The 144,179-nt window shown below is 41.4% G+C and overlaps 4 protein-coding genes across 12 annotated transcripts in view; 2 read left to right on the top strand and 2 right to left on the bottom strand.

Moving 5' to 3' along the window:
- The first annotated feature begins 2,749 nt into the window (after positions 1-2,749).
- On the top strand, positions 2,750-31,665 carry ZNF219 (zinc finger protein 219). 4 transcript variants are annotated; one of them, XM_070726594.1, is made up of 7 exons: positions 3,178-3,304; positions 5,447-5,586; positions 15,848-15,948; positions 18,105-19,470; positions 27,990-28,109; positions 29,201-29,991; positions 30,611-31,665. In XM_070726594.1, the coding sequence occupies exons 3-7, from the start codon at positions 15,943-15,945 to the stop codon at positions 30,719-30,721; spliced, it is 2,394 nt and encodes a 797-aa protein (XP_070582695.1). In that variant the 5' UTR covers positions 3,178-3,304; positions 5,447-5,586; positions 15,848-15,942; the 3' UTR covers positions 30,722-31,665. The 4 variants fall into 4 exon arrangements, with proteins under 4 accessions (XP_070582699.1, XP_070582696.1, XP_070582695.1 ...); XM_070726598.1 differs by lacking the exons at positions 3,178-3,304; positions 5,447-5,586 and adding an exon at positions 2,750-2,770; XM_070726595.1 differs by lacking the exon at positions 5,447-5,586 and having other exon boundaries at positions 3,145-3,304.
- A 2,285-nt stretch (positions 31,666-33,950) lies between these two features.
- Positions 33,951-37,646, bottom strand: LOC139153059 (zinc finger protein 862-like). Its single transcript, XM_070726599.1, has 2 exons — positions 36,706-37,646; positions 33,951-36,136 (listed from the first exon to the last, which is right to left on the bottom strand). Exon 2 carries the CDS (start codon positions 36,082-36,084, stop codon positions 34,039-34,041), a length of 2,046 nt encoding a protein of 681 aa, XP_070582700.1. The 5' UTR covers positions 36,085-36,136; positions 36,706-37,646; the 3' UTR covers positions 33,951-34,038.
- Positions 37,647-44,143: 6,497 nt separating this feature from the next.
- TPPP2 (tubulin polymerization promoting protein family member 2) lies at positions 44,144-81,591 on the top strand. 5 transcript variants are annotated; one of them, XM_070726734.1, is made up of 8 exons: positions 44,144-44,198; positions 48,319-48,486; positions 57,271-57,357; positions 58,276-60,126; positions 66,907-67,081; positions 73,142-73,315; positions 75,461-75,614; positions 81,356-81,591. In XM_070726734.1, the coding sequence occupies exons 2-8, from the start codon at positions 48,402-48,404 to the stop codon at positions 81,536-81,538; spliced, it is 2,709 nt and encodes a 902-aa protein (XP_070582835.1). In that variant the 5' UTR covers positions 44,144-44,198; positions 48,319-48,401; the 3' UTR covers positions 81,539-81,591. The 5 variants fall into 5 exon arrangements, with proteins under 5 accessions (XP_070582835.1, XP_070582838.1, XP_070582836.1 ...); XM_070726737.1 differs by lacking the exons at positions 75,461-75,614; positions 81,356-81,591 and adding an exon at positions 68,029-68,192 and having other exon boundaries at positions 73,142-73,218; XM_070726735.1 differs by lacking the exons at positions 73,142-73,315; positions 75,461-75,614; positions 81,356-81,591 and adding an exon at positions 68,029-68,476.
- A 13,153-nt stretch (positions 81,592-94,744) lies between these two features.
- NDRG2 (NDRG family member 2) overlaps positions 94,745-144,179 on the bottom strand; it is a 63,749-nt gene continuing 14,314 nt past the window's right edge. For both annotated transcript variants that reach the window (XM_070726954.1, XM_070726955.1), the window contains 13 exons: positions 132,417-132,522; positions 129,871-129,991; positions 129,710-129,772; positions 128,231-128,291; positions 113,213-113,299; positions 111,767-111,823; positions 109,719-109,822; positions 107,838-107,882; positions 103,979-104,030; positions 102,833-102,880; positions 102,312-102,347; positions 98,296-98,347; positions 94,745-96,703 (listed from right to left, as the gene is read on the bottom strand). In XM_070726954.1, the coding sequence (XP_070583055.1) occupies positions 96,543-96,703; positions 98,296-98,347; positions 102,312-102,347; positions 102,833-102,880; positions 103,979-104,030; positions 107,838-107,882; positions 109,719-109,822; positions 111,767-111,823; positions 113,213-113,299; positions 128,231-128,291; positions 129,710-129,772; positions 129,871-129,991; positions 132,417-132,522 (993 nt within the window). In that variant the 3' untranslated portion in view covers positions 94,745-96,542. The remainder of the gene's footprint in view (positions 96,704-98,295; positions 98,348-102,311; positions 102,348-102,832; positions 102,881-103,978; positions 104,031-107,837; positions 107,883-109,718; positions 109,823-111,766; positions 111,824-113,212; positions 113,300-128,230; positions 128,292-129,709; positions 129,773-129,870; positions 129,992-132,416; positions 132,523-144,179) is intronic.

Genomic DNA, 144,179 nt, shown 5'->3' on the forward strand with positions numbered 1-144,179 from the left:
TATATGGGGTTTTTAAATCTTTAAATATTTTAATTAATTGGATTATTATGATTTGTTTCACTTGTTGTGAGCCGCCCCGAGTCTTCGGAGAGCGGCGGCATACAAATCCAAATAATTAATAAATAAATAAATAAATAAATAAATAAATAAAATAGTTTCTTCAGGTAGCAACTGGAACTTTATCCCTTCAGGCTGTTTATCTTTTCCTGTGTAATCTAGTTCTAGCTACTCTCTTCCTCTGCACACCCACTGGTATTAAAATATAAACAGTATTTGGATTATTAACATATAATTAAGAATAATGCTTAATTTTGAGTTTTTGAACAACTCCAGTGTTGATTGTTGGTGAACAAGCGACATGATTCAGTATTCTTATCCTGGTTTTACTTTTGCTGTTAAAATCAGATGATGTTCTTTTCCTCTTTCATATTTGGGCCACACTTCATGCTTAATTGGAGGGAAATGCAGCATATAACTGAGAAGAGTCCTGCTCCCCCTCTAAATAATTCCTCCCTAAACAAAATGGGAAAGTGAGAAATAAGATTTTGTTGGGAGTAAAAAACTTTTTAACATCCAGCCACTAATTTTTAGCCCAGATTTCTGTGGTATCTACAACTTTACACATATACTGCCTTCAGATTTTACATTGTATTTCAGTGCTACACACTTAGCAATGAATGAGAAAAGATGGAGACTCATTTGAGGGAGATTGTGATTGCTTTGTGGGCTGTAAATATAGGGAATACTTTTAATTCTACTGGTTTAGAAAAATCACAATAGATAAATCAATATTGGAATGGAATGTTCAGCAGTTCAGACCCAATTTTCATGGCAAAAGTAAAATATGGGGATATCATGCACATTTTAATCTATTTGAGAAGTGATTTAGTTATTACCTACGATAAATGCAAGGCATTGTAAGTACTGAACAGAGAGCTGATATTCCATCAGAGTTGCCTAACAAGATTATACTTCTTAGAAAAGCATGCTGAAACAATTATTTCTGTCCTTCACTGTAAAAGCTACAGTACTGTATTTTTTTCTTCACACAAATAGCTTCCAATTTTATTTACTGCAGTTATAACTTTCTCTTTTATGTTGCATAACTCTTCTTTCTATATCTATCCTATCTAATGAAAATCATAAATCATGTTTGTTTTTTTCTATTTCATGTAAAAGTCTGTAAGGGATTTTTTCAGTCAAGAAGAAACAGACATTATGTTTTCTCTGATCAAAGTCAATTTAGCATTTTCTTCACATCTTGATTCTCTATCAATTTTAAATGGAATATGAACAGCAAGGTTAATTTAGTTCTTAGATTTGGGTAGTTTTCCTTTTATGTGTGGCTTTTGTTATTATATCAACTATCATCCTTTAGACTTTTATTTCACTTGGAACTATCTCTAATGGGAAAAAAGCTATTTTCAGCTAAGCTTTACTTAGAAATAGTGGTTAGTTTTACAAGGCTGCAATTAGGTACTTATTTGGACAGAAATCCTATTGAAATCAGTGGGACCTAAGTTACAAATACAGTATGTTGTTCATACATATAGCTGTACCTGCACAGTTGTATTAAATCTTTTAACACATACACACACCTCTCAGCAAAGCAGGATTTTTCAGTTCACAGTTGCCCTGGCTTCTGAAAGCCCCCTTCCCCCTTTAGAGTGAACACAATGCCAAGCTGATTTGGCCTCTTTCCCATCTGTTTTCCTGACTTAGATATTTGGCTGGTGTGCTCACTTTCCCATTCTTTAGAGAGCTACATAAGAGGTAGATAAAAACCTGACTTGTGGTTGCTTGGCAACCAGAATGTTCCTTTTCCTCGACTGACCTGAGTGGCTGAGCAGCAACACTGAGAGGCCCTTCCATGAGACCACATGCCTGGAAGGACCATTCAGGTCTGCTTGTCAGCAGTGCGGCGTAACAAACCAGACAGGGCTTGACTCTTACTCAGTGGTAGCACAAGGTACCTGTTGCTGCTGCTGCTGCTCACAAACTTGGCTACTGCCCATAGCAGAGTACAACATTGGAGTGGAATATTTATTTATTTTATTTTATTTGTCATACAAATATAGTATTGTAGTATGTTTAACATAACATAAGTATAGAGGTAGAAAAGATAAAAATACATTAGGACAGGAATGGTAAGCACAAAGGTGCACAAATATTGCCTTCCTGTTCCTTTTCAGAAGCCATCCAGCATCCCACCCTTTATCGCAGCAATGGTCAGTCTTATATCTACCAACCTTAAAAGATGAGAAGGCTTTGGGATATTAAAATGGCTGTGTGGTCAAGTACCAATTAGTAATGCCAATCCTGGCCTGTACTTTCAGTCAGGGTGCAGTAAAACAAAGCCAGTCTATGCCTAACTATAGTGGGCTAACATTCTGCTCTCCTCCCTCCTGCCAGGAACACTCCGTCATCCCAAAAATTTGTATTGATTTCTTCCACTAATGTATTACAAAGCAGACAATGCTTGCTTGTGCCAAGTTACCAGCTCTTCTGCCCACCCCCTTCGTGGCCTAACTGAGCAGGCTGAGACAGGCTGATCCTGCCTCTTCAATCCTCTGCTCTGTAATCTTCAATTGCACTACTGTATGCTTGGCTCTAACAGAGGCAGGGAGTTCTTGGCTTACGATTGTATGAAATACCATCCCAGAACTGGCTGTGTCCCTCCGCGGGCCCCCATCAGAGTGCAGACAGTAACTTGTGACAGAGTAGTGCCACCCATCATGCCATTTTCTCTCTGGGGAGGGGGGCAAATGAAGTAAGTGGCAATCTACTATTCTATCGGGTATTATTTTTCCGATCACTCCTAGGGCCGCCTTGGTGAAGCTGGGCAGAAGGGGTTTGGGTGCACCTACTTTTGTGGCACGAATATTTTTCCCCGTCTTCTCCCCCTCCCCGCGATGCCCGAGCAGAGCAGGCCGTGTTTCGAAGTTTATCTTCTTAGTTCCCTCTACCTTCCAATCTGAGTTGCCCCCTCCCTCGAGGCAGGGCTGCCCCGGCCGAGCCGGAGCGCACAATGGAACCGGGTGATCCCTCGCCGCGCAAGGCTCAGAAATGCAAATCGCCGCCGCTGCCTGCGGCTCCGTACAATGGAAGGGAGGGAGGAAGGGAGCGAGGGAGAGGGAGGGAGGAAGGGAGAGCGAGCGAGCGAGCAATCGAGCGAGAGACGGCGAGGAGGAGAGGAGAGGGGGGAGCCCCATTGGCGGGGAGGCTGCTCGCCCCGGCCCAGCCCCGACGACGCGGCGGGTCCCCGGAGCGCCCCCTCCTCCGCGCCGCCTCGCCGTGCGCCTTGGTGAGTAGCTGCGCTGCGCCGTGTCGTCCGCCCGCCCACCGTGCGGCCCCCTCCCCAGAAAACCCGCCAGCCCGGCCGCTCGTCTCTTCTCCCCCCCCCACCTTTCGCCCGGCACCCAGAGCAGGTGCATGGCAGGAGAGGAAACGCGGCTCGGGCTTCACTTTTCCTCTTACTGGGGCGGGAGGAAGCCGGCCACGGGACCGCACTGGGCCACGCTCTGGGCGCGCACCGCTTTGGCGCACGGAAATCGCCTGGTTTCGGCCTCGGGCTTCCTTATCCCCGAATGACCCAGGCGATTTCCTCCATCTCTCTTTTTTCTCTATATCCCTTTCCCGCCCCCCCCCCCGCTTCTGGTCTCACCCCCCCATCCACGTGACTGACTAAATTGCCGTGTGTGGGGAGGTGGGGGTGAACCCTTTTGCGGAAATCAGAAAAAGGAAATAGGAGGACGCGGAGGATATTTGGGGTGAAAACATTCCGGAGAAGGGGTGGAAGAGCAGGTGGCTTACAGCCATAGGATTTGGGGGCGGGGGGGGGGGCGGAAAGTAACGCAAGACTGCTGAGGCTGCACCTAAAAGCTGCCCCCCCCTTCGGCTTTGCTCCCCTCCCCCGCACCCTCACAACTGGCACACTTTGGAGCTGGTGGTTTTTGTTCCCCAGCCCCACAGGGTTTTTTGAGCCTTTTAGGGCACAGGCAAGGAAAGGAAGAGAGGTGGGAAGATCGGTGGTCTAATGACCCAGTGCTAAGTTGAAGCACTCAAAGATTGAAAACTATGTTGGGTGGGGTCGAAGGGAGTGGTGGGAGGAAGATCAGTAGCTCTTAGTCACTGGGAACAGCTCCCTTGGTTCATCCTCCCATCCCCCCCCCCAATGTGCACTGGAGCATTTGCTGAGGCAGCTGCTCCCTTTGTTTGGGGCGTGTGGGTGGGAAGGGGGGGGGGGAGATCCGTGTCTTGCTGGGACAGTCACTCGCTTGTCTTACAGGCCAAGGCATGGCTGTGATGTGTGGAGACTGGTTGCTCCCATTCATATATCCTCCCCCTGCTCCCTCATGGCTTGGAAGTTGGCGGGAGTTGGCTTGAGGCCTGGCAGCCACCCTTCCAGTTTGGCAGTGGGGATCCTTGAAAATTGCCACTGTTCTTTTCTCTCCCCTTTAAGTTGCCTTTTTCTAAGAAGTAGCCATCTTGTTTATTCAGGCGAAAAAAATGAATTGGCACTTTCTATCCTCAGCACCCCTTGGTACAGTTACATTGCATTAAAAAAATAACTCCCTCTCTGTGTTTTGTACAAACAAAACAGGACAATCTGCCTTCTTTGCACTGAGTGGGCCCAAAAGACCTTGTTTGTGTATATGTGTGTGTATGTATGTGTGTATGTTTAACACATTCGTCATTAGAATGCTACTGTCATAGGCCCAGCATGGCATGATGCCAAAATGAATCAGCTATCTTTTCTCCAGGCCTGTGAATACCACCAGCATTGCTGCTTGATTTGAGCAATTGTACAGCAAGCTACGCCACCATTTTAGGCAGCCAGCTATTCTTAATAAGGGTGGCAGTATAACATTTGGTGTACAATGCCTAAATCAGGGCTTAGGTTCAATTCATAATCCTTGAATTTTTCAATAAATAAAATTAAAATGAGTTGAAGGACAAGTAGGTTTTCTTTCCCTTCCCTGCTAACAAAAACTAGCTGCTTCCACTCTATGATTTTGGGACAGATCTTCCAAAATGGACTGTTTTTCAATCAGGTTTGAGCCCTGCTCCCATTTTATTAAAAAACGAAGCTTTGGATAGGAGAATCCTCTTTCTGAGAGGGTAATTTTTCCTGAGTGCCTTTTGTTAGATAAGTTATAAGTTTTCAAATTGCACTTATTTCAAGATTGTAAGCTTTCAAATGGCACAGAGCTATTCTGACGATAATGAAAAGGAACTTATGCAGTGCCCTTACTGCCTATGGAATGCTTCTGTGCATCCTGGAAGCCTGATGCGTTGTTTAGCCTGTTTCTTCAGGGGCTTGTTTGTACAAGTTTGTGATGTTATTATAAGATCACTATATTGAAAAAATAAGCTTTGTCTCTACAAGTAAAACAATATGAGTAAGATTTTGCCACACTTATTTACTGTCTTGATTCATTCAAAGGTGCTCCATATTAGTGGGGATTCTACAAGTGGTCACAGATCTACCTGAGTTTACCGCCTCTATTCCAGAGGTGGGATTCATCAAGTTCTGACCAGTTCTGAAGAACCAGTAGCGGAAATTTTGAGTAGTTTGGAGAACCGGTAAATACCACCTCTGACTGGTCCTGTTCCGATCTATTCTCTGCCTTCTGAATTCCAGCTGATTGTGACGAAATGGGGATTTTGCAGTAGCCTTCCTTTGGAGTGGGGTGTGAATGGAGATTTATAGTATCCTTCCCCTGCCAAACTCATCAAGCCACACCACGCCCACAGAACCAGCAGTAAAAAAATTTGAATCCCACCACTGTGTTTATTCCTCTATTACAGTCTACTTGGTTAGACTATAATGCTTGTCAAACTGCAATGGCCATGCAGGCTGGATAATGGAAGTTATAGTAATTTAATATTTTGAAGGACACCAATTCTGAAGAAGTATGATTTATTCCAAATAATATACTATTAAATTAACCAGAGCCACTGGGATAATTTGGGTAGCATGTAAACAAATAATATCAAACCCATCCATACATCTACCAACCATTTTTTGTCTTTGATTATCAAATATTTTCTGCTCTTTCAATCTATCCAGAATTTACTGAAAATTCAAGTTTTGCTTTCCTAGAATTAGGACAAATTAATAGATATATACAGCATGAATGTAAATAATTTTAAATGATGATTTCTTCCTTTGGTAGAACTGTGGGAGGGCTATATTTCTCTAAAATTTTAAGATTTCTGCTAAATGCAATTCCCATGATTTTTCTGGGGAAAGAGACAAGTCCCAGTTATCTTGAAAGAGGTGAAAATCTATAGTGTGGAGTTTGCTTAACAAAGCCCTCACAATACTATTTATATTTCCTGTAAAACTGTCCTTTGAAACATGAAAAATTGTGCTGATTTTACATGTTTCAAAGGGCATTGTAAGTATGCAGTGCACATCAGGGGTAACATTATGTCCAGAGGAATATGTATATCATTTTAGATTACAATTCTAAAGGCACAGATAAGGCCTGTACTTAAGAAAAACAGGAAGAAATGACATCTAAGAGGAAGATTTGTTTTTGTGTTAATGATAGGCTGAATTCATAGAATACAGTTAAAACTTAATGTGGTTTGGTTTTGGTTTACTGTGTACTGCAACCCATCCCTTCTGATTTCAGAACCAGGGTTTATGATAGCATGGTGTTTATTATAGTTTATTCAGTAAACCACAACCAAGTGAATCTGATTTAATGCAGTGTATGAGTCAAGTCATCATAAATAGTAAACTTTCTATAATTCTAAAAGCAGTGGTTAATAGTTTGACACTTCTCTTTAGTTGTGAATTATTTTGTTAAAATTGATATATTTGTTGCTCAAACAATACCTAAAAAATATACTGCTTGAGGCCTTGGGATTGGCATGATGTTTCTTCTGAAAAATATATGCTCTGTCCAAATGTAAGGCTGAAACAATTAGACGAAGTCTACCCTCTCTGATCCCATGGTTCTGTAAGCACAGGAAGTTGAAAAACAAAACAAAATGAAACACGAGGCTCTCAGCCATGAACATAAAATGTCAGTTCTGTGGAAGGTATTATCCTACTACAGTGAATATAACCTCTGGATAGATAATTTCTCATATTTTTTCTCAGTTCGTCTGTGAGGTCTATTGCTATCTGAGGGCAGGGCAAGCCTGTCATATGATAACAGCATGAGTTCACAGCTCTGATTCATTCATGCTCAACCCTGCTATGAATGTAAGTTTAGATTTCTGCCCTCCAACTGTTTCTCCTCTTGCTAAATCCTCTGAATGCAGAGGAGACTACCTCATTTCACCTTGCTGCTTACATTCTCATTGTTAGCTTTCACATACCATACAGACCCTTTCTATTCTAAGATTCGTAAGGAGTAAAATGTCACAGATGATTCCTTCCATATTCAAGATTGTGAAGGCATACATTCAAAACAAGGACTTTCATTTAGATCTACCACTCCAGCTATCCCTTTATATAACTATATAAGTCACAATGCTTAATGCTCCAAATAATTTTTATTTCAGGTAATTAAACTCGGGCTGAAAAAATAATTCAGAGGCCTACAAATAGATCTCCACTAAATATAGTGAACATTCTCTCCTGCATTTTTGGAACAGGTGAATTAAATTGGGCTCATAATTCAATTTGTAGAACAATTCATATATTGGATTAAACCATAGTTTGATATTGGCATAGTATGTAGAGCTAGACTATGCAGTTTAAAACTATATTTTAAGAGAGAGATGCAAAACAAATGTAGCTTGTGAGTGGAATGTAGCACACCGTGAAACCTTTTGCATTGCCCACAGTGACCAGGGACCAGAGATGGGCTACCAGCCAGAACGGTGGGAATGCTGTTCTGGTGGCGGCAATGGAGTATGTAGCCGGGCATGCAGCATGTGCAACCGTGCAATTACGGTAAAAAATTAACAGTTTTTTTGCTGCCGCGCATGCGCAGAAGGAAAGAAACCAGCAATTTTTGCTGCCAGAGCGATGTCCGCATGCCAGATTTCGGCTGTTGCACATGTGCAGCAGCCGGGATCTCGCTGCGGTGTGTAGAGCGGCAGCTGGGGCCAACAGCAAAAGCGGCAAGCATGAGATCTGGCTGCATGGCCTGCTCTCTGCTCTCCCACACCATGGGAGATGCCTGCGGCGCGAGAGAGCATAGAGCAGGCCACGCGGCTGGAGCTTGGGGCCACCCGGCCTGCTCCCCACGCCATGCTGTCAGCATCCTGCAGGAGATCACACACTGGAGAAAGGTAAGGGCCGGGCGGGTCACTCGCGGCCCGGCAGAGTGGCAGAGTGGGTGGGCTGCTCGCGGTGGAGCTGCTGCAAGCGGCAGGATGGAGCCACCATGAGTGGTGCAGCAGGGCAAACAGCGATGAGCGGGGTGAGCAGTAGTGGTCACTTACCTTATTTTGGCCTATTTCCGGCTACCGGCTGGAATGGTGGGAATGCCATTCTTGTGGCAGCAATGGAGCATGTATCTTAGCTCCATTGCTGCCAGGCATGCACGTGCCGATAAAAAATTACCATATTTTTTTTTTGCTGCCACATGCGCGGAAGCAAAGAAACCAGCAATTTTTACTGCTGAAAGGACGTCCGCATGATTTCGGCTGTTACACATGCGCAGCAGCCGGAATCTTACTGCGTTGCCTAGAGCAGCAGCTGGGGCCAACAGTGAAAGTGGCAAGCATGAGCTCTGGCCACATGACCTGTTCTCTCCTCTCCCGCGCCACGAGAGAGAGAGATGCCTGCGGCACAGGAGAGCATAGAGCAGGCCGCGCAGCTGGAGCTTGGGGCACCCTGTGCCATGCTCTCGGCATCCGTGCAGGAGATCACGCACTGGAGAAAGGTAAGAGCCAGGTGGGCTGCTCACGGTGTGGATGGCGGCGTGGCAGAGCAGGCGGTGGGTGAGCTATTTGCGGCAGTGCTGCCGTGAGCGGCGGGATGGAGCCACCACGAGCAGTGTGGCGGGGTAAATGGCAGTGAGCGGGGTGAGTGGTGGCGGTCACCGTATTTTGGCATATTTCCACATGTGCAGAAGCGAAAAAAAACTGGAAATCTTGCACACATGTGTCCTTGAGCGAGATTCAGCATGTGCGTGTGTTTCGACCTGTTCCAGTAGGGCCAGGAATGGTGGCCTGACCCTGCCAAGGACATATGTCTGCATGCAAAATGGTACAACTAGCCACTGACAACTCACTGTAGGACAATTCAATTATTTCAAATAATTAAAAAATATTTTCATTTTTGTCATTCACGTTTTATTTTGTCTCTTCTTTGGCATTTTGTTTTACTGATTCCATTTGGTTACTTCTCCGATGCTAGTGTACCTCTTGCTCTGTGGTGAGTTGTCCCACAGTGAGTTGGCTATGGTGAATTGGCCATGGAGAGTTGACCATGGTGAATTGGCTCCAGCTGTCGTAGACCCCTTTGCATGGATTTAAGAAATCCATTTTATTTGTTAGACTATTGAAATATTTGCAAAAACTAGTCTTGGCCTACCCCATTTTTATTGTTTAGCTCTCAGGCAGGTCTGGAAAACCTACTAAAGTCCTTGACCCAACAGAGGTTTTATTAGACTCCTGATGTATGGTTTAGCATTACATTTGTGAATCCAGCTACTGTATTTGATCATCAGTATCAGGTTAAGACTTAGTATGAAAAATGATCTCAGAATCCAGACTGCTTTGAAATTTGGCTTTTATAGTGTTGGAAGTAATATTCTTTTGGGTTCAGTTTTAAGTGGAGAAAAAGACACTGGATTCATGGAAGTTTCTCGGAAAGAAGGTTTAATGGTAGGTGGACATGGCATGAGCTTCTGAACAGAGTAGATGGATCATATACTTCCAGATGTTGGGTCAAGAGAAAAAGGGCAATACACTGATAATTTTCTTGTTTTTATTTATTTATTTATTTATTTATTTATTTATTTATTCTAGTATGTATTGATATAGATATAATTCTGTTCATGTACATGAGATGGGAACTAATAAGAGAGAAACATTAGGACAGGAACGGTAGGTATGCTGGTGCACTTACGCATGCCTCCTACTGACCTCTTAGGAATTGGGTGAGATCAACAATGGGTAGACTAAGGGTAAGGTTTTGGGGTTTGGTGAGGAAACTACAGAGGCAGATAGTGAGTTCCAGGCATTAGCTACTCGGTTGCTGAAGTTGTATTTTGGAGCAGCTTATTTTGAGTTTATATCTGTTGTATGCTTGTGTATTGTTGTGGTTGAAGTTTAAGTAGTCATTGACAGGAGTGACGTTGTAGCAGGTGATTTTTATGAGCTATGCTTAGGTTGTGTCGAAGGCGACAGTTCTTTGTTTCTAGGCCTAGGATTTCAAGTCTGGTTGCATAAGATATTCTGTTGAAAGTAGAGGAGTAGAGGGTTCTTCTCATAAAGTATCTCTGGACACTTTCTAATTATTTATGTCCAAAATGTGATGTGGGTTCCCAGACATATGAGTTGTATTCAAAGATTGGTCTGGTGAAAAATTTGTATGCTCTGGTTAGTAGTGTGATATCGGAGAAGAAGCTATGTAAGATTAGGTTAACAACTCTTGAAGCCTCTTTGGCGGTGTTGTTGCAGTAGCCTTTGACACTTAGGTCATTTGATATGAGTACTGTATTCCAAGATCTTTTACAGAGTGAGGGTTGTCTGCAAGGCCTTGTCTATTCAGTTTGTATTTGGACTTCTGATTATTTTTGTCAATATGTTTTATGCTCTCTTTTTCTCTCTTGGGCCCCATCTTGGGCCCCATCTGTGCAAGAAATGCTTGTCAGACTCCCATACTGCAGTGCAGGGGCAATTTGTAGGCTGTGTTTTTTGAATTCAAGTTTAGTTGAGTCTTGCTGGGCGATGGTGTAATGAAAGGGCTTTGGACAATTTTTAATATGGCTGTATTCTTTTGTTATGTAGAATAGATTGGTCCTGCTATTAACAAAGATGGGGGCCATGAGTGAGCTAAGCCATTCGTTGATGGGCACATGGACAATGGTGGGAACTATTAAGAGTAGGTCTTTTTCCTTGCTTAAAAGCAGGTTTCCGGAGACATTGTATATAATGTTATACCTTTTTTATATTTCCTAGGATATCCCATTTTTCTAGGAGAAGGGTAGGTGCTAACCTCCTACAATAGCTATAGCCATTTTAAGATCAAATCCTTGACAGGATCTATTGCTTAAAATAATGTTTATTGTTTTTAATACAATAACAAAAATTAATAAACAAAAGAAAAAACCACAAAGAAATACTATAAAAATACAATGTGCTTAAAAATAAGTGGAAAAATGCAAGAGAAAAATATATAATATATTGTAACAATAAATAGTTAACATTCCATATATAATTTTCTTGAATGCTTCTTGACCTTTTGGCTAACATCAAATATAGTGTGATTTATAACTTTTAAATAGTTTTGGCTTTCTTAAAGGATCCCCAAGGATTGGAGCTGTTGCTGAAATTCATTCTTAGAAATTCCTACCATTTCTTTCTCTTGAAAACAGTAAACAGCCGCCCCGAGTCTTCGGAGAGAGGCGACATATAAGTCCAATAAATAAATAAATAAACAGAAAAAGTGATGCAAATGTGCTAATATGCATGCATTAGTGTGTTGGAGGAGATTTGCTATGATCTTAATGAAAATTCACACTCATTCACTAGGCGACTGAGCTAGGAAGTATTTCTGAATCCAACATGTTTATGTTAATTAAAAAGTGTCTTTTTGTAAAACAAATGATGACATGGCGTAATATGTCATGTGTTGTTTATCTGAGGTTTATTTACCTACTTTTAAGAACTGTGAAGGATCAGATGATTTTTATTATGTACTACATGTAAAATACAAACTCAAATAGGGTGTACTTTCTTTTTCACATGACTGTATGCCTTCAGCTTATTGGAAGATAACAAAATTATACATACATACACCCATTTTTCTCAATACCTTAATTTTCTTGTATAGCTACTGCCCCACTCCACTTAAGATTTCAAACTGGATATGCATGTGCATTTTTGCTGGAACATGGCTAGCTAATCCTTTCATCCACAATCAGAGAATTTATCACAAAAGTAGAGGCTGCAAGAATTCCAAAAATCTTTTGTCAACATCTGGAGATTGAGATCCAGATGAATATAATTGTAAAGATGACAGCTTTGCCTGAATTAAAATGGAGTGAGAAGGAGCATCCCATGCCAATCAGTGCGCAGCTGCATATGATACATATTGGGGCGTGCCATATATATGTAACTTTGCCAGATACATATCTCTCTGCTCAGAATTTCCTGGCATTTATTTTAATATGATCAAACTTAGTGGATTAGTGGAAAGCAGTTAGCAAGAGACCCACATGTCAGCAGCACTGGTTCATTTTCTTCTCTCCCTTGAACAAGCCTTCATCTACTTTTATCTGTTGCTTCCTTTGTTTTATCTCTAGTTCTAAGTGCCCTATTTTTTCCCTCCGTAGATCCACATTTGCCCGCTCACTGTTTCCCTTCCTTCAGCTGTCCTATTTCCTTCTTGCTCATAACTTTGTATAAATGTTTTTCATAGCCAAAACAATATTTTTATAAAAGCTACTGTTTATTATTTCATTCTGCTATTAATGGTTTTGCTGCTGACTATTCCCTGGTATTGTTGAGATAAACTAACATTAGGAGGAGGAAGGGACTGTTAACCACACCTACATATAATATTTTAGGATATTTCTGGAACCAGAACAAATAATATTAGGAAGGAATATTACTTCAATGGAAGGCCCTCAAGTAACAGATGTTATCAACAGAGTTTATATCACCCTTTTTGAGTTCCCAATTTGTAGCCTCGTGCTTTTATTGGCATTAATACGGGAAACTTAGGTATGCTTTTACTAAAAAATATTGAGATGTGTGTGCACTCTGTTGAATTGTGCAAAGCAATGGGATATTATACTGTATATGCAAAAGCTTGCATTGTGAGGTTCTTTGAAGCACTGGAAAATATTTGGTAACATCAAAACTAACATCCAACAGGCTTCCTTAACTCTAATGCAAATAGTGACTTGCCCAATGTAGTCACTTGAGTTTCATGATCATAAATTGAAATGTTGGTTTTTCCATGTTATAGGACAAATATAACTAAAATGTTTATCTTCATCTCACAAAATTTTCTTTGGAAGATTCAGTGGGATCAATTTTGGTGAATCTGATTAAAAGTTATCACAAATGATCACAGCAAATAAGACTGAACTAGAGATGCTGTCTTATCTTAAATATCTTAATATCTTAAATATCTTAATATTTGCATAAGATGGAGAATAATGAAAGGCAATACATCTTGGCTTCTCTTGCATTGTTATTCATATCTGCTTCGTACTTCTGCCTGGTTCTAACTTGCTTGCAGCAAATATAAAATTGTTATGAAAAGTAGAAATCAAAGGCTAAAATACTTTCTTATTTTATTCGGATGTCTTTCTTCTAGTTTTCTTACTGCTGAATTCCCCCTGCTTTGATAACTCATGAAATATTGGTAAAAGATCCACTGCAGATAAAATTATTGTCAGCTTTCTCTAAATCAATTATTTTGCAACAGTGAACTACTGTATTTTTCAGAGCGCCTCATACTTTGAATGTAGCCCTGCCCACACGGTCCATGCATTGCATTTTTGGGTGGTTCCAGGGGTTCCTTACATCCACATGGGGTGAAGCATCCTGGGAAAGTGCATTGAAAGCCGGGCTTTGTTTCAGAAAGGCCTGGTAGAGAGGCAGCACATCAGTCCTGGACCTTCCATTTCAAAAAACATGCTTCCGGGCTTTCCAGCAAACCCTGTGCTTTTGCTGCCTCAGTTGGAGCCTGAATCCCAGCTCAGGGAACTGTGTTGAGAGCCTTTTAAATGAAAGCATTTTCAGGTGGCAAATCCCCCTCTTCAATTGCAAAAAGGGTACCTGAAATGCCAGTATCTGGAGGGAAGAGATTCCAGGTGGCAGATTCTCCCTCCCCAAAAAGAGGAATCTGCTAGCTGGAATCTCTTTCCTCTAGATTCCCGCATTTCAACAACAGATTCCCCCTCTCTGATTGCAAAAAGGTTGCTGAGACATGAGGATCTGAAGGAAAGAGATTCCAGATGGCAGATTCCCCCTCCCCCAAAACGGAGGAGAATCTGCCACCTGGTATCCCTTGCCTCCAGATCCTCAGTTTCAGGCACCCTTTTTGCAATCGGGGAGGGGAATTTGCTACCTGAAAACACTTTCATTTAAAAGGCTTTCAGCACAGTTCCTTGGGCTGCTTTGGGATTCAGGCTCCTCCAACCGAGGCAGCAAAGGCACAGGGGCTTTCTGAAAAGCCTGGTAGCATGTTTATGAAATGGCAGGTCCAGGAGGACTGATGTGCTGCCTCTCTATTGGGCCTTGCTGTGAGAAAGCCCAGCTTTCAATACCTACGGATGTAGGTAAGAACAGGGCATTTGGGGAACCAAGTCTGTCTTTTGCCCTCATAAAAATCATACCCCACCCCACTCACTCCAGTTAAATTCCATCCCAATTTTTGCAGAAAAAAATGTCAAGACATGCATGATAAAACAGAAAGTCTGATTAAAGATTCGAAGAATATGTGCTTTAAAGAAATCTTATTCTTCTAAGTTTTCCTAGTATTACCCGAGGAGGCTTTTCTTGGAAAATTTAGTCACCTTATACAAGTAAACTGACTACTGTACTTCCATAGCAGAAATCTGAGATTTACCTTATGCAACAAAAGTGGGTTCTGAAAAATCAAGGAATATCTGCTACTAATACGTTTTATTAATAATACAAAAACATAGAAATTATACAATCATATATGACTACTTGTAATTTCTTATTCACTTCACATTTCTGTAATCTTAGAAAGCAAAATTCATTTTCATTGTTAGAACAGTTAAAAACATCTGTGATGCTTGTTATCAAAATCCCAGTGGAAGTGAGGACCCCGCTAATCCTGATATTGGTAGGCAGAGGCGGAATTCTTTTTTTTCTTGTCTCTCTGCTCCCAGCAAGAATTAAGGTGCTTCTTATATTCTAGTGTGTCTTACACTTCGAAAAATATGGTAAACATTGTCAGGTTGTATCACATCAGTATTTAAAATGTTTTCATTTTTCTCTGCAGTCTCTAGAGAACATCAGGGCAAAATGTTTATTTATTGAAAGAACAGACCTGATTGCAAATTTACAATTCAACAAAAAGGAAAGTGTTGAGGAAAGTGAAAAAAAGGCAGGGCAGGCATCCATTTTGTAAAATAATACTGAAATACTGAAATCATGGTTTATGGAAGAGACTGAAGAGCTTAATATTTCAAGTCAGTTGATAGCCCTCAATTTATGTCTTTGTTGCTTGAGAAAGGAGTCCAGTGGAGCTGGTTTCCAAGAGATATGTTCCAAGAGCCATTCTTCTGTTTTTAAACTCCACCTGGAAATAATCCTTGCAGTCTACTGGAAGACTTTTGCCTGATAGGTAAAAGCTCCCTCAATTGTGTACCAGTAGCAAGTAAGTTACACTGGATAATTTCATGGGTATTTAGTTTTATTCCACACACACTTGAGGTTAACTATAGAAACAAATTAAGTTATGGGGAAGCATGTGTGGTTGAAAATTCCATACTTATGAAATACTGTACTGGCCTAGTGTGCTCATCATTCTAAGCCCCGCTTTGATAATTGTAGTTTACAGAACATAACACTATTGGTTGGGTTGTGTAACACAAAGGCCAAATGTAAACTGATCATATTGTAGTGTGAGCATAGTCATTAATTTCAAAATAGCCTTTGTTGTTAAAATATTTACTTTTCATCTACCGGTATATGACTTCCACTACCCTCTTTGTTGCAGCTGATACGTCTACCTAACAAGGGTGACATGTCAACTTGGCTCTCGCTGGCTGTTCTATCATCAGTCAAGGATTAAAGCATGTGATCAGGAGCACCATGGAGGTGAGTGGCTTGAGTCATAAAACCAAGGGTTGAATATAACAGGATGGAAAACTCTTGAAATGATTTTTTTCCTCCCTATCAAAGTAAATTATTCTAAAATCACCTGAAATTAACTTGATAATGGTTTAAGTTCTCTTAGCTCCCCATAAGTGAAATACTGAATTTCAAAATCCATTGAAACTGGAAAAAGAAGCACTTTTAATAGGGGCAAGGTGGAGAAGTAATTACATATTACTGATTTTAATTATTATAGCTTACTTTTATGGATATTCCTCTTTCCAGAGTGGTTAACAACTAGATTGCCATTAAATATTTTTAAAAATCAGACAACTTAACAGAATACTGCCATTGCAATTCATAGCCAGCAAGTACAGAAGCTTTTTTCAACTAGCCCACCATAAGCTTCTTATGTCAGAGAGAGAGACTGGCAAGGAGTTATCTCTATGTACACACAAGAGGGCAAAGTCTGACTCTTGAATGTCATTGAACCTTATGTAGCATGGCTTAAATGCAAACCACCAGTCTCAGAAGATTCCTGTGTTAGAGGCATGAGCAATAAAATAGCTAATTGAATTCATCATGTGTGGATTTGATTGTTTGTGCCTGACACATAGCACTCTTAGCTGCTGTGGTCCGCCAGTGGCCTGTGCAGCTGGCAGCAGAATTAGACAGTGAGGAAGCTGGTATTGTGGTCACCAGTGGCCTATGCAGCTAACAGCAAAGAGGCTGGGGAGGAACCTGGGGCAGGCCTGGAGTCTAAAAAAGGCTCGAGGCCAGAGGCAGGGATTCAGCCAAGGCTGACATGAGCGAAGAAGAACAGGAGGAGCCTGTTCTCAATGTGTACATGTGCAGAACTGCCAAAAGGCATCAATGGTTCCAGAGGAGGACTACTTGGGGATTATTGGCCCCTCCCATAGGCTTTTAAGTGAACAACACAAATGGGTGAGTTGCAGGAAGCAACTCAGTTCATTTCCAGATCTTGTCTTTGAAACTCAAGCCTCTGTCTTTGTTCCTGTTTGAACTTTCCTGCAATAAAGATTCCTGCAAACTGTTCCTTGGCAGCTTGCCAAAGAAGAGCAAGGGGTGTGTGTGTTATCTGCTTTTACATGAAAGACCTTTAGTCAGAGTTGTTTGATTTTGTTTGGACCTAAATGGACAGCTAATGACAATAATTAGCAGCTGTTGAAAAGAACAGGCTTGTTTTACTTTATTTGAACTTCAGAAGACTGCTAATGCAGACAATTAGCAGCTGTTAACAATAAAAAGAGGTTTGTGAGATACTGTTTGTGCTGTGTGAACTTATCAGGAAGCCTAGGTCAGAATATTAGCTTTAGTTGGGGTCAGAATGGGACACAGTACGGTAGCAATAATAGTTTTCACAGGTAATAAGAAAGATAACAAAAGTCCCATCTCCACTAGAGAACACTTGAACATAATGGAACAATTTCAAAACTCCTAACAATATTTCTCTAATATTAATTTTACTATAAGCCTAAAATAATTCCTGAGGTTTGCCTTGAAGGCAGATTTTACAATCCAACTAAATTTGTTTTGCACTTCAGTTTTTTATTTTTTTCTCTCCCTCTCTCCCCCCCTCCTTCCCTCCCCCCTCTCTCTTCCATTTACTGGTCTGAAGTTTTTACCCGTCTTTGATTCACAACCATGTTTTAATGTCTTATCATGGGATATAATTACCCAGATTCACGTTTTTATGGACACACAGATTTATTTGTAAGAGTTGATAGATTTTCCAAAATGCTCTTAGTGAAGGAAATTGGGACACCTGATCTTGGGAGTCTCCTTTTTCCTATTTCCCTCTAACAATAAAGCAAAGCTTCTGCTTTCCAGTCATAGGAAAGAAAGTTATTTGGCTGCTTCTCTCTCAGCCACTGCTTTGCAAAATGCTGAGTGGAAAGGTTGCTAGTTGAGGACAGAAGGGTTTCTGTTTGTTTTGTACAAAGACAGCATGCCAGCCACCTGCTTGCAAACTGCACTAGGGAAATCCAGAGTCCTGTTTCATTCTGCAAGGAAGTTAATGTTATTCATCTTTTCCTGTACCATCAAGCTTTTATGCTACATTACTTATTGAAAAACACTTAGGAAAAGAAAAGATTCCGTTTAAAGGATTTAACTTTTTTCTTTCCCTCTTCCTACAGGGTGCAGATTACCAATTGCCTTCTGCCAACTCAGCCAGTGTTGCCCTTCCTTCTCCTTCCTCGTCTTCCAGTGATGAAGCTGACCTTATGGCTTTCAATGGGGAGCTGGACTTACAACATTACTCTAATGGGCCAGGGGGGGCAGGAGGGGAGGCTCGACCTTATCCATGTCCTATCTGTGGCAAGCGTTTCCGCTTCAACAGCATCCTGGCATTGCACACCCGTATCCACACCAGCTCCTATCCACTCACTTGTCCCTACTGTGGCCACCAGGCAGGGCAGCGTGCCAGTTTACGTCTCCATTTGCGTTCCCATTGTCCCGAGGCCCAAACCCGGCTCAGTCACCAGAGCCGCCTACTGCTTGAATTGGAAGAGCGGGCACTTCTGCGGGGTCAAGAAGAGGAAAAGGAGGAGGAGGAGGAGGAGGAAGAAATGGCTGCTCCTATTCCACCCCAACCTGTACCCACCTTCCGTTGTTCTTTCTGCAAGGGCAAGTTTCGCACCGCAGGGGAACGCGAGCGCCACCTTCGCATCCTCCATCAGCCGTATAAGTGTGGGGAATGTTCTTTTGCTGCCACACAGGAGTCAGAACTTCAGTGGCACAACCAACAGGCTCATAACACCCCAGCAGCTTGGACACCCACCCCTCCTGCCCCTGTGCCCACCACTACAGCTCCACCCACCCCTCCTGCTTCCACACCCACCCCTTCCTCCTCTGCCTCCACTCCTACAGAGTTCCGCTGCCAGGTCTGTGGTCAAGCCTTCACCCAGTCCTGGTTCCTTAAGGGTCACATGCGGAAGCACAAAGACTCCTTTGACCATAAGTGCCAGGTGTGTGGGCGTGGCTTCAAGGAACCATGGTTCCTGAAAAACCACATGAAGGTTCATCTCAGCAAGCTGGGGCTCCAGAGTGAACAAAGAGGACCAGGACCAGGAAGGTCAGCACAGAGTTTACTTGTGGGTTGTGAGGCCCTGTATCCATCTCTCCTCTCTCCTCGGCCATCAGATAAAGCCAGTACAGGCACTTTCATGGGTTACAGTGATGCAAGCTGTGCTGAACGATTGCAGGCCACGGCTCGTGCCGTGGAGAGTAGTCAGCAGTGGCGGGAACGTTCTTATGTAGTAGGGTCCAAGCTTGTGAGAGAAGAGTCAGGAGGGAACCATCGCTGCCCAGACTGTAACCGGACCTTTGGTACATTCCAGCAGATGGCCTTGCACCGGCAAAGCCACCTATCCTGTGAGAGAGAATGGAACAAGGGGCAATCACTGGGTTCTCACCTTCTCAGTGGACACTGGCTTCCAACAAATGTGAGAGCTTCTACTGCAGTCAACACCAGCTCAGCTCTGCTGACCCAGAAGGAAAAAGGCAAGTACAGACAAAATTCCATAGCAAATTTGTGGGAATGAATGAGCTAGGTGGAGCTTTGGTCACGGAGAATAAGAAGCAAGACTTTCATTTAGTTTGAGGCAGACAGTGGCCCAGGGCTGCATGGCCGAAACTGAAGTTTCAATTAATAGAATTAAGTCTGCTTTGAATGTTGGAAGACAATTTGTGGTGTTTTCCTTATAAAAACACAACCCTATAGTTGCATGCATGAATGTAGGCATCTGTAGTGAAATTATATGCTTTAGTGAATCCCCAAGCAAACAGAAGCTGACACAAGCTCTACATGGTATAAAGCAAGCAAGCCATCTTGCTGCAAATTTGAATGCATAATTACTGTTTACATGCAGCTGTTTACCGATTCAGAATAAGAAAAGTACAAAAGTCTGGATACCCTTCAGCTTGTACTTTGTAATTCTTTGACAAATATAACAAACATTTTGTGAAGCCAGGGAAGCTTCGTCATCTCTTCCTTCTCTTCCACTCCTCCTTATTTTCCTGGAAGTGTTTTACCTCCCCGTTAAAGCTGATAGAGTGTGAGATGTTTGGGATCTTTTCCCCCAGATTTTCAAAAATGTTCTTGTTTGAGAAGTGTGACAGCCACCCCAAAAACTTTATCTTTATTTCCTGTAAGTATTTTATAGATGATATAGAACCATGATGGTGAACCAATGGAACGTGTGCCACAAGTGGCATACGGAACCATATCGGAAGACACACCAGGCATTGCCCTATGTCAGCTCCAGTGCTCATGTTTGCGCTGGCCAGCTGATTTTTGGCCTTGAAGAAGGCCATTTTTGCCCTCTGGAAGCTTCAAGGTGCTTTTTCTAAACTTCTGGTTTACCCATTGGGCTGTTTTTCACACTCCAGAGGCTTCAAGGAAGCCTCCTGTAGCCTGTGGATGGTGAAAAAAGCCCAATGGGCCAACCAGAAGTTTATTGGGAGTGTTCAAGGGCTTAGGAGAACAGGTTGACCCCCTCCTCATCTTTGGATCAGCCCCTCAAATACTGAACTAGTGTTCTCATGTCTCCCTTAGTCCTTCTTTTCATTAAACCATTTCCAATTTCATTAAAACATAAAAAAACCCAGAAGTTTATTTCTGAACTTCTGGTTGGCCCCATTTGACCATTTTTTGTAGTCCCGAACTTTAGGAGTCTGGAGGATTCAATGAGGCTTGTGCGAATGCATGGGCGGCAATGCAGTGAATGGTTGTGCACATGTGTGGGGGACAGCATGGGGATGTATCGCCATCATTGATATAAACGTTTTTTTATGTCATAATTATTGTAAAACATATGGACATTTTCCAACTTCAATTTTGCCTGTTATAGAACATGAGGTTGGACAATATGTGGGTATTTAGTTAATTCCACCCATAAACTGTTGTCATACAACCCCAAATATAATAGTCAGCTCTGTTCTAATTGGATTGTTAAATTTGTTTTAAAAATGATTCATTTTACTTCCAGATGTATCTTGTGAATGTGGTCATTAGTCCAAAGCACTTTCTATGAAAACATTTCAATCTTGTCAATGTTTTCTTCTGCTATTTTAAATTGAGTCTTTTGTGAAGAGGCCAGAGAAAAGGTTTCCTTCTGATAACATTCCCATGCACATCATTATTGCATAAGCAACACTGTACTGTGGATAACTAATCCAGTGTTAACTAAACTTTTCAGCAGGCGCTTTTGCAGCTCTAACCAGCTTTTATACAACTGTAACAAGATTCATTTTAATTTTTTGGTCTTCCAGATCTTGTTGGCCTCAGTAACCATGTAGGTTTCACTACTTAATAGTGTTTCTCAAAATTCAAGTTGTTAGCTGGAAATGTTTACAAACATTTTTTACAGCCTTTCTCTGCTTTATAATTAAATTAGGTTCATTTTCAAATATTCCAAGCAGGCAGCTGCTTAGAACAACTCTTGGTTGTTGAAAATAAATAGAAGAATCACAATTTGAGAAGTTAGAAGGGTTAGAGTATTTGCTTACCTGTGGAGTTGTCTTCACTTGAGTAACTAAGCCTAACAAATCACTCACTTCTTGGAAGTTTAATAATTCAATGATAATAAAATAACAATGAATTTAGTTTGAAACTAAAATGTTGCTGGTTATTCTTAAACAACTGCTCATAATTAATAAACATGAGTTCCGATTTGCAGAACTTTTGTTTCATGTAGAAGTTGTATCACTAAGGAAATTATTGAAATAAGCAATTTGATCAGGCATGCATACATTTTCGCATGCAATTTACATTACGAAAAGCTGAATGAACATTGTGTGTTTCCAGTCTCAAAATGGCAGAAAATTAATTTGGAAATGTTTATCAAAAATGATCAGAATGACAACCCCCCCCCCCTGCTTTGTAATGCACATGGGCTTGTAGATCTAAACTGATTTGTATTTTAAATGCTAAAAAGTCTTTGTCCCAGAACCTTTCGTTCCCAAACAATACAGGGAAAAATAAAGATATTAGACATGTTTGCTTAATGTGGCTGACCCAGCCAGCTGCTCTCCTGATTACTCATCCCATACACTGTGTGATCAAGAGTCAGATGGGAAGCAGCCATTTTCTATGCCTTCCAAATTACTGCAAAGAAAAACAGAATGTGTGTTTTGGCATAGGATATTTTTGGGGGGAGCAAAACCTCCTCCATCCCTAGTGTAAAAATTCTAAGTGTTTCAGTTGAGAGCAACACCAAGCATAATCATTACTCCTTTGAACAAGATGATGTCATTTATTCCTGACAATGCCAACTTGTAAACATCTCTGGGCAAGCAAAATTTGGATTTCCATGCTCTATGCATGCCAAACTGATTTGATGGGATGTACCAGATGTGCCATGGAAATAAAATATTCCTCATATGCACAGGTAGAAGATATATTTCAGTTGCCCTACTTCTCAAATTGCCTCTTTCTATGCTTTCCCCTGTCTTTCAACATACTAGTTTTAAAGTTATTGCCTTTGCTTCCTAGTTAAAGAAGTTTGATTAAACAGTTCTCCTTGATGAGAAATAATTTGTTATTAAACAAGATTAAATCTGTGATGTAATGATGGACTAATTTTCATGCTATTTGCCTCTGAACCCCCCCCCCCCCCCCCCATGGTTGGAATCATCAGGTTACACAAGAGAATTTGGCCATGTCATTTTGTATTGTGGATATGTTATGCCCTCAGGTGGCAAGAGCTGGAATTTATCTTAGTAGACAATAATTAGGAATTGCCATATTTTTCTGACCAAGATGTACCTGTATATAAGATGCACCAACATTTTGAAGAGGTAAGAAAGGGGGGAAAGGTTTTGCCCTTCCTCAGTTCAGAGATAAGAAAGAAAATAGTGTTTGCCCTTCCCCAGCTTCCAGGAGCACTCTGCAGACCCCCCAAAACCTCTGTATACCCTGTTTTTGTAAAAAATTGGCTTTTGCCATCCCACAGCCCCCAGGAACACTGCAGACCTCCCAAACCTTTACACACCTATTTTGCACTGGGCAGGGCTTCAGGAAGCCAAAAATTGCTGTACTCAGTATATAAAACACACCAACATTTCCACCCTCTTTTAAGGGAGGGAAATGTGTGTCTTATACTCTGAAAAATACGGTAAGTTTTAAGATGTTATAGTGATGTAAACTGTATTCTTTCTACCCAAGGCTGTCTTTAATGCTATAATGCAGGGTAATATGCACTCCCTTGTCTGCCTCTACTATATGTACATTCCATCTTTACTTCAAGTTCAGTATAAAGCAAATTAAAAACATTTTATCAGATTTTTTTGAATTTTTTAAATCTCTGGGGCTGAAGGAGGAGATCTGCTCATTCACAAACTGGTTGTCGGGTGAAAATGTAATTGCCCTGTTAGGCTTTTCTGAATATTTGCTTATCTTTACTACTGAATGTTGAATAGAACTCATAGTAATATGTAAACAAACTTTGAGAAAATACATAATACTGAAGTTTGATGTTTTATTTATTTTATAAATAAAAATATCTAAGGTGGGGTCTGCCAGTATAGAAAATAATGTTCCTTTCCATGTTTTATGTACTGGGATAAGTAGGGTCACTACTTGTTTGAACATTTGGAGCTGTCAGCCTGGCCTCATAATGTACAAACTTTGGCTCCCCTCATTATATTGAAGTTCCCACTACATAGATTTGGAGTCATATTAGATTCCTTCAAAATAAATAAATAAATGAATAATCTTTAGTCTGGAAAAGTTGTAAAACCATTTAAAAAAACTCTACAGTCCTCAAAGTGTTTTGAAAGGGAAAAATTAATGAATAGGTAGGTTTTCTAAGAATTACTATCCTGTCAAATCACTCCCAAATTCAATGTGACATTGTCAATGAAGTCAATTCAACCCCAGAACAATATCTAAAGATCTACTGGCCTAACTTACTAATTTATAACTCCATGATCAGAAAAACACTAGGTAAAAACTGGATCAGCCTAAATTGCATAGAAATGTGGCAGGATATGAAATATGCGTTTGTTGTTAGAAGTTGAAATTTGCTATTTTGGAATGGCAAGAAATCCTACATAACATAATTACATTACATTACATTAAATTTAAATTAAGTCAGATAGTAGAGCTGCAACTAGTTAATGAATCTGAGGATTCATTATATTTTCAGTATTATTTCAGCAAGACTTAGGTCCAGTACATTTTGTGAAATTGCTTAGCAATGTTATCAGATTGGGGGTTGTGGGGTTGTGTGTGTTTTAAATTTTACAATGTGAGCTTTTATTTTATCTGAGGGGAGGGGGTGTTTGACAGCATATTTTATAATGTATTAATTTTTATATGTCACCTTTTGCCCTCCAATATGGTAGCTGAAAATAAAATAAAAAGATATTTTTGTTTGAAAATTAAATGAATGGAAGGGAAGCTCAGCACTTTGTTATATCAAATTTCCTTTCTATATCTGTATGACTTATATGAAGCTCCTATAGCATATGAATCTTTACATGCCTTTACAAGATATGTAAAGATTCAAAAAGCCCTAAAGAGACCAATTATTTTCTCCATAATGGGTGGCGCTAACCTCCAAGAATGGGATGAAAATGCCCCTTCTTTGACTCAGTCCTTGGCTGAACAGGATGTGTGTAAAATCATTCCCATTCTTTGAGGATAGACTTCACCAGTCAAAGAATTTTACTGTGGGTTCTCCACAGCTGACTGACTTGCCACCGCAGTCACTGGGTCGAGCCCGGAAGGGCTTTGGCTCCCCCCCCCCATTTTGGCGTTGAGGCAAGGGCCATCAAGGGGAGAGTTGTTCCTCTATTGGCCAAGGGAGCTTTGCTCCATCCGTTTCTTTGGCTTGCTGATTGGCATTGTGGCCTGGCTACATCATAGCTGTCATGGAGCCTTAACACTCAAGTGAGCACTCTTGCGCTCTTCCTGTTCAGCCCGAGGTGACAGCTTAACATCTCGCAATGGCACATTATTTATTTATTGATTGATTGATTGATTGGACTTGTATGCCACTCCTCCATGGAGTCGGGGCGGCCCTCATGCGCCTGTCACCGAGCCTCTGGCATTTGGGTTTGCTTCACAGGCCGGTTTCGCCACTCACTGCTTAGCTGTCCATCTGTTGCCACCACCCTCATCTAACAGAGCTACGGTGATTGCCTTACCATCCGTCTCTCTTAATCTGCACCGGTTGCCTCATCTATGGACTCGGCTTTCAGCCGGTGGCCCTTTCAGGTGGCCACAAGAAAGTCTTTCCATAGCAGTGGCCATTTTGAAGGGGAATGGCCATCTTGTCTTCATGGAAATGAGGGGCAGTCATTTTGATTGTCATGCCGACCAGTTTGAGTATCCTTGCCTCATTAATTGCCTCCCTTCTCGGTAGCACAAGCCCAAAGCCACTAAATTATTTTAAACAATGGCTCAAGCAGCAAGCCAAACACAAGGCTTGGTCCCCACCCATTAACATCAGCCAGGCTGGATAAGGCTTCCAGGGCTGCCCAGTGCAATGAGTCTTGCAGGGCCAAGGCACTAGATAAAATTTGTGCCAGGTTGCTGGCAGCAAGCAGACCCATAACTGGGAGTGCACAGAGGGACTCTCCCCAGCAGATCCTGAGGGGGCTTATCTCAATTTCTCTGAATCTATGTCCTTGGACAACCCTAACCTACACACCTCGGAGGAAAACTGGGAGGCTCCATCCCACCATGTACCTTCAGAGGTTCTGGGTTTGGGGGCTAATGCAACTTCAGTCCCATGACCACTGGGTTCACTGCCCCATTGCCTATAGCAACTCTTGACCCTAATGTGCAGGCTCTGATAGGAGCTGCTATCAATGAAGGCCGGTCTTCAGCAGAGAACTAGGCCAAAGGTTTCTACATCCACATAGCCAGGCCCTCTGTGCAGCCTTCTGTCTGCCTTAGTTTGCACTCTCTGCACATACCAGTCCTATGACCACCATTCCTCGGACCACTGTCTGGAGTGTTGATCTGATCTGGAGGAGAATGAAATTGACTTTGACCTCGCTGATAATGAGGCCCAGGCACCCCTCGGCTTCTTTGAACGTCTTCCATCCTGCCTTTTCAAATCCCTTTTGTTTAAGGCAAAGAATCCTGCCAACTTGGGGTCAACTGCCTTGGAGTCCTCCAAGGCCTCATTTGCTAAGGACCCTCTCTGAGGAGACCACTTCTGAGGATGAGGTGATTCCTCCTTCTCCTCCCTTTGTTGAGGCTGTTCTCTGCCAGTGGCAGACTCCTGCTTTGGGACCTTTGCCTAACCTCTGGGATGTTTTTGTATTGGCTGAAGCTACATTTGGCCATAGAGTTCTCCAACAAGTTGTACCACAGACTGGGGAAACCAGCCATATTTAGCCCTTCCAATGCACAGACTACTTTGGTATCTCCCATTCTTGGAGGTCAGCTCCACCCACTATGGAGAAGGCGTGTTGGTCATACCTGATTCGCCTCTTCTCATAGGGTGGAAACAACCTCCAATCCTGCCCTATGTTTGTGTGGTCTGGCCTTTGGGAAATCAAATTGTTGTATTCCAGCTCGGGGAGCTGCACGCTAAGACTGACCATCGTCCTTTGTCCAATAGGGGGAACTGAGGCAGGAGGACGAAGATATTAAAATTCAGATTCAGTCCTCATTGGCTGAAGGGACAGGGTCATCCCATTCTTGGAGGTTAGCTCCACCCTACAATAAGAGGTATATCAGGTAAGACCCTTTGCAAAGCTATCTCTCTTGATAGTTATTTTACAAGGATAGGTATAACATAATCTCAAAATTTTCTGTGATGTTCACCACTCTGAAACGACTTGGGACATTATGATCTCTAAATTCACCAACTCCTTTATGATTATTTCCTTTATCTTTTAGCTATCATAGTATCTTTCATTCTACACAGAAGAGAGAAGGAAACATCTTCACAATAATTAAGAATAGTGATTGGAATGACTAGAAAGGAGACTTCATCCTCTGCTCCAACTTTGTGAGGGAAAAACAAACAAAAAGCTTTAAGATAGTCAGATGATTCCATCTTGTGCCAATAATTTACTTTCTCTCCTCTCACCATCCCCTTTTCTGGATCTGATTTGTAAAGGTATGGAAAAAAAGAAACATACCCTCCCTCAAAAAAAAATATTAAAAAAAATTGTTGCCTCTGAAATCAGTACAGTACTACCCAGATAGTTGTATAGGAATTTAAATTCTTACAGTTAGGGTTAAGGTTGGACATTTTTGTTTTTGTTTTTATTTAAGTTTGTTCATATAACAATAGAGAAAAAGTCTTAAAATTCAATCAAATATAACTTTCATAAATTCAAACATCAGATGTCCTCAACGTTGTCAACATCTCTCATTTATGCATTTTCTTCCAGTATTTCTAACTCTATAAAGTGCTCCCATTTTATTGCATCCTCTTTTCTTTTCCTAAATGACAGTCATCTGGCTGAAGGCAGATTCTTGCTAATAATGTATTTTATTTCATTTTCAATTTCATTTGTATTTTTTAAATTGGAAACTTAGAACAACATAAGCTTTTATTAAATACATTGGGCATAATTATTTGTACAAATTATAGTTCAATCATTTTGAATCTAAATCTAAATCTAGCATGATCAAAATAGAGGTCCACAACTCTGGGCTGCAACCTACTGTAAAGAAGTTGAGTTGTTTGGAACCAGGTTACAGAAGCTGTGGGTGAGTTCCTGTATCCTGCAGGTATGTGTGTATGTTCCATTTGTTAGTGGCAAGCATACATGCTTGCCTACCAGCCTCATGGAACCATTCCCCCACTCTCTGCCAATTTGCAAAACTGGAAAGGTTGGGGAACTCTTATCTAAAAGAAGCTGTTTTTTTAGAGAAGTGAAATGAGACACTGGTAGTATTTGTGCTTCTAAGCCTTTTTGAAAAAAAAATCTGGTTCTAGCAAGCAAATAATATAAAATAATATAAAAATATTGAAAAGAAATAAAAACCATCAAACAATCTTCAGCTCATATTAAAAAATATATCTTTGTCTTCATTTTGCCTTTTGCAGAAATACCAAGTCAGTCACGCTTAGATGGATCCCGACGAGGCACGGGAAAAGATTGTCCATTCTGCGGAAAGTCCTTCAGATCTTCCCATCATCTCAAAGTTCACCTCCGTGTCCACACAGGTAAGAGTCAGAAGCGGCAATATGGGGTAAGTAAATATGGAAATAGGTGGTAAGATTCATTTGTTTACAACTTAATCTTTCACATCAAATCATCTTTTCCAATCTAAATGACGGTGTATTGAAACTGACCCTCTTGAAGATATATTACAGGAAGACCATTTGGTTTAATGGCCAGTGTCCAAGTTTCAGTGTCTAAGAACACCCTTCCTTCCATTAGCATGATACATAACCAGAGCTGTCTTCAAGGACTGGAATTGTCAAGTTCCTGCCCTGAGATTCTTCACAGTTGTTGCAAGTTTATTTGTGTTCTCTCTCTGCATGTATGCAGATAAGAATGAGGCAAAAAAGCAGTAGTTTTTAAAGTACTTTCCTTTTCAATGGTTGTATATACAGGGCCCAGAGGCAGTGGCAAACAAATGAAAAATGCTGACAGCAAGTTAAGCTGCCTTGTTTGTGGGCCTCTTCACACTGAGCATCACTCAAACGGGAGTCAGTATGGATTAGCCCAAGTGAAATATATACTATTAAAATGTTTAAATGTTCTTGTTCATTCTAGCAAAGATTTTGCAAGATAATTTCTGCAGTCTTTCTGCAGTCCTCCCTTGTCTTATGGCAAGGTCCCTCTTAATCTCTCTACATACTTATAAGGCAATATTTCACTTTCCCCTTTCCTACCTCACGGACTGTTATAAAGAGAAAAGATAATTCCCAAGTATGATGCTCTCCTTTGAACAACACGCACACACACACACCCCTATACATACATACACATACCATACTATGGATTGTTTTTCTTTCCTTTGTTCATTGGTTGCACAGAGAGGGTTTATGGCAAGACCTCTTGCATAAAATATTACAGAAAAGATATTCACTTTCCGAAAGCTGTAATACAGAAAGCTGATTTTTGATTTGGTCAAAAATGTGACATTTTTATTCCTGTTTCATGGACTGGGAAAACTGAATCAGTCAGACTCAAAAATGGAATCTCTTGCCATATGTTACAACCAACCAGGAAAAAAAAATCACACCAAAGAAAAATAGTTACACATTATTGCTGTGCCAATTAATTTCTCCCCTTTTTTTCCCTATAGGTGAGCGCCCATACAAGTGCCCTCACTGTGACTATGCCGGCACTCAGTCTGGCTCGCTCAAATATCACCTACAGCGCCACCACCGGGAGCAAAAGAATGCTGCTGCAGCTGCTGCAGCAGCTGTAGCAACAATGGAACAGTGCCACATGCCCCTGGCCCCTACTGCAGTCCCTGCCTTTCCCCCTACACCGCTCACCAAGAGCCATGGGTCCTTCCTTCCTCTAGGTGGTGTGGGAGCAGCTCGGTCCCGTCAATCCCGTCGCAAGTCACTGCTAAATGGGAAGGCTGATTTCCAGCCATTGGATCTTTCTCTACGTCCAGCCCTGGCAGGAGGAGCCCTCCATCGTTGCCAGTTTTGCCCTTTTGCCACCTCAGCTCCTGAGCTTATGGAGTTACACCTTCAAGTCCATCACAGCAGGAAAGCTCGTACCCGTCGCTGCTCTCACACAGCTCCTAAAGCCCAGGTGATGTTGGAGGAAGAAATGGTTGAGCTGAAAGAACCAGAATCCCCAAGCCCAAGGGGGGAGATTTCCAAGACACAGAGTTTCTGGTCCTCTGAAGATAAGGAAGACTCTCGCCATCTCAAGGTGCCTCAGGGGAGTTCTGAGGGAGCAATAATTGCCAGCATTTCTTCTGAAGCTGCACTGAATCAGCAAGAGTGGGAGAATCTATCACAAGACTCCGAGGAGCCAAAGCCTGAGAAGGAATTGTCTGGCTCACTGGCCTCAAAAGGACCACATCAGGAGGCTTCAAAGACAGGCCAAGGCCTCATGGAGTTACAGTTGGAGCCGGTACAGGCCTGATTCTTCTCTGCATATATAAACCAGTTGCGAATCTGTTAAGCTGTCACAATGACTCAATCAAGGGACCTGGGAATTGTAGCTCTGTTCTATCTATTAGATAATAATAATTCCAGGTCTTTGAGAAGGACTTGATAGGCAGATAAAATGCTAAATCCAGTCTAAACTTCTGGCTGACTGTATGACAAAACCATAATGAATAATAATAATGCATACAGAGCTACATTTCCCAAAGTTCATAGGCAGGGGCTTTGCAGAGTCCATAGCATAGTGGTAGAACACATGCCTTGCATGCAATCAATTTCCATATTCAATATTTCCTTTCTATCTTCAAAATAAAATATCAGGGCCAGGAAAAGTCCCTGCCTGTGATCTTGACTGGTGGCTGCCTCCTAGAACAGGCAGGAAGAGGCTAGATGGACCAATGTCTGCCTCAGTAAAAAAAAAAGCTTTATAAGACAGTGAAATCAGTTTCAGACTTGTTTACATGTGTAGTGTAGATTTGCCTCACATAAGACAGGGTCATGCAGCCATCTGCAAGAGGTTTTGGACTAAGATGTAGTAGAGTTATCAACTATTTTTTTGAAATAATTCTCTCTATTTTTAACAGCAACAAGAGAAACATAGCAAGATACAGGGAATACCTGCCAAACAGCTAAAAAATCGCAGAAGAGCTCCAGGAGGGAAAAAAAGACAAAACTACAACACAACCAAGTACTGACCCTGGAAGCTAAAAGCTGTAGCTGCAATGGTACACTGGTTAAGGGCCAGGAAAAGCATGGCAAAGAGATTCAATTCACGCCTTGAGTTGATGGGGAAAATTGCTGTTCGGCTGAATGGGATTATAATCCTCTGCACGGTCAAGAAAGTTGTTTGCTGGGGGCTCCCTATTGCAGAGACAAAATACCCCAATGAACATCCTGCAGAAACTCCCCATCAACATGAAGACACGTTTAAAGGATATGCTACTGGTGTCCCTGTCTCCTCTCCATGCACTGGATATTTGAAAGGGCTGCTATAGCAGTTCTATTTAGTCAAACAGGGTTTGGAGGTGATTATCACTGGGGTGTATTAGTGTCAAACCCCTTGTTTTCTCCTCAGTTCTGAGCTTGATGCTGCTTCTTTTAGGTGCCACTGTCTGAGGACCTGGCCCGTTGGGGATTTTACTGTTGGGACGTGGAAGGTTGCTGGCTTCTTAGGGACAAGACTCCTTTAGTAGTTCTTGAAAGTTTTCTTTGTTTTTTTTTAAGTGGAGCATTTATGCACTTGTAGTTTTTCTCACCATAGTGTTCATGTGGTGGGAGAAGCTGAGCTTGTCCAAATTCTCTATTCTCCAATTATTCATAATCCAGGAGCCCTGTTCCCATTACCCTGCCATATCTCCGAGAGGCAGGGCTGGCTTCACCAATCATTCTTGGCCCCAGGGGATTTCAAGCACCTGGGATGTGGCTTGTCTCATCAAATCCAGGTGCTTCAGCCTCTCATGTTCCTGTAGCAAGCTGCCTGATGCCAGTATCTTATCTCCGTAGCGACCCAGCAACAGAGCTGTGTTTCTGTAGTGACCTGGCACATCAGGGTGCTTGACAACTTCTAGAGTTTTCTATTTTTTTATTGTTTTCTTGTAGAAAATTTGAAACTGGAAATAAAAATTACATTGAAAAATCATGTATAGCTTGTACGGGTCTTCATTTTCACACACTGTCTTAAGCAGCCATAGATTGTGCTATGAGAGGCAAAATTGCAATTTCCTCAAATCTTCGTTTCTTAAAAAAAGCCTTTCCCTTCCCTTGAAGAATTAAATCAAATTCTTTGAGAACCATAAACATAAGAAACTACCACAGCTGACTTTCCACTTATTTTAGCTGCCTCCTCTTTTTATTTGAATTGCTGATCCTTTTTTCCTTTTTGCTTATCCTCCTCCTTTTAAACCCTTTCTTGTAAATCACACAAACAAGCACAAAATTTGCAGAGGCATCCATGATGGAGGTGAGTGGCTGGGACAAATGAGGAAACCAGCATTTAGTATTGGAAAAGGAATGTCAGGGAATGACAAATTGCTTGCTTCCACTGCCCAAAAAACTGTATGAGGCCAGCTAGAGCTTGACTTAAAGGAAATATTATTTTTTAATGCTGAATTACTAAATGCTTTTAATAATCTTTATGATAAATCTTCCAAAAAGTGGATGGGCAATATTACTCATATTTTTTTTTAACAGAAACATTTGAACCAGAACCAGAATTATTTTCCAATTCTGGTTCAGTAAACGCAGAATACATTTCTTTAAATAATATGCTGCCCACTGCAACGTTCCCTCTAATTTTTTTTCGGGGTGAGCAGAAAAGTATAGTGTCTGAGCGGCAGTCCCTTCGGGACTGGGCAGCATAGAAGTATGTATGTATGTATGTATGTATGTATAAATAAATAAATAAATAAATAAATAAAGTAAGTGTGGGTGTGCGCTATCACAAATGAGCGAGTTCTTGCATCCATAATTCTATATTTTCAATAGTTTATTTTCAAATACACAGTAATCATTCAACACTCCAAACTATCTAGGATTAGCCTCTTACAACAGCCATTGCAAATTATAAATCTTTCCCTCTAGAAATACCAAGATGTATTTGAGAACTTTAGGTTTAGTCAGTCTCAGATTAAAAACATTATCAATATCCAATATATTCATAAATGTATTTAATAAGTCAAAAAAGTCTGGCTCGCCTTACAGTTTCTCACGTCTGTCTCTCACATTGATGACTATTCCATCTTTGTCTTTGTCCACTCCATCTTTGTCTTTGTCCACTCCATCGTTGTCTTTGTCCACTCCACCGTTGTCTTTGTCCATTCCATTGTTGTCTTTGTCCATTCCATCTTTGTCTTTGTCCACTCCATCGTTGCCAAGATCAATCTGTCAGATCAAAAATATTAACTGTATTTAACTGTAAGTCAAAACAGGAATCAGAATTATTGGAAAACTGGTTACTCACTGAAAGTATGGCTCAGGCTCACCTTTGAGGTTCTCACGTCTGTCTTTCATTCATGATGACCATTCCATTGTTGTCTTTGTCCATTCCATCTTTGTCTTTGTCCACTCCATCGTTGTCTTTGTCCACTCCACCGTTGTCTTTGTCCATTCCATTGTTGTCTTTGTCCATTCCATCTTTGTCTTTGTCCACTCCATCGTTGCCAAGATCAATCTGTCAGATCAAAAATATTAATTGTATTTAACTGTAAGTCAAAACAGGAATCAGAATTATTGGAAAACTGGTTACTCACTGAAAGTATGGCTCAGGCTCACCTTAGAGGTTCTCACGTCTGCCTTTCATTCATGATGACCATTCCATTGTTGTCTTTGTCCATTCCATCTTTGTCTTTGTCCACTCCATCGTTGTCTTTGTCCACTCCACCGTTGTCTTTGTCCATTCCATTGTTGTCTTTGTCCATTCCATCTTTGTCTTTGTCCACTCCATCGTTGCCAAGATCAATCGGTCAGATCAAAAATATTAACTGCTTTTAACTATAAGTCAAAACAGGAATCAGAATTATTGGAAAACTGGTTACTCACTGAAAGTATGGCTCAGGCTCACCTTTGAGGTTCTCACGTCTGTCTTTCATTCATGATGACCATTCCATTGTTGTCTTTGTCCATTCCATTGTTGTCTTTGTCCATTCCATCTTTGTCTTTGTCCACTCCATCGTTGCCAAGATCAATCGGTCAGATCAAAAATATTAACTGCTTTTAACTATAAGTCAAAACAGGAATCAGAATTATTGGAAAACTGGTTACTCACTGAAAGTATGGCTCAGGCTCACCTTTGAGGTTCTCACGTCTGTCTTTCATTCATGATGACCATTCCATTGTTGTCTTTGTCCATTCCATCTTTGTCTTTGTCCATTCCATATTTGTCTTTGTCCACTCCATCGTTGCCAAGATCAATCGGTCAGATCAAAAATATTAACTGCTTTTAACTATAAGTCAAAACAGGAATCAGAGTTATTGGAAAACTGGTTACTCACTGAAAGTATGGCTCAGGCTCACCTTAGAGTTTCTCACGTCTGTCTTTCATTGATGACCATTCCAAGTACACTTTGTCAAGATCAACTTGTGTCCCTGAAGTCTGGTAAGTGCGGATTCGCATCAGCATATCCAAGTGCTCAGGTTGCAACTTATTACGAACTTTGTTCTTGATGGCATTCATCAGGCTGAAACCTCGTTCACAATCAGCACTTGATGCTTGGAAAGTTGCGCAAATATCCAGCAGACGTGACAGAGTTCCAAACTGTTGGTCTTTCAGTGCAAACTGCACCACATCATCGAATGAGTGCATTGATCCAGACTTGAATTTTTCTGAGATCAGAAATCTGAAGTCACAATATTGTTTCTGTACAGCTGATGTGATGCTGACTTCATCAAAATTATCAAAGAAATGCTGAAATTTTCCAACCAGGGTTGCAATTTCAGTTCTCCCAAAATTAAAAGTGGTCACCTTTGACAGAGCAGCAGTGTCAAATATATTCCAATCTGTCAACTCATTCTCTGGAAAGCGACTTTCAAGATGGAAGCACAAACATTCAATAAATTTCAGTATGGGAGTCATGTTAATGTCTGGGTTGCTTTGCATATAGTCATGAACTTTTTCATTCCAGTGAACTGTTTCGCCTAAATACTGAATGCGAAGCTTGGCTACTCTGGCCCTCACAAACTGAGCAGCTTCAATTGGTGTCAGGTTGCTTCTTTGCAATAGCTTGTTCAATTCAGCCAATTCGCAAACAACATCATCAAACACGATCAGTGCAGCATGAACCTGTGTATTTGTCAACTTTTTGTAGCAATATTTACATGTTGGATCGCTGTATTCTTCTTTACAGTACTCAACCAAAACTGGAATGTTTCTCATTAATGCTTGCAATGCGAAATGTCTGGAAAGCCATCGTACCTCATTCAAAGCTCTGAAGGCTACCGAATCACATTCCATAATGGCTGCTAAATCTATAAATGCTTGTTTCTTCAGAGTGGAGCGGGCGAATATACTGTAGACACTTCGCAGTAAAGTCTCAATGACTTTCATCAATGGGATATCCTTACACGCATCATCAATCCCAAGGTCTTCTCGGTGTGCCACACAGTGCTGTTCTAGCAAATGGGACACATCTCGACGAAGCTGTGCAGCCACGCCATTATTCTTGCCCAGCATCACAGATGCACCATCTGACGTAAGCATGACCATCTTTTGAAGGTCGATGTTGTTCGCAGCATAGAACTCCTTTATGGCTGTTGTGATTGCTGTGCTGTTGCAAGCTGACAACTTTAAAATTCCTATAAACATGGTCTTATAAATTGTGGCATTAGATGGGCGGAATTTAGCATACAAAATCAACATTTTGGTTAATGTTATATCAGTGCTTTCATCGACAATAAGAGTATGGCAACTGGCATTACAAAGTTCATGCAATACTTCCCTCTGAACAACTGCGTTGATGCACTCCACAAATTCAAAGGCATAATTCTTGCTGCGCCAGCTCTCTGGAATGGAAACATACCTTCCTATATGGTCATGTACGTCTTGGACTGATAACATCGACGCATCCATTTTTATGGCCAGCAATACATTGTCAATCAAAACTTTAACTCCATCAGCCCTGGCATTTCTTCGCAGGGAAACTTCTTTTCTCTTCGCTCTGTCTTCTGCACTTTCAGTCAGTAGTCTCTGCAGCCCTCCAGATTTCTGGTACTGTAATTTGGTGACCGAATCCAGGTGAACCTTTTGAATGATGTGACGCTTCAAATAATCAATCTTCCAATCAACCCATTTCTTTCCGGTGGCGAATGGGCAACCTGCACGGGCTTCTTTGCATATCTGGCAAACAATATCTTCATTATTTTCACTATAAGTGAAGATATTGCCCAGTTTTGTCATTTGGTTTTTACTTGAGGTTGGCAGTTTAGTTTCCACCAACTCATTCAGCCACTCAGGCTTAAACTTTAAGCTTTTCTTCGGGAAATTTAGCCCAGCCCCAGTACTACTATCATTAGCTTTGCGCTTCAAGCCTTGTGAAGCACCACTGCCAGAAGCCTTGTCTGCCATTGAATGAGGGGCTTGCAGTCTTGTTGGCGTCGCCACTGATTTTATGCAACCTCTGAGAAAATAAATAAAAAATTAAAAAATCAAGTGATGCACTTACTGAATGCTTATTTGTTTATTTTGCTCAGAAAATCCCCTCCCAGCTGTGTGTAATTTTTTCAATTTATAGATAGATAAGATTAGCCATTTTCTGAGCAAAATAAACAAATAAGCATCATTTTTTTCATTTCATTTTTCATTTCATTACGTTCAGAAATGTTCAGGAAAAAAGTATTCAAAAAAACACTTCCAATAGCTAGAACCAAACTTTTTTACTCCGGGTCTAAAAGCACCAGCATGAATGCAAGTGTAAGTATTTTTGCCCAGCAAAAATTAAACAAGCAAAACACACACACCCCTTAGAAAGAAGAACCCCTCAAATGAGATAAAGTCATGTAATTTCAAGTTTCAGACATGCAGGGAAAATTCTTTTACAATTTTGTTTTGGATCTAAAAGGACCCAAGGACGAGAACAGCAGGGTTAAATATAATTTTTGCATTGTACATTTTCAGGGATGATGATCTGGAAAGTATAACATGGCAATAAAAAATGACACCAACTTTGAAAAGGCGATTAAGGTTCACCTTCTCTAGTCGTCCTGCCTTGAGCACAGAAATAATTTTTCTTTCCCTGCCTTTCTCCCTCTTTCTCTCCCTTTCTCTTCAATGTTTGGAATCTCTCTTGTCCTAGGAAGAAATTGAATACAGAGAAAATTGAAATACATTTAGTCAAATAGCTTGAGCTAGTGCTTTACTTTTTAATTTTGAAGAAAGTCTTACTGATTAACCCTAGAAGACCAGGAAAGGATAAAAGTAATTATTTTATCATTATTTGTTTTTTTAAAAATAATCGCTGCCCCCTCTCCTCTCTCCCTCTTTCCTTTCTATTTTTCTCTCCCCCTGCCTCTATCTCTCCCTTCCTTTTCCCTCTCTCTATCCCAGAGGTCCCCAACCTTTTTTGCACCAGGGACCGGCTTTAAGCTAGACCAGTTTTCCATGGCCCGGTGAGGGGGGGGGGGAGGGGGGGGAGAGAGCTAGCTGTCAGCGGCGCCGTAAAAGGGGCGATCAAGAGAGGAATGGGTGAATGAATGGACGGAGGGTGGGAAGGAAGGAAGGAAAGAGGGAAGGGACAGGAACAAAAGAAGGGTGCAAAGGAAGCAAGGAAAGGTGTGAAAGGGGAGAGTAAGAGAGGAAGGAGTGCAAGAAGGGAATGAGGGAGGAAGGAAGGGAGGAAGGAAAAGGAAAGCAAGAAATGGAGGGAGGAAAGGAAGGAAAGAAAGAAAGAAAGAAAGAAAGAAAGGGGGAAGGGACAGGAACAGAGGAAGGAAGCAAGGAAACTTATGAAAGGGGAGAGTAAGGGAAGAAGGTAGGAAGGAGAAAGAAAAGAAGAAATAGAGGAAGGGAAGGTAAAAGAGAGAAAGAAAAAGAGCAAGAAAGAAAGAAAGAAAGAGAAAGAAAGAAAGGCAACTTCAAAGAAAGGCTCACTGAGCATCTCTCACTCTCTCTCTCTTTCTATCCCTCTTTCTTTCTTTCTCTTCCTTTCTCTCTCTCCTCTTCCTTTATCTCCTCTCTCTCTCCCTCTCTCTTTCTCTCCCCCTCTCTCCCCCTTTCCCTCTCTCCCTCTCTTGCTATCTCTCCCCCCTCTCCCTCTCTCTTTCTCCCTCTCCCTCTCTTTCTCTCTCTCCCCCCTCTCTCTTTCTCTCTCTCTCCCCCTCTTTCTCTCTCTTCTTCTCACTTTCTCTCTCTTGTTTTCTTTCTGTCTCTTTTGCTTTCTCTCTCTCTCACTCTTTCTTGTTTTCTTTCTCACGCTCTTTCTCTCTCTTGTTCTCTCTCTTGCTATCTCTTTCTCTCCCCCCCCCTTTCTCACTCTCTCTTTCTCACTTTCTCTCTATCTTGCTGTCTGTTGCTCTCACTCACTCTCGTTCTCTCTCCATTCTTCTCAGCGATGACGCGCGCACGCCCTGCCCGCCTCACCTTTGCGAGAGCACTTTCGCCCCGGGCTCTCAGCAAGGGGGTTTGGAGGAGAGGCGGGGCCGGCGAAGGTGATATTGAATGTCGGGGGAGAACGGGCGGCTGCAAGCGCTCCCTATCCCCCTGCTAGCCCACTCGGAATATTCAAAATAAGAAAAGCCTTCGCCGGCAAAGGTTTTTCTTATTTTGAATATTCCGAGTGGGCTAGCAGGGAGATAGGGAGCGCGTGCAAATACCCGTTCTCCCCCGACATTCAATATCACCTTCGCCGGCCTCCGCTGAGGAAAGCCTTTGCCGGCATTTCCTCTCGTTGTCAAGGAGGCGCAGCGGCGGGCGGAGAGAGGGAAGGAGGGGGGGGGGGCAGCGGCGTCCCTCCTGGCCTTGGCGGGCCGCCCAACCCTCCCCACCTCCTGCAAACGCGGCGGGCGGCGGGGGGAGAGCGAGGAGCCGGTTCCGGCGGGCGCGGGGCTTGGCTGGCTGGCGGGGGGAGCGCCGCTGGTGATGCGGAAAGGCCGAGGGGGCCCTGGCGCCGCGGACCGGCTGAAAAGCTCCAACGGCCCGGTCCCGGTCCGCGGACCGGCGGTTGGGGACCTCTGCTTCTATCCTACTTTCCCCCTCTCCTTCTTTTCTATCTCATCCTCCCTCTTTCCTTTCTATCTCTCCCTCCCTATTTCCCTCTCCCTTCCTTCCTCTTTCTTTCCCTCTCTCTCCTCTTTCTTTCTCTCTTCCTTCCTGTTTCTTCCTCTTTCTTGCTCTTTCTATCTCCCCCCTTCCCTCCCTCCATGTCCTTCCCTCTCCCTCCTTCCCCCCTCTTTCTCTCTTTTTTGCTTCCTCTCTTTCTCTCCCCCCCTCTCTTGCTGTATCTCTCTCTCTCTCTCTTGCTTTCTCTTTCTCTCTCTCTCTCTCTTTTTCGTACACCAGGCAGCCGCAGCAGCTGGCAGAAGGTGGTCAGCTGTGAGGTGGCTACTCCGCGGCCGCCGCAAGGGAAGCTGGAGCCGGGCAGAGTGCAGCGCAAAACAAGAAGATCCCGCCTTTCGGCGGGATCTTTTCTTCTTATTTTGCCGTGCGCTCCGTCCGGCTGGGGCTTCCCTTGTGGCGGCCGCGTGTGAGCTTTGGGGCCCGGAGCCGGAGGGAGGAAGGGTGGCCGGCGGCAGCGGGAGGGCGGCGGCGGCGGCGGTAGGACGGCGGCACCGGGCAATAGCGGCGGGCGGCCCGAACAGAGGCACCGTCGCGGCGTTTGGACATGGAAGCTCGAGCCGGGCGGAGTGCAGCGCAAAAAAAGAAGAAAATGTCAGCTGTGAGGCGCGCCTCCCCCCCGCCTTTCGGCGGGATCTTTTCTTCTTATTTTGCCGTGCGCTCCGTCCGGCTGGGGCTTCCCTTGTGGCGGCCGCGTGTGAGCTTTGGGGCCGGGAGCCGGAGGGAGGAAGGGTGGCCGGCGGCAGCGGGGAGGGCGGCGGCGGCGGCGGTAGGACGGCGGCACCGGGCAATAGCGGCGGGCGGCCCGAACAGAGGCACCGTCGCGGCGTTTGGACATGGAAGCTCGAGCCGGGCGGAGTGCAGCGCAAAAAAAGAAGAAAATGTCAGCTGTGAGGCGCGCCTCCCCCCCGCCTTTCGGCGGGATCTTTTCTTCTTATTTTGCCGTGCGCTCCGTCCGGCTGGGGCTTCCCTTGTGGCGGCCGCGTGTGAGCTTTGGGGCCGGGAGCCGGAGGGAGGAAGGGTGGCCGGCGGCAGCGGGAGGGCGGCGGCGGCGGCGGTAGGACGGCGGCACCGGGCAATAGCGGCGGGCGGCCCGAACAGAGGCACCGTCGCGGCGTTTGGACATGGAAGCTCGAGCCGGGCGGAGTGCAGCGCAAAAAAAGAAGAAAATGTCAGCTGTGAGGCGCGCCTCCCCCCCGCCTTTCGGCGGGATCTTTTCTTCTTATTTTGCCGTGCGCTCCGTCCGGCTGGGGCTTCCCTTGTGGCGGCCGCGTGTGAGCTTTGGGGCCCGGAGCCGGAGGGAGGAAGGGTGGCCGGCGGCAGCGGGAGGGCGGCGGCGGCGGCGGTAGGACGGCGGCACCGGGCAATAGCGGCGGGCGGCCCGAACAGAGGCACCGACGCGGCGTTTGGACATGGAAGCTCGAGCCGGGCGGAGTGCAGCGCAAAAAAAGAAGAAAATGTCAGCTGTGAGGCGCGCCTCCCCCGCGCCTTTCCGCGGGATCTTTTCTTCTTATTTTGCCGTGCGCTCCGTCCGGCTGGGGCTTCCCTTGTGGCGGCCGCGTGTGAGCTTTGGGGCCGGGAGGAAGGGTGCCGCTGCTGCCGGCCAGCCACCCTTCCTCCCTTCGAGCCCCAAAGCTCATACGCGGCCTCCGCAAGGGAAACTCCAGCCAGGCGGAGCGCTGCAGCTGCCGGAAAAGTCGGACTCTCGGAAGGCGCAAGTAAGAGGGCCCCGCGGAAAGGTAACACGCCCGGTCGTCGGCACCCCCCAGGCTTAGAGGCCTAGAACACCCACACCGACGAGGCACCCGGTCGGCGGCAACCTCCCCCCTCCACACACACACCGAGGCTTACAGGCCTAGCGCTGGGCTGCGCCACCAGCCCTCTTACTTTGCTGCGTCACTCGGCAGTCAGCGCGGCAACCCCACACACGCACACCGACGAGGCACCCGATCGGCGGCAAAACCCCCCCCCACACACACACACTGAGGCTTAGAGGCCTTGCGCCACCAGCCCTCTTACTTTGCTGCGTCACTCTCGGCAGTCGGCGGGCGGCGGCAACCCCACACACGCACACCAACGAGGCACCCGGTCGGCAGCAACACACACACACACACACCGAGGCTTAGAGGCCTAGCGGTGGGCTGCGCCACCAGCCCTGCCTCACCCGTCTCGGCAATCCGGCGGCAACCCCCACCCCACCGAGGCTTAGAGCCGAGGCCCGATTTTCTTACCTTACCCAACGTCAGCTAAACAACCGTTTGGCTGCCAGAGGGCGGGGAGGAGAAAATCCAGGATTTAAGGGGCGGGGAAGAAAGCGGGCCTGCTGTGATTGGCCACTTTGCACTTTGTTTCCCGCCTTTGCTTAAGGAACTGTTGCTGCCCTATGTTGTAGAGCAGCAACCGTTCTGATTTCAAATTCCAGCACGGAGGTCGGTCCTCTGCGCTAAATTTGAAATTCCCGGGCCGACGAGTAGAAACCTCTGCGCTATAGCGCACTGCGCAGCTTACAGGGAACTATGGCCCACTGTGTGGGCTTATAGGCAATGTTTTCAATTATATTCTTAAAGTCTGATTAAAAACAGATAGAAAATCTGACCATAGAAAATATTTGGCTCACATAATAAACCATATTTTACTGACAAAATCACAGTTTCAATGATCTCATTGAGTTATGTCAGGGTTGCCACAGCAAAAATCCAGGCAACAAATAGATGAAGCAAAGAGATAAATAGTGATACCTCAATGCTCATTGTTAATTGGTTCTGGGAGGTGCAATGAGTTACCAAAAATGATGAGTATCAATTTTTCCCCATAAGGAATAATGTACTATAAATAAATTTAATGCATTCCCAAACGAAAGACAAAATGAAAGATTTTAAGACAATATGTAAACATAAGGTTGTGTATTATTACTTTACATGAAAAATAAATCTAAAAATAAACACTTAGATTAAATAAAAACTTCACTTTTCCTATACTGATGAGTGGGGAAAAAACACAAAAATACCCAAAATGGCAACAAGACTGCAAGGGGATGTACACAGGGCAAGATCTACCATGTGATTAATGTGTCACTCTTTGTTTTGGATGGAAAAGATAGCGAGTCATGAGGCAACCAACATCAACAAGCTCTAGTTTGTGCATTGTGCATTGAGTACCAAACAAAAAACAAGTACTGGGATAAAATGTTCTTGTAAAAATGTGCTGAGTACCAAATTTAATGTTTCAAAGCAGTTGAGCACCAAGACTGTTGCCACCAGGATTTTTGTTTTGCCGCTTTCATCTAGAACTAGTCATAAAGCATATTTCTAAACTACAAAGATTATACAGTATACCAATGTCATGCATGGCTCCAGCTACCCTAAATATATGAAATCTTAGCATAATAGAATGCATTTTTAAAAATTTGGAATGGAACTTGATGGGATTTACGTTGGAGCCAACATCTCTTGAACAGCTACGCTTGAATTGCAATTAAGTTATATCTTAAAAAGTGATAGCACTAATTCCTTTTCTGGATGCCAAATGTAAAGCTATAAATGTTAAGGTTCAACCCTTATAACAAATATGAACCAGTTGCCAAGGATCAAAATTTTGATTATGTGACCATGGAGATTCTGCAGTGGTTGTATGTGTAAAAAATAGTCATCTCAGTGCTGTTGTAAAGCTAAACGACCTGCTATAAGTCAAAGGCTACCTATACTGTACAGCTTTTATGTCATTGCAGATCTACTTACAGCATATCTCACCAATTTTCTAAGGAACTCAGAGATGCTATATTAGTAGGCTCTAAAACCTTTTACTACTGATTCATGTGTGTGCTCATTCACAATACCTCTGCGCATGCACAGAAGTGTCCCGGGCAGGTGGCTGGAGCCTCGTGCCACCAGCACTACCAGTTCTTAAGAGCTGGGCTGAACCAGGGGCATGCCACTGCTATACACTTATCTACCCACTTAAATTTTTCTTCTCTCAGCAATGTGGACCAAGCTCCTAAAGCTTGAAAGAAGAACAGAACAATAATTATAAAATAGAAAAGAATAACAGAATTGGAAGGGCTCTTGGAAGTCTTTTAGTCCAATCTTCTGCTTAGGCAGGAAACCCTATACTAGTTCAAATAAATGGTTGTCCAATCTCTTAAAATTTCCAATGTTAGTGCATACACAGCTTCTAGAGGCAAGTTGTTCCACTGATTAGCTGTTCTGTCAGGAGTTTTTTCCTCAGTTGTAGGTTGCTTCTCAATTAGTTTCTATACATTGTTTCTTATCCTGCCCTCAGGTGCTTTGCTGTTTATCTTGACTCCCTTTTTTTTGTGGCAGCTCCTGAGATATTGGAACACTGCTATCATGTCACCCCCTACTTCTTTTCATTAAACATACCCAATTCCAGAAATTGTTCTTTATATGTCAAAGGCAATACTGTAGGAGGAATCTTCTCATCACATCTTTATCCAATTTATACATTGATAATGAGAAATTTTCTTCATATATTCTGAACCACAGTGCTTTCCATGAATTTGAGTAAATGCAATTGTCATTACCAGCCCTTATAGATTATTTAAAATATTCAAACTCTTCAAGTTTCTACATTCTCTCAAATAGGGAAGCATAGGTAAGGAGGAAGTTAAGTAGGGAACCAATTCAACCAAATAAAATGAAAGGGGGGAAATACATAATCCTTCCTGCACCCACTTTCTTCCAGTTGATAGTAACTTCTAGTTCAAGGAACTCTATTAAAATTCAGTCAACAAGGTTAGCTTCTGTGAACTATGTTCCAACTATTTTAAACAAGCAAATGCCGTTAACTGCTCATTTCATCAGGAGGGTTGAAAGGACAGTGCCAATAAAGCATCAATGAAACAGTAATTGTCATCTGTGATAGAAACAGGTAACAGGAGTCAAATTCCACTTGATTTGAGATGCTATTTTCCAAAACAGTATAGTTCATGCTACTTCCCTTTGCCTTGCAGACAAAAACGAAAGTGGAAAACAGATAAGAATGCACAGTAATGTTAGCATTAATAAATATGAACGTAGGATAAATTCCAGAAAGGTGTCAGAGTTCTTTTTTCAGGTATGGGAGGGGGGGGGAAAGAATGCATCATTTTTGTATAGCAAAACTTATATTATCTAAGCCCGATGAGTTAAATTTCTTAGCCAGGAAGAGCTGGATGACCCGCCACCCAATTGGCCAACGATTATACTTGGCGAAAAGGAAATAAACGCAAAGCACTGGGGCATTTTCTCTAGAAGCATCCAATCACATAATTATCCGAAAACAATCGATTTGCAAAAAGTGGGAGTAAAGCGGAAGGGGTGGTCCTACCATTTCGGGTTTCTAGGTGATTAGGTAATTAGGACACTTCACGTGGCCGGAGGAGAACCCAGGAGCTAAAATCCCGAGAGAATTAGGTAAGCCCGGGGGAATGTTTCTTGGCTGGATCCTGATATATTTTAGCATGCATTTTGGATTTTGTGATGGAAACGATCGAATTTCTGTAAGAAGGATGAAGGAACTGTTTGAATTTGGCGCTCAAGAGGTTCTTAAACGGGAGCATGGGATTATTCATAGTCATGCAAAAGCTGCGCCGTTGCCAGTCCTGGGCTGGTTCTAGTTCCAGGCAAACCCCATTTAAAGAAGGGGGGCGTCATTATTACCTCTTTTTCGCTTTGGATTCATTCATTGCCGACATTACCGGTTTTTAAAAAGAACCAGAGACCAAATTAGCACAAATTAGTCCGAAATAGTTGCGCGTTTTCTTGAATTTACATGTAAAGGCGTAATACATATAAACGTGGCTCTTTCATTATTATTAAATATCTTTATAGCAACTTCTCAGTCGCACCAAGGCTGCTGAGAAAAAAATATTATTAAAAAAGTTAAACTGAAAATGCAAAACCGCAGCACAGGATTTCGCAAACAGTAGTACCCATTGTAAATTATAAACGAGCATCCCTTACTTTTTAAAGATTCATAAGATCATAATGGCAAGTAGTTACAAATGATAAAATAGATAATTTTGAATAATTAGCGATATATTTGGCTTGTTTTTGTTAAAACCTTTGGGTTCCATCTGTTTGGGTTCCATCTGAGCCTCCCCGAGTCTAAGGAGAGGGGCGGCATACACATTTAATAAATAAATAAAATAAATAAATATGAGTGCCTTGGGCGTTCAGCTTTATTTAAAACTTATTTTAACATAGTCTTGATAAGACCAATTTCTTATACAGTACAGTATTTACATTAATGAAGCATCTCTCTTTCTCAAATAAGGAAAAACTCGAGAGACACTTGTGTTCCCAACCCTACTTTTTCCCTATTTGTGAAAAGGGATTAGTAAATAATATTAAATATTTAATAGTTTGAATATTTAAATTCAAGAATGGTTTGTATTATGGTATCAGCAAGGCAGCAAAACAAATGTACATTATATTCATCTGCTAAGGACTTCTGTCATGCAAAGTTCACCCAATTTGGTTCATTCTATAGAAAAGGAAACACATCAAATCACTGTTGGGTTTTCTCCACGATAATATATCCCCTCAGGTCTTTCAACATTTATTTATTTATTTATTGGATTTGTATGCCGCCCCTCTCCGTAGACTCGGGGCGGCTAACAACAATGATAAAAACAGCATGTAACAATCCAATCCAATACTAAAATATGGCACACATTTCTGCTTGTAATTTAGTCTATCCACTTAACTGCTGATCATTCCACTTTTCCTTCCACTTTTCCTACCATTGGACCCTTCTCCAGATAGCTAGTTCTTCACATAGTACGTATACCCAAAGTATAATGATCTGAGACTGGTTATTCATGCCTCAAGTAAGAACTTTGGATTGATTTGTTCAATCCATTTGTTGGTTTTCTTGGCTGTCCACAGTATTTTGAGTTTTCTCCAATAATAGAGTTCATATTCCAGTCTGTCCCAAAGGTGCTTTTTCAAGAGGCAATTGGACTTTCTTTGTTTTTTCTTGAAGACTTTTGCTTCTCATCCAATAAGTTTCTTCAGTTCTCTTGGATGAGAAGTGCAATATCTTCAAAGGAAAACAAAGAAAGTAGAATTGCCTCTTTAAAAAGCACGTTTGGAACAACCATGACCTGGATGACTAAAATCACCATAGATGTGCTCCAATCTAGTTTCTTCTAAGTCCAACTTTTGCTTCCATACAGTGTCATGGAAAATACCATTGTCTACCCTCTTCTGATCTCTGTAGGTAAAGATATATATCATGGTATTTGAATATCTTTTCCAATGCCTTCTTGGCTATTCAATCAAGTGCTATCAGAAATATTGTTTATTTTATTTGCTTATTTATCACATTTTAAAACCACACATCTTCTCATAGAGGAACTCTGGGAAATAATTGTTTGTTCTTTGTTATCGGTGGTTGATCCTGAAAAGTAGAAATTTATCATTTCAGTATCTTTATTGTTAATTAACTGGACCTACTTTAAGCAGAATTGGGAAAGTCTGGAGCTGCAATTAAGGGCACATTTATTTGACTATTCTCTTTTCAAGTTCATTTCATTCTAATGTGTTAGAGAGGAAAAAATAAAATACTAATATGATTTATGTAAGAAAGTGAAAACGTTAAAATGCAGCCTATAATTTGTAGCCCAACTGCAACTTACAACAGAGCCTATGTAGTGGCTAAGGGAAATGGCCCTGCAAGTACATTCTCAACTAAGGAAATTCACAGGATGAATCTGGGCCATTTCTCTTGTCCCAATTTACTATACAGGATTATTGTAAGGAAAAATGGGGGGGGGGGGGGATGATAATAGCTCCTGAATGATAAGTGGGATATAAATTGTTCCATGTATCATGCCCAGAAGAGACGCATCCTGGGAATTGTAGTTTAATAACATTTGAAAGGCTGCAAACACTATACCCCCATAATACCTCATACCAAGCTCTATAATTTCCCCCCCTGTTCAATCTTGTTTGATTCTCAGAAACTGCCTGGATGAGTCTCTGCAGTTTTTCTTGATAAAAGATTTTCAGAAGTGGTTTGACATTGCCTCCTTCCTAGGATTGATAGAAAGTGACTGACTCAAAATCACCCGGTTGGCTTTGTGCTGAAGGCAGAACTCAAACTCATTGTCTTCTCATTTCTTCCCTAATTCCTAACCATTACACAAATTGACACCCTTTTAAAACTTATTTAAAGTTTATTTCAAATAGCCAAATATAAGACTTTGCTTCTGTATAAGATGCCAGTAAACAGAGGAGATTTATTACATCATTTTTCCATTTATAATTTATGGCAAAAAACCAGGTGCCAACAGTTTCAACTGGAGTCAATGTTGTCCAGTTTGCTAATCCAGGGTCTGCTTTGCTTGTTTGTGATTTAGCAAGTTGCCTACCCTTAAGCAACTGGTGAACTATTCTATAAACCAGTGATGGCGAACCTATGGCATGGGTGGCACGCGGAGCCATATCTGCTGGCACATGAGCTGTTGCACTAGCTCAGCTACAACATGCATGTGTGTGCCGACCAGCTGAGTTTTGGCTCATGTAGAGGCTCGGGGGGGGGGATTTTTGGCTTTCACAAAGCATTTTTACCCTCTCCCAGTTCCAGGGAAGCCTTCGGAGCCTGGGGAGGGTGAAAGATGAGCCTACTGGGCCCATCAGAAGTTGGGAAACAGGACTTTTCTGGCCTGCAGAGGGCCTCCAAGGGAATGGGGGAAGCAGTTTTTGCCCTCCCCAGGGATTGAATTATGGGTGTGGGCACTTGTGCATGTGCAATAGCGTGCGCACACACTCTTTCGTCATCTGAAGAAAAAAAGGTTTGCCATCACTGCTATAAACTGTGGCTAAGCAAACCATGTGGCCTGACAGTATAACAGTGGGAATGATGCATCTGTTATAGATAAATAAAATAGAAGCGGATATTTAATATAAGGGATGGAGACCCTCTAACTCCTTGATCAAGCAATATAGCATTTTAGTGACTTTTGTCACCAAGGACTCACTCTTTCTGATTACAAACAATGTATTTAGAGCAGATTAGTGAAGTTTTTCTATACAGCTATAGTTGTCCGATTGTGTAGAATCAGTAGCAAGTATCTTCAATTTTATCATCACAACTAAATTATAACGAAACCAAGTTTTAAAAGGCAATCTGGCTTCATTGATCTTGTGGAATATTTAATTATGGTCAGATAATTTTGTTAACAGAATGAGATTAATGTGCCTATAGTTAAATTTAGTTAAATAAACAAATAATTCCCTGAACACTGTCAAACTAAGTCTGCACTACTATTAATCTTCTCATCGTTCCCATCACTCATCTCCTCCCACAAATGACTGTATGACTGTAACTTTATTGCTTGTATCATTACAATTTATATTGACTGGTTCCTAATATGATTTGATTGCTTATTTGTACCCCGACTATCATTAAATGATGTACCTTATGATTCTTGACCAACGTATCTTTTCTTTTATGTACACTGAGAGCATATGCACCAAGACAAATTATACTTGGCCTCCTAAACTTTTCATGAAATCTCTCAAGCAGGCATCTGAACATCTTTACTTTATGGAGTGAGTATCCCGTATGCACCTAAGATTGCTTGGCCTATACTTGGCTTTGGGAAAGAAATGGCCGCTCTTGAATCAGCATTTGGTGAAGAAGTTATGGCTGACATTAATCTTTCCTTGGATAGAGAGAACTTGACAGCAACAGGTGAGAAAGAGGAATAGCAATCTACTAAAAGATCTTAAAATGTAACTTGATTGGGATTCTAAGTTAAAGGTTGGACAAAGTCAGGGGTAGGCAAAGTTGGCTCTTCTATGACATGTGGACTTCAACTCCCAGAATTCCTGAACTAGCATGATTGGCCTAGGAATTCTGGGAGTTGAAGTCCACAAGTCATAGAAGAGCCAACTTTGCTTACCCCTGGACTAGGTGAAACGGTTGGACTAGGGCTGAGGAGATACCAAGGTCATGTCTTCCCTTGCCCATCTTACAGAGTTATGATGAGAAAAAGTGGAAGGAACACTTTATACGCTGCCTTAAGTTCCCGAACAAAAGACCGAGTGTAAAATTAACAGACATGATGCGTTCTTTGTAGATTCAGGCTGGATCAGAAACTGATATTTATTTATATAAAAAGCATACACACAGAGACATATTACATCCTGTTATCTCAGAATATATTACAGTGCCTGACCTAATGCTAGAACTTTCATAGTTCTTTAAGAAATGACTTAATGGATTATAAAGTAAAATAGAAACATGCAAATTAAGTAATATTAACACAGTATAAAAATGTATTGCATGAAAAAGCCTGTGAAAATTACATACGTTTTGAACCCGATGTTTAACTATACTATGTGACTATGACTATATTATTTAATTTGGGCCCTGCCATGAAAAAAGCTAAACTGGGATTAAAACATTCTTTTGAAAGAATCCATAAAACTGGTTTAGGGATGTCATTTCATCGTGAAACAGGTTGTACATAGGAGCTTGGGCTTATTCTTAACGGGTGTCAAAAAGTCATGATGGTACTCACAAAAGTCACAATGGACCTTGAGGCTTCATTTTTTTTAACATGTAGAAAAGAAAGAAAAGGCAGGGATTTGACTGCAAGGTTGCAGGTAACATTGATTTTTTCTGAAATCATCTGGTTGCCCCAACTCTGGGCTATGTTATACTAGTCTTTGTGCAGCTTTGCTGACATTTTGAAAAGGTCTCAAAAGAGAACTGGAACTGGGGAAATGTTTTACTATTTTCATGTATGTGCACAATTTCATATTCATATATTACATATTTGAATAATATAGTTACACAATAATATTAACCTTATTAGAGATCTAAAATTTTGAATAACTTCAACTATTGTACATAAAGTGTCTACTCTGAACACAATTCTTTCGACCAATTTCATTTTTCATTTGCTTAGTGTTATTGGTCAAAGGAAAAAGAACATTATTTAAATTATGATTATCAAACAATGCCATTGGGGAGGATGGTGTCCTTCCCGTTTTCCCCCTTAATGATGATCTTTACCTGAAAAAGGACATCCTGTCTTTCAGTGGTACTCATATCACTGATACAGATAGTCCTTAACTTATGACAACAAGTGGAAAGGCCTAGATTATGTTTTCTGTGTTTTTCTTCATTTCAATAAGATCTTTACATTTCTTAAGATTTCTTTGAAGATCATTGTAGAGATACATTAACTCCTGGATCTCTCATCTCCTCCATATCTTTATATAATTCCATCTGTCTACTGATATTTTTCCAAGCCTAAAAAGCATAACTTTCAACTATTAACATATGCAAAGATTATTTTTAGTATTGAATATATGTTTCTCTCTCTCTCTATTGAAGCTCACTTAAAGTTCAGACTCAAAATTCAGCAACAACATTGTCTTTCATTTCTTCTTTGTAGCATTTTGTAAAAAAAAAACACCCATCAACACTCTGCTTAAACAAGTTAGATTCTTGCTTCAAGTTCACAGCTGAACAGAAACCATATGCAATCTCTTGCCAACAAATCTTCCATCAACAGATGGCAGCACTGCACAGTGCACACATAAAATTTCATTTTTTTCTCCAACATACAGTAAAAATAACATAAGCAGTAAAAAAAACACAGAATCGGTGCCTAAAATAATAATAAATGATATTTGTTTGTTACATTAAACATTCAAAAAAATCCTAACAATACCTTTAATATACACTTTTTATCCTCTTCTTTACTAAATTAATTAAAATTAACTACACATGAGACATATTTCATCTACAGATAGCAATGTTATAAATTCTATTCCCTTATATTCCCTTTTTCTATTTATAATAAAACAAAAAACATCTTAACTCAATATCTAATTTAATTATTTCACCTCTGTGATAACTCCTTATCCATTGTTGCCACCAATCCTTATTTCGTCATCCGGGTCTTTAGTAAATTTAAATTAAATCATCATGTATTCCTTCAAAAGTGATTAAGAAAATTATTTCTCAATTTTTTTTAGTTTCCAACTATTCATAAAAGTTTCCCCAAATCTTATAATAATTGCACTATTCTTTATTTTGAAGTTTTAAAGTAAGCCTATCCATTTCAGCACAATCTAAAATCTTACATAATATTTCTCTTTCCGTCTGGACTTTTATTCAGCTTCCAATTTTGTTCATATTCTATTCTAGCTGCAGTTACAATATGTACAATCAAATATATTTCTTCTTTATTTAAATTTTCTGGTACAATACCTAATAGGAATATTTCTGGTTTCAATTCAGTAATCCTTTTCAGAATCTTCTGTATCCAGTGTTGAATCTCTTTCCAAAATTTCTTGGCGTCCATGCATATCTACCACATATGATAAAAAGAGCCAGGTTCATCATCACGGCCCTAAATACATATACATATATACATACATACATACATGCACGTGTATTTTATTTCTCCATAAGGTTTCCTTAATTTGAAATCTTGGTTCTCCTTTCTTCCCACTAGTGATATAATTTATTCCAAGTTTCATAATATTCAGTTTCATTTTTTTCCTTTTAATTCAAGCGTTAATCTGTCCATCTCCTCACGTTCAAGATATACAGCATTAGAAAGGTGACTGTATGACTGTAACTTGTTGCGAATATTCTAAGATTTTTATTAATATTGCTTCTTCATTGCTTATTTGACCCCTATGACAATCATTAAGTGTTGTACCACATGATTCTTGACAAATGTATATTTTATTTTATGTACGTTGAGAGCATATGCACCAAGACAAATTCCTTGTGTGTCCAATCACACTTGGCCAATAAAAAATTCTATTCTATTCTATCCTATTCTATACATGCCCCTTGTTATCCCTAGTAGGAAAAGTTCTGGCTTTAAGTCTAATTGCGTATTCAAAATTTCTTCCAACTAATGTTTTATTATTGTAATTTTTTTTGTGATTTATGGCATTCCCACCACATATAATAATAAGTACCCGGTGATGTCCCACACTTCCTACAAACCGGCAATACTTTTGTATTCATCTTTGCTAATCTTTGTTCTACTCTGGGCCTACCCAGATCAGAACAAGGAAGCACCCACTGGCATAAAAAGTCCAAAAACTATATTTAATAATGCATTGTACAAAACAAGAACAGGATTTATTTTCAATATGGCAGCATTCTTGGCTGAGACATAAGACAACGGCTGCTGGGAACCAAGTCCCATTAATCAGTTTCTGAGCTCTGATGTCTATTTTAAATGCCCACTTACTATGCTTCAGGTTTTTCTCAAATAGCTACATTTCCGCAGGATGAATTTAAAGGGAGAACAGCAGTTTACCAGCAAAGCATCTCTAGAACCACGGAGCTAGGACCTCCACCATTATGAACAGTGGAACTCCACACCTTTTTACTTTGATTCCTCACTTATATCCTATCTGGGTGTCGTCAACTGTTTCTTAGAGCTATAACTGTCTAGACTTTCTTTCATAGACTCACCTTCTAATCCTTTTCTCATAAAGATATTCCTGTCTGCTTTGTGACCTTCTGACACAGGCATCTAATAGGGGCTTCTGATCTCCCATGTCTCCCCCCTTCTCTAACTCAGACATTACCATCATTGGGGTTTCTACAGTCTCTGAAGGTTCCCCAGGTTTCTCAGGTTCCAATTCTCTCTCACTTTCTGACTCAGTTGTCAAAAACACTGGCCTAGGTTACCAAGACGGATCCAGTTCATCCTCCTCAGAATCTGTGACTAACTGAGCCGGTCGTGGACCACTCACAACAATCTTGTTGGTGGGAGATGCCACGTATAGAAATCTTTATACAAGGTAACTAAGGTCAGTTTCAAATTTCTATTCCAGAGATCTTCCTATTTGTTTAGTTTAATATTGTGTCCAAAATCTCTACTCCAAATTATCACTGTTTATTTGACCCACTCCTTGCATAAAGCTTGTCCATTTATCTAGGTCTAATTTTATTTGGTCTAACAATTTATCATAATTATCTCTTTTCAATGTGATACACCTTAGTGTAATTTGTATTCCCAAATATCTTATCTTTTTTTGTGATTTAAATATCCAAATTCTTTATTAGTTCTTGTTCTTGCCTGTTAGTCATATTTTTAACTATCATTTTGGTTTTTTCCCTATTAATTTTTAAACTGGCCAATTCTCCATGTTCCACCAGTACTTCAATTAATCTACTTCCTGATTGTAGTGGCTCTTCAATTATAAATGCTAGATCATCTGCAAAAACTTGCAGTTTGAATCTCTCCTTTTTGACTTCAAAATCTTTAATCCGTCCGTCCAACCTAACATTTCTTGTTGACACCTCTAATGAGAGTATAAATAGTAAGGGGGACAGTGGACACCCTTGTCAGGTGCCCTTTTTAATCTGAAAGTTTTCCTTTGTTTCCCCATTAATTAATCTGGCTTTCTGTCTTGAGTATATCGCTTTAAACATCGTAATGAAATTATCTCCAAGTTGCATATACAGTGGTACCTCAAGATACGAACCCCTCGTCTTACGAACAACTCGTGATACAAACCCGGGGTTCAGAAAAATTTTGCCTCTTCTTACGAACTTTTTTTGAGTTACGAATGCCAAACCCGAACTTCCGGGTTCGGCATTCGGGAGGCTGCTGGGAAGCCCCCCAGCTGTTTTAAAAGGTGACAGCCAGGCGGCGGGGCTTCCCAGCAGCCTCTGAACGCCGAACGCGGAAGTTCGGGTTTGGCATTCGGCTTCGGGAGGCTGCTTGGAAGCCGCCCGGCTGTTTTAAAAGGTCGCAGCCGGGCTGGGGGGCTTCCCAGCAGCCTCCCGAACCCCGAACTTTTGCCGAACTTCCGGGTTCGGGGTTCAGGAAGCTGCTGGGAAGCCCCCCAGCCCGGCTGTCACCTTTTAAAACAGCCGGGGGGCTTCCCAGCAGACGCCGAACGCAGAAGTTTGGGTTTGGCGTTCGGCTTCGGGAGGCTGCTGGGAAGCCGCCCGGCTGTTTTAAAAGGTTGCAGCCGGGCTGGGGGGCTTCCCAGCAGCCTCCCGAACCCCGAACTTTTGCCAAACTTCCGGGTTCGGGGTTTGGGAGGCTGCTGGGAAGCCCCCCAGCCCGGCTGCGAACTTTTAAAACAGCCGGGCGGCTTCCCAGCAGTCTCCGAACGCTGAACGCAGAAGTTCGGGTTTGGCGTTCGGCTTCGGGAGGCTGCTGGGAAGCCGCCCGGCTGTTTTAAAAGGTGACAGCCGGGCTGGGGGGCTTCCCAGAAGTCTCCCGAACCCCGAACTTTTGCCGAACTTCCGGGTTCGGGGTTCGGGAGGCTGCTGGGAAGCGCCCCAGCCCGGCTGTCACCTTTTAAAACAGCCGGGGGGCTTTCCAGCAGTCGCCGAACGCGGAAGTTTGGGTTTGGCGTTTGGGTTCAGGAGGCTGTTGGGAAGCCTCCCGGCTGTTTTAAAAGGTGACAGCCGGGCTGCGGGGCTTCCCAGCAGCCTCCCGAACCCCGAAATTTTGCCAAACCTCTGGGTTCGGGAGGCTGCTGGGAAGCCCCCCGGCTGTTTTAAAAGGCGACAGCCGGGCGGCAGCGTTTTTTTGCGAGGTTTTTTTTTTTGTTGCACGGATTAATTGACTTTACATTGTTTCCTATGGAAAACAATGTTTCGTCTTACGAACCTTTCGTCTTACGAACCTCCCCCTGGAACCAATTAGGTTCGTATTTTGAGGTACCACTGTACTTTAATTGACTAAGCATGAAGTCCCATTTAATGTTATCAAATGCTTTTTGGGCGCCAAAAAGATTAATGCCATTTGTTTTTCATTATGGGCTTCATAATACTCTAGGGCAGTGATGATGAATCTTTTTTTCATTGGGTGCCAAAAGAGTGTGCGCATGTGCTATCGTGCATGAGCGAATGCCTACCACCCACAATCCGATGCCTGGGGAATGACTTCTCGGGCACGTTGGGGGTGAACTGCTTGTAGGCAAGAGGGATGAGCTTCTTGGGCGGGCGGTGGCGGATTCAATTCTGAGGAGGAGCAGCGGCCGTGCTGCTTTCATGGTTCTCTGAGGGGACCTGCAAGGAGCTTCAGCGGGACTCACTCCAAGAGGAACAGTGACGATGGCGACAAAATTGAAGAAATCCAGATCGGGGACTGCCCTAGCACCGCACTGAGCCCTAGGGCCGGCTCTCTTTGCCCTCCCTTTCCTCCTCCTCATGAAACCTGGAATGGCGGAGAGGCAAAAGCCCGCCTGACCCACCTCCGCAAGCTCGCTCACCAGCTGTCATTGGGGAAGGCGGATGTGCGCCTCCGCCTTTCCCTCAGGTTCAAAACACAATAAAGCTAAATTAAGACTGTCAAAACATCAAAGCTGAGAAAAAAGTAACAAATCCTCTGATTGGCTGATGGCCATGTCCCCTGCGTCCAAAAGGCCAGGGCGGAAGTGCTTTTGAACCCGTTCAGCGAAAGGGCCAGGGAGAAAAGGCAGCAACCGATGGCTGGGGGGCAGAAGGCTGGGGACGGAACAGGCTCCACCAAGTGGAGGAGGCTAAAAGTCCCATTCCGTTCTATCCAGCTATATTTCAATATAGTTTTGTAAATTAATATGTATTGGCTGATTGTTCGTACAGAAACCCTTAGGTTCAGACTCCCCCCCCCCCTCCTCCAATGGTCAGGGTCACCCTTAAAAGACGTTTTCCAGAACATTTGAAATTGGAAAGGTTTCCTATGGAAATTAACATGCTTTTAATTCACATACTGGTTTCAGTATCTGTTCAATATCTATTGCACAAATAATGAACCTACATTATTTGATTGTGGAAAAAATGTATCTAGTCTTTTAAAGTTTCAACCTTGCATTTAAAGAAACTGATACATTTCAGGTAGGGATAAAAATTTACTTTTCTTAAATTTGGGCAACAGGCAGTAAAATTTTAGCTTCTCAAGCTTTTAGAAAAATCATCTAAAAGCAAATTATCATACAGGTTTGAAATTGCCAAGCTTGTCTGCTGTTAAAAAATTTCCAGTTCACATTTTGGGATGTGATTTTTTTGGAGGGTGGGATGGGGTTGTGAAATGTTTCTCCAAGGAGAACTCCAAATGGTAGAGGCAGAATAAAAGCTCAATCTGATTTCAAGAGTTTTCCACTTAAATTTAAATAAACATACAGTAATTCTAGGCCGCCAAGCTTGGAGCTATTAGACTCTAGCACCCTGACCGATGAATTCTATGCATGTTTGTAGTCTGAGTGGCAATGTCTGACTTTAAATAATTGGGGATTTGATTAATTGGATTTAGGACATTGTATTATATTGTTTTCTTTTATATGCTGTAAGTCACCCCAAGTCCCCAGAGAGGGATGGCATATAAATCCAATAAATAAATAAATGAATATTTTCCAAAAAATCTGAAGAATCTATTACTTCATGTAATCTCTCTGTCAATGTTAAAAAATTACAGTACAAGTCTCTGTGGTTGACACCTAAGATATTTGAGAACCACTTACATCCCTTTGGCATCAAATTCTACCTTTCTAGCTTAAAAATTATTATGCTTCGGGCCTAAGAATCGGAACCAAGGGAGAATCCATGCGCAGATATTTCAAACCAAAACACTTTTATATAAAGAAAAGATTTACACAGGTAGAATCATGCTTTTTAGTCCATTTTGGTAGCTCTCTCAGTGAAATTAGTTAAGAGATAATGGTGCTGGCTCCCACCCAGAGTCCAGGCCAACTTACATTGAAGAGCTAAGATCCGTCAGTCCCCAAACATATTTACAGAATTCCAGAGGTTTTTTTGTTCTTTCTCAGCTTGCTGAATCTCTGCTTGTTAGATTTAAAAGAATAACCACAGTTTCTCAGCAAGGCATTTCTGGAACTCCGGATTCAAGACCTCCATCATACAAACGTTAAAACTCCATAGCTTATTACTCAGAATTCCTCCCTTTTATACTATATGGGTGTGGTCACTGATCCCCAGAGCTAGAAATGACTAGACTTCTCCCATAGACTTACTATCTGAACTTTTCCCCCTAAAGCTTTTCCTGTCTTCTTGTAAATCTTCTAACGTGGGCATTTAATAGGGGCTCCTAATCTCCCAGGTCTTCATCTTCCTCTGAGTCAAGGGCACAGTCATTGGGGTTTCTACAGTCTCTGGAGGTTCCTCAAGTTCTAGCTCTCTCTCTCTGATTCAGCTGGCAAGAACGCTGGCCTAAGGCACCAAAACAGCCCGTTTCATCCTCCTCAGGGTCTGTCACTAATTGGCTAGGTCATGGACCACTCACAACAAAAATAACAATGGCTGAGTTCAGATACCATGTTGAGACAAAATTGCACAACCATATAATGGCTTGATGCATTTCATAAATTTAGTCAACATGTCCCACAAGCCAAAGAACTAAACACGATTTAGGATCTTGAGGAATAATAATGCGGTTGTGAAAGAATCCAGATTTGGTTGCTAAGAATTCTACATTTGGCAGCTGTCTTATTAGGCAGGCGATAATATCATCTATCTGTTTGTCCTTTGCAGAATACTCAGAATTCCAGTTTAATGCCAACTCTTCAACAGGACAAAGTCAATTATGCATCTTGGAGCCTCATATTACTGAAATTGTTGGTGAGTCAATGGCAGATATATATTCAAAGGAAATAGATAAGACTTTCAGTGGATGAGAAGTGATCTGTGCTTATTAATTACACTGGGAGTATGTTAGGATACCGGCTTGATGAGCAGCAAGCTCATGTTCGAGACCCGAGTAATGTCATGGGGTGGGGTGAGCGCCCATCTTTTACTCCAGCTCCTGAAGGGGATATGAAAAGAACCTCCAACTGAGCATATCCCGGGCAACAGTGAAATCACTGGCTAATCCTTTCCATTTGAAATCGCCCCGGGGCTTCCAACACAAGTGCAATGAGCCCAATTACACCTTCTTAGGACTATTTTTTCCCTCTTAATCCTAATTATATATCCATAGCCTGAAATGTTAAAAAGCCTAGGTTTATATTTGGAGAGATCTTTATTAAAATACAGTTTTATTATATTCAATCTATTAAAAATGGAATTTGCCCAACCATCCAACTTGTAAGTGTAGATTAAGGCAAGTTATAATGTCAAAAGGAAGGGGGAAAAAACAGCTACAACCTATCTCCCTGGTTTTTACGTACAGGATAATTTTGAAGAAACATTCAGAGAAGCATATTGGAATTATTCTGGCCAAGGAGCTATACCATGTGTACTTTAAGGCTAGATGTTATTCCAGTTTCCTTGTAATTCTGGTTAGATGCTAGCGACCCTAAAATAACACTATTTTCCCCAAATCATGAAATCACTAAATCTCTACAAGTGCTTTACCAAATCAAGCTCTTATAGCTGCACATTAATGAAGTTTGGCAAGCTTACTTTCCAGGGCAAATTCCCCAAATGTAAAGAATGGAATAGATGTTTGTTTCCCCTACAATTAAAGTACATATTTAAAATTCCCAATGTGCTCCCAAAGGCCTCAGGTATTATTTTCAGTCTTTTTAATTTTGGCAGATAATGATTTGGCGATTGGTCAGCTGACAACTGCTGAAAATGTAGCATTGGAGGATTCAGTAAACACAGAAGCAGTTTGGGAGTATCCATGGCAGTCAGACAAAGTTGTGGCCAATCTTTCAGGACCCCATCAGGATGAGAACATCTCTGTAAAAGATGAAGAGGCAAATAGCCAAAGCTCAAAACAAATTAATTACCACGATATCCAAAACAAAAATCTGTACTTTTGTGATAGGCTTAAGGACTTTCAGCAGCCACCTGTATTTGCCCAACATAACAATGTGTTCTGTGCAAGTAAAGTGCCCATGCAGAGTAAGCAGCTTAATTGGAAGCAACTGCAAATATGCAACCCATTGGTGCCAGACCAGAACAGCCAAACTAAAAATTGTTTAATAGATGATCAATGTGGAGAAAATAACCAAAGTATATCTCACCTTTCCCATGATAAAAATGCGCTTCCAAATGAAAACTCGGCTGGGCAGCATCAAAATTCCCAATCAGAAACAAGCAGTCTGATATCAGAAGCATGCTATCGAAGCAAATTAGTACCTGCTCTTCTTCAGGCAGAGAATATGATAGAAAATGTTGATGAAGCAGTTGATCCAAATTCAAGGCAAGTGACAAACCAGAGAACTGAGACTAAAAATCTGCATATTTGTGACCAGTGTGGAAAAGAATACCAGTGGCTTTCTGAACTTATCCAGCATCAGCTACTGTTTTTTGGAAGAGAAGCAGATAGACAATGCCAGCTTCATATGGACGGTGGAAATCCAAATCACTTGGCACCTGCCCCTATTCCCTTCCAGGAAAATTCAAAAATCCCCATAGAACAAAAGAACTATGCTAAGAATCTGTACAATTTTAACACTGATCAGAACGATTTTCAGTGTCATCATTTGTTAATGAAATATCCTCTACCTGTTCCCTTGGGAGGGAAAGCAGACACACAGAACCAATTTAAAATACAAGCAGGCAGTTTAAGTCAATTTCAAATGGAAAGTAAAGTTATAGAATCCTCTGAAACACTTAAACTTTGGTCAAATCTCACAACAAACCAAAGTTTCCATATTAACAGTCTGAGAATATATAAGGAATGTGGGAAGGATTTCCAATGGTCCTCTGCCCTGGCTCAATATAAAGTTGTACACTCTGAAAAAGTGAGTGGGAAACAATGCCTATCAAAGGTAGATGATCATAATGATTCGTCACTTGGTCTTATGGATTTTGACCAACCGCCCCATCTGAAGATAAACCAATTGACTGAAAAAAACAAACCCTATGCATGTGGTCACTGCGGTAAAAACTTCAAGTGGCCTTCTGATCTTGCTCGACATAAACACATACATTGTAGAAAAAAATTAATGACAGGCAAGGGCACCAAATCCAACAAATCCTATATTTGTAGTCAGTGTGGAAAAAATTTCCAGTGGCCTGAGGTTGCCCAACATAAATGCACACATTCTAGAAAAAAATTACTGAGGGGCAAGGGCACCAAACTCAACAAATACTACACACGTAGCCAATGTAGAAAGAACTTCCAGTCGCTTTCTCAACTTGCCCAACATAAACACACTAATTCCAGAAATAAATTAGTGAAGGGCAGGTATAGCAGGCTCATTAAGGCTTGTATCTGTGATCAGTGTGGAAAAGGCTTCAAGTGGCCTTCTGATCTTGCCCGACACAAACGGACTCATTCCAGGAAAAGAATACTAAGAGACAAGGGCATCAAACTCAGCAAATACTACACATGTAATCAATGTCGAAAGAGTTTCCAGTTGCCTTCTGACCTTGCCCGACATGAACAAATTCATGCAAGAAGTAGATTAGTGACTGGCACGAAGAGCAAGCTCAGTAAGTCGTGCATCTGTAAGCATTGTGGAAAAGGCTGCAAGTGGCCTTCTGACCTTGCCCGACATGAACACACTCATTCTAGAAAAAAAATACTGAGAAGCAAGGGCACCAAACTTAACAAATACTACACATGTAGCCAATGTCGAAAGTGTTTCCAGTCGTTTTCTCAACTTACCCGACATAAACAAATTCATGCAAGAAGTAGATTAGTGAGTGCCAAGTACAGCAAGCTCATTAAGTCCTATATCTGTGGTCATTGTGGAAAAGGCTTCAAATGGCCTTCTGACCTTGCCAGACATGAACACACTCATTCTAGAAAAAAAATACTGAGAAGCAAGGGCACCAAACCTAACAAATACTACGCATGTAGTCAATGTCGAAAGCGTTTCCAGATACTTTCTCAACTTACCCGACATGAACAAATTCATGCAAAAAATAAATTAGGAAAGTGCAGCAAGCTCATTAAGTCCTATATCTGTGGTCATTGTGGAAAAGGCTTCAAATGGCCTTCTGACCTTGCCCGACATGAACACTCTCATTATAGAAAAAAATTAATGAGAGACAAGTACATCATTCAACACAACATATATTCATAATCAAAGGTTAATAATGAAAGTGGAAAAGGTTTTCAATGGACTCCTGGCCTTGCCTGACATGACCACATTCATTTTAGAGAAATGTCACATTGAAATAAATGCATGAAGCTTGAAAAGCTGTTTGCTTGTGCAGTAGTACCTCTATCTAAGAACGGCTCTACTTACAAACTTTTCTAGACAAGAACTGGGTGTTCAAGATTTTTTTTAGCCTCTTCTCAAGAACCATGTTCCCCTTACAAACCCGAGGCTCCAAAACTATAACCGGAAAAGGCAGGGAGAAGCCTCTGTGGGACCTCTAGGAATCTCCTGGGAGGAAACAGGGCTGGAAAAGGCAGGGAGAAGCCTCCATGGGGCCTCTCTAGGAATCTCCTGGGAGGGAACGGGGCCTCCACCCTCCCTGTGGTTTCTCCAATTGCACACATTATTTATTTTTACATTGATTCCTATGGGAAAAATTGCTTCTTGTTACAAACGTTTCGAAAGAGCCTGGTCACGGGTTGAATTAAGTTCGTAAGTAAAGGTACGACTGGACTTGGTGTGGCAAGAACTTCCAGAGGTGTGTGACCCCTTCTTCAACTTACTGTATTGTTTGGAGTATAAGACGCACCGGAGTATAAGATGCACCTAACTTTTAGAGGTGGAAAACAAGGAAAAAAGTATTCTGAATTAAATGGTGTAGTAATATATTATTTAATAAAATACCAGTGTAGCAGAATACATTTTACAAAAATGTATACTTTTTACAAACGTACACTTTTTACAAACTTCCAACTTGACAGCTTTAAGACTTGTGAACTTCAATTCCCAGAATTCCTCCTCCAGTCATGCTAGATTGGGTAATTAGAAGGCAAAAAGAACTCAATTTTTGGGTTTTTCTTTACAATAATTGGGTAGGCAAAAGCTCTGGGAAGCCTGCAAGGAGCTCCTGAGTGTAGGGGATGGCAAAATTTCCCCCATTTTTGTGAAAAACGGGGCATTTTTTAATTCCCCCACTCCCCAGGAGCACTCTGCAGACCCTCTGCTCATCAAATAGATTAAATATTAAATAAGATTGAACAGACCATTGTATCATATTGCATCCACTACTTTAGAAATAAATTCATCTGTAGTAAGAATAATGACATTCAGTTGTATCTTGGTATGCTATTTTTCAAAATGAACTGCAGATAAGCCATACTCTACTTTTCAGAAAAAGGATAGTTCAGAAATATAACTTACTATATTTTTCAGTGTATAAGATGCACCTTTTTATCTCAAAAAAGTGCGTCAAAACACCAAATGTTGCATGGCGAGGGGGGAATTGGGCGATGCCGGCAACTGTGACAACAGGTGGAATTAGAGAGCTGATTCTATCTGAGAAAGAGCTGCCGCTGCCATTCCTTCTCACAGCAGTCAGCAGAGGCTTTTATGTAGTCAGGTAGTGGCAGCTTTTCACGCAGTTTGGTGACGGTGGCTAGCAGCGGCAGTTGGCCTCCCCCACAGCCACCAAAACATTGGAAAACTGCTGCTGCCACCACTGCCGCACCACAAAGCCGCCGCCGCTGGCAACTTCTGCTTCTCCAGTGTGCAAGCTTCAGCCTCCACCCTCTTGAATGCAGCTTCCTCCCTCACCATGTGGCTAGCTGACAGGAAGGATGTTCATGTCCAGCAGCCTCAGCTGGCACTGGCTGCTGCATCGCCTCCAACTGCTGGTCCTGCACCTCAAACCTTTTTTCCATAGCTTTTCATTGCTGGCCTCTTATCTACTCCTTTGTGTTTAATTTGATATTAGGGTGGATAGTTTTTGTTATTTTTTAGACAGCTTTTTGGTGTGTCTGGAAACACACCCCAGTTGCCATTCTGAGCTTGGGATTTTAATTGTGCCCAATCATTCTGCTAGGTTCACATAGAGATACTGTGAGAGTTTTATGTCAGAGAAGCAATGCTGCTCTAAGTGCTGCATTTGTTTCTTGTTTCTCTCCTGTTTTCTTGGAGAAAACAGTGCAGTTGGGGAGGGGAATGAGATGGATTTTCTATTGGACTTTAGTTGTTTCTCTTTGCTAGATTAGGGATGAGGGCCAAAAAATCAGCTAGGGAGGAGAAAAAAAAATCCCAAATGGCAATTTAGGAATTTTATTATTTTCCAAGCTGACCCCTGAGTTAGGGGTGCAAAGGTCTTCAAACCTGGCACGTTTAAGGCTTGTGGACTTCAATTCCCATTTCTGAAATAGCATGACTGGAAGAGGAATTCTGGAAGTTGAAGTCCACAAGTCTCGAAGCTGTCAAGCTTTTTGTAAAAAGTGTAAATGGTTTTTAAAAATATACATGGTTGTAAAAAGTATTCTGCTACAATGGTATTTTATTAAACAATATAATACTACACCATTTGGTTCAGAATACCTTTTTCCTTGTTTTTCCTCCTCTAAAATCTTGGTGCGTCTTATAATAATAGTTTAATAATAATTTATTAGATTTGTATGCCGTCCCTCTCCGCAGACTCGGGGCGGCTCACAACAACAATAATAACAATATACAATGTAACAAATCTAATATTAAAAGAAAGTATTTAAAAAAACCCATCATTTAAAAAACATACAATACAAGCATACCATATCTAAAGTCTATAAGCCTGGGGGAGATGTCTCAATTCCCCCATGCCTGGCGATATAAGCAGGACTTAAGCAATTTATGAAAGGCAAGGAGGGTGGGGGCAGTTCTAATCTCTGGGGGGAGTTGATTCCAGAGGGCCGGGCCGCCACAGAGAAGGCTCTTCCCCTGGGGCCCACCAGATGACATTGTTTAGTCGACGGGACCTGGAGAAGGCCAACTCTGTGGGACCTTATCGGCTGCTGGGATTTGTGTGGCAGAAGACAGTCCTGGAGATATGCTGATCCAATGCCATATAGGGCTTTATGGGTCATTATCAACACTTTGAATTGTGACCAGAAACTGATCGGCAGCCAATGCAAGCCACGGAGTGCTGGAGAGACGTGGGTGAACCTAGATAACCCCACAATGGCTCTTGCAGCAGCATTCTGAAGTTTCCGAACACTTTTCAAAGGTAGCCCCATGTAGAGAGTGTTGCAGTAGTCAAACCTCGAGTTGATGAGGGCATGAGCGACTGAGCAGTGACTCCCTGTCCAGATAGGGCCGCAACTGGTGTACCAGGCGAGTCTGTACAAATGCCCTCGCTGCAGCCGAAAGATGATGTTCCAATGTCAGCTGTGGATCGAGGAGGACACCCAAGTTGTGGACTCTCTCCAAGGGGGGAGTAATTCCTCACGTAGAATAATGGATAGACAGATGGAATTGTCCTTGGGAGGCAAAACCCACAACAGTCACTGTCTTGACGCTGAGAAGCCCCGCCGCCCGGCTGTCAGCTTTTCAAAAGATCCGCGGAGCTGTCGGGCCAGTCGGGAGGCTCAAACGGAGGTGGGGAATCCCAATAGGGAATTCCATGGGTGGAGCTTTGACATCACGAAGACGTCCTTCCTGGCCGGCCGAAACATGGACTCCAGGAAGGACGTCTTCATGATGTCAAAGCTCCGCCCATGGAATTCCCTATTGGGATTCCCCACCTCTGTTTGAGCCTCCTGACCGGCCTGACAGCTCCGCGGCTCTTTTGAAAAGCTGACAGCCGGGTGGTGGGGCTTCTCAGCGTCCTCCTGAACCCAAACGCCGACCCCGAACTTTTGCTGAACTTCTGGGTTCGGCGTTCAGGAGAATGCCGAGAAGCCCCCCAGCTGTTTCAAAAGGCGACAACCAGGCGGCGGGGCTTCTCAGCAGCCTCCCGAACGCCGAACCCGGAAGTTCAGCAAAAGTTCGGGTTTGGTGTTCGGGTTCACGAGGATGCCGAGACCCCCCCGGCTGTTTCAAAAGGCGACAGCCGGGCGGCGGGGCTTCTCGGCGGCCACCCGAACTCGAACTTTTGCCAAACTTCCAGGTTCAGCGTTCGGGCGGCAGGTTCGTAAGACAGAAAAAGTTCAGAAGAAGAGGCAAAAAATTTCCGAACCCCAGGTTCGTATCTCGATTTGTTCGTATGGCGAGGGGTACGTATCACGAGGTACCACTGTACTAATTAGTAACAAAAATACAGGGAATAGTTGATTGGCTAGCAGTTCTTTAAGCAAATCAGCAGCAGATGGCGCCAGACTTTAAGTTGGCAGAGTTCCAGAAAAGTCAGAGTCAGTGGGAGTGTCCAAGTCCCCAAGTACGGTGATCTCTCTGGTGCTGGCCGCTGCCACCGGCCAGCACTCCCCATTCCTATTGGTATACCTCTGACTCCAATGTCTCTGCAACACCCCCAGCTTTTGTCAGACATTCCGGTCATCCTCTGATGTCTGCTGTTCTTTTGGGGCGACATCTCTGGCTCTCCTCGTTCTCTGCGAACCCTGCACAATCTCCAGATAGCCTCCAAACAGCCTCCACTCAGCCTCAGCAAATTTGTTGATATCCCTCTCCTCTTCCACAACGACCTTCTCCATTTCGAAAACGTCAGTTCAGTTCGGCTTTCCACACTGTCTCTCCTTCTGACAGTCCCTCCGATGCTGGGCACCCCCACCATTCGGCGCCCCAGCGTCCCAGGTCCGTCTAGTCCGGAAGGCCAGGCTAATTTGGCTGTTTCCGGCTCCGTTACCCAATTTTTAAAGCTGAGTCCCTCGGTCTCTTTTAGAACTGAGTCCCTCGGTCTTTTTAGTCTCTCCGTGTGATCTCTCTCTCTGTGCGCTCTCTGCACGGTAGGTGGCTCAGCTGTCAATAATGGCTGCCATTTTCCGAGCCTCAGCTGATCGGCTCTCAACACTCTTGTGGCGAAAATTAATCAGAAAATGCCGCGAGGGAGAAAACCAGATTGAATTTTCCGAGGCTAGGGCTTCTCACCTCTCTGGAACTGCTAACAAGCTGCTGGGCTAAATCGATTTTTCCCTCAATGTTTGTGATCTTATACCGTGGTCCAGCGGAGCAGCAGTCTCCTCCCTCCTTGCTGCCCCACCGGAACCAGTGTGTCTTATACACTGAAAAATACAGTACTATTCAGTATTAGAAAAAAGCATGTTTTGGAATGCCTTTATGAAATCCCAATTTTGAAAGGAAGTTCTTCACTGGATAGACATGCCAGAATTTAAAACTCATTTTTTAAAAGGTCAACACTATGATATAATTCTTGATATGATCATGAAGAATTTTATTGATATATGCATCACATTGTGCATTGCATCATTGAACTGCCTGCTACTGCCTCTTCAAAAAGCATCATCTTTCCACAGTTTCATTTCTTGATAGGAAATTGAAAATTTACATTAATAATGACATAATAGGCAAACTACAAGGTCATAATCAAAGTTCAAATCATATGTGTAAGTGCCTTCAGGCAATGTATAAAGAGGACTTAATGGGACTACACTTTCTATAACATAAGAAAAACTCTCAGTAATAGAAAAATAGGTCAAAGGTGGTGAGAATTATGCTTTGATGTTTAATTAAACTAAGCTTTTCAAACTTAGCGACATTAAAATTCCCAGAATTCTCTAGCCAGCCATGGTTGAAGCTTGGAGCCAAATTGCCAGGTTTGAAAAAACATTGAATCAGATGATCTCTAAGGTCACTTCCAACCTTAGGCTAGACAAATAATTCCTAAACTTAAAATGTGCATGCTTTTAAAATGCAATGTATTTTTAAAATTGTAATAAAATATTTTAAGAATGAGATTTCAAATGAACTGCTTAGTTCACTGAGGCAGGATGGTGCAGCATTAAGAATGCAGTACTGCAGGCTGCTTCTATTGACTGCCTACAATTTGGCAATTCAAATCTCACCAGGCTCAAGATTGACTCAGCCTTCCATCCTTTGGAAGTGGGTAAGAGGAGGACCCAAATTGTGGGGGGCAATATGCTGATTCTATAAACCCAAGACAGGACTGTAAAGCACTAAAAATAGAGTTATATAAGTGCTATTGCTACTTGTGTCCTTCCTAGACAATACATTGGGAGCTGGATAATTGCTACTTCATCAAAGATTACCAGTAGCCAATAAAGATCCACCTTTTGCTGGTATAGACATTATCCATTGGTGAGAGATTGTCTCAACTTCCATTATTGCCTTGCAGCAAGGAATCCTGACTTATCTTTTCAAAGGTGTTGCCCTTTTCCCCTTTTGAGATACTTTTGGATCCTCTTCTAAAGACATCATGTTCCCTTCACTCTTGCAGAAGGAATGTCAGAACTGGAAAAATCTTTTCTTAGATTTTCTGCATATGGAGAAACAACTACTCACCGGAACACCATGTCTAGGAAGAACTTCTACAAGATGTTGAAGGAATGCGGTGTGATGGATGGGAAAATCATGACTGGAACCGATGTACTCATTGCTTTCAATGAAATCAAGTGAGCTTGGAATGATAGCTGTAAGAACATTGCAACAAACTTGCAGGACTACTGAAAACACTAAAATTATTTACTAATTGTTCATGGCAGGCTCTGTTTAGCCCACAGATACTGTTTTCTGCACCTACGACAATACTAAGATGATATCCTGCCTTTTTATAGCCTTTTTGTGTCATCTACATCTCTGAACCTTCATGAAAAATACAGATTCCTCAGAAAGATGTATTCAAATGTGTAAAATAAAATGCATATACTGTATAGAAATTATAAGGAAACAAATTGTGTTCAAAATTCAATTAATCAAAGTATTTTTTAATTAACATATCAGTAATATAATAGTAACATGTTTCTTCAATACAAGATACAGCTTTTTATAGTTTAAACAGTGAGATTTATTGAAGCTAAAACATTTTTGGAGTCTATAGGCCATCATTTAACTGTGTTGCTTATTTGGAAAGCTAAATTTCAGTTAAGGCTAGTGAAAATAAAAATTGAAACACTTTTCCCATCCAAGTTCACAGAGATGTATTTATCCCAGAGATTAAAGCCCTAATCTTAGAGGCTTATGTGATTTCAGCCGCCTGTGGTTTACAGCAGCAGTGCACAATGTTTGAAGGAACAGAGAGTATAATTCAGCTCAGTTTCCCAGAAGGAACAAAGATAAAATTTTCATTCTCTTTTTATTCTGTTTTTAGGGGTTTAGGTAGCAAAAGAAACGGGAGGCTGTAGAATGCTAATCATCCCTATTTTCAGTCTTGAAATATCTCAATCTCAAAATGCCTTGCATTTTAGGCTGACTTCAGCCATTTTTCAAAGTTTTGGCAGCTTTAAGGATGGGTATGGGAATTGCATGCAAGAATAAATTGCTTACCCCTGCGTCACAGTTTAGGGGGAAATGAAAATTCACTAGCATATGGTTAATTGATTTCCCACTCTGTCACCTACAGGTTTAAGGGGGCCAACCATATTAACTATGTTGAGTTTTTGCAAGCCATTAAATTTCTGAGCAGAAAGTGCTTCAAGGAACCATCTCAAGAGGAAGCCCTGCAGGCCATGTTGAAGTTAATGGAGGGGAAAAAGCCATCCAACCTGGAAGAATAAGCAAGTGAAGGTTCCTTTGTACCAGGAGAGACAGCCTGATTTCAAAACTATACATTTGAATTACTTGAGTAAAAAGATGTAGTTTGTTCTTTTTTCCATTGGTATATAGGAAATAAGTATAGAATGGGATGCAAGGAACAGAATTCAGTACTTTGAGATCAAATGTTTTTAATCTGTTTGCAACAGAGGAATCTACTAAAATGTCAGAAACCATATAGGGAATCATATCCTTCGTTGTAGGCAAAATAAATTATAAAAACAAAATGCAAATAAACATTTTCTTTGCACAAAGTACACAAATTGGTGTGCTGTTGAATTTATCTGTTGGTAGATTTAAGTAATTTAAGCCTTTTGTAGCAATAGGCCTGAGCAGATAAGCTGTCTATTTTCCTGCTCCCAGTTAAAGTTGCCACCACTTATCCTGGGATTAGTTTTATCTGGTGTCCACTGTCTTAACTCTGGCACATGAGTGAGACAACCACTGACATAAACTAGGCTCCTTACTGGCAAGTAAGGAAGGAAATGAAATAAATTATTTTTGCATCCCTTATTTATTTTTCCACCTTCCATATTTTTCAGGTTAACTGTCCCAACTCTTATTATAATAAAAGAAAATAAGCCATTGTAAATAATTACATGCACATATAATTAAAACCTTTCCTTCCTTCCTTCCTTCCTTCCTTCCTTCCTTCCTTCCTTCCTTCCTTCCTTCCTTCCTTCCTTCCTTCCTTCGCACTACACTAAAAGGAATCAGGATTTATTTTGCATCAATACTAATATTCAAAGAGTTATAAAGCTAGCACAGAAATCTTTGTATAATTTGTCAAAATGTTATTTCATGGTCATGCAATGATGGTGATTTTTCTCGAGCTTCTTCCTAAAAAATGATATGTAGCTGGAATCTGAAATGCCAAGAAATTTTGAAGCTAATCAACCTTCTTATCACAGGCCATCTGTAGTTGAAAGGAAATCAGATTACCAAAGTGAGATCAGCCATGATGTCATAGATAACTTGATAAAGTCACAATTCCCATTGTAAAGTAAATTCCTATGTCCCTGGTGGTTCAAACTCAAAGCAGGCCTTGTCCTTCCTAGGAGGAACATAATCAAGAAAGAGTAAGGCAGGGGGCCCCAAGACCATTTTGGTAAGTCCATCTTTGAACCAATTATAATCGGAAGAAAATCCTCTATACTTCATTTCACAGCCTTGCTGCCAGGAAGAGATAGGTTATACTTGAACATTCCCCTGTCAAATCTATCATATAGGATTGTTATGAATAGACAAATACTAGTCATGAATGTCAAGATGTATACAATAAAAATATCTCTATCCCTTTCTGACTGAAAGAGTTTTGAAGGAAACTCTTCAAAGCTGGACCATCCCATTTTGTGCCACTCCCATTTTTGGCTATTTCAAAATTATTATTAATACAGATATGAAGGCAGAAAATACGCAGACTAGGCCCAGGTTCTTCTCACAGAGCTCCTGTAACTGCTTCCTGAGCCTGTATTCTACCTAAAATTATGTAATACAGCTTGCAGTAATCAGTTATGCAAAGGTTTTTGAGAGGATTAAGGACGTGGGAAAAGGATGGCTCTTTGTATGTAGGAAAAAAATGATTTTAGTTATAGATTGTGTTGCTCTGATTGTTTGAGGAGGGATTATTTTTCTTGGTTACATTGGACAATTAATAGTAAAATTGATGAGATCCAGAATCTAATTGCCATTCACAAAGTAAACTCAGAAGGGTTGCTCTGTCTTACGGTGTTTTTAAAAATTAAAATATATATGCAGATCATGGGTTGAATTGTGCTGTTTCCTCTGTCTTGCCTTTTTTGATCCTCCCCCCTGGGGGCTGTGAACTGATGCAATCTCCAAAACATATAGCTATGGAATCCACAAATTATCTATATACAACATTTAAAGTTACATCTTTTATCAGTTCTAAATTTTAGTACTTTGAGGAAGGGGGAAAAATTCCTATTGTGCACGATTTTTCTATATTGTATAGTGCTATAAGATGTCTCCTTTCATGCCTAGTTTAAAAGTTTCAGGCACTGTTGTCTTTGTTTCTATGAAAGTTATGGTAGCCCCTAAATAATTTAGTTGCATTTCTTTGTACTTTCTTAGCACTACAATATCCTTTTTAAAAAAAAAAAAAATGTGGCAACCAGATTTTCACACTAAGAGACAAATGTGGTTGCATCGTAAATGATAAAAGGACTATTACTATAATGCTGATTTATTTTTAGTCCTCCTTCTGGTACCAAACATGGGGCTACTTCTGAAGAGTATTCAGAAACTTCAGATCGTGCAGAATGTGGCCGCGAGAGCAATTGTGGGCCTTTCTCGATTCACCCACATCTCATCAACACTCCGCAGCCTGCATTGGCTGCCGATTAGTTTCCGGTCACAATTCAAAGTGTTGGTAATGGCCTATAAAGCCCTACATGGCATCGGACCAGAATACCTTTGGGACCATCTTCTGCTGCATGAATCCCAGCGGCCGATTAGGTCCCACAGAGTTGGCCTTCTCCGGGTCCCATCGACTAAACAATATCATCTGGCGGGCCCCAGGAAAGAGCCTTCTCTGTGGCGGCCCCGGCCCTCTGGAATCAACTCCCCCTGGAGATTAGAACCACCCCCATCCTCCTTGCCTTTCGTAAGTTGCTGAAAACCCACCTATGTTGCCAGGCATGGGGTAATTGAGATATCCCCTTGCTAATGTGATTTATGTATGGTATTAAGAATTGGATTTGTTACATTGTTTATTATTGTTGTGAGCCGCTCCGAGTCTTTGGAGAGGGATGACATACAAATCTAATAAATTATGATTATGATTATTATTATCATCATCATCATCATCATCATGAAACTTGGTTCCTCTCCACTTTTTTATTTATCCTTCCCAACTGCATCCCAAATGGCTCAACTTTGCCTAAGCCCCAGTACTCTGATCCAGTGTTCCTCAACCTGAGCTGGGAAATTCTGGCAATTGAAGTCCTTGCTGAATTAAGAAACACTGTTGTAGTCAAAATCATGAGACCCAAATGATTGAAAATAATTGCAAGACAGACATGATTTTGAGAATCTGGCAATACTTTTCACTCATGACTAAACCAGAGTCCAAAACAGAAAAAGAAAAGGGCAAAACAGAGGGCAAAACAGAAAAACAAAATTCTGAGCTTTATTTTATGTATAAAATGGAACCAGGATTACTACTGAGTACACAGATAAACCTTCAACAGTCCTCTAAAAGGAGGCAAATTACAAGCTATCTGCAAGGAATATAAATCCTTCCATCCTCTACCATCCTGTCAAAGCTGAAGAAGCTTCTTGGATAAGAAATGAAATGTGTTGAAAGAAACAACAAGAAAATTCAGTTGCCTCTTCAAAAAGCAACTTTGGGAGAACCATGACCTGGATAACTGAGAGTCCCTACTATTTTATAGATAAGCATACATTTTCTGCAATATGACTTTTTAAAATGTATGTTTTAAAATGTATGTTCCTTTATCGATTTCAATAATTGTACTGTAACACTACAAGCTGATATCTCTTGGGTTTACACTCTATCTGCCCCTGAAATTGTCATTTACATATTTTCTTACAGAAAGAGATACTTAAACATTAGAAACAGAGGCAGCACTAGAAATTGATCAAATACTGATACGTCATATTTTTAACCCAGGACGAAATTGCTTGTGATGCCTTTTAATGAAAAATGTTCCTTCAACCTAATGCATTGCATTCTAATTTAACGGATTGTGATTATATTTCTTCATCAAAGTGATTAAGTGCGAGAGTTTGACATTGGACTTTCTTTTAGCTGCCTGCATTGCTATAACAAAAGGAAACAATTCATATTGTTTTCTGATTTTGAACATGAAAGAAACAAACAAATCTTGATGACCAATAGCAGATTGATTGATGGGATAAGAGATCCCATCTTATCTTCTTCTCACTCATCCTGCTTTTTCCTTCCCCATCTTTTAGTCATAATTTGTAATTCTATTTGTCCTAAATTACAAATTAGTTTTTTTCATTCTCATCAATAAATTTTCTGTTTTGAACCATAACTATACCTGGTGCCCCCAAATATTTGCAAATGCTATATTTTTAAATTCTGGCAAGAAGGCTTAAGGTTACTTGTTCTGAATTTTATTTTTCTGCTTTGCCCATTATAAAAATATACTGTATACTGTATATGTATTTGCTCTATTAAAGAAAGTCACTTCTCAAAGTCCACCTGCTTCCCTCCCATTTCTTTGAAAGCTTTCTCTTAATCAATGGAATGTATTCAATTCTCTCTAGATTCTTCAATGTTAAAGGTTTTTGTATAACTTTTAACTCTACTGAATTCCAAATGATAGTTCATGTACATTGTGTGTCATAAGCCTAAAACAAATATCCTGCAATGAATTGATAGTTTTATTTTCAGTCGAATGGAACACCTGGAAGATTAATGTGCTAATCATTAATGATTAATGATGCAAGATCCTAGTGCAACTGGCACTGTAGTTGTTTCTAGTTTGGAGAGCTTGTTGACTGTATTTTGTGATATTTTGTGAAGTATGGAAATCAGGAGTCCAAGCAGTTCAAATGAGTACATGGCTTTATTGCAAATTTAAGGTCTCTGCTAGAATCTGAACTACCAACAATAAAAGAAAATTGGCAGTAGATAAAAGTCAACAGAATTCAATGTGGGCTGGACTTAGATTCTCAGTGGGCATGCAAGAACTCAAGACTGCTGATGGGTTTGACCCCTCCCTGAGGTTCAACCTGGTCATCTATTTATTTTCTGTCATTTCAGAATTTATTTATTTATAGCTGTATATGAGCATAATGCATACGGGATCAAATTCTGTAGAATTTCTTGGCTGGGACTCTGATGAACTTATGAGAATATCCTGAAAGTTCTTTTGGTTCCTCCTTTTGTTTCCTTTTCCCAAGTGCAGAAGGATGTCAGAACTGGAAAAAGCCTTCCGCAAATTTGCTGTGTATGGAGACACAGCTGCCACAGGCAGTGACATGACAGGCAAGAACTTCTCCAAGATGTTGAAGGAATGTGGTGTAATGGATGGCAAAGCAGTGACCAGCACTGATGTGGACATTGTCTTCAATAAAGTCAAGTGAGCTAAAGGTTTGGGGTGTATGTGTGTACAGTATATATTTTTGGGCTGTACGTGTATATATATTTGTGGACAGGCATCCAACCTCAATAAATCTAATGTGTAAATAGTTACTGCTGCAACATTGCTTTTCTTTTTAAGTTGTATGGTAGATAATTTTGTTGAATTCAAGACATATTGTCATGTCCCTTCACTGAAAATTAGAGATGCCTTTTCTTTTGGGGGGTATAAAATTTTATTGTTTTTCCACACCTTGCAGAGATTCAAATTCACATTCTCAAATTAAAATACAATACAATATAATATCAAAGGCCAAATTCTTAATCTATTTTTCCTGATTATTTATCCAATTTATTCTGGTACATATCATTCATCCTGTGCTACCTCCTTTTCAAATACACTATCATTTGGATTTCAGATATTATTTGCCTTCATTTAAAGTGCTATTAGCTATCTAAATTTCTCTTGGCTATTTGCTGTTTTTCAAAACTATGCTGTCGTGCTTCAGTCCATTTCTTGCATTCTTACTTAACTCATTCCTGCTTTTTAAACCCTCATTTTATTGTAGCTGCCCTTAACAGAAGAGATTTCCAAATTTACTTCTGTTTAAATCCCAGGAAGGAAAGAAAAAAAAATACAATTCACATCATATCTTAATCTAATTATAACAATATCAATATACATAGGAGGAATGGTTGTTACTAAAGATTTAAAATGTATTTCCTACTTGCTTCATTCTTTTCATTTCTTTCATTATACCGGTATATCATTTCTGCTAAAGTTAAAATCATTATATATCATATTGTTCCATTATTTTTCAAGAAAAGTATCTTCCATTAGAAAACCCAATATAGTAATAGTCTTCCCTAATCTATATATTTTCCACTGCCATTCTTAGTGTAATAGTCTTCCCTAATCTATAAATTCTACTGCCAATCCCAGTGTAATAATAATAATAATAATAATAATAATAATAATTATTATTATTATTAATTCGATTTGTATGTCGCTCCTCTCTGAAGACTTTATCTTCCCTAATTTATGCGTCACTGTCATACCCAGTGTAATAATCTTCCCTATTCTAATTATTTTCACTGGCAATTGCAGCGTGATAATCTTCCCTAATCTATACATTTCCTTAATCTATATATTTTCCCTATTCTATATATCTTCCACTATCAAACTCAGTGTGACAATCTTCTCTAATCTATTTGATTCAACTGTTCCTTACTCTGTCTGTCTTTCACTGTCATACCTAACATAATCAATACTAGTTATTATCACATATTAATCCTCCTTTAATAATCATAACTTGTATTATATTATATCCTTTTCCCCCTTTCCCCCTATTTTATTTATAACTATAAATCACATAATCAATTTATAATTCAAACAATCAATAAAAATATCAAGGGTAATATTCATCCAAAATAAACATAGCCATTTTTGATTTTCTCATCCATAATAATCATAATAACCATAACTGTTCAATTTTCAGATTCATAACCATTTGAATTTTCACTCCTTATTCAATCCTTCCATTTTAACATTTTTATCATTTATTTATTTGTTTATTATTTCCCCCAATTATAAACTCCAATAAAATTAAATCATTAATAATTACAATTCATTATACATAGTCATCTGTTGATGTAGCCTTACAATAAATTAGGATCAGTTCATCCCTGTACATGTTGTCTAGACTAGATCAATTTTCCCATAATGTAAGTATTTCATCATTCTTTCTTTTTGGTGTATTTTATTTAGGTTGCAGCTCTTCCTCTTGTCTTCCAAGGTCATTTTCACTTGACAGGAAGGAATCACTATCCTCCTTTAATTATACTGTCTATTTAAAAAGAATATGCAAATAAAAACCTACTATAAAGAATGTTATAGCAGAGTAACATCAGAACTAGACATTACTTTCCTGACATGCCATCTTCTGTTTGTAAATAATTGTGGACTTTCCAACCTATATTTTATTAATTAGACAATTATTCTCCCCCACTTTATGTTTGATTAATGGGATAATTGTCTTGAAATAATTGTTGTTTATAACACTATCTTCTTTGTAAATTCTTGTATGCCTTGTTCGGGGTTTGTCTTATACAGAGGGTACAAGTTGATGTGTTTGTGTATTTTCAGGGCCAAGACTGCTCGCAATATCACATATCCAGAATTCCAAGAAGCAATTAAAGAACTGAGTACTAAACGTTTCAAAGGAAAATCTGCAGAGGAGGCTTTGCACGCCACTCACCAGTTGATAGAGGGCAAGGAACCAGGCAATGTAGGAGTGACGGTGAGTGAAGAGCTCCCTACAAGTGAACGATGCAGCCAGTCAATGATGCTGCAGGGATATCTGAGCAAGACCTATTCAGATTTATTTATACATTATTTAACTATAATCTCTCACATCTATGCCTACTTTTCCTTTGTTTACTTATTCATTAATGTACTTATTTCTTTGGATTTATAATTCCTGACGGACTCTGGGTGGCATACAGCAAACTAGAAAATATAAAAACAATTAAAAAAAACCCAAATAGAATCATTCTTTCATTCCTATTTGATCAGAGCTAGATCATATTGCTCAATGGGTCCAGGCCTGCCGGCAGAGGCAGGTTTTCACAGCTCTCTGGAAGGCTAAGAGGGTGGGGCAATGCAGATCTCAGGGGCAGAGCTGCCACAGAGAAGGTCCTCCCACGCGGCCCCATCAACTGACACTGTCTAGTCAATGGGACCTGAAGAAGGCCAACCCTGTGGGTCCTAATTGGTCACTGGAAGGTATGATCCCATAAGTAGTCTAGCCCTAAACCATTTAGGGCTTTATAGGTGATAAACAACTCCTTAAATTGTATCCAGAGACCGATTGGAAGCCAGTGCAGCTTGTGCAGTTGCATTCTGGACTAATGGTAATCTCCAAACACTTTTCAAGGGTAGCCCCATGTAGAATGCATTGCAGTAATCGAGCTGTGAGGGCATGGGTGACTGTGAGTCCAAATAGGGCTGCAACTGGCGCACAAGACGAACCTGTGCAAAAATCCCCTTAGCCACAGCTGAGATGTTGCTCCAATCTCAGCTGAGGGTCTAGGAGGATGCCCAGATTGCAGACCTGTTCTGAAGGAGTTAATCCCCCCCCCTGCCCCTGAATCAGGTATGGACAGGTGGAACAGTCCTTTGGAGGCAATGCTGGCAGCCAGTCTTGTCGATATTGAGTTTGAGCTTGTTGACTCCAATCCAGCCTCCAGGCACCGACACATCATGTCCACTGCTTCAATGAATTGACACTGGCTGGAGATATAAAACTGGGTATTTTCAGCATATTGTTGGAACTTCACCCTGTGTCATCAGATGATCTCACCCAGTGTTTTCATGTAGATGTTAAATAGGAGGGGGGGGGAAACTGTCCCCTGAGGCACCCCACAAAAGAGGGGTCAACCAGAGAAGTAGGAGGAGAACCACCATGATACAGTGCCCCCCACTCCCAGCTCCCCCAGTTTTTACAGAAGGATACCATGGTCAATGGTATTGAAAACCACTGAGAGGTCAAGGAGCACCTGGATAGGGGAATGGCCCCTATCCCAGGCTCACCAGCGATCATCCATCAATGTGACCAAAGCAGTTTCAGTGCTGTAGCCAGGCCTGAAATAAAAATGATAAGGATCAAGATAATCGGCTTCATCCAATGACTGCAGGAGTTGGAGTGCCACCACTTTCTCAAAAACCTTTCCTATAAAATGGAGGTTGGAGACAAGATGATAGTTTTTTAAATCAACTGGATCCAGGGAAGGTTTCTTGAGGAGCGGCTTCACAGCAGCCTCTTTCAAAGTGTTGATCAATGCCTGGATCCAGCCTCATGTCACTTCCCTAGTGGCCAAAACCAGCTAGGAGGGGCAGGGGTCCAATAAGCAAGTGGAGGAACTCATTGCTCCCATGGCCTTGTCCACTTCATCAGGTATCACTGGATCAAACTCGTCCCACACAATTGTCCCCATCAATTCAGTCAGTACTGTCCAATTGGAGTCCAGGTCCTTCTGAATCTCAGTGACTTTATCTGCAAGAAACTGAACGAATTCTTCAGCTCTGCCCTGGCTCAACCACTCCCTCTGTATCAAGAAGGGAGTGGGTCAACCTAAAAAAGGCAGCTGGATGTGATTTTGCAGTCGCAATAGGTGCGGGAAAATGTGAACATTTGGCCGCCCTTAGATAAATCCTAATAAAGGCTCTTAACTGTGTCTGGTTGGATTCAGATTTACTGGCCCTACAGCACCGCTCTAGATGTCTCTTTTGGCATTTCAGCTTCTTGGTAAACTAAGGAGCTCTCCTGGATCCACTGCCATGGAGAGGTTGCAAAGGCACAATCTGGTCCAATGCTCCCGATGAAGCTCTATTCCAAATCATTATTAGGGACTCCGTCAGATTGTGGGCAAGAGAGTCAGGTATTTCCCCAAGCACCCCCTGAAACCCTTCTGAGTCCATTAGGCATCTTGGGCTGAACCACCTAATCAGTTCTGCCTCCCTGCGTTGAATGATTGGTGTCCTAAAGTCAAGCCTTAACAGGAAATGATCTGACCATGACAAGTGAAAACTGTATAAATCCCTTAATATTGGATTATGATTCCACTGCCCCGAGAGAAACACCAAGTCAGGTGTGTGTTCTCCCTCATGAGTTGGACCCTGTACTACTTGGGTCAGGTCCATGGTTGTCATGGAAGTCATGAACTCCTGTGTTGCCTCTACGGTTGGCCAAGCGACAGTAGGTTGAAGTCCCCCAGAACTATGAGCCTGGGGATCTCCACCATCAGCTTGGCTACCGCCTCTTGTAGCACAGGCAGGATTGTTGCAACACAGCTGGGAGGCAGTACGTTAGCAGCAAGCCCACCTGAAGCCCTAGGTCCAATCTCAAGAGAAGAGACTCTCACCCAACAATCTTGGGTGCAGGGATCCTGCGAGAGCTAAGAGTCTTCTGGACAATGACTGCCACTCCTCTGCACCTTTCCTGGAGTCGTGGCTGATGCAGCACCTGAAACCCACCTGGGCACATCTCCATAAGAGAGGAACACCTCCCTTATGGGCCAGCCAGTTTACGCCTGCCAGGTCAGCCCCCTCATCCAGGAGTATATCCCAGACCAGGGGGCTCTTGATAACAATTGACCAGGCATTGAGTAGCAGCAGTCTGAGGCCAGGGTCCTAACTTCCCCTGTCATCAGCTCTATGGGGAGAGCTTGATGAATCAAGATCAGAGGGGCCAGAACAAATAATCACTGTAAGATAACAAGTCCTTTGTTCCTGAGAGCAGCCTACTCCCCTGCTCCTGCCTTATCTGCCTCTCCCAGTCATAACTGTAATGCTCCGGCTCTCTATCCCCCTCAGAGATCCCACCTCACCAACCCTCTTCCTCTCCGGCTGGCCCGGACCCATATTCACACCAGGTCGGGAAGTATGGGCAGGCTTCCCCCTGCTTCTGTTAACACATTCAGCGAGGGGAGGGGCACTGCCTCTCTCCCCTGGCTTTACCATTCTTCCTACTCACTCTCTCCAGCACAGACACTCCCAACAGTAAAATATCAATATAATAGTAGAGAATGGAATTCATACAACATATATAAAAATAAGGAACAGCAGCTATATAACAATGTCTTCCAACCAGCTAGGGCTGAGTTAAAAGATGGTATAGATATAACGATGATTGGAGCAATGATGCTTCTTACATGTAATATAAGTCTAAGGTTTTTCTCACTGAAAACCAAGATCTAGGCAAAGATGGTACAAGCTCCAGGAAAACAGAAGTACTCAATGTAGTGAACAAAGTAGGTGAGTCAACAAGATTGCTAAGATTTAACCTCAGACCCATAAGACAATAAAAAATATCTGTGCCAAAATCCATAAGGGGATGGGAGGTTATAACTATAACCATTAGAGCCAATGCTCTAAAGTTCTTAAAGTTCTAGCCCACAAACTGCATCCCACAGTAAAGGTCTTCAGTTAAAAAGAGAGGGGGCTGTAAACAAAGGGCTCTCGCTGCCATCTTCCCCATCTGTCTTCACTGCAACCGAGGTGGAAGAAGACAGCATAATAGCAGCTGAGGCAGCAGCAATGGCCAAGCCCTCAGCATTAGCAAAGTCCTAATAGCGGCAAGGCCCCAGCGATGTAAGTTCACTTTTCGGCCCAGGGAGAGCCCTCTGTGTTCTCAGTCCTCCGTGCTTATCTGCTACCTCCCGCAACTTCCTCCTAATTTTTAGCCATTGCGCATACAAGCTGCACCATTCCCGACGACCAGGCTTTGCTCCTAGCATCCCCGTTGTCCCTGGCATTCTCATGTTAGGTCTTCTTGGATCTCCCTCCTCACTTCTGTCCATCTTCTGGTCTTTGTCAAAGGATCTAGATTGCAGAGGATGGTTGTTACTCACTATTCAAGATGGGGGCAGCGGATCACCACTGGTTTCCCTCCTAACCTCCTTCAATCACCTAGGTTATGCTGATGGATAAGGGCTGCAGAGGGCAACTATTTAATTCAGTTCAGGTCAATGCACTTGAAGTTTCTCTCTGGAATTTGACCAGTCGGATCTATTTTTACTTTCCTCTTTCACAACCTTTCCTTTTGGGCCTCTTGGCTTTTAAGAAGCTTTTTGGCTTGTAAAACGTAGCTAAAAGCAAATTGGTAGCCTCACTATATGTGCTAATGTAAAAAATAAGATATGGATTAGAAATTGGTCAAAAGTGATTTGAAAATGTAAAAGAAAAGGAAAAACCTCTTTAAATTATGGAAGAATTTGTATTTATTTATATGGCTGCTCATCATGCCCTATTGATTTCTCCCCACATTTCTTCCCAGTGAGTAATCACTTTCCCGACCAATTTGCATTCAGAGGTTGTGGTGCTCCATTATTGAAGGCTCTTAAGAAGAGACCGGACAGCCATTTGTCTGGAATAGTATAGGTTAGTGATGGCGAACCTGTGGCAAGGGTGCCACAGGTGGCACATGCAGCCATATCTGCTGCCACGTGAGCTGTTGCCCTAGCTCAGCTCCAATGTGCAGGCGTATGCCAACCAGTTGATATTTGATTGACACAGAGGCTCTGGGAGGGCATTTCCAGCTTCCAGAGGGCCTCTGGGGACTGGGGGAGAGCGTTTTTACCCTCCCCTGGCTCCAGGGAAGCCTTTGAAGCCTGTAGAGAGCAAAACACGAGCCTACTGGGCCCAACAGAAGTTCGGAAACAGGCTGTTTCCGGCCTCCAGAAGGACTCTGGGAGGCGGGGGAACCTGTTTTTGCCCTCCCCAGACATAAAATTATGGGTATGGGCACTCACGCATGCACGTTAGCGCGTGCCCATGCTCTTTCAGCACCTGAAGGAAAAAAGGTTCGTCATCACTGGAATGGGTTCTCCTGCTTGAGTAGAGGGTTGAAGAGCTCCAAGGCCCCTTCTAACTTGGTTATTCTGTTATTTCTTCTTCTAATTCTTTTTTTATGATTAAGCTACTGATCAAATCATAGCTGCAGGGAAGGCCCCTTATAGATTGCAAGCTTGTGATCATCACTAGTAGCATTACCATAACCAATTATTTGTGGCTTGCCAAACAGCACTGAAACAAAACAAGTGAAATTCCACGATACTCAGAAGAAACAACATTACTTCTCATCCAGTGCATTTAATTGATTTTACTCTGCACCATCAGCTATTACTCAAGTAACCAAAAAATGCATTCTACTCCCCCCATCTCTCTCTCCCTCTCTCCCTCCTTCCCCCCTCTCCCTCTCTTTCCCTCCCTTCCTCCACTCTCCAGAAAAGGACAATGTTAGGCACAGTTAAGATACTGCAGAACCCTTAAAAAACCCATATTCTAGAAGGATTCACCCGTTATGTAGGTCATCTTGGTGTGAATAAAGGGCATACATCACATTTGTTGTTTATCCCTGTAGCTTATTTGTACTGGCCTGTGAATTTCCCATGTGTTAGACTCAGCTTAATTAGCATCATCTTCCCTTCCCCAAAACTCATCACCAGTAGGCAGCTGATACTTTGCAAAATTTTCTTGCAGAAAACTGTTGCAGCTGGTGCAGTAGACAGACTGACGGACACCAGCAAATACACGGGTTCTCACAAGGAACGCTTTGATGAAAGTGGCAAAGGCAAAGGGATAGCTGGGCGTGCAGAACTGGCTGACCAGAGTGGCTACGTTGGGGCTTATAAGGGAGCTGGGACTTACGATAAGAGCCATTAAATGAGGAATGGGGCCTCCTGGAAACTCTGACTGTCCTCCTTGGCCTTGGAATGACATGCCAATAAACACCTGCTCTTATATTGTTGTGTTTAGTGTTTGTGAGATTATAAGTGATTGGTGTCTAAATAAGGAAAGGGTTAGAATTGTTCCCTTATTTTGGAACATTCTTCACTATCTACCACATCTACTTCACAAGGCACAGAAAAAAGATGACATCATTTTAACGCTTATGCCTTATTTCCTTTCATTGTCATAATTGAAAACACAAAAGTTTCTTAATACTATATTTGAATGTTCTTTCCTTACAGATTCTCATCTAGATCTTCTACTAAAAAGCTTATTGATAAAAGAATTAACTTATATTTGCCACTTGCAAAACTTATATCTGAGCTGTCAAATTGATCTATAGGTTATCAAAAGATGCCTATTCTAGGCATGAAGATGTTAGGCCCTTAAAATTCAATCATGTTTGCTTCTATATATGTATGCATAAGGTTCAAGCCAGTGGTGGAATTCAGATTTTATTCCCTACTGGTTCTGTGGGCGTGGCTTGGTGGGTATGGCAGGGGAAGTATACTGTACAATCTCCATTCCCTCTTCACTCCAGGGGAAGGATACTGTAAAATCTCTATTACCTCCCCACTCCAGGGAAGGTTACCACGAATTTCCCATTCCTTTCCAATCAGCTGGGACTCAGGAGGAGGCAGAGAACAGATGGGGTGGGCCAGTCAGAAGTGTTATTTTCTGGTTCTCAAAACTATTCAAAATTTCTGTTACTGGTTCTCCAGAATTGGTCAGAATCTGATGAATCCCACTTCTGTTTCAAGTGTTGGGGTTACAGTCCTCCACAGTCCTGCCATTATCTCTATTAGCCATTCTGGAAGAGAAAATGTATTATTTTGAATTTCTTTCATCTAAATTCTGGGGCCTGGACTCGAATTGGCTGGTACAGATTATGGAACTTCATTTCTTAGACACCCTGTTTCTTCTCCCATTGGGACTGATTGTATGTTCCACATAGTATAGGCTTGAGCTAGATCTATGACTTGGTCAGTTGGATCTTTGACTCTTTTTCCTCTTCTTAGCCAGGAAATAGTAAGCAGTTAGCCCCAAATGGGAAAAACAGTATGGGATGTAAACATATGTATAGTTTTTATGGAATGCACAAAAGGAATAGCAGTACACCACTTGTAAATCTTTTTGAGTTCATGGAGGACTCTGAATCTTGCTGTCAATGAACCAGAACTGCCAATGTTAATGGATGATGTCCCAATTTAATTTTAGCTTACAATTTATTGCAGATTATGTTTCTGCAGAGCAAGACATGAAGTTTGGAAGATAAATTATCTGGGCTCATTTAGTATTCTTAAAAACGTTCTCCTATAGAGACATTAATTTGTTTCATATCCTGTTTATGTTATGTGCATTATGCAACACATTAGTGCCCAACTCCTAACTTCTCATACAAACTAATAGCAGCAGAACTGGCAGTTATGAGGAAGTGACAGATGTGGGAGCAGAAGTAGTTCTTACACTTAAAATGGAACCTATTCTTTATGGTCAGAACAGAAGTCTTGATGGCTGTTATGGGAAGCATTCAAGTGATTGCTCGGGACTTCCAAAATGATGACCACTTCTGGAATCACATTTCATGACCCAATAATAAAGTGTCTTGCTTTGCTTTCTTAATGTGAGTTTTATAATGTTGGAAGAGAAATCTGGTCCAGTTCCAAGCCGGGAGAAAAAGACAGGAACCAATGAATTTGGAGACAGGCTGTAGGAAAGGAAGTCTCCATTTATGTAGAAATCAGAAGCGAAGAGAGTCAGCATTAGTTCTGTGTCAGCTGATCCAGAATCTATGCTTAGTCACTTTGTTTCTGATTCCTAAATAAATGGAGATCTCCCTTCTTGCAGCTTGCCTCCAAATTCATTGGCTCCTGCGTCTTTTTTCCAATTGGAACCCAACTGAATTTTTCTTCCTACAACAGCATTCCATAGTTTTCTGCAGCACTTCAGAATGCTGCAAAGTTTGTATTAAGAAAGCATAATACAAGCTGTTTTTTTGCTGGGCCATTTCTAAGGCCAGCCTTATAGTCTGGGAGAGTAGCCATGAAGTATTTAAATAGATACAAGCAGTTCTCCAGTTAAGAATGTCTGACTTAAGGACAACCTTTAGATATGAACATGCTGCCTATTACTAAAAGAGATGGCTGGCACTGTCCTTAAGCAAATGAACAGCTGAAGCCATGCAATGTTTTATGAATCATTGAAGTCATATGTTTCTTAATAAACAGCCTATTGTCAGTGATTTTCAGTAATTTATGAAAACACTGCATGGCTTCAACGATTTGTCAGCTTGAGGAAAGGCAATGCTGTCTGCCATTTTTAATAGCACATTAATACCTATAAATTCTGACTTGCATACAGGTAGTCCTCAATTTACTGTACAACAGTTCATTTAGTGCCTGTTCAAAGTTATAACATTCCTGAAAAAAGTGAAGTAAACTGTTGTTCACATTTATGATCATTGCTGCAACCCTATGATCACAAGATCAAAATTTGGATGCTTGTCAACTGGTTCATATCTATGAAGGTTGTGTCATATGTGCCCCAGGATCATGTGACCTTCTGACAAGGAAAGCCAACAGGAAAGTCACTACTAATTTAACTACTGCACCCCTTCACTTAACAACTGTGGCAAGAAAGGTCATAAAATGGGGCACAAAATGAACTGTCTCACTTAGAGAAATAATTTTTTATATCTTGTTTATATCTACCAAGATCAGAATTGTGTAGACAGTGGTATTTCCCATGACACTGACTCTTTTAAACTTTGGAGAAGACTTCTGAGTGTATCATTAATATTCAAGGGAAAAAATGGATTATCAAAGAAATCCATAATTCCCATTCAAAATCAAAATAACCAGGCATACTCTGGAAAACACCCAGCCCTGGGAAAGATGGAAGAAAAAAGAAGAAACCCAACTGACACTCAATAAACATCTATACTACACAATTCCTTTAATGGCCAGCAGAGGGCAATAGCCCATTACAAAGTTCCATAGTCTTTGAAGCAATATGCCCATCCTAAATTCCCTCTTCACTCCACAGGAAGAGCTAGCATAGTTAGTATCCATCTAGTCAATATCCTTCACTAGAGTTAGACTGCTAAGACACTTTTAATGCATTATTTTAGTATTGAAGTGCATTACCACTTTACTACTGAAATAAAATGTTTTAGCAATAGCACATAGACTTATATTTATTTATTTATTCATTCATTCAATTTTTATGCCACCTTTCTCCTTAGACTCAGGGCGGCTTACAACATGTTAGCAATATCCCCTTTTTTTTAAACAGAGCCAGCATATTGCCCCCATAATCCAGGCCCTCATTTTACCCACCTCAAAAGGATGGAAGGCTAGTCTACCTTGAGCCAGTGATGAGATTTGAACCGCTGACCTGCAGATCTAGCAGTCAGCTTTAGTAGCCTGCAATACTCCACTCTACCCACTGCGCCACCTCAGCTCATTATATACTGTTTCATAGTGTTTTGCAGCAATTTCTGACCAGTTTAAAATGTCAGCATATTATCTCCAGCAATCTGGGTTCTCATTTTACTGACCTCGGAAAGATGGAAGGCTGAATCAACCTTGACTCCCATCAGGATCCAACTTCTGGTAATGGGCAGAGTTAGCCTGCAACACAGATAGTCCTCAACTTCAATAGTTCATTTAGTGACCGTTTGAAGTTACAATGGCATTGAAAAAACTGAGTTAGGACCAGAGATGGTATTGAGCTGGTTCTATCTGGTTTGTGAGAAATGGTAATGTTGTCTGCGTGTGAGCTCACACCGCCCACCCGGATGTAACAATGTCCTGTTTATAGACATTTTCAAGGCTCTGCACATGCAAAGAAGGCTGTGTGCATGCTTGCCCACCCACATTTGTGAACCAGTAGGGAAGGTAAATGTATACTACCCTTAGTCACGTGATTTACATTCAGATACTTAATAATTAAGTCACATTCATGATAGTTGCAGTGTCCCAGGATCACATGGTCCCCTTTTACGATCTGACAAGCAGAGTCAGGAAACCAGATTCACTTAACCGTGTTACTAATTTAACACATGCATTGATTCACAAAGGCAGCAATAAAAGTTGTAAAATATGACAAAACCTACTTAACAAACTTTTCACTTAGCAACATAAATTTTGGGCTCAATTGTGATCATATGTTGAGGACTACCTGTACTGCATTCTAACCATTGTGCCACTAGGGCTCTTTTTCTTGCCATGCCCATTGGAATATAGTTCAAAAAATTCTTAGGCAGGTGTTCTGTCTGGGTGCCCCAACACCAACTGGACAAAACAGCCAGACACGCTGGTAAAAGCAAAGGCACTTTATAGTTTGAAAAATAAACGCAGAAAAAAACCTGTTCTTCCCAACAGGCAGGCTATGAGGCTTCACAGCAGATTCCTGACGGCCAGACAATACAGCAGACTTCTTGCTGGCACACACACCACTGTAGAGAATAAGACCCACACCTTTCCCCCCAAGGTTTCAGTCTTCAAGGCCACAAGCCAGAATCAGAGACGCCAAAGATCACAGCCAGGTCCCAGGACTCCCAAAGATAATACTCCACAATACAGGAAGGGTGGGTCTGCCTTTTCAGCCTTTCTGGGGAGAACCACACCCAAACCCAGCTGTTGCCTATTTAGGGCTGGAAATACCTGGCTAATTGTCCCCTTCGTTGTGCTGCTCTTCTCTGCCTGAGATCGATGATGGCTTGTGCATTTTCATCTAAGGACTCCAGGCTGCTGGCTGGGGAGAGCTCCACCCCGGGGGACTCAGGCTGTTCTCCCTCTCCCTTGGCCTGATATTCCTCCTCCCCGTCTGCCTGGGCCTCCTCCTCCTCCTCCTGTTCCTCCTCCTCCCCCTCTGAGCATGGAGCCGGCAGAGGTTCAGCCGTTCCCTGAGGAGCCTCAAACGGAATCACAACAGGCAGGATTGTTTTTGTTTTTTGGAATAAAAATCCTTCACAGGTTTAATTGATGAGTGTGTTCAATCTGTAATGAACACCAATCTACTCTTGCCTTAATAGACATAAAGCAATTATTTTTCAGAAATAAATTCTTTGCTTTTTTGGCTCAAAACTGCCAGCTCTTTCCCCAAGCTTGTCACCTAAGAACTTTTTGTTCCTTTCTTGAATCTGTCAATTTAATTTTGATGCTTGGAATGTTGTTGTCAACATTCTGAAGATTAATCAAAGATCTGTCTCTCATTATAAAAAAAAATAGATGCAATCCTTTGATCAGTTTCCTGGTTCCTGCTGAGACTTGTGTGCACATTTCTTCAAAAGTATAGTACATTCCACAAATAAGCTTTAAAAGGATTATTGTGTACACATCGATGTAGAAAGTATCCTTAAATCTATAGCCTTACAGGTAGTTCTCAACTTATAATCATTCATTTAGTGACCTTTCAAGTTTACAATGAAGAAAGTAATTTTTGACCACTTTTCACAAGTAACGATGGTTGAAGCATCCTCATAGTTAACATGATCAAAATTCAGACACTTGGCAACTAACATATATTGATGATGGTTGCAGTGTCCCAAGGTCACCTTTTGCAACCTTCTGTCAAGGAAAGTCAACAGGGAAATCAGGTTCCACTTAAAAATCATGTTATTAACTTAGCAACTGTAGCATCACTACACGAGATTTGGCTTCCTGCACATGCCCAGAAGCAAAATCCCGCATGGCCCACCCGCCCGCCAGTCACCCAGAGCTGTGCACACAGCTCCATTTTTGCTACCAGTGCTATGGTGCCAAAGCATACTGATGGAACCCAATATTGCTACTATTATTATTTATTATATTTGTATGGCACCCCTCTCCGAAGATGCTACTGTCCTATTCTCCAAATTTATCTATACTTACTTGCTTTTGTTTATGTTTATACCATACCTATTGCCCTCCACATGTTTTGACAAATAAATAAATAATAAAATAATTAGATATTATTTTCACTTTGTAGATGTAATTCTTCATTTAAGAACTCAGATATTAAAAATGAGTGGAATAAAGAACTAGAAGTTCCTATTTTATCTAGACAATGAGAGAATGACTTAATTTATACAGCAAAAATGTCAATGGGTTTTCAATTATGACTAATACAAGAAATACTTAAGAGTTTATTGTACTGCCAAACAAAGAACTGTCAAAAACAGGACTTCTTTGGAGATGTAATATAGACCTTTACTTATGACAATGGTGACCATAATTTCAATTGCTAAGCAAGGCAATTGTTAATAGACTCATGCCTGATAGGCCCCATCCCCAATTGATAAGTGAATGGCCGCAGTTAAGTATGTAAATTAAATTAATCTGGCTTCCCCCATAGATTTTGCTTGTTGGAAATCAGCTGGGAAGGTCGCAAATTGTGACGTTGCAACAGTTATAAATATATGCCAGTTGCAGAGGTCCTGAATTTTGATCACTAGGGGATGCTGTTTAGTCATATGTGTGAGTGGCAGTTATACATAACTTTTTTCAGAGTGATTGTAACTTTGAATTGTGTGTAAATGAAGTGGTTGAAGATCAAGGATTACCTTGTATAGCTAGATAATAGTCTCTTCTGTCTGCAGGGTCACTAATCTGGAGCAATGGACAATTCATGGGAAAACTGAGAAGGCATAAGCACTCTCTAAAAAGGACAATTCAGTGGTTAAGTTTATATTTATATATAATTTGTTTATAACTTTTACACCCACCCATCAAACTTTGGTCAACTTCAACCAAATTCCTATTTTTAAATGGAAAAATATTAATGGAAGCTTCAACTTTCTGTGGTTTAGGAACAAAAAGTAATCGTGATATAATGGTTAAGGGATTGAGAGATTTTTGCCTCTCTAATCCAGTCATGGATACTCACTTTAAATCAATCTATTAGCCCAACCTATCTTGAAATATTACTGAGGGTGGGGTGAAGGAATTGGGAAAGGGGGTGTGATATTTTTCAATCTACTGAAGAAAAACAGAAAATAAATCTAAACAGATAAATAATTTTTAAAAATCTAGATAATACAATAGCATTCTATTTGGTGCCCAGAATTTTGTAAAAAAAATAAAATAAAATTAAGAACATGTTTGCTTCCTTCACATCTACTAGTAGGGAGTCCCTTAGGTTAGATGGACAGTGTACACATTTGATAAATAAATAGGTATAGAGTGTAACCAGGCCCCTTTGGAATGGTATGACAATCTTCTGGATTTAGCTTATTCCCTAATTTCTTTAAATACTCTGATATCGGTCCTTTTTACTAATACTGACATTTCCTTTGTAATCACCCATTTTGTATTTAACATCCTATTAATTTCCAAGCGGTAGTAGTTTTAGGCTGGAAGGATGCAACAAAATGGACAATACAAAATTGGTACCTGTACATGGTGGGACACATTCAGATTGAAATTATGGATATAAAGATGAATATGATTAATGAAAATAAATTGCAGGAACTGATGAGACGATGGGACAAGAGTAGAATTTGAGAACAAGGTATAAGAATAAATTGGAATCACTCTATTTATATGTAAATACTGTAATGTTCTTAGTTTAAAATGTTATAAATAAGGTGCACCCTCATTTTGATGGAGGAGTTTGAATGTTGTTGGATGGTGGGAGTGCAGATCACTGAGCACTGTGCTATATATAGTGTGTATGTGTTATTATAACAAAAAAATCAATAAAAACTTATGTATAAAAAAGACAATCTTCTGGATTTTCAAGACCAAGCTTCAAAATGCTTCTTTGTTCAGAGAAACTTGGAAATACCTAAAACAGGATCGAAAGGTGAAGCAGAGAAAGAAGTTTATGCCATTGTTACTCTTTCAATGTCCTATATAGAACTGGCCACCAGATGGTGCTGAGTGAATGGTCAAAAAGGACTATGCTTGCTTTATATTCTTTGCAACCCAAGGGAACATTGGAAGGAAATTATGTAAAGGAATTGGGACACTCTTTGTCAGCAGAGAAACTCTTTAAAAAACAAAACAACTGGACCAAATTTGAGGTGGTGAGAAAGCCCAAGCAAACAAAACTTGAATGTGAAAATAAACCTGACTTGGCCAAGGGAGAAGTAATTAGGCACTGACTGTTTCATCTTACCGTGCCCCCCCCCCCAAACTATGTGATTTAGAACTAAGCCATTTTTAAGGGGGTGAGAAAGATCGTCAATCCATGCTTTACATGATTTCCCTGCCTTTCTCTGAAAAAAAACAAAAAGGGTGAGGTCTAGCAGCATGGGTTGAAAACTTCATTATAGCCTTCCAGTTGGAGATCCTTTTTAGTTCTATAATGTCTTGTAGTCATAACTCATACTGACTTGAAGGACCACAAATAAAACAGGATTCCCTCAATTATGGTGAGGGAAATTGGCAACCTGCTTGCACTGATTCCAGTCATATTCCATAGACGGCAATCTGGACACCCTAACTGGGGATGCAGACTACTAATAGAGAGAAATCTTGCTCTCCCCAAAGCTGTCATTGATCTTGCAGCTTTGAGGCTGTACCCTAGATGTGATTATCCTTCAGAGTAGGGGGCTTTGGGTGAAAGTGGTGGGCTTTTGATAGCTTCCGAGGTTTCATGTAAAAGACAGAATGAATTAAAGAGAAGAAATGGAAAGTTGGCCTTAGTTCCCCAGCCTGAAATTTAAAAAGATTTAGGTTGTGTTGGAGCAATTAAGAGGAGTAATTTATTGTGGGATGCCCTCTTTCGTTATAGGGAAGCTGCTTAATAGGTTATGAAAACCTTGATATAGTTTGATAGGTTAAGAGAACCTGATCTACTCAGGTCTATTCATATCCTATGGTTAAATATGTCAAGGAATACACTAAGTATGCACCTAAGTATGCATCTAATACACTAAGATGCATACACTAAGTATGCATCTTGCTTAATATGATTAATTCTGCCAGTTTTCTTAAAAAGACATAATGGCAAACTTAGGTTTTTGCATTAGAAGTGTATGCCCAGTTGCAGTTACAGTTACATGTAAAGACTGTACATTTCCACAAAGTATATAGAAAAAAATGTTTTGTTTTTTTAAAAAAAATCCAGGACCCAGACTTCTGTGAAATCGAAATTTGGCAAACATAGAAAACATTTATAACATAAAATTATCATAGAAGTTTATGGCATAATATGTCATAAAACATTGCAATATGGGCTATTTTCAATCCCTGAATGTATCCCAACCTGTCACTGTTGAAAATATTGAGGAATCTTGCAAGGAAATAGCTTAGAAAGGAGAGGTTTGTTTAATTGTAATTTTAATGGGGATGCTATTCTTTATATTATATAGTTATAAGATAATGTAACATAATGTGTTACATTATTATGTAACATGCTAAGATTTCCTTCCATTAAGCCAATGTGGCATTTAGACCACCATTTTGTGTCACATCAGATGCATCCAGGAAATAATAATAATTAATAATAATAATTTATTAGATTTGTATGCCGCCCCTCTCCGCAGACTCCATAAGGTAGGAAAATAAAATAAATTAATTAATAAATCTCCTGCCTTGTATTTAAGGCACAGCTTCTATGGGTCAGGAAGTAGAAAACAGCCATCCGAACTACAAGTGGTCCTCAGCCTATGACCACAATTGAGGCCAGAATTTATGTTGTTAAGTGAGAGATTTGTCCCATTTTACTATTTTTCTTGCCACATTAGTTAAGGGAATCACTATAGTGGCTAAATTAGTAACAAGGTCGTTAAGTGAATTTGGCTTCCGTATTGACTTTTTGCTTGACAGGTTTACAAAAATTGGTCACGTGACCCCGGGGACACTGCAACCATCACAACTGCAAAACATGGTGCTAAATCATTTTCCTCTGATGCCCTTGTAACTTCAAATGGCCAGTAAACAAACTGTTGCAAGCATAATGGTCCTTACTGTCCCTGTGAATTTATCCGCTCCCCCTTTTAAACCTCTCAAAATGGGTGCCATGAAATGGCAAATCCAAGTCGGCTTGGATCCGGCATATGTACCGGAGATACAATGCTATTTTCTAGCGCGCGCGCCTCCAAGGGGACCCCTTTGACCACTCCTCCCTCCCCCCTCCCTCTTCCCCGTGAACTGCAGGGTTTCTGCCTGAGGTGCTGCTGTTGCATAGCAATCTCCATGCCGTTGCCTTTTTTAAACAAAAGAGCCTTCCAGCCCTCTTGAGGAATTGGGAGACCAGACCCAAATTCAGTTTGGAGTGAAAATATCGGGCGCGGTCACGTGGGCTGGAGCCCGACCGAGATCTTTTGCAGGCTGAGAACTCGTCGGTTTCGTAAAGATTGATATTCTTTTTGTTCTCCGAGAATTGACAATAAGAGGCTTTGGTTCTCCTTGGCGGGAAAGGAGGGAAAGAACTTGGCAACGAGCGAGCTGTTTTGATCTTGGGGCTATTTGCTGGCAGAAAGGAGGGGAGGGAAGATTTACACTTCTGGCGTTGGAGAAAAGGTCAAATTTTACTGGACAGAAAGTTCGGGTAGAAAACAGCCTTGTCTTTACAGGATTGAAAAACCTCTTTCCTGGGTGAGAGATTTTCCGGGGTGTGTGTGTGTGTTATGCTACAAAGTTAGCAAGAAATCGTTTGACGCATTGCACAGTGGTACCATTTCATTCCTTTTTCTTTTTAAAAAAATCTGTAATCATCAATAATAAATTAAAAATCTGTTAAAAACAACTGTAATAAATTAACCAATTTCTTTGTGTCCATGTTTGTCACTTGAAGGAACTTTTTTTTTAAATGTGGGAGAAGGCTGGGTTTTGTTTCTTGAGCGTTTTCTCTTTTTCCAGTTCTTTTAAAAATGAAATCCAGGGCTGACCCCATTTTACACAGACCATTGATTCTGGCTCATGGGATGGAGGGGAGAAGGGAGGTAGCAGCAATATATGTGCGTATATGGCAACAACAGCTGTGTTTGTGCCTGTTGAGGGAACATTGCCTTTGCTGCATCCCTGAAATTAAGCTGTTCTTTCCAGGAGTATGAGCAGACACTCTGTTGTTCTCAACTGCTTATTCAGTCAACTTCAGAATCTGGAATCAATGATTTTTACCTGGATTTTGTATTTTGAAGCAAAAAATGCCTTGGGTAACCTTGAACTTTCTTTTGCAGGTTGAAATGGTATACATGTAGTCCTGAGTGTTGCTTGGGTCTAATCTGATTGGACCATCACATTTCAAATGGGGGGGGGGGGTCGTCCTCAGCCAGCTACCTACCAAGACTGATGTGAAAATCAGGCAACTGGTCTTTTTTATCCCTCTTATTATAATACAGGTAGTCCTCAACTTAACAATCATTTGTTTGGTGGACTGTTCAAAGTTACAATGACACTGAAGTCCTTGCCCTCACGTCTGTCGCAACATCCCCATAGTCGTGTGATCAACATTCTGGCAACTGGCATGCATTTACACAGTTGCAATGTCCCAGGGTCGCAACTGCCATTTTCACCATTCCAATGAGCAGAATCAATGGGGGAAGCTGGAATCGCTTAATGATTCAGTTAACAACTGCAGTGATTCACTTAATAACCATGGGGGAAAAGTCATAAATTGGATGTGATTCATTTAGCAATTGCCTTGCTTAGCAATGGAAATTCTGATTCCAGTTGTGATTGTGAGTCAAGGACTACATGTATCTTTCTTGACCTAGAACCAAAAGTGCTTCATTTGAAGCTGCTATTAATTTTTTTTTGGGTGTGTGTGTGAAAGAATGAAAGTAGCTTTCATACTGTACTCTCTTCCATTTCATTGCTAATAACCACATGAGGAAGGTTGAGAGAACAGTAAAAAAATTACCAGAAGCCATTAAATATCCAGAGCATTATGTCCTGGGCTATAAAACAAAATGAACATATGCATAAGACAAGTGGTCTGTAGCCTCCCCTGATACATTTGGATAATCATTCAGAGAGACAGACAACCTGGTGGCTGACTCAGAAGGCCAGTAGCAATTGTGAACTAAGAAAGGAAGTTGCTTTGATACAGATAGTAAATACAGACCTCTCCACGAGAACAGCCTCTTGGAACATGTTTTGCAAATCTTTCAGAGTAGGTTGTGAAGTGAAATGGAAATTCTAAATGGTAGCAAGCAGCAATTAATTTTAGATTTGGCCCTCTGCCACAGGATTTATTATTTTTATTGCAGAATCTTGGAGCCAAGATTGCTGGAGCAAAAAGTTAGGGAAGCTGCCTCTGTTAGAACGTCGTGATTAGGGCAGTTCAACACTCATCTTTGCTGCCAATTTACTGGGTATCTATAAGCATGAGAATACCTTTCAGCCTCAGCTCATCAGCAGTAAGAAGATAGCATGTACTTTTCCATACTTTGCATACATTATTAAACTTGTATGTGAATATCCTGTAACTATCATATACATTACTATTGGGACCTGCAAGAAAAGGTTAGCCAACTTTTCCTAACAGCTCCATGGCCATATGAGATTCACATGTTATGTGATTTGTCTGGTTTTGACTTGAGGTGATGGGTGACTGTAATCACTATGATTTGTAAATCTTTATTTATAGTTTAATGTATCTCATGAACACAACCAAATATGGATTACTAAATATATAAACACGTTTTAATCTGTAAGGAACTCCATTCTTTGCTTCTCTTTTCTGCTGGACATCTTTCAGTAAACTAAGCAGCCCCAATTCTGCTTAGGACAGAGGGGTGTTTTTGGAGAGGGGCAGAAGCTGCCTCCCCAATCAATAAAAATATTTTCCTATTCTTGCCACAGTGATTCCTTCTTGTTTCTTATGGTCCCATTTTGGTGTCAGAGTTCATTGAGGAGGCTAAATCTTGGTTATTGGGAAGCAGCTGAAATATCCATTCCTGAAATACTGATTGTTATGGAGTCTGCTGCTCTCTGAACTTGTTTTGTTACCCTAGTCAGGTAGCAAAATGATTACAATGCAGAGAGTATCAAGGACTCCACAGTTCAATCCTGAACTACTTACATTCTCTTATATTGCTTACTCAATGCTGATCTCATATCCAGCCTTCTTTCATTGATATCCAGCCTTCTTTCATTGATATTTTTATAGCAGTCTTTGGTGATCTTCCCTATTGAACAGAAGCTGTAATGGCCTGGTATACCTGGACTATACATCTGTCATAAAAAAAGAAGCAAAAACTGATTCCTCTAGAGATTTTTATTGTTAAGAGTAGGGATTCACCATTGACTGCTCTGGGAAAAATAAAGCAGAGCCCACACATTCTCAAATACAAGGATCCCATTACACGTGGGAGTTAAAACTCCAGCTGGAGTCCTTTTTTCAAACAATGCCCCTTTTTATAGGCAACTGAGCAATTAACTCCCAGTTCCTATTCAGGTTAGGGAATAAGTAAGATATCTTCTAGTTGGACCAACACCTTTCTGGTTCCATTGGAGGCCTTATGGCCCTATTCAAGACTATATCATTCAAAACCGTACATACTGATACCCCCACCTTCAACAGCTGGTCCAAAGTTAGAAGTTTGACCCCTTAAAACATCATGCATTCCTTATTTTGTGAGATCAACATGGCAAACATCATCTAAGCATTTAGGTCTTTAATACAGCTGGTAACATTCAAAAGAACTGATACAGTCAGAATCTGATTACAGGAGTTCCTCCTCCGCGGCACTACAGAAGCCCTGCTCAAAGCCAACATCCAGAACCCACTAAATCAATGCTTGATGCAAAGAAAAAAAATCATAGCCAATGACAGTTGGAGTCTCCTTTCATCACCTTATGTAAAACCACAAACACATTGGCTATTTTCATTGGTGCCTGGCACAGCTGCAACAGTGCAATCTGTCTCAAGCTTCCCGCTGCCCCCAGCATTTCCTAAAAGGAACAATCCCACCCTCCCCAATGCCCCCCATTTCAATCTTGCCCAGACTCCCAATGCCCCAATTGCAGAAAACAGTTGCTGTCTTAGCAGGAACTGTGCATGCACACCACAAAGCAGCTACCATCTATGAAAATGGAAGGGAAGGAAGACAAAGAAGAGGAAATGTAGCCTTTGACCAGGGAAGAGTATATGCACAGGAGGAGGGAAAGCTATAAAAATAAAAGCCAAGAGAGATCATAGAGGAGAGGAGGGGAATGAAGAATCTAGTTTTATTTTAAAATGAAATGAAATCAATGAAAACAAAAACACATCTAAGCCTCTGGAAGGAACCAGAACCTCAAATACCATTTAGTTGAATGGAATCAGGAGAGATGAGACCAAGCCAGACAAGTACAAGGGTAGAAATGAGTTGGGTGGAGGAAAAGCAACTCCTGTTGGGGAGCATTAGGTTAGCATGACAGTAGCAAGTCAAGTCCTTACTGGGACCTGTGCGTCTCACATGTGAGGTCCTGCTTTTTATTTTTATTTTCCTCCTATGTACACTCCAGAGGGGACAAAAGAGAGCTTGCAAGGCAATGAGATGCCATCTGGCTACTCCAAGAATATATCATTCAAGATTTAGGGGGGAGGAACAAATGTTAGTTATGATTATACAGGGGGTGGGGAAAACAAAGCCCAATGATAATCCAGATCTCCTATATCAAGGAATCTACATGTGCAAGAGAATTGAAGGGCAAAGGGAAACATCAGAGGAGATATTGATTATCTGATAATTTAGAAAACGTGTAGTCTTCCATCCATACCTCCCTAGGTACTGAGGATCACTATAGATACCAAAGGCTGACAACACTAGCTTTAAGTTACGGGAGAAAGGAAGGCAGGGTTGGTAAGGAAGGTGGGTATGATGTGCTGGATTTAAAGGTTGGGGGAGTTAATGTTTGTTTTAAAAAGAGTAAAGTTGCATCCCATCTGGGCCTCCTTGGACTTTTAGTACCGTTAGGGGAGATCATCACCAGGCCCAGTGGCCGGAGTGCATTGTGGGATAGCAGAAGGAGTCCTGTTCAGAGGTGGGAGGCGGTCTCATCCCCTGGCTCGGAGCTCAGCAGGACACCTCCATGGTGGGGGCAGGTGGCTGTGGGGCTCCTGCTTCGCTGCTCTGGGACAGGGTGCGAGACCGGGAGCGATTCCCGTCCCCCGAGGTGGCGCTGGACAGAGAAGCGGTGCGGGAGCGAGAGAGGCGCGTCATGCAGGACGAGGCCACTGTGGAGAAAGAAAAAAAATGAGAAGGAAGCAAAGTTAGATAAATATATTATAAAAGGCAATTATCAAGACCTTACTTTGAATTCAACCAATGATGGAGCAAGTGGCACTTGTGTGAAAAGGAGTGAGCATAGCAAGAAAGATACCAGCCACAATCAGGGAAAGGTCTAAACCAGTGGTCCCCAACCATTCCGATGTTGCCCAATGAGGGAGAAGAAAAAGATGGTTCTGTATCAGTGGTAAGCAGGCACGCAGCTCCAGCCCATCGGTAACATACATGGAGCTTCACCTGCCACTTGTGTGGCCTGGTTCTGAATATGCCGTGGCCTTTTACACTGTCCTGGGAGTTGGGGACCCTTGGTCTAAAATTCACCCAATTCAATTTCTAGCACATTGGATGCTCTCTAAAATCTAGACAACAAGTTAGGGGAACTGAGGGCTGCTTAGAACCTAGAAAGGAAAGCACCTCTCAAGAAAAACCTATCTGGTACAAGAGAAAAATCAAAGAGAACATTTCTAATGTAGGATAGAAAGCATATACACCTTGTTATTTTCAAATATTTTCTATTGACATCCTGCACATTCTTTTCTTCACAGTTGGCACTTATCCCCATCTTGGCCTTCTGGCTTTGGGGCCAAACAATGAAGTTGCATACCATCAGCCCCTACCTTCCCCAATATTTAACAAGAGTGCAACAGATCATTTGCAGACAATTAGTACACTGGCATAAAAAGGTTAATCAAGTGAGTGGCCTAATTTTGAAACCAAACCACAGTGCAGGATTGCTACCAATCCTTCTGCAATAGCGTGCCAAAAACCATCCCCATTTGGGCACACAATAGAAATCTAAACAAAACAACACCTGCTTCTGCTTTCCTACTACCACAGCAAACAACTCAGTGTTCTCTAGTGGAAAGGGGAGGTTGTGCGTTGGGGAGTGAAATAACCAGAGGAAAGGTGAGAAGACATGTTGGAGGAGAGAATTACGGGAGATGAGGGAGAAATACCACAGAAGGTACCTGACCCCTGACTCAATTTCTTGTCCAGTACATAAGGGACTGAGGAGAAATAGGAAAGGATATTCTTAGGCTAAACTGATCAAGAATGAATGTACTTGGAATCAATGTTCCACAATGGCTGTTGTTAAAGGGCTGAGCTGATAGGTTGCTGTAACTGAACTCTAAATAGCCATTGAGAGAAGGATGTACAAGTGGGGAGGGAGGAAGTGGAGCAGGATTCAAAGAAAATGAGAACTTCTAAGCAATTCCAATTATCTAGAAGCATCATTTTGGGTGCAAGGACCAGCCAAGAAATTGGTAGCTCCATGAATCAAGTAGTAGAATTATGGTGGGTCCATGTGGTGTCCCAAGTGACATCTTTTTCCCCCTAGTTTAGTTTGTAATCTCAGCCAACATTGTTTATAACCTCAGATGTTATGTAAGCTAATTAACACTTTTATTTATTAAACTACATCTAAATAAACTATGACTAAGTGTACTTTGTGAATGCAATCTACAGTTGGGTACAAAAGGACCTTGTCAAGAATGTCTCTGCTTTGGGGTGAGCAAAGATTCTCAGATCTAATACTTACTATAACCCATTCCTTGCACAAAGTACTTGAATGCCTCTGTCAGTTTTCCAGGCTGAATGATAGAAAAAGAGCAAAGAAAAACATTTTAAAAATGTATACATAGAAAGAGACGGTAGGGTAGAAAACCATAAAGCTTCAATTACTTGTTTCCTTGCTTCTAGATTACTGCTCACTGACTATATTTGTGAAAATATAGAAAAACATCTGACATGGAACCCCTTCAAATCTTTATAAAATTCATTAAAACAAATTCTGATTTCCTCACACTATGGGAGAGGATCTATTGCAATAATTCCACTCCACTCCCCAAACTCTCAAAAATGTTGGAAGGTAGTCTGTGATTTTTCTATTTTTTATTTTACCTTCGTTGATTTGAAATGCCAAGAATGAGAAGTGAAACTCATGCCATGTAGATTCTACAGCTACAAAAATCACTTTCCACAAAAGAACAAAAATAAAAACAAATCTAGCATCCTGGAGCTTTAAATGAGGGCTAATTCAGTGCTGAATATTAGAAGAAACTGTCAAATTCTAGACTTCTCTTCTGCTTTTTAAAACTGGACTTTTGAGGAATAGCTGCAAAGCTATCCAGCTCACCCTTCTCATAAAAGATCTGAAACTCAAGATCCAAGGGAAAGAGTGCAAAGCAAGTGTCCTCTTAGTAGATAAATACAGCCAGTAGCTTCATAGTGGTTTCAACTAATATTGCAGAACTTCATTAGAAATGAATCAGCTCGGAACTCCAATGTTGCTTATGTGGGAATGCCTGATGTTTTCAACCTGGTGCACAGTACTTTTAAAGAAATGCCTAGAGATTTCTTGTCTACTTCCTCCTTTCAACAGGGCCCTTTTCCTTCTGCAGACATATGTTTGCATGATTTCTCTAGGTGGAGTAGAGCAGAGAAGGAGACGTTTTTTCCCTAACCAAAAATGAACACCTTGTTTAATCAGATTTTATGGTGTGTGTATGTACAATATCTTAGCAAGTACCTACAATTTCTTCCAGTTTCTCAGAAAAGGTATTATAAGCTTTACTGAATTGCAAAGTAAAATAAGATTGAGCCAGCTATATTTCAGCCTACTGCACTGTATTATCTAGCCCTTTGGATTAATTTATAATTCAATGTTTCTGCATTGATAACAATCACACTTTAATTCAATTTTTTGTGTACAGATCGCCAATGGATTTTGGTTTGTTGATTTTTGCAGATAGTCTAAGGCCATGATGGGGAACCTGTGGCATGTGGAGCCCTCTCTGCAGGCATGCAAGCCATTGACCAGCACAGCTCCACTGTGCATGTGAAAGCGCCTTCCGCCAGTAAGCTGATCTTTGGGTGAGACAAGCTCATACTTTCTCATCACTTTCTGTGGCCTTCCTAGATCTCTGGAGATTCCGCCCTAGTGCTGTTTGGGCACTCAAGGCTTTCCCCCCTTCCCAGCTCTGTTTGGGGATGGGAGGCTCCCCCCACAACTCAGCTCCATTTGGAGAAAGATACCTTCATTGCATCGGACCAGAATATCTCCGGGACCGCCTTTTGCCGCATGAATCCCAGCGACCAGTTAGGTCCCACAGAGTTGGCCTTTTCCGGGTCCTGTTGACCCAGAGGAAGAGCCTTCTCTGTGGCGGCCCCGACCCTCTGGAACCATCTCCCCCTGGAGATTAGGATTGCTCCCACCCTCCTTGCCTTTCGTAAAGTCCTTAAAACTCACCTCTGCCATCAGGCATGGGGGAACTGAGACATCTCCCCCAGGCCTATATAATTTAAGCATAGTATGCTGTGTGTATGTTTTTTAAATTATGGGTTTTTAGATATTTTTAACTATTAGATTGGTACTGTACATTGTTCTTTATTATTGTTGTGAGCCGCCCCGAGTCTGCGGAGAGGGGTGGCATACAAATCGAAATAATAATAATAATAATAATAATAATAATAATAATAATAATTATTCCCCCCTTCCCAGCTCCATTTGGGAAAATAGTCTTTTTCTCCTTCCCAGCTCTGTTTGGGGAAAGAAGTTCCCTCTCCCAGTGAAGGGCTACAAATTTTTTACCACCACACTGTGGGCATGGCTTATGCAGGATGCCCTGCATTTTCTTTCAACATCTTTCAGTGCAAATTGGGTGCTCTGGAGTGGAGCTCCATTTTCACTACCCCACTGCATTCCCCCCCATCAGGGCAGTAGCACAACCCTGCCCTCTCCCACTTCTGTTGGGGAAGGAGGCTTTCCCCCTTCCCAGCTCTGTTTGGGGATGGGAGGCCAGACTGGGTTGGTGGTGGTGTTTGCTTTTGCTTGCGTGGTGAGTCGCGTGTGGAATGTGTGGGAGGGGCATTGCATTATGTTTGGGGCCCCTGCGCACATGTGGCAGTACATACACACATACACTTTCAACATCCAGGGGAAAAAAGGTTCGCCATCACTGGTCTATGGTATATGGAAAACAGTATTGACTGAATATATTACAAGTCTGTAATCATATGTAAACATATGAAAGATGAAAACACATTGAAACTTAAGTTTTGATGGAGTTGGCTGAAATGGCAAAACTGACTATTTTGATTAAAGAAAAGAACCTAAGTACGTTTGTTTCCATATGGAAATCGCTTCTGAAATTTGCTTGATATGGAAAAGAATGAAACTCTGATTTTGGGTTTTACAGATTAGATTGATAGATCTTTATAGAAATGTCTTGTTCGTACAGTGGTACCTCAAGATACGAACCCCTCATCTTACGAACAACTCGTGATACGAACCCGGGGTTCAGAAAAATTTTGCCTCTTCTTACGAACTTTTTTCGAGTTACGAACCGGCGTTCGGAGACTGCTGGGAAGCCGCGCGGCTGTTTTAAAAGGTGACAGCCGGGCGGCGGGGCTTCCCAGAAGCCTCCCGAACGCCGGTTCGTAACTCGAACAAAGTTTGTAAGAAGAGGCAAAATTTTTCTGAACCCCGGGTTCGGTTCGGGAGGTTGCTGGGAAGCCCCCCAGGCCGGCTGCGACCTTTTAAAACAGCCGCGCGGAGCTTCGCAGCACCCCCCCGAACCCGGGTTCGGGGGGGTGCTGGGAAGCCCCCCAGGCCGGCTGCGACCTTTTAAAACAGCCGTGCGGCTTCCCAGCTGTCTCCCGAAGCCGAACGCGGAAGTTCGGCTTTGGCGTTCGGCTTCGGGAGACAGCTGGGAAGCCGCGCGGCTGTTTTAAAAGGTGACAGCCGGCCTGGGGGGCTTCCCAGCACCCCCCTGTTTTAAAAGGTGACAGCCGGGTTCGGGGTTCGGGGGGGTGCTGGGAAGCCCCCCAGGCCGGCTGTCACCTTTTAAAACAGCCGCGCGGTTTCCCAGCTGTCTCCCGAAGCCGAACGCCAAAGCCGAACTTCCGCGTTCGGCTTCGGGAGACAGCTGGGAAGCCACGCGGCTGTTTTAAAAGGTCGCAGCCGGCCTGGGGGGCTTGCCAGCACCCCCCCGAACCCTGAGTTCGGGGGGGTGCTGGGAAACCCCCCAGGCCGGCTGTCACCTTTTAAAACAGCTGCATGGCTTCCCAGCAGTCGCCGAAAGCCGTTTTTTTGCGGGGGTTTTTTGGGTTGCACGGATTAATTGACTTTACATTGTTTCCTATGGGAAACAATGTTTCGTCTTACGAACCTTTCGTCTTACGAACCTCCTCCTTGCACCAATTAAGTTCATATCATGAGGTATTACTGTACCATTATATTAGGGAAAAGCAAAAATCCCCTGTGATTTGATGTCTTATTTTACTTTAACAGAGAAGGTAAGAAGTCAATGCTTCTCCTCCCCCCATCTTTCATCGCTTCTCTTTCCCCTTTCCTCTCCCCTCTCACTGCTCTATTTTGTATTTTATAATACTCTATAACTTAATAAAAATATTTTAAAAAACTATAAGTTTTGAAATACTCAAAAAGAAGGCAAAATGATATATTAAGAAAAAAACACTGCTTTTAAAAATATTTTGAAATGCAAAATTAATTCTGTTTCTGAATCTGTGTATCAGGTTATTAGTATATTTTACTTGTGTCAGCTGTGGTTGTCCTCCTGAATCAGCCATCTGCAATATAAGAAAGAATAACCTAAATAAGCACACTTGCCTAAAAAAGGATAACTTTTTCCAACATGACAATTTGGTGCTAATTGAAAGGTCTGGGAGCTATTCTATGTTTGGAAAATGTGTGATAGGATATGTTTACATGAGATTGTTGATTTGGTTTGCAGCTCCCCTGTAGGATAACAATATATGAACTTGGATGCCACAGTCAAATGGGGAATGCCCATCTTTCGGCAGCTCAAAAATAGATGGAAAATTACTACTTTTTCCTTTTAAAAATGATAGGAAGATAATACATGAAACCATGATCAAGGTTAGAAGCACCATAGGCAAAATGATAACAGAAACAGATCTAACTTTCACCCCTTTCCGACAGTTTTATCACCCTACATAACTGCAAGGTTAGGAACTCTGCAGGTTAGCTTGATGTAATGCTGGAAAGAGTTTTGCAAGTTGGTATTTGGATATATCTGAAATGCATAGTCTACCTTGAGGAAAGAAGTCTGGGTGGGATCCAGTTTGGAATTGCATTCCACCTGGAAAGAGAAAAATGATAGATAGCTTGAATCGAAAATAAACACAGGGTTTATTGTGTTTAATAATAAATAATAATAATAAATAATAAATAATAATAATAAACACAAGAACACATTTTTGCTTCTAGGTAAGTAAAAAAGAGACTGGAAATACAGCGATACCTCTACTTAAGAACACCTCTACTTAAGAACTTTTCTAGATAAGAACCGGGTGTTCAAGATTTTTTTTGCCTCTTCTTAAGACCCATTTTCTACTTAAGAACCCAAGCTCGGAAAAATTTCCCAGGAAATTTGAGATCAGCACAAAGGCCCGATCAGTTTCCTGCCATACCCTCTTTAATCCGGGTCATCTCGGGCTTTTCTGGGCTGCCAGAGGAGCCTTTCATTGGTGCTTGAGGTTTTGGCAGTCCAGAACAAATGAAGCATTTTCCTTTCTCTGGGCACTTGGAGAGGGAATAAACCTCTGCCAGCGCCCAGATAAAAGAAACACTCCCTTCGCTCTGGGCAGCCCAGAGTAAACGGAGCATTTTCTTTTCTCTGGGCGCTTGGAGAGGGAATAAACCACTTCACTGTGGTGACTCTCTTGCGCTGCCTCCTATATATCCAGGGTGAGGTTGCCTCCCGGAGCGTCTGGGTGTGAAAAGGCAAAAGGGGGTGCTTCACCCCAGCTGGATCAACTCTGCTTCAGCCAAACAGAGGAATCACCACAGTGAAGGAAAGGTGCCAGCTACAAAGCGAGTGAACAAGAAGAGAGGGGAGCCCTTCAGCATGGGAAGGAAGAGGAAGCAGATAGCAGCAGCAGCAGCAGCAGCAGCAGCCTTTTGGTCAAAGGAGCGGGAGGTTCCCCCCTCTCGCCCACCTGGGTTTGGAGCAGGGTATGGGAGGCAGCCTCGAGCTTTTATTTCTTTCCTAATGGGTTTGCACGCATTATTTGCTTTTACATTGATTCCTATGTGAAAAAAGTCCTTCTACTTACAAACTTTTCTACTTAAGAACCTGATCACGGAATGAATTAAGTTCTTAAGTAGAAGTACCACTGTAATCAGAATCTACCTACCCTTTTGTGAAGCTTTAAAAAAAAAAGTCTTTATCACTTACAACAGCATCTTCATGCGGAGCTTGATCTCCCACCACCAACATGATAGGACATCTGGCAAGAGGGCAGGAGAAAAAGGAAAATGGTAGAAAGTTAGAATTGGAGGCCAAATTACTTGCAGTAATCAGTTTCGAACCTACAAATTGAGGGACTGACTCCAAGTTATGTAAAAGAGCAAAACCAGGCTAATCACGTGGGGGAAATGTAGCTAAGCAATCAAAATGTGAAAACAAAAAACCCCAAGAACAAACTTTATTTTTATTTTTTTGTTTCTAAGTGTGTGGGAATTAGGGGTCAACAGATTTTAAAGTAGCACCAGGAAGGTTGGGCTAATTGAGGAAAATATGATGGGAGAGGCTAAGGAAGAGAAAAACTGAAGTCACAGAAACAGCATTCCTAGGTGCTTGGTTACAGAGTTAACCATTTTTAGAACACATAATACCTTGTTTCAGAAACCAATGAAAAGAGCTAGGTTGGTAGACTGTGCTAAATTAAAATTTCAAAGCAAAGGCAATGGGTCCTGCAGTTTGCTTTCTAGTAACCTAGTTAAACCTGCTGTGTCAGCACAGCCAGAAACTAGGGATTGTAAAGGCCTAAAGGTGACTTGCTGAAGTTACATTCAGATTATTAGGGCTGCTGCTGCGCAAGAATTAAAGTAGGTACTAAAGACAAGAAGGCAGAATTCTCTGCCTTTGCACACAAACACACAAAAACAGTCGGCTGGTCTATTATTTTCTCCCCCATTATTTACTTCTCCTTATCTCTAGTGATGAATATTTCTCTTGTGCCAGAATTGAGAGTCATGGGGAACATCGGTGGTTAATATAAAGCAAGATAAGGTGAGATAAACAAGAAATGAAGAAAAGCGTGCCTTGTGCGCTACGTATTTGTATTTTCCCATTCCTTTCTGTTGGACTCTGCCTTTGACTCCCCCCTCCTCCTCACTTGGCCATGTTGAGGCAATCACTTGATTTGCTTAACTATGGTTTAAACCCCCAAATCTGGATTCATGAACCACATTAAGTCATAAGTAAAGTCATAAATAAATAGGTAAAGTTCTTGAAGAGGGGTGGCATATAAATCAAATAAATAAATGAAAGAAAGAAAGGAAGGAAGGAAGAAAGAAAGGAAGGAAGGAAGGAAGGAAGGAAGGAAGAAAGAAAGAAAGAAAGAAAGAAAGAAAGAAAATAAGTTTGGGCCTATTTGTAGTGTAAGTACAGCCAGTTTAGCATAAATGAAAAAACAGTTGCTGCAAGAATCTCAAACTTTCAAATGATAATTTTACTGTAAACCCAAATTCTCAAGGCAGACACAATCCTATAAACATTCCCCTTGAAACCTGGGAAAACAGGATATGGGGACACTGTTGCAGCAAGATATTCTCAGGATTGGTTCTTTCTCTTGCAATTGGAAAACCCTCAGAAAAAAATCCCCTAAACCTCTCTTAATTTAATTTTAAACCAATTTGTGTGGCCCCAAAAATGCACCCATGAATTGTTGCAGATTTTTGGAAGGGACATCAATCATATGTTAGTCAGATGCTTTTTCTTTGCACGAGAGTGCCTCTGAAAAATTGACACCGTTTAGAAATCCCCCTTTCAAACACATTCAAAGAGAAATGAGCCAGGCTTGTTTATGTGTATTGAAGTGGTTTGCTGCTGAATATTCTGTGGTTGCTTTGACAGAGAGAAAAAACGTTACTGTATTTTGCTGTTCCTGCCTTACCCCACTTTTGGCCTCTTCTGTGTAGGACTTACATATAATAAGACAAGAGCAGCAAAATTAATTTTCCCTTAGAGCAAAAATATAGAAGCAGGAGGCCCTACTCCCTCTTGAATTTGGCAGAAGAATCAAGTCCCACATGGATCAAAGAACTCTTTTGCATTCTACTAAAGTAGCTGGCATGAACACCTGAACAGATGTCTTGCTGAGTTTATATAAATTCTGGATTTTGGGGCTGTACAAACGGAAATGAAATGGCTCTTTCCTTTAGCACTCCCCGAGGATTTCTTTGTCTATACAGACATTATATTATCCAGAAAGCTAGTAGGTGACAGGTAGGAACAGTAAAAGGGAATTGAATATTTGGATTTTAACAGCAGAAACATCAGTAGCAGACAAAGAATGGTAATTTTTCAGTCCAGCCTTTAAACAGGAAAAGGAAAAGAAGCTGCCACAGTTCTTATATTTAGATCTAACATACGACATGTCTTTTTTTAGTCCCTCAACACACTCTTTGAGCTAGCAGTGTGACTTCTGTCTCCCTCTTGCCACTTCTAAAAGTTATTCACATGGTGACACATTTTATTTTGGATTAATTAACCATGCAAGCTAGTCCCTGACACTTCAGAATGAGGAGCAAAGAAGATAGGAAAAATAGATGTATAAGTCAATTAGAATGCAATTTATTAGAATGAAAAGCAGATGGAAGGGGGACACTGCTTCATTTTTTAAAAGGTGTTTAGACATCAAACATCTGTATAAAGAGTTGCCAGATTTTTATACTTTAAACCACACCTTTTTCTGGCATTATTTTCATTTCCATAATGTGAGAAGATTCATTTGCAGGATATTAAATTCCATAAGGACAGGTCAGCCCATATTTTTATTAGCCAGCAACTTCTTTTCATCCAATGATTTTTGATGCCAAATTACACCAAACTGGAAAGTACCAGCATGTACCACCACCTCTTTGCTAAGTTTTCACTTTTAATAAATCAACTTTAAAGATTCAAAGTTAATTATACGTCTGGCAGAAATTTTAATGGTAGCTTCAGATGGTATATGCATAGAACAAATAAATGATCGTAAGAAGATATACATCTCCACCCCATGTCCAGTCAGTGAAGCAGTGAAAGTGATGTGCTGGTGCCTGGAGGCTGTTGGGGTCTGGATGGGTGTCAAAAAGCTCAAACTCAACCCGGACAAGACGGAGTGGCTGTGGGTTTTGCCTCCCAAGGACAATTCCATCTGTCCATCCATTCCCCTGGGGGAGGGGGGAATTGCTGACCCCTCGGAGAAGGTTCGCAACTTGGGCGTCCTCCTCGATCCACAGCTAACATTGGAACATCATCTTTCGGCTGTGGGGTGGAGGGCGTTTGCACAGGTTTGCCTGGTGCACCAGTTGCGGCCCTATTTGGATAGGGAGTCATTGTTCACAGTCACTCACGCCCTCATCACCTCGAGGTTCGATTACTGCAATGCTATCTACATGGGGCTACCTTTGAAAAGTGTTCGGAAACTTCAGATTGCGCAGAATGTAGCCGCGAGAGCCATTGTGGGGTTACCTAAGTTCGCCCACGTTTCTTCAACACCGTGGCTTGCATTGGCTTTCGATCAGTTTCCGGTCACAATTCAGACTGTTGGTAATGACCTATAAAGCCCTACATGGCATCGGACCAGAATATCTCCAGGATTGTCTTCTGCCGCACGAATTCCAGTGCCCGATAAGGTCCCACAGAGTTGGCCTTCTCCTGGTCCTGTTGACTAAACAATGTCGTCTGGCGAGCTTCAGGGGAAGAGACTTCTCTGCGGCGGCCCCGGCCCTCTGGAATCAACTCCCCCCAGAGATCAGAACTGCCCCCACCCTCCTTGCCTTTCGTAAATTGCTCAAGACCCACCTATCTCGCCAGGCATGGGGGAATTGAGACATCTCCCCCGGGCTTATATAGTTTATGTATGATATGCTTGTGTTGTATGATTTTTAAATGATGGGTTTTAGATAATTTTTAATATTACATTTGTTACATTGTATACTGTTATTATTGTTGTTGTAAGCCAGCCCGAGTCTTCGGAGAGGGGCGGCATACAAATCAAATAAATTATTATTAATTAATTATTATTAAGATGGTTGATACTCACTTGAATGTGTTATCCCCTCCACGTTCCAAGCACAAATCTCTGCGGCTATGAAGAAAAGGGGAATTGTAAATCACTGTTTCAACCTCCTTAAGATAACTTTTTTACCCCTATCACCCAGTCCCTCTCTCCCATTTTCTCTACAAATATGGAAACATAAAAAACTGATGGCAAAAAAAGATCTAGTAGTCCATCAAATTGTGCTTTGAGGTTATTTGATTATTTTGTTTTCTTTTAAAATAATTTATTTTTAAATTATTATTATTATTTATTATTTTTATCCCAAGTATGTTTACACTCACTGATGATTGACCCACTACCTCCATTGGTAATTACTTTTTTTGAAGTAATGCTTTTAACATTATTTTTGAAGTTTTCTCCTGTCAGTTTAAGGTTATGCCCCTATATTCTTGATATTTGCTTAATATTGAAAATATTGCCTTCTAGAACCTTATTGATAACCTTTAAATAAAGGTTTCAATCATGTCACCCCTTTCCTTCTGTCCTCTAGGCTGTACATATTCAGTTCTTCCAATCTTTCTTTATATATTTTGTCCTTCAGACCTTGTGTCATTTTTGTTGCCCGTTTCTGCAGTTGCTCAATCTTATTAAAATATACATACACATACATACATACATACATACATACATACATACATACATACATACATACATACATAAAGTGAGATCACTAGAACTGGACATATTATTCCAAATGTGGTTTGACTAAAGACCTAAATAACAGGATTAAAACCTATTTTTCCTGCTGCTGATCTATCTAGTGATGTATCCCAGAATTTTATTTGTCTTCACAGCTGTCTGGCCACACTGTTCATTTTGAAGTCATCTGCTAAGATCACATCCAAATAACTCATAATCTGGCTTTCTACTTCTTTTCCTGATTATTTCTAATAGTTTTATTGGAGTTCTCTATATAACTGCAACCATAAGAACTCAAAACCTAACCTAATTTGATAAATGAAACCTCCAGCCTTCAGAGTGAATGTTTTTAGTGTCACAAACCTGATAGTGTTTTAAATCTTTTTGTTTCATGTGGAAAAAACAGGTCTATCTATTTCAGTGTTCTTTGAAAACTTGGCAACTTTATGATATGAAGATTTCAACTCTCATTAGTCAGCACTCTGGTGCTTCTGGGACTTGAAGTTGATACATCATAGAATTGCCTCACTTTGAAAAACACTTCTGTATTGTTATTATTAATGATCAAAGTTTACAATTTTTAAAATGTTATTATACGGGATGACTTATAAGATCAAAGTTAAATATAAATATTTAAGTCATTTACATTATGGCATTATTATTATTATTATTATTATTATTATTATTATTATTATTATTATCATTTAGATTTGTATGCCACCCCTCTCTGTAGATTTGATACATTGCTGAAATCTCCAGGATCTAGTATTTCTTTAAAAATAAAAAATTGCTATTATAATGGCAATTCTTAAACTGGAAATTATGAAGGGACTCCTGAAACAGACCTGGAAAAGTAAATTAATTAAATAATTATAGAATCTTATAAGTATTGAGAAATCCACTCAGGCTCAGCTTCATTTAAAGTAGGAGGCTTTCTTAGGCCTATGCAAAAACCTATAGATCTCCGATTAGCTACTTTAGATGTAGATTGTGAGTAGCTGAAGTATCTGTGAAAAGTACATTGTTCTCAAGCATTGGTCTAAGCCTACCCTCCTAAGTTAAGAGGAAAGTGTTCGAAAAATTTATATTTAGGCTGTGTTCTTTTGCTTAGACATCTTTTTCTCTATTGTGTCCTAGTTTATTTTCTACCTGTATGATTATTCTGGCAGCCGCTAAAAGCTTAACCTGGACTCAGCCTTGCCCAGTCCTCCCTGTCCCCACAACCTGTTGTAACTACTCCAGTAGAGTTGAATGTTGGGTAAATTTGTAGCATGACTCAGGATATCCCGCTGTTGTTGCACCATCTCAGTGCTCTTGGAAAGTTCCTCCTGTAGAAGAAGAGGAGTGTTACGTCTGTAACTTAATCTCATCTCTACTTCATTAAATTTATCTAATATCTAGGGCTGCCAAGTTTTGAACCAGCCTCTGTTGCTTGTGGCTTAACATCAATCTCCTTTGGCAAGGGATTTGCTACCCTTGATGCTAAGAAAATTTATGCCTGTTGACTTCTGCACCTCCAACTGATTCTAAAGGACTGGAATAGACCCAGGTTTCTTCTATCATTTTCTCTCAGTCCAACCGTAATTATGATTAGTCATATAACTCCATATTAATGTCATTTCCCCCTGAAGATAAATATTACAAACAGAATAAGAAATGAGAATACAGTGGTCCCTTGACTTTCGCGGGTCTGACTTTCGTGAAAAGTCTATACCATGGGTTTTCAAAAAATAAATAAATTAATTAAATAAATAAATAAATAACATTTTTGAAATAAATGTTAAACATTTATTTAAAGAAGCCATCCTGCTTCTTTAAATAAAAGCTTCACTTCTGCCCCAGCCTCCTGATCCCTCCCCTTTAATTCTAGGAGTGTTGGTACACTCCACTTGAAGCCGGGGGAACGAGGCGGCAAGCTGGGGGCTTTGCTGTGCTCGCTGCCGGTGTCTCCCATGGTGGTTCAGGAATTCTGCAGCTGATGGCCCTCTGCTCGGAGCACCTTCGCCGACCGCTGCGCCCTCCCAAAGGCGCCCCCGAAGGTAGGAAATTAGGGTGGGGTCTGATGAAGCCGAGCCCTGTCCCGCCGGATAATTGAAGCTGCCCCATGGGCTCCTCCGCCAGCTGGATGCCAAGCATCCCACTCATCCCTGGGGCTGAGCCGCTGGCCTCCAGCTGATGACTGTTGGGTAGTCATAGGGACAGCCGCCACCGCTGCTGGGGCAGTGCCGGCAGGGACCCCGGGAAGAATGCCCAGAACGCCCACCGCCGGGCAGTTGAGGTGGGGAGCACGGCAGCAGCTTCCAAGAAGCGGGCGGACCTCCTCTCAACGCACCCAGGCGGCGGAGGAGCCTGCAGGGCAGCTTATCTGGCAGGATGGGGCTCAGCTCCATCAGCCCCCACCCTAATTTCCCGCCTTTGGGGGCGCCTGTAATAGGAAAAAAACCCTAAATTTCTAAAGCATTGTTTCCCAGTTTTGGCATTTTTTAAGTTGTATAGATTTCAACTCCCAGAATTTCCCAGGCAGCAGGAGTTGAAGTCCACATATCTTGCCACAATTGAAAAACACTATTGTGAAGTAAATACAGTGTTCCCTCACTTTTCACGGGGAATGCGTTCCGAGACCGCCCGCGAAAGTCGAATTTCCACGAAGTAGAGATGCGGAAGTAAATACACTATTTTTGGCTATGGACAGTATCACAAGCCTTCCCTTAACACTTTAAACCCCTAAATTGCGATTTCCCATTCCCTTAGCAACCATTTAGATTATTACTCACCATGTTTATTTATTAAAGTTTATTACAAAAAATATTTATTAAAGGTGGACGAATGTTTGGCGATGACATATGATGTGGTCGGGCAGGAAAAACCATGGTATAGGGGAAAAAACCGCGAAGTATTTTTTAATTAATATTTTTGAAAAACCGTGGTATAAACTTTTCACGAATTTCGAGCCCGCGAAAATCGAGGGAACACTGTAGTTCTAGCTTGCTTTCAAAAAAGAGGAATTATTTTCATTTCCTATTTTTTATTTCTTTCACTATAATATCAGCTATTCTCCAAGAATCATTCAAATGACTACTTAGCATAGCTATATTAGAAAGTCTCTTATATATTAATTTTTAAAGTAAAATTATATGGTTCAATACATGCATTTCTTAAAAAGCCTGTCCTAGTATTACCAGGGAGCGGGAAGTGGAGTGAGACTAACTATCTTATTCTGCTTCTTTATGTACCATCCATCATTTCTTCCTTCTCCTACTATTCATGCTTACCTGGCTGAAGAGATGTCCTAGGATCATCTCAGAACTGGAGGAGGTGAGGCCAGTAAGCTTAAGAAAAAAAAGAAAATATGATTAGAGAACAAACAAGCATTACTCTGAAAGGGCAAAACTGATATCTGTATAGGCAGTCCTCAACTTAGGACCACAACTGAGCCCAAAATTTATGTTGCTGAGTGAGAAATTTGTTAGGTGAGTTTTGCCCCATTTTACGAGTTTTCTTGCTGCATTTGTTAAGTGAATCATTACAGTTGTTAAATTAGTAAAATAGTTGTTAAGTGAATCTGGTTTCCCCATTGACTTTGCTTGTCAGAAGATCGCAAAAGGGGATTACGATTCCAGGACACAGCAACCATCGTAAATGTGAGTCAGTTGTCAAGTATCTAAATGTAGACCACGTGACCATGCAGCAAGTATGGAAAGTGCTCAGAAGTCAATTATTTTAGTGCTGTTGTAACTTCATTCAAACAGTCACTAAATGAACTGTTTTAAGTCAAGGATTACCTGTACAACAGGAACAGGTGAAGGTCTTTGAAACTGGAGTCATTGAGTCATTGACTTATTGACTACAACTTGAACAGTGCTCAAGCCTTTTTTGTTTAATTTATATGCCACCCGTCTTATTTCCAGAAAAATTTAAAGGTCGATCATACCGGTATGCAACGTACCACAGAAAAAGGCACTTTTAAATATAGCAAACTTTATTCTATTGTATCTTTGAATTACTTTTGAAATCTCTGCAACATAGAAGTTGACCTTTAGATATTCTGTACTATCTTTTTTTTTTTGCAAACAGTTGGAAAACAAGATCAGAATAATGTATGATTAATTTGCCTAGATGTTAAATGATTGGCTTCTTTGGAGGGGAAATGGATTTATGTTTAGATATAAGAAATAATGAAGTGTGTATGAGAAACGTGCCAATTTTGTTTGCATGCATTTAAATCAACTATGTATTTAAAATCATCAAGAAACTGTTGTGGAGAGTAACAGTTGAGCATTTAAATGGATTAACTTAAAAACTGAATGAGCTGGGAGCTTCCTATTACTTGATGAAATATGTTAAAGTCTTCACCCCACCTATCAATATATCCCTATGTGAAGACTATTTTTAGTCTCTAAATCTCAGCAGTGAAGTGAGACATACACAGGAGCAATTGCTGATCTTCTGTTGAAGATATATGGCTCACATATTGTTCTGATTTCACAATATTATCAAAAGTACGACAGACAGACATATAAGTGTTTCAGATTCTGGACAAAATAACTAAATCTTTTAGAGAATAAATGAAAAATTGCAAGAAAGTGCAAAGATTTTGGGAGTAACAGGTTGCCATTCACTGCTTTAAATCAAACACTGATGGTCATTTTAATTACTTGCTGGTCATAGCTGTGTGCAGTTTGTTGAGACACAGCTATGATCATCTTCCTCAGTCTTACCTTATGAGCAGCCCAATCCATCCAACCCTTAGCATTGGGGTCAATGTTGATCAGAACCAACCCCTCTACAGTGTCTGCATGGGAGAGCTGTGGGAAAATAGGAGCAAATAAAAATAACCATAACCATTATGATACTTTAACTGCAATGACACAGTTCAAGCATACTTTAGGGTAATTCATCACATTCCTCATATATATTTTCAGACCTGGTCAAAATACACAGTCGAAGTAGGGTATAGAAAGAGCTGTACCATTCAATTTACACAGTTTGTATCCATGTCCAAACTTCAACTTGTGTTCACATAACAGTCATAACCTCATTACTGAATAAATCCACTATCTATGTTGAACTGTAAGCTCACCAAATGGCCTGAGTTAATACCATATACTAACCATAGTTATAGAAAATATTAAGGCCGCTAGATCTTGGTTACATATAATAAATATCAATCCAACAAAATAGAAAACAAAGAACTAAGTATCACTAAATTATCATCATGAGATTTATGTACTGATTACGGAAAAGATATAATATAAGAAAAGTCACTAGAATGACTAGTGGTGTAAAATACATTTTTCATATACCAAGGTTAAAGCTGGTTTATTGTAGGAAATGACCAGACTGAATCCAAGGGAGGATTGGATGGAGGAAGAGTAAATCCAAATCCGACCGAACACTTGTCAGAGCTCACATTAAGACTTACAAAGTGGCGCTCAAGGCGGAAAGATGCACGTATCATGACGCCTTGATTGCATCAGCAGAATCCTGCCCGGCCGCTCTGTTTAGGGTGACCTGCTCCCTTCTTAACCAGGGGGGAGTTGGGGAGCCCTTGCAGAGCAGTGCCGAGGAGTTTAACTTATTTTTCACTGATAAAGTCGCTCGGATCCGGGTGGACCTCGACTCCGATTAGACAGCAGTGTCGGCTGACAACGAGTCAGTCAAGGTGACTGGGGCCCATCCTTGCCCTTGACTTGGTGACACATGATGAAGTGGACAAGGCCATTGGATCTGTGTGTTCTGCCACCTGCTTACTGTCCCTCTTGGTTGGTTGTGGCCAGCTGAGAGGTGACACAGAGCTGGGTCCAGGAGACTGTCAACGTTTCTTTGGGGAGGGGGTCCTTCCTGGCTCCGTACAAGGAGGCAGTTGTGTGCCCCCTCCTCAAGAAGCCTTCCCTGGACCCAGCCATGCTTAATAATTACCGTCCAGTCTCTAACCTTCCCTTTATGGGGAAGGTTGTCGAGAAGGTAGTGTTGATCCAGCTCCAGCAGTATCTAGGCCCTCAACAGTCAGGATTCAGGCCCGGCTAGAGCATGGAAACTGCTTTGGTCACACTTATGGATGATCTCTGGTTTTATCCAAGGGTTTATCCTCTGTCCTGGTGCTCCTTGACCTCTCAGCGGCTTTCGATACCATCGATCATGGTATCCTTCTGTGCCAACTGGAGGTTTTGGGAGTGGGAGGCACTGTTCTACAGTGGTTCTCCTACCTCTCCGGTCGGTTGCAGTCAGTGTTAGTGGGGGGTCAGAGGTTGACCTCTAGGCCTTTCCCTTGTGGGGTGCCTCAGGGGTCAGTCCTCTTCCCCCTGCTATTTAATATCTACATGAAACCGTTGGGTGAGATCATCCAAGGGCATGGGGTGAGGTATCATCAGTATGCTGATGATATCCAGTTATACATCTCCACCCCATGTCCAGTCGGCGAAGCAGTGAAAGTGATGTGCCGGTGCTTGGAGGCTGTTGGGGCCTGGATGGATGTCAACAAGCTCAAACTCAACCCTGACAAGATGGAGTGGTGGTGGGTTTTGCCTCCCAAGGACAATTCCATCTCTCCATCCATTACTCTGGGGGCAAATTACTGACCCCTCGGAGAGGGTCCACAACTTGGGCATCCTCCTCGATCCACAGCTAATATTGGAACATCATCTATCAGCTGTGGCAAGGAGGGCATTTGCACAGGTTGGTCTGGTGCACCAGTTGCGGTCCTATTTGGCAGGGAGTCATTGCTCACAGTCCCTCATGCCCTCATCACCTCGAGGTTTGACTACTGCAACGCTCTCTACATGGGGCTACCTTTGAAAAGTGTTCGGAAACTTCAGATCGTGCAGAATGCGGCCGCAAGAGCTATCGTGGGGTTACCTAGATTCACCCACGTCTCCCCAACGCTCCGTGGCCTGTATTGGCTGCCGATCAGTTTTCAGTCGCTATTCATAGTGTTGGTAATGACCTATAAAGCCCTACATGGCATCAGACCAGAATACCTCCGGAACCGTCTTCTGCCGCATGAACCCCAGCAGCCAATAAGGTCCCACAGAGTTGGCCTTCTCTGGGTCCCGTCGACTAAACAATGTCGTCTGGTAGGCCCCAGGGGAAGAGGCTTCTCTCTGGCGGCCCTGGCCCTCAACTCTCCCCAGAGATCAGAACTGTCCCCACCCTCCTTGTCTTTCGTAAATTGCGTAAATCGCCAGGCATGGGGGAATTGAGATATCTCCCCAGGCTTATATAGTTTTATGTATGGTATGCTTATGTTGTATTTTTATATGACGGGTTTTTAGATGTTTTTTACATATTAGATTTGTTACATTGTCACATTGTTATTATTATTGTTTTGAGCCGCCCCGAGTCTGTGGAGAGGGGCGGCATACAAATCTATTATTATTATTATTATTATTATTATTATTATTATTATTATTATTATTATTATTATAGCACATCATAAATTATAAGTCCCTGTGCGCCTACAAGAGATCTAAGTCTATCTTGAATGTCTATCTTATCTTCTCCTCTCCTGGCACTTTACAGTTATTCAGTTTAGTATATTCCATTGGTTTGATACACTAACTTCCATCAGTAGGATACTGAAATTTAGGATTCAAAATATTTCAATGATGCATCAATAAATTTCTGAGCTGGGGTGTTGGGGACAATGGGAGAGACAACTGGCAGAAAGAGTAGAGTTTTACCAAATTAAAAATAACAGAAGAAGAAGGGTGTGCCCCACATCTCAGCGGCACGGAGTTTCCTCTCACTCCGTAGGGGAAACTCCATATTGTCTGGAGACCTGGTTTGTTGAGAACCAGGTCAGAACCACCTTTTAGGGGTGAGGGAAAAAGGAGCACCTGCCAGTGGGCTGGGAGTGGTGGCAATCCCACCTAGGGAGTCATCTTGGCCTCCCCGGCTGGTGGCATTAGAATGACTTTAAATGTCACCCTAGCTGCAGTGGTCACTTCGAAAGTATTGAACTGAGAGATTGGAGTCATCTGGGAAGGAAAAACTAAATCCAGTTGCTGGAGAGGTGAGGAAACTGAGGTGGGTGAGTGATATTGCCAAAAGAAAAAAATAAAAGAAGCATTTTAATTTTTCAAGGGGAACAAAAGGACCAAAAATTAAGAAGCAGCTGCTTAGCATGTGGACACAAGGGTGTAACAAGATTAAAGGGATCTACAACTAAACCCCAATCACTAAAGATTTGGGATTGTGTTTTTAAAAGATCAAAAATATTTAAAAGACCTGGAGGAGGTGTAAGAAATCTGGATGATAAAATTTGGAGGAAATAATTTGAAAATCAGACTTGGTTTAAAGAAAAAAAAACCAATGGGAAATTAAACAGAAAAGGCAGAGCTGGGAAGTTGGAACAGAAGCTATCATCTGGTGGCCAGAGGAATTACTGCAATGGTTGAATATCTTTACGGACTTGCCAAGCTACTGACCTTGAAAGGTTTGAAAACCTGAAAGCAGAGGAAACTTAAAAACAGATTTAAATTTGTTATTGTTTGAAAGGAAATGGTTGGACTGTTAGGGGTAATAATGAACTTGAATAGATATCACCAGCAAAACATAGAAACATATAAGACTGATGGCAGAAAAAGACCTCATGATCCATCTAGTCTGCTCTGATACTATTTTTTTGTATTTTATCTTAGGATGGATATATGTTTATCCTAGGCATGTTTAAATTCAGTTACTGTGGATTTACCAACCAGGTCCGCTGGAGGTTTGTTCCAAGGATCTACTACTCTTTCAGTAAAATAATATTTTCTTATGTTGCTTTCCCTCAACTAACTTCAGATTGTGTCCCCTTGTACTTGTGTTGTCTTTCCTATTAAAAACACTTCCCTCCTGAAACCCATTTAACCCTTTGACATATTTAAATGTTTTGATCATGTCCCCCCCTTTTTCTTCTGTCCTCCAGACTATACAGATTGAGTTCATTAAGTTTTTCCTGATACGTTTTATGCTTAAGACCTTCCACCATTCTTGTAGCTTGTCTTTGGACCCGTTCAATTTTGTCAATATCTTTTTTGTAGGTGAGGTTTCCAGAACTGAGCACAGTATTCCAAATGTGGTCTCACCAGCGCTCTATATAACGGGATCACAATCTCCCTCTTCCTGCTTGTTATACATCTAGCTATGCAGCCAAGCATCCTATTTGCTTTTCCTACTGCCTGACCACACTACTCACCCATTTTGAGACTGTCAGAAATCACTTCCCCTAAATCCTTTTCTTCTGAAGTTTTTGCTAACACAGAACTGCCAATACAATACTCCGATTGAGGATTCCTTTTTCCCAAGTACATTATTTTACATTTGGAAACATGAAACTGCAGTTTCCATTGCTTTGACCATTTATCTAGTAAAGCTAAATCATTTACCACATTACAGACGCCTCCAGGAATATCAACCCTATTGCACAATTTAGAGATATCGGCAAATAGGCAAACCTTCCCCTATGTCACTCACAAACATATTAAAAAGAACAGGACCCAGAACAGACCCTTGTGGCACACCACTTGTAACCTGTCTTTGTTCAGAATACTCGCCCTTAACAATAACTCTCTGATGTCTACGCTTTAGCCAGCTGCAAATCCACTGAACTATCCAGGGATTAAGTCCAATCTTCACTAATTTATCTATCAGCTCTTTATGTGGAACCGTATCAAAGGCTTTGCTGAAGTCCAGATAGGCAATATCCACGGCACCACCTTCATCCAACACCTTTGTGACATAGTCAAAGAAATCAATGAGATTAGTCTGACATGATTTGCCTTCAGTAAAGCCATGCTGATTTGGGTCCAATAAGTTATTGTTTTTTTAAGTGCTGATTTATCCTCTTTTTGAGTAGAGTCTACATCATTTTAACTATAACCGATGTCAAGCTAACTGGCCTGTAGTTACCAGCTTCTTCTCTACTGCCCTTCTTGTGGATAGGCACAACACTGGCCATTCTCCAATCTTCCCGAACATCTCCTGTTAACAGGGATTGGTTAAACAAATCAGTCAGGGGGGTAGCAATGACAAATCTGAATTCTTTAAAAACTCTGGGGTGGATGCCATCTGGACCCATTGCCTTATTTATCTTTAATCGTTCAAGTTCTTCTAAGATATCGGCTTCTAAGATCGCTGGAGCTGAATCCGTACAGCTGGAAGCAATGCTATATCCATCTATAGTATCATATTGTAAAGTGTCTTTTGAGAAAACTGAACAGAAGTAGGAACGGAAGAACTTGGATCTTTAACTACCAAAAAGAAAATTTACAAATTATAAAAGGCTATGGAATACATTTTTGTCAGCATCTGGACAGATTGTGAAAATTTAGTGATTTATGACTTTTAGGCATAAAGGCAAGCTTCTATTAAGGATTGATGACACCTCTGAATGAAACTTGAAATTGGACTAATTCTGCCAAGATTAAAAACCTTTTTTTCCTTTTTTGAAGGGGGGGGGGAATCAGAGGACTGTGATCTTAAAGTCATGGAGGAAATTGATTATGAAGAGCTTGTTGATTTTTTAAAAGAATTTCTTAATGATCTCAGAAGATCTTTTAGAATTGAAGTACATGAGAAAGGAAAGAATGAAAGACATGTAGAAAATAATGGAGAAGACAACAAAAGAAGAAAGGAAGACTGATGGCAATGATGATGAAAAGGAAAAGAATATTAATAATGAAATATTGATTAATGACTATGCTGATGAATATAATGAAATTTATAATGATTCCACTGTGGTTTACAGTGATAAAAGAGAAAATGATAACAAAAACAACCATGTTCATGATGATGATTTTGAGATGTATAAGGTTATAAAAGATATGAAAAAATTAGATAACTACGGAAAAAAGAGTTAAGAAGGAGAAAAATAATGTGGGGAAAGAGAATTTTTTGGTGTAAAAGAAAAAGAAAGAAAAGGAAGAAGTTATGGAAATGGGAATGGAGACAATATTTATATAAAAAGGAAATAGTTGAGAAATTAAAAGGAAATGGATGAAGGGTGTTAGAATGCTATATAATTTTTTTTATTTCTTTTTCTTCTCTTTGTGTTTCCCTTTATTATAAAGTATAATTCTAGATTTTATTGTAATAAGAATGTTAACTGTTTAGAATCTGATATATATAATATAATTATTTTATTAAGAGTTAAGAGTTTCTTGCTTTGTTCATATCGGTTGATTTTATATAATAGATGGATGAATTGATAAGAGTGACAGATTATTTTTTTAACATAATTGACTATCAGTATAAATGTGGAAAACTAAGAATTGAAGAGAGTAGAAACAGACTAAATAAAAAAGATATATTTTGATTGTTTATTTTTTTATATATATTTTATATACGAGATCAGTTTATTTGTATTTGGAAAATCCATTAGGCCGAGATTTAAAGAATTAAATGACTTGGAGTAATATAGATAAAATGATGATGACTGACATTAGAAATATCATGAGAATTTAAGAAAACTATACAAATGAAATTGTGATTTTTATGTGGCATTTAGTTATGATAAAATAGGGAATAAGAAAAACAAAGGATGAATTAAAAGGTGAAGAAATGTGAGTAATATGCCTTAAAATTAAAAGGCAAGAGAAAGAATAACTATTTTGATAAATTAAGTGGTCAATTTGGGATTTTTTATAAAATTAATTGTTGGAGGTCCCATGAGACAAAATTAAATTTATTACTTTTTCTTTCTTTAGAAGCAGAATTATTTTAATAAAATATACCTGGAATAATGTATTATATATAAAGAATTTACAAATGATTGATCAAAATGTATAACTATATGTTTCATTGTAATGTTGCAATATTTTAAGGCATATTATTTATGTATGGTGATGGAGAAAAAATAAAAACTTTTTGAAAAAGAGTCCTTATGGATTTTACTCCGTTGGTCATTGCTTGCCTCATTATCATCATCATCATCATTATTAACAACAAAACAACAACAACAAAGTTGAAAGGGATCCTGGAGGTCTCCGAGTCCAACTTCCTGCCTGTTTGGGCAGGAAACTCTACATCAGACAAATGGTTACCCAATATCTTCTTTAAATCTTCCCGTGTTGGATTCACAACTTTTGGAGGCAAGTTGTTCCACTGATTAATTGTCCTAACTGTCATGAAATTTCTCCTTAGTTCTAAGTTGCTTCAGTCCTTGATAAGTTTCCACCTATTGCTTCTTGTCCTGCCCTCAGGTGCTTTGGATAATAGTTTGACTCCCTCTTCTTTGTGGCAATCAGGGGTGGATTCCTGATTCCGCCACTACCAATGCACTGCGTGCGCAGCTTTATCTCTGCTGTGGGTGCGCATCCCAGTGAGATTTTGCTTCTGCACATGTGCAGGAAGCAAAATCTCATGAGGGGATGCACATGTGAGATTTTGGCATTTTGTTTGCTTCTGCGCACCTGCGCAGAAACAGCAAATCACCAAAATCTCTCTTGTGCACATGTGCAGAAGCAAAATCTTGCAGCAGAATCCTGCAGCAGAATCAAAGCTGCATGCGCAGCTCAATTTTTGCTGCGCCGTCCTTATACATGCCAGTAACAACCCAATACTGGTGGCAACTCCTGAGATATTGAAACACTACTATCATGACTTCCCTAGTCCTTCTTTTCACATATTCACATAGTCTTTTAATATTTCTTTTCACATACTCATTCCTGCAACTGTTCTTCATATGTTTTAGCCTCTAGTCCCCTAATCATCTTTGTTGCTCTTCTCTGCACCCTTTCTATAGGGATGCTGTAGGGTATTCATCTTTGTTCCAAGGCTGTTGATCCAGTGCTGTCTGAAGACATTTCTGTGGTCACAGCATGAGATAGCAAAACACCGTTCCCCCCCCCAACTAAAGTAGTACCTATTTATCTACTAGCATTTCCATGCTTTCAAACTGTTAGGTGAGAAGAGCAAGACAAAGACGAGCAGTTACTCCATTGCACAGCATTCAGCTCTCAAATCTGGGCTGTTAACTTTCCAGCTGAGAAGTCCAATGTCTTAACTATTCAGCCATTATGCTACCCCAAAAACAACTACAGTGATACCTCATCTTACAAACTTAATTCGTTCCCTGACAAGGTTCGTAAATAGAAAAGTTTGTAAGATGAAACAATGTTTCCCATAAGAATCAATGTAAAAGTGAACAAATGCATGCAAGCCCAAAACTCGCCCCTTCTGCCTTATTACTGCCGGCATTTGAATCCTTGTTCGAGGGCGGGTGGAGGGGGGCGGGAAAGACAGCACAGGCTGCCCGTAGGGAGCGTCGTGGGTGGAATGACACGCGCAGAAAGCTGCCTGGCAGCTTGACAACCAGCGGGGCTTCCACCCTCCTTGAAAGTTTTCGGAGACGGTGGCAAAGAAGAATCCCGGTGCTTCGCCTTCAGGCAAGGCTCCCTTGACAAGATGCCCCCCTTCCTCCTCCATAGCCCGTGTAGACAGTCTCGCGCTCCCCTTTGTCTCCCTGGCCCAAAAAGTGGCAGCCAGTTGAAGTAGCGGCCTGGAGTCTAATCTGGCCACCGCTTTTCCTCCCTCCGCTTGATCGTCGGCAGCCCCAGCAACCCTGCACGGGTTCTCTGTCTGGGAGAAACTGCTCCGAGTTCTCCTCGCCCCTCCTTCCCATCAGAAAGAGAAAGAGAAAGAGAGGAAGAGAAAGAGAGAGGGGGGAGTTTCTGTTCCATTCTCCTCCCTCCGCTTGATCCTCGGCAGCCGGGGTAGGTCCTGTGGGGCTTCTCCATCTAGGAGAAACCGCTCCAAGTTCTCCTCGCCTCACCTGCCCATCAGAAAGAGAAAGAGAAGGAGAAAGAGAGGAAGGAAAAGAAGGGGGAAGTGTGTGTGTGTCTGTGTGTGTGTGTGTGTGTGAGAGAGAGAGTTTTCCTTGCACCTCCGTCTCATCAGAAAGAGAAAGAGAAGGAGAAAGAGGGGAAGGGAAAGAGAGAGGGGGGAGTGTGTGTGTGTGTGTGCGTGTGAGAGAGAGAGAGACTGACTGCCTCTCCTTTGCAATGACACCCAAAGCTGCCTTGCTGCCTGGCTGCTTTGTCCCTATCCCAGGTGAAAGTCCCCCCCCAACCTTTGGTTACATTTCCAGGACTGGCAAGTTGCACTTCTTAAAACTGTTTCCATTCCATTCTCCTCCCTCCGCTTGATCCTCGGCAGCCAGGCGAGCCTGTGCGGCTTCTCCATCCAGGAGAAACCGCTCCAAGTTCTCCTCGCCCCACCTGCCCATCGGAAAGAGAAAGAGAAGGAGAAAGAGAGGAAGGGAAAGAGAGGTGTGTGTGTGTGTGTGTGTGTGTGTGAGAGAGAGAGGCTGACTGCCTCTCCTTTGCAATGACACCCGAAGCTGCCTGCCTGGCTGCTTCGTCCCTATCCCAGGTGAAAGTCCCCACCCACCCTTTGGTTACGTTTCCTGGACTGGCAAGTTGCACTTCTTAAAACTGTTTACGTTCCATTCTCAGGCAAGCCTTTAGATGGATGGATGGATGGATGGATAGATAGATAGATATATGATGGATATATATATATATGATTCGATACAAAAATATGTAACCTTCCCTGGTGCAGAGCTGAAGGGATTGGATACTGTAGCCTAGAGGGATAATTCTCTGTCTTACAAGGCAAAGGTTGCAGGTTCACGTCCCAGTGGGTATGACTAGCTGATGAGGCCAAAATAAGGCCGAAATAGTTCTATCCTAGTCTCCCTTAATTTTCAAATTCAGCAAAAAAACATATGACATATATATATATATTATTTTTTTATTTATTTATTTTAATTAGATTTGTATGCCGCCCCTCTCTGAAGACTCGGGGCGGCTCACAACAGCAATAAAAACAATATAACAGTGGAACAAATCTAATATTAAAAACATATAAAACCCTATCATTATTTAAAAACCAAACAGCAACATTCATACCAAACATAAAGCAAAGTATAAAAAAGCCTGGGGGAAAAGTGTCTCAACTCCCCCATGCCTGGTGGTATAAGTGAGTCTTAAGTAGTTTACGAAAGACAGGAAGGGTGGGGGCAGTTCTAATGTCCGGGGGAAGTTGGTTCCATAGGGCCGGGGCCACCACAGAGAAGGCTCTTCCCCGGGGGACAGCCAAATGACATTGTTTAGTTGATGGGACCCGGAGAAGGCCAACTCTGTGGGACCTTATCAGTAGCTGGGATTTGTGCGGTAGCAGGGGGTTCTGGAGGTACTCTGGTCCAATGCCATGTAGGGCTTTAAAGGTCATGACCAACACTTTGAATTGTGACTGGAAACTGATCGGCAGCCAATGCAAGCCATGGAGTGTTGAAGAAACGTGGGGGAATCTTGGAAGCCCCATGATGGCTCTCGCGACTGCGTTCTGCACGATCTGAAGTTTCCGAACACTTTTCAAAGGTAGCCCCATGTAGAGAGTGTTGCAGTAATTGAACCTCGAGGTGATGAGGGCATGAGCGACTGTGAGCAATGACTCCCTGTCCAAATAGGGCCGCAACTGGTACACCAGGCGAACCTGGGCAAACGCCCTCCTCGCCACAGCTGAAAGATGATGTTCCAATGTCAGCTGTGGATTGAGGAGGATGCCCAAGTTGCGAACCCTCTCTGAGGGGGTCAGTAATTCCCCCCCCCCTGGGTAATGGACGGACAGATGGAATTGTCCTTGCGAGACAAAACCCACAGCCACTCCGTCTTGTCTGGGTTGAGTTTGAGTTTGTTGACACCCACCCAGGCCCCAACAGCCTCCAGGCACCGGCATATCACTTCCACTGCTTCGTTGACTGGACATGGGGTGGAGATGTATAACTGGGTATCATTGGCGTATTGATGATACCTCACCCCATGCCCTTGGATGATCTCACCCAGCGGTTTCATGTAGATATTAAATAGCAGGGGGGAGAGGATCGACCCCTGAGACACCCCACAAGGGGGAGACCTAGAGGTCAACCTCTGACCCCCCACTAACATCGACTGCGACCGACCGGAGAGGTAGAAGGAGAACCACTGAAGAACAGTGCCTCCCACTCCCAACCCCTCCAGCCAGTGCAGAAGGATACCATGGTTGATGGTATCGAAAGCCGCTGAGAGGTCAAGAAGCACCTGGACAGAGGACGAGCCCCTGTCCCGGGCCCGCCAGAGATCATCCATCAACGCAACCAAAGCAGTTTCCGTGCTGTAGCCGGGCCTGAATCCAGACTGCTGAGGACCTAGATAATCGGCATCTTCCAAGGACCGCTGGAGTTGGAGCGCCACCACCTTCTCAACAATCTTCCCCATAAAGGGAAGGTTGGAGACTGGACAGTAGTTATTAAACATGGCTGGATCCAGGGAAGGCTTCTTGAGGAGGGGGCGCACAAGTGCCTCCTTATAATGGGACGGAAAGGAGGCATTGACAATCTCCTGGGCCCAGCTCCGTGTCACCTCTCGGCTGGCCGAAACCAACCAAGAGGGACACAGATCCAGTAGACAGGTGGCGGAACTCACAGCTCCAATGGCCTTGTCCACTTCATCAGGTGTCACCAAGTCAAACTCCTCCCAGACGGATGGACAAAGACGTTTAGCCTCAGTCACCTCAACTGACTCATTGTCAGCCAATACTGCTATGCAATTGGAGTCGAGATCAGCCCGGATCTGAGTGACTTTATCAGCGAAAAATGAATTAAATTCCTCGGCACTACCCTGCAAGAGCTCCCCAAGTCCCCCCTGATTTAGAAGGGAGCGGGTCACCCTAAACAGAGCGGCTGGGCGGGATTCCGCTGATGCAATCAAGGCGGCATGGTACGCACATCTTGCCGCCTTGAGCGCCACTTTGTAGGTCTTAATAAAAGCTCTTACAAGTGTTCGGTCGGATTCAGACTTACTCTTCCTCCATCATTTCTCTAGACGTCTCTTCTGGCATTTCAACTCCTGGAGCTCCTCGTTGAACCATGGAGCTCTACAGGGTCTAGTGCCACAGAGAGGTCGCAATGGCGCAATTCGGTCAAGAGCCTCTGCTGCCGCCTTGTTCCAGGCCTCAGCAAGAGACTCTGCCGAGCTGTGGACGAGTGAATCTGGTAAAACCCCAAGCGCCCTCTGAAAGCCCTCAGGGTCCATCAGGCATCTGGGGCGGAACCTCCTAATTGGTTCTGCCTCTCTGCGGGGGAGGACTGGAGTCAGGAAATCAAGCCGCAGTAGAAAATGGTCTGACCATGACAAAGGCAATGCTTCTAAGCCTCTTAGTCTCAGACCATTACTCAATTGCTCTGAGAGAAATATCATGTTGGGTGTGTGCCCCCCCTCATGAGTCGGACCCTGAGTCAGGTCCATGGCTGTCAGGTCCATGGCTGTCATGGTGACCTGAGTCAGATCCATGGCTGTCATGGTGGCCATGAACTCCTGTGCCAGTCCAGAGGAACCGCCGAGTGACGGCAGGTTGAAGTCCCCCAGGACGATGAGTCCAGGGAACTCCACCGCCAACCCGGCCACCTCCTCGAGCAGCACAGGCAGGGCTGTTGACATGCAGCTGGGAGGCAGGTACGTGAGTAACAAGCCCACCTGAACCCCTAAGTCCAACTTCACAAGGAGCAACTCACAACCCGCAATCTCAGTGGCAGCGAGTCTACGCAGGCGAAGGTCTTCCCTGGCTACAATTGTTCCAGGCCCCAGCGAGAGACTCTGCCGAGCTGTGGACGAGTGTATCTGGTAAAACCCCAAGCACCCTCTGAAAGCCTCAGGGTCCATCAGGCGTCTGGGGTGGAACCTCCTATATGATGGATAGATGGATGGATAGATAGATAGCCCCCCCCCAATCCACACACACACACACCTCGAGGGAAACATGAAGCTGCAAAGCTGCATGAGGCAGGGATGGGACAGTTTTAAGAAGTGCAACTTGCCAGTCCTGGAAACGTAACCAAAGGGTGGGTGGGGACTTTCACCTGGGATAGGGACGAAGTAGCCAGGCAGCTTCGGGTGTCATTACAAAGGAGAGGCAGTCAGCCTCTCTCTCTCTCTCTCTCTCTCACACACACACACACACACACACAGACACACACACACTTCCCCCTTCTTTCCCTTCCTCTCTTTCTCCTTCTCTTTCTCTTTCCGATGGGCAGGTGAGGCGAGGAGAACTTGGAGCGGTTTCTCCTAGATGGAGAAACCCCACAGGCCCTACCCCGGCTGCCGAGGATCAAGCGGAGGGAGGAGAATGGAATGGAAACTCCCCCCTCTCTCTTTCTCTTCCTCTCTTTCTCTTTCCGATGGGAAGGAGGGGCAAGGAGAACTCAGACCAGTTTCTCCCAGACAGAGAACCCGTGCAGGGTTGCCGGGGCTACTGAGGATCAAGTGGAGGGAGGAGAAGTGGCGGCCGGATTAGGACTCTGGGATGCTACTTCTACTGGCTGCCGCTTCTTTGGCCGGGGAGACAAAGGGGAATGTGTGGCTATCCCCACGGGCTCCGGAGGAGGAGGGGGAGGAGGTGGTGGAGGAGGAAGGAGGGCATCTCGCCCAGCCACTGGAAAGCAAAGGGAAAATCCCAGGCACTTTGCCTGGCAGTCCAGAGTTGGGGAATCCCGGCGGGGGCGGCAAGCAAATGGGAAATCCCGGTGGTGACAGTCACAAAGTAGGAGAATCCCTGCAGCAGTAAGAGAGCGCACATGCAGTAAGAGAGCCCACGCACCTGGGCTCGTGTTCATAAGGTGAAAATGGTGCTTAAGATGAGGCAAACAAATCTTAAACCCCGGGTTTGTATCACTAAAAGTTTGTATGAAGAGGGGTTCGTAAGACGAGATATCACTGTATATTAAAAACAACAGAGGAAAATGGAAATACTTTTTCACTGTCATGGGACCACGTGAGATTCCCTTTTGAAACAGATCAATTGAAGATTCAGCATGGATAAAGGGAAGTACTATTGGTTTACTTCACAGAAAGTGTACAGTAGTTACAGTACAATACCTATTGATGACTACAATCACCCAGGATGCAGTGTGATTTCCAATTTAGAACAGGTGGCTTTGGCTACCATGATTTGGGGCACCACAGGAAACAACTAAACAATTTTTTAAAAAATGTATTAAAGGAGATAGAGAAAGGAAAACAAGTTTACCAAGGATTGTGGTCTCTGATAATCAAACTTCCTTAAGTCTCATCATGATACAGATGTTTAGCAGAAGATATGTTATTATCAGTTAACAGAAGCAACTTGAGACTTGGGATAGGCAGAAGATGAAGCACCCATGATAGACACTAGTCTTTTTTTGCTTTTCGGTTTTCACAGGGAAAATTCTTCAACTAGATCATTTTTTTCTACTGTCTTCCGCATTGTGCATGCCAATTATCGAAATATCTTAAACACTCGAATGACACTATTTTATTGCAACAATATTTATATAGAGAGGAGGCAGTGTTAAGTGAATCAAATTGGGCCTGGGGCAAACTAGTTTCACATATTCCCTACTCAGTCATGAAACTCAATATGTGCTCTATCTCAAATGGTTGCTGTATTTTTTTTAGAGTGGGAAATTATGTATGCCAGCTCAAGGAGAACATGAAAGATAATTGGAGTCATCTTTTGATGACCCATCCAAATAGCACACGGTTCAAACAACTAAAATCTCACTATGAATTGTTTCTCCCCTTAATCTTATTATAGTCAGGAACCCAGAAGCCAGCCACTCATTTGCTTGTGACTTTCAGAAACGATCAAGTGATCCTGACTTAAGGATCTGACCATGCCCCTTCGGCATGCAGAACATGTTTGCCTGCATGACAGATGCTAGGCCTTATTCCACTTACACTGTAGCGTGCCAAGATATACGCTCCTGCTCCAACTCCAATTCCAATGATGCTGGTGAAGCTGTGGAAAGGAAAAAAGAGGTTGCAAAGGGCAGTGGAACAGAGGCTGTCTTGATTTTTCAGTGAGGTTCAGGTGGAGAAACAGTTTCCAAAATTTGTTTTCAACTTTGATGATTTTGTACTTTTTTTTTTAGTATTTGCAGTTTGAAATGTCACAGGTTTCGTTTTTCATCTTGTGTAATTTTAGCGTCACTATTTACATTTTTTTCCCTCTCTTTCCCATTGTCTATATTTATTTCTTTACATAATAAGGGTTGGCATCTACAGCCTGAGAAACCTCATAGCTGTAGATTTATTTATTTATTGTTGCTTCAGATACCCATTTATCTGGTTCAGGTTCAGTCATTATGAAATATACAACTATAGCATAAGCCCTAAAACACACTCATCACAGTTTTTTAAAAATAGCCTTCTGTTAAGAAAAATGAAATTATAATCTTACCTATAATTACTCAAACTTTAAATATCCATTTAGACATGGGCCGCATCGTGTCAACTTAGCCTATAATCAATTATCAGGTTTTAAGACACCACTAAACCATCTTCTAATGAATTACTCTATCTACATTTCATAAGCTGTAAAATACCAGTTGCAGTGCCTCAAAGAATGAGCAGAGTATGTATCTTCTTTAAAACAACCCTTTCCCCCAAGATTATTCAGTTGCCCATTGCTGCTGCTATGTGATCTCAGGTAAGACAGAGAATATAGAAACATAGAAGTCTGACGGCAGAAAAAGACCTCCTGGTCCATCTAGTCTGCCCTTATACTATTTTCTGTATTTTATCCCAGGCATGTTTAAATTCAGTTACTGTGGATTTATCTACCACGTCTGCTGGAAGTTTGTTCCAAGGATCTACTACTCTTTCAGTAAAATAATATTTTCTCATGTTGCTTTTGATCTTTCCCCCAACTAACTTCAGATTGTGTCCCCTTGTTCTTGTGTTCACTTTCCTATTAAAAACACTTCCCTCCTGAACCTTATTTAACCCTTTAATATATTTAAATGTTTCGATCATGTCCCCCCTTTTCCTTCTGTCCTCCAGACTATACAGATTGAGTTCATTAAGTCTTTCCTGATACGTTTTATGCTGAAGACCTTCCACCATTCTTGTAGCCCGTCTTTGGACCCGTTCAATTTTGTCAATATCTTTTTGTAGGTGAGGTCTCCAGAACTGAACACAGTATTCCAAATGTGGTCTCACCAGCATTCTATATAGCGGGATCATAATCTCCCTCTTCCTGCTTGTTATACCTCTAGCTATGCAGCCAAGCAAGACATGACTACTTTAAATAGCTGTAGACATGTATTACGTTTTCAGTTTCACATCCTTTAAAGAAGCATGGTGGAATCAAATTCAAAGAAAGACTCCCTTCCCTATCCTGACAGGCACACATCCTATCATCCTCTTCACACTCACTTGACATATTGCAAGATGCAGGGGATCATGTCAGCCAGCTGGTCCAAAGAAGGATACTGATACCTAGAAAGGAAAGAGAGAATAGGGGCTGCATTAGACAGCCTGATCCACTTCGCACCCAACACTGTGAGTGGGGCAGGAACGGAGGCTACAAGGCTCACCCCAGAGGGAAGGCCGGGGCCCCCTCCTCCATGCCAGGTGCGTCCACATGTATCACCACGAAGTTCTTTATGATCTCTTGCATGTCCTCAAAGTGGAAGAGAGTGTCGAAGCACGAATGATCTGGGGTGGGGATGGGGATGAGGAAACAGAAGAAGGGGGGTGTCAGGCTGCAAAAGGGCAGGTGATCATGCCATCGGAAGGGCAAGACCTAATAAAACAGAGACAGCCCTACTGGGAAGTAGCCATAGTATCCTAGGTGCCAATCAATGTGCTACTATGATATTTTGCTGCGCAAGGCAATCCTGTGCATCCGTAGTGGGTTCTAAATCCCTTTGTGGGATTTGGAACACGTGCATGTGAACAATTTCTGTGCATGCACAGAAATGTCCCTGGTGCATGGGCAGAACCGCTTGCTGCAGGCGCTACCGGTTCTTAGAACTGGATGGAACCGGGAACAACTCACTTCTGCCATGTTTATTGATAAATATATCCTCCTGTATTCAGAATATTGAGGAAATATGTAAAGGGCTTCCAATATTTGCCTCAAACAAACCTCACAATAAAGCAAAACATTCAGAAGACTAGATAAATCTGAATTAAGCAACTTCCATGCCTCCATGTAATAGATATTGAAGGTGGGAAACCATAAAGGAAGAATTTAACCAAATGGGTAGAGGAAGAAATGCAAAACAGGCTGCAAATCATTTTTTTAAAAAAAAATATCGTATTAGAGTTTTAATTTGGAATCTTAACTTTAAACTTTAAAAATACATTTTTAAACAGGTAAAATCAAGTACTTTTTAAATGTAAAAATCAGTAACTTTGTGATAAAGTAATGTTTTCTAAACTTATGGTTTTCTAGAAATGGTGCAGTAGATTTTAAGAGAGACTCCAATACATGGTATTGGATTGAAGAAAATTGGTATAGAATTGGTGTTTTCTTTTTTACTTAGAATTGCACTTTTGCTTAGGACAACAAAAAATAACTCTTTTCTGTCACTTAGTAACTATTTGGTCTTTTGCAACTCAGATCTGGTATTCCTAATTTTGAGTGGAAACTATGAAAGGGCCAAAAAACCATCAATTAATCAGCAAACACATTTTGTTTTGATTTAAACTCTTTGATTGTGGCAGGAAGGCTATAAATAATATTAAAATATACATGTAATTTTTGCAACAATCCTATGAGAGACATCATTATTGTTTCTGTTTTCCAAAGAGTTTGACTCCACATTAAACTTGTTTTAATGATAACTGTTCCAAACTTCTGCTGGGAAATTAAACATTTCCTAACCCATAAGCAGAAATAGTCAGATGGAATAAAACTATTATGTATGGTAGAGAAAGAACAGCTCGTTTCCTTCCTTTGTTTCCTGTTTCCCTTTTTTAATTAAGTGGCTAATTTCTTCTAGCAATTGGAAGAAGGAGGATGGAAAATTAGCTGCTAAAATAAGGATAACTATGGGGAGGATTCAACCATCAGCATTTTATTCTTTTCCCTTAGTATCTACAAATTTTACTGCATGCTGCTGTATGAATTTTTTGGAGTGTACAGTAGACAACTGTTTTGGAGAGACATGTATGGGGCAGACTCAGGATTATCTGCCTAATATCTTCATTCAAAGATCATCAAGCAGTGGATTTGGAGATCTAGAGTGTTACTATGTGTTAGTTCATAGCATGCGAGTGAAAATATAGACAGAGGGCAGAAGAAAGTAAAACATTATCCATAGATAAGAGGAAAGCACAATAATCTCACTTAAGACTATGGAGACTCCCTCCCTCCCTCCCCTGTATTTTTGCAGCCAAGATTTCATAGTTTAGTCTGGTAGGTCAAATTGCAGCATGCTATCAAGGGCAGAGGTGGATTCTAACTTATTTCACTGCTGATTTGCTTCCTCCCACGCTGCATGGCTGGATGCATTTGCGTAAGCATGTGCACATGTGCAGTGCTGATAATTTACATTCTGCACATGTGCATAAGCAAAAAATAGCTTCTGTGCATGTGCAGAAGCCAAAAACAAGATGGGGGCTACAGACCAGCACTAACAGAACTGGGCCCATAATATCACCACTGGTTTACTAACAGTTCTAAAGAACCTGTTACAACTGGTAGGAACCCACCTCTGACTAAAGGTTTCTAAATCCCAGTTCTCTAACAATAGCATTGAAAAAAAAATCCACTCATGAAATTCCCCAATTTGTACTAATTCAGATATGCATTTATATTTGTATATATAGGTGTCATAAACAGCAAAGTAACTTGTTTTCCATTTTCATTTCCTTCCCTCAGCTATGACTTGGAATTGTGATTTAGTTGAGCTTTTAATAAAACACAAAATCAACACTGCATGTATATACATACATAAGATTCTGACCTTGCCAAATGAAAAATTCTTGGGATTTTTCCAGAACAATAAGATCTTTTTATGACTGTATGAGCTCCACTGAAGTTCTATATACTCTCTTGGTAAATTGTGTTAACTGTGAAACTCCTGGTTTCCCATCACCCACACCCCCAACCAAGTGGATGTTCTGGTCTTACGATTTTGTCCCACATCATGATAGGTGAGGATAGCTGGACGTTTGGGCTTGGGTGTTCCATGGATGGTGATGGTCACAACCCCATAAGGTGTCTCCACTGTGTGTTTCTGTAAAAGAGGAAGAAAGACTAAGATGAACAAATGAAAGATTGCAAAGATTCTAGGCCTGTGTGAGTAATTGCAATGAATTACTTATTATGAATTCATAGAAAGAGAAGTTAAATTGTGAGGATTGATGAGACCTTCAGGCAACATCTTCAAGTATTTGAGAAAACTTTGCATGCTCATAAGCATTCACTCTGCGATGTGGGATCCAACAAATTAGGATTCTTCAAATTCTATGTAAATGAAGCTTGTATGTATTTATGGACACAAATAAAAAATTATTCCTATGGAGCTCAGCATCACCAACAGCTTTTCCATATAAAAAGCCCAAACAACTTGTTGGGGGGGAAAGTCCTTTGGAGCCAAAAGACAACACAGAACTAGCAGAAGTTCAAACATTACTTAGGGGCAAGTCAGTTATGTATGTGAGGCTAGGTAAATATAGTGTCTGCATTTAAAAAACCATTATTGTACACAAATGTTTAAAAAATCCTGACTTTTGCAGATTAATTAGCTTATTTTGCAAAATGTATTTTGCTTTTCCATATAACACCTGCCTCTTTCCAATTGCTCAGTCTAGTTAAATTTCTAGGGAAATAAAGCAAAATAACTCATCATGGAATACTTTTATATTTTTAATTAAAGGGAGGGTTTTGCCTTCTCTTTCTGCTCAAGATCCCCATGTACAATTGGTGGGCCACTGTGTGACACAGAATGCTGGACTCGTTGGGCTTTGGCCTGATTCAGCATGGCTCCTCTTGTTCTTATGTTCTTATATTCTAATTAAAAGTGCAGTTTTTAAAACATCTTGTATTGAAGGGAAGTTCTCATAGCACTGATACAGGTAGTCCTCAACTTACATCAGTTCATATAGTGACTATTCAGTTACAATGGCACTGAAAAAAGTGACTTATGATTGTTTTTAACACAACTATTGCAGCATCCCCATAGTCACGTAATTAAAATTCAGATATTTAGCAACTGACCCATATTAATGATGATTGCAGTGTCATATGGTTAGCTTTTATGACCTGACAAGCAAAGCCAATAGGGAAATTAACAGCCATATTACTAACTTAACTGCAATGATTCACTTAACAACTGGGGCAAGGAAGGCTTTAAAGTGGGGGAAAACCCCCACTCTCACTTAGTAACAAAAAATTTGGGCTCAATTGTGGCTGCAAGTTGAGGACTACCTGTAAAAGACAGAATTATGCCTCTTCTATGAACTACATTGTTTTGTTACCTACAAAGCAGTTGAAAAACTGGTATTTTCTTTTCCTGCTTCCCTCTCACCGTCTATATATATATTTAAGGGATGGAACCTTCATTATTTTAATCAACACTATTACTGTTGGAATTCTGCATCCTCATTGAAAACAACTACAACAATACTGTAGCTGTAAATATCTCTATTTTACATGTTTTTTTGACTGAGAGCAATTCTCAACCTCAACAACTTTAAAATGTAGGGTTTTCAACCTTCAGGATACTATCGTTAAAAGGTCATGTTTGTTATTAAGTTTTATGGTTCTTGACAGCTCTTTTTCTGTTTATTCCTACTTGGAATTCAGCTCAAGATCCTTATGCCAGGCTTCACTCTTCAATATAAATATTAAATTTATAATATATAAATATAATCTGAACTGTAAAGCCTATCTTGAATGTGCACTGAAGGACTTGGCAGGTTAGAAAGTGTGACTTTCAGAGACAGTCTTGTTTGGCACTTGCCAACCGTAATGTTAATGTTGTCTATTCTACAATTCAGAACAACTGCTCAATTCATTACAAAGAGCAGACTATTTCCACCTTGTAGTTTTCTTAATGCCCGGAGAAGGACTTGGGTCAATAATGAAAAACAATCAAGTTCTGTTTCGTTTTGCTTTAAGTTCATTGTTTATTCTCCCAGCCCTTCCTGCTAAGATTTTTCTTTGATGGCACACAAGTGAACTCAATGTGTTCAAAAGCAACTGTAGAAGTAGGAAAGGGCTGTGCCATTTGGCACCCAGAGATATTTCTTTCCAGAACCAAAATAACACAAGGCAAGAAAAGGAGGGAAAGTGGGAAATGAAGAAGGCAGCTCAGAAGACAGGTAGCCAGTTTAGATGTAATGAGTATCTTGAGGAAGGGGATCATAAAAGAAAAAAAAAGGAGTGGAATTTTATAGATGGAGATGAATAACAACAAATGAAATACAATGAGTATAGGTAGTCCTTGATTTAGAACTGTTCATTTCATTACAACAGTACTGAAAATTGCAACTTATGACCGTTTTTCAGAGTTATGACCTATGCAGCATCCCAATGATCATGTGATCAAAATTCAGATGCTTGGCAACTGGTTCATGTTTATGACTGTTGATGTGTCCCAAGGTCATGTGATCACTTTTTGCAACCTTCTGACAAACAAAGTCAATGGGGAAGCCAGATTCAGTTAACAACTGGGTTACTAATTTATCAACTACAGTGATTCGCTTAGCACCTGTGGAAAGAAAAGTCGTAAAATGGGACAAAACTCACTTAACAATAGAAATTATGGGTCCGATTGTGGTCATAAGTCAAGGATTACCTGTATTGTAGCTAATTAATTAACTAGCTTTTTTTCCTCCCTCTTTATTTAGAAGACCAGGGGCTTATGTAGTGGATAAAGTGTTGGATTGACTGAAGATATATAAATTCAAGCTCCCTGTTGACTCAGCTTACTTCAAACTACTTACAGGAAAGAAAGAAATTGGTAGGAGGCATGACTTCCAAGAAAATAATGATTGTTGTTATTATGAGTATTGAATACCTGAGCCTAGTTCTATTAAACCAAATACAGTGATACCTCATCTTACAAACGCCTCATCATACAAACTTTTTGAGATACAAACCCGGGGTTTAAGATTTTTTTGCCTCTTCTTACAAACTATTTTCACCTTACAAACCCACTGCCGCCGCTGGGATGCCCCGCCTCCAGACTCCCATTGCCAGCGAAGCACCCGTTTTTGCGCTGCTGGGATTCCCCTGAGGCTCCCCTCCATGGGAAACCCCACCTCCGTACTTCCGTTGCCAGCGAAGCGCTTGTTTTTGCGATGCTGGGATTCCCCTACTGGGATTCCCCTGCAGCATCGCAAAAACCCAGAAGTCCGGAGGTGGGGGTTCCTATGGAGGGGAACCTCAGGGGAATCCCAGCAGCGCAAAAATGGGCGCTTCGGCTGGCAAAAGGGGTGAATTTTGGGCTTGCACGCATTAATCACTTTTCCATTGATTCCTATGGGAAACATTGTTTTGTCTTACAAACTTTTCACCTTAAGAACCTCGTCCCGGAACCAATTAAGTTTGTAAGACAAGGTATCACTGTAGACCATTACTTATGCATTGAGGGGTGGCATGGTGGTTGTATCTTAATTATTGCATATATAGGCAATCTGTATCCATTTTTGGATGGATTTATGCTGTAGGAGAATAATCACATATCTTAATTTAATTTATTCCATTATTAATTCCAAATAATGGAATATCTCTAGCATTTCCAATAGAAGAACTCATAGCATTTGCATATTTGCATATATATCTGGCCCATTAATAAGATGTATAAGCATTATTCTGAAACTTCTGAAATGGTCTACAGTCCCTACTTGACCTGGTAATAAACAGCAATTTTATTTAATCTGGCTACACAACTTTCTGGTATTGGCACTTAACGGTGTCCTGCAGCACAGCTTGTCCAACATCAAGAGAAGATCAAAGTGGGGAGTCTGTATGCTTCTATTTATAACACAACCCACACGGGCACATAACAATATTCATTACAGGCAGACTAACCCCACACCCCACTGGAATTTAAAAAAATATGTCAATAGTGTTCCTTTCGATGGGTCAGTTATTCCTTTAGCCCGAACAAAAACGGCCAGAGATAAAAACTGGAATTGATAATGTGTAGCTGTGAGAAAAGTTGCAGTTCTAACATTCTGTCTACAAGAGACCCCTTCCTACTTGTCCATTTATGAAATTGTGCATCTCTTCAAGCAGTTATGTCTTAGGTTAGCAGTCATTTAGGTAACAGGTGAAAACCGCTCCATGTTGACATGAGTAATTATGAAGTTATTTCTCCTGCCTTTCTTTGGATGCATTACAACAGCTACTGTTAAAGGACTGAAGTGTAATCTAATATAATCTTGGATTGTTTTATAGCTTCTCCTGTATTCTGCTTTATTGCTTGTAGTTTTTATTACCTTTGTAGCAATTCTAGATGGGTAGCGACAGAGCCTGTGACTGTTTGGCAGCCTTTCTGTGTGGGTTCAACAGGTCCAAGGAAGCCACTTCCCCACAAATAGAAAAGCCAGATAGATAGGCAAAATTGGTGAAACTAATTTCTTGCTATGTCTCTATAGCAAAAGATGATCTGTCAGCAGTTCTCCTTCATTTGCCTTCCTTTGCTAAAACAAGCAACAGAAGAGGCAAAAGAATGCATTTGATTTTGTTAGCAAGCACTACTGAAGTTTTCTAAATTATTTGATTCCACCAATAGGGATTGATTGATTGATTGATTTTGACTTCTATGCCGCCCAATCCCGAGGGACTCAGGGGGGCTTGCAACAGAGTAAGTAAAAAAAAGTCAAGATAGCCATAATTGTGTGGTTTTGACTTTTTTTACAACCTCCCTACTCCACCCTCCTCTGAGAATGCCCCTGTCTTCCCAAGATGTAACAGAGTTCCCCAAAGAGCAGGGGCTTATTAACTTCCTCTTCTCTTCAGTTTAGGCAGAACAAATGGTGACCTTGGCTTGGAGAAAGGAATTTTTGGTTGTGTCTAGTAACTTTCCCCTCTGACTACTCACTGCCTCTCCCATGCCCCCTTGTTTTGTGTCAGGCTGAACTCTCTAACTCCACATGAAGGCTTGGCTTGTTCCTGTTCTCATCTTCAGAATGGAAGGCTGGTCGTAAGTAAATACCCAAAGCCAACACTAAACTTCATTGCCATCTTAGAGGGAAGCCATAACCAACTTCTTGCACAGTATGGTCATACTTTAAACAAAAGGGATGGGAGGTAAATTCAAATTTGGTGCTGTATTCTAACCTTTCCCCCTCCCCATTTAAATCACAGTATTCTCCAAACTCTTTTACCTCCTTAATTCATTCCACATTTTTGTTTCCTTCCCCACTAGCTATTAACATTCTGAAGCTCCCAAATAGGCTTATTTCTCAGTTCAGCTCTTTTGGATAGTTTGTATACATGCTTAGATTTGCTAATCATTTGCTTTGTCTCCAAACCTAAAATGGAATCACTATCTTTTATTATTATTATTTTGCTAGCTCTCAGCAGCAAAAATTTTATTGTTTGAGTGAATGATAAATAAAACTAAATGTGCAGCTGACTGAACAGGACTCGAACAGCTGGTAAGCTTGGGGGCCAAATCTCCTGGATTCACCCACGAGTTCAGGGGATGGAATGCGAATTTAAGAGGGTCAAGCAGTTCAAAGTAACAAGCATTTGCTTGTAAAGCTGCTGCAGCCAAGGGTCTAAAGCTCACTCTTCTAGTTTGGAGCATGGGCTTGAGTCACCTCACAGATGGTTAGATGGTGTAAGAAAACTTTTCCAACAAGAAAGAGAAATCACCAATTGGTATCCAAAGTAGGATTTCTTGGCCGCTTTTTTTTTTAAAAAAAAAACTCTGTTGTGTCATATAATCATACTGTTATCCTGTATTCCTATTGTAAACATTGGAAAAAAGAGCCCACGTGATAAGTCCAGTCAAGGGGGCTAACGACTAGGCAATTATCTATTTAGGTGCATGACAGGCAGGCATTGAAACAGGTGCATGATGGCACAACAGGACTGCCAATGGACCAATAAACAGCTCAATCTGCTCTTATGCTTTTCAAAACTGTTTAATATTCAGGGATAAAGGGAAGCAATAAGTATAGTCTCATGCTGGGACCCACAGCTTAAGCTGTCGCTGCCACACTAAAGCAAGGATGTTTGGGACATTTGGCCACCCCATCGATGAGGAAAGCTGCTAGGGGTGAAATTCGTAGTACTGCTAGGGGTGAAATTCTACGTAAGATCATATCATGAAACAAGAAAGTTAATTTCATATTCTCCGCCCAATAAATAGATGGCCAGTAAATGAAATGCTACAATTAGAACAAAACACAGAGATTTTGTGACTTAATACCATTAATTTTTAAAAGTGACTTACAGCTTGACCTCATGCTTTAGGCTATCAGAGCATGCCCATAGTCATGTGATCAAATTTAGGCACTTGGCAACCAGCATAATTTGCAGTGTCCCAGGATCATGTGTTCAATAAATATGCAACCTTCCCAGCTGGCTTCCAATAAGTAAAGACAATGGGGGAAATCAGATTTACTTAATGATTGTGTGATTCACTTTATAAATGCAGTGATTTGCTTAATCATGGCAAAAAGGGTATAAAAGTGAGCATGATGCACTTAAAAACTACCATGCATAAATAATTTGATGATTACCTGAATACTACAATGTGCCAATAGCAAATAAAAAACAGGCTACTTAAAGCCAGGGCTTCTGTGGAGATTTGTTACTTCAGTTTTATTGTCTTATATAATGCAAAATGGATCAACTTGGGGGAAAGGGAAATTTTATAGAAGGGCAACCACATGGACTATAGGAGGACTTTGAATCCCTTGGATGGGAATGCCTCATTTGAAACCTTAGAGAGCTGTTATCAGTCTGTGGATAGCTTTAAAAAAGTATGGTAAGCCATCATTTGCAGAACAAGCCACTAATAGCTAGGTTCACACACCACACTAAACCATAAAACATAGCTTATAAATCTAAATGGCTGACTTCATATAGCATTCAATGCCAAAACTAATAAACAACATTATGCCAAGTGTGATATTTGAAGCAGTCAAGACCAAAAAAGATCTGGTTTTAAATAGCATAAATGGTAAGAAACATGATAAACTTTTTAAAAACAGTCTCTGCTATAGCTAACCTCATATTTGCTGCTTATCCATCTACAGTGGAACCCCGACATAAGAGCTGCTCTACTTAAGAGCAACTCGAGATAAGAGCTGGGAGGGGAGAGATATTTTTGTTCTACTTACAAGCCCAAATTCGAGATACAAGCGCCAAGGAGCTGTCTCCTGAAGCCAAACGCTAACTTCCGCGTTCGGCTTCAGGAGACAGCTGCGAAGCGGCGCGCGTGTTTTAAAAGGTTGCAGCCGGCCTGGGATCTCGGGGGGGTGCTTGCAGCTTTCTTTCTTGCTCTTTTTCTTTCTCTCTTTTACCTTCCCTTCCTCTATTTCTTCTTTTCTTTCTCCTTCCCACCTTCTTCCCTCCCTCCCTCCCTTCACTCATTCCTCTCTTACTCTCCCCTTTCATAAGTTTCCTTGCTTCCTTCCTCTGTTCCTGTCCCTTCCCTCTTTCCTTCCTTCCTTCCCACCCTCCGTCCATTCCTTCACCCATTCCTCTCTTGATCGCTTAAAGCCGGTCCCTGGTGCAAAAAGGGTTGGGGACCTCTGTCCTACAGGATTGGGTGGCAGACAAGTTGAACATATGTAAATTTAAAAGTTTAAGAAAGTTTACAAGTTAAGTGAAAGAAACTTCATTATTCATTTATATGTACATGTACATTTCTTCATTAAAAACATGTCTTTCTGCATAATTTAGACTAACTGTGAGTTTTTTGAGGGCTGGAACCAATTAAAATTATTTACATTAATTCCTATGGGGAAAAGTCGTTCGAGATAAGAGCTGCTCGACTTAAGAGCCCAGGTCCGGAACGAATTAAACTCGTATCTCGAGGTACCACTGTACTTTCATATGCCTCAATTATAAAGCAGAATAATTGTTTGAAACCTAAGTCTTTAATTCCGCTTACAGTTTAGAAACAGTTTAGAATTTCTGATTTATTTATTATTTATATAAAAGATTTATGCAGTCATCCTGAGCTCATTTTGGATTGAAGGCAACTAAACTGTGAACCAAGTACTGTATCTCCAATTCTATGACGCCTGATAGCTTTGCAGTGGATAATTTCCCTATAGTTACCATTTTTGGTCTGGTTAAAAACCAAGCAATCACCAATGCAAGCCTCCCAACTGGTTTGCCCAACTTTGGAACAGATAATATTGATTTGACGGTGCATAAAGCCATTTTCTTAGCACAAAGACAAAACTACGTGGAAAACCTTGTTGTTGGCTCCTTTGCAAAAGTATCTTGCCAGAAAAAAAGTGACTGCTCTAAAAATGTTCCTGATTTGTAATCTCTGTTCCAGGAATATCTCCTGCTGAACAAAGAAGTCACTGCTTTTCCTGAGTTTACCCAGACAAGTTGCGCTTCTTTCTTCCAGTACAAATAAGGAGGAAAAACCCTTTAGTTACATCTTCCTCACTTTCTCCCTCCTCGTGGGGAATCAGTCATTACAATTTATCTATCTGGCAAGACTCTTCTCCTTACTTGCAAATACCAGGCTGGGTAAAGGTAGACTTATGCAATACCTCCTTCAACAAAACAGGTGATAGTTATAATACTGGGTCTACCTGTATCCATTTTCTTGTTCAATTGAGGGAGAAGACCAAAAAAAATGGACACAGATAGACTCTTTGGCTTCTTCTGAAGTTAGAAGTTCTTGCAAGCCAAAGGGAGGAGGAGAAAGCATGGGTTCTGCCTTTTTGAGTAAAATGGAAAGGATGGCATGGTAATATTACCTGGCCATATTCCTGTAGAAGTTTGGCTGTTACCAGTTCAGCATCCTAGAACACAGAGAAGGGGGAAGGGGAAGAGACAGACAGGGGGCAAGAAGGTAGCAAGTAAGAGGAAGAAGAATCAGTTATGGGGAAGGGTGGGGGGGGGGAGAAAAAGAGTGTGCAGGTTTTTTTCTCATCGGTTGGCACTCTTAAAAAAATAAACCCAGCATGGATTGCAAGCAGCAAATAAATTCATTAGAAAGCAGTTGCGCTGTAGAGCTGCAGTACATGGATACAAGAATTTGTGTGTTCCAGTTTATGTTTTTAACAACTTGCTCAACTGATGCGGCCAAATCCTTGTCATTGGCAAAGAGGAAAACCTGTCTGTTTTCATTTTTTTGTGAAACTTGTATGACCAAAGATCAGCTGCACATAAAAATACAATGCATTCTATCTTTAAGCTGTTGTCTTTGTAGCACCTTGCCTGGTTTAAAGTTTTGGCGAATTCAAAAGCTTGCATAGTTTTTGATGCCCTGCTTGTATGGATTTTGGACTTTATTTTTCTCTCTCCTGAACCAACACAGCTGTCTTTGTTTTTTCTGGGCAAGCTGTGTTTCTGCACTAACTGTTCTCCTAGCTCCATGTCCCATGACATATTGGGAACATCTGCTATTATTAATTATGGTGATGCCCTGGATTCAAGAACCACTGCTGGGAGTGTGCCGTACTAATTCCTATGAAATATTTTTACTAATAGTTAAATTGACTTAATTAGTAGGATATCTATGTATATGTGGTGTTTCCCTCCAGAAATGGGGCTACTCCTGTACCTTTAGTAGTTGTATAGGTGTCATAGAATTAAAAAAAGAAATTGAACTAAGAAATGAAAAATTAGTGATTCCAAACAGCTTTTCTTTGTAACAGCATATATAAGTAATTATTATACAGTATGTGACTGTTGGTTACAACAATATTGTCATAATTTTAAACCTTGTTAAATATTATATAGTATCACATTCATGATTCACAGTGTGTGACAAACCTTTTATTTTTGATACTATTCAAGTGCACCATAAAACATCTAGTGCCATCAAATTGAGATGCCTAAATAGAATTAATATTTTTTTCTCTCTTATAAATGCCACTCCCATGTAATTATTTTTGGACAATAGCATAGTTTGTGAAAATTATTCAGCATCTTTGCCATTCAATCACTGGTTGTTAAAAATGTGATATCAGATTTTAATTTCCTGATTGGTTTGCTAGACTATGACATCAGAGATGAAGTCTTTAGAAAGCTCAATCTTTCTAAAGAGGATGTCTTTCCCCAGACATTTTGTAATAACAAAAATAGCATTCATGGAAAAGGAGAAAAGATGTAGCAAGGAAAGCCTGCCTAACAACATTCCAATATCAGGCTCAGATGACTCTCTCCAATCCCTTTTTTTCTGCAATTAAACAGCCCACATATGTTGAAACCTATAGGCAGATGTCTATTTTAGTTTGGCTGGCTGAATTGATTTTACCTGGAATTCTCTGTGTGTGATCATTGCCTTGGATTTCATATACAGTGATACCTTATCTTATGAACCCCTTGTCACACAAATTTTTTGAGATACGAACCCAGGGTTTAAGATATCTTTGCCTCGTCTTAAAAACTCTTTCCATCTTACGAACCCGAGCCTGGGTGCCTGGGCTCTCTTACTGCATGTGCGCTCTCTTACTACTGCAGGGATTCCCCTGCCTTGTGACTGTCACCCCCTGGATTTCCCATCTGCTTCCTGCCCTGCTGGGATTTCCCACCTCTGGAGGTGCATAAGAGAGAGGGAAGCCACCGCCAAGGAATCCCTTGGGGGGATGTCCAGCTGGGGGAGGGAGTCACTCCTCTCGGCAGCCCCAAGCCCAGGAGGGCGGCTCCCTGTTTCTCTGACCCTCCCCTGGGAAACCCCGGCTCTCAGAATGAAATAAATCTCAGAAGGAAAGACGAGGCAGCTGGGGGGGGGCTGAAAAAGAGGGAAACCACTGCTGAGGAAGCCCTTGGGGGGATGTCCAGCTGGGGGAGGGTGTCACCCCTTGGCACCCCCAAGCCCAGGAGGGTGGCTCCCTGCTTCTCTGACCCTCCCCTGAGAAATCCAGGATCTCAGAACGAGAGAAACCTAAGAAGGAAAGACGATGCAGCTGGCTGGGTGGATGCAGCTGAAACAGAGGGAAGCCACCGCCGAGGAAGCTCTTGGGGGATGTCCAGCTGGGAGAGGGTGTCACCCCTCAGCACCTCCAAGCCCAAGAGGGTGGCTCACTGCTTCTCTGACCCTCCCCTGAGAAACCCAGTTTCTCAGAACAAAATAAACCTGATTCTGAGGTTTATTTCATTCTGGGGTTTCTTAGGGGAGGGTCAGAGAAACAGGGAGCTGCCCTCCTGGGCTTGGGGGTGCCAAGGGGTGACACCCTTCCCCAGCTGGACATCCCCCAAGGGATTCCTCTGCGGTGGTTTCCCTCTCTTTCAGTCCACCCCCCCCCCTGGATGCCTTGTCTTTCCTTCTGAGTTTTCTTTCGTTCTGAGAGCTGGGGTTTTTGAGGGGAGGGTCAGAGAAGCAGGAAGCCACCCTCCTCGGCTTGGGGGTACTGAGGAGCGGGGATTCCGGACCCCCAGCTGGACTTCCCCCCAAGCGCTTTGTCTGCGGTGGCTTCCCTCTCTCTCAGCTCCCCTCCCTCCCCACCCGGCTGGCTTGACTTTCCTTCAGAGAGCCAGCAGCCAGAAACGGAGCACAGGTCCTGGCTTCGGGGTTTCCGAGGGGTGGGTTCACCCACGAGGCTACCTCTGGGCAGCCTGTCCTCTCCCCCCCCCCCCGAACAATGATCCAAATGCCAGCAGTAATGAGGCAAAAGGGGTGAGTTTTGGGATTGCACGTATTATTCACTTTGATTCCTATGGGAAACAATGTTTCGTCTTACGAACTTTTCACCTTACAAACCTCTTCCCGGAACCAATTAAGTTCGTAAG

Source organism: Erythrolamprus reginae, chromosome Z (assembly GCF_031021105.1).
Source record: "Erythrolamprus reginae isolate rEryReg1 chromosome Z, rEryReg1.hap1, whole genome shotgun sequence".
NCBI classification, from domain to species: Eukaryota; Metazoa; Chordata; class Lepidosauria; order Squamata; family Dipsadidae; genus Erythrolamprus; species Erythrolamprus reginae.

Coding starts and splice junctions, on each gene's coding strand:
- LOC139153059 (XM_070726599.1), bottom strand. CDS start 36,084: ATGGCAGACAAGGCTTCTGGCAGTGGTGCTTCACAAGGCTTGAAGCGC.
- ZNF219 (XM_070726598.1), top strand. Junction 19,471..27,989: donor GCTGACCCAGAAGGAAAAAG/GCAAGTACAGAC, acceptor TGCCTTTTGCAG/AAATACCAAGTCAGTCACGC. Junction 29,992..30,610: donor TGGAGTTACAGTTGGAGCCG/GTACAGGCCTGA, acceptor TATTTTTAACAG/CAACAAGAGAAACATAGCAA.
- TPPP2 (XM_070726734.1), top strand. CDS start 48,402: ATGGCCGCTCTTGAATCAGCATTTGGTGAAGAAGTTATGGCTGACATT. Junction 48,487..57,270: donor AGAGAACTTGACAGCAACAG/GTGAGAAAGAGG, acceptor TGTCCTTTGCAG/AATACTCAGAATTCCAGTTT. Junction 57,358..58,275: donor TCATATTACTGAAATTGTTG/GTGAGTCAATGG, acceptor TAATTTTGGCAG/ATAATGATTTGGCGATTGGT.